The sequence below is a fragment of the Trichosurus vulpecula genome, chromosome 9 (assembly GCF_011100635.1).
Source record: "Trichosurus vulpecula isolate mTriVul1 chromosome 9, mTriVul1.pri, whole genome shotgun sequence".
Classification (NCBI taxonomy): Eukaryota; Metazoa; Chordata; class Mammalia; order Diprotodontia; family Phalangeridae; genus Trichosurus; species Trichosurus vulpecula.
Window position 1 is genome coordinate 150,456,207 of NC_050581.1, and position 121,896 is coordinate 150,578,102.

A 121,896-nucleotide genomic window follows, 5' to 3' on the forward strand; every position below is an offset into this window, starting at 1 on the left:
AGAGATCTGGCTGTTAAATATTTACCAGCACACCCTTGTCTCAAAACCTTAATTTCTCTCACCTGTAAATAGAACAGGTTGGAATAGATGATCCTAAAGTTCCCTTCCAGCCCTAAGCTGGAATCTCTTAAGGTCCCTTACAGCATTAAATCTTTGAAACTGTGAAATGGCTCATGCTTCATTCAAGCTTGCTTGGCAAGATGTTGTGAACGGAAGGGGGAAACATTAGCACCGGTTGGAGCTATGTCTGTGCCAGATGCCATTACTGCTCTTTCTGGCCTCCAAATCATTCCCCTAAAGTATTTCATTCCTCTGAAAGAGCTCTCAAATACTTCCAGCTCCCCTCCCCATCCTGGAACTGAAATGAGCCCTGGACTTGAAGTCAAAGGGCCTGAGTTCAAATGCTGACTCTGCCCCTTGCCACCTGTATAACCTCAGACAAATTTCTTCACCTCTTCTGTTCATAGCTGCCTCACCTGTGATATGACAGGGTTGGTCTGAATGGCCTGTCCAACTGTAAATCTTTTTTTAAATATTTCTCTCTTTTATTGATCTTTTTTAAAATAACATTTGTTTCTGATATATACCTCCTCACTCTTCTATCTAGTGAATCATCTCTTGTAACAACAAAGGTTTGAAAAGAAAGGGGGAAAAAAGCAGTTCAGAAATATTAACCAACACCATGACCGTATTCAACAAATTTATGCACTATTCTGCATCCATAGGTCCTCACCTGTGTATTTAAGAGAAAGAGGCCCAGCTCTAAGTCTAGAACCTTAAATTCTATTAGTATCCCCCATTTGACCAACCCCACCCACCCAACCCCAGCCCGCCCTAGAGATCTTCTCCTCCCTTTCCAATGATGGATGGTCTGGAAGAGTCTCTTCCCCCTTTCCCTAGGGAGCCACTCACCTCCCGTGGTGGCGAAGAACCCTTCCAGGTTGCAGCCAAGGGGTCCAAAGACAAAGTAGCCGTGCAGGGAGGTATAAAGGGTGGTGGTGAAACCACCAAACACCATGAAGAGATCAGCAACTGCCAAGTTCAGCAGGATGTAGTTCAAGGGCGTTCTCAGTTTCTTGTGCTGAATGGTTACATAGAGGGTGAGGAAGTTGATGGGGAAGCCCAGAACAATCAGCATGAACATATAAGCTGCCAAGCAGGAGAACTGCCATGGATCGGCCAGATAGTACTGAGGCTCCTCAAAGGGGCTCCGCACCACGCCAGTCTTATTGGAAAAGGGGACGTAAAAGTTGGGTCCCTCTGTGCCATTCATGGCTGCAGCTCTGCTCTCTCTGCCCTGGGCCTAAAGGGGATTGGCCGCTGACAAGGACCTTCCTCCTCTCCTTCCCAGACTGGGGCAAGAGGCTAGACCAGCCACATTAGAAGGAGCTGGGAGCTGTGGCTTGAGGTCCTTATAAAGTGACCCCCTCCGGGTAAGCCCTCCTTCCCTGGTGTCAGCACCCAGAAGATTCAGGGCATGATTAATCATAATAATCCCCCTAGGTTGGCAAGCACTAATTGGCTTCCCTGGAAGGCACCAAGGTGACTCTTGTCAACTAGGGAGAAGGGCCCTTTTGGAGTGGGAAAGTTTAGGCCTGAGACCCCCTAAGGAAGGGGTCCTGAGGGGTTGAGTGGGTCTCATTAACAAGAAATTCTGGGCCAAAAGTGTCGCATCCAGAAAGAAAACAGAATTAAGATTATGTAGTCCCTTGGCCAGGGAGCAGTCACTTGATGCCTGAAAGAAACCAGGCTCAACTAACAGAAAACAAAAAAATATGCCTCTCCCCTCGCCTCAGCAGTATGACTGACTCTTACTCCCCTCTTTATTTCACGGGTCCGAAGATTCTGTATTAATTTGCTCAACTGTTTGCTGAATGAAAGTAGCCTTTTAAACTGGACAGAAGGGAACAGCAGGCCAGAGGGACAGGGATGAGGTGAGGCCTGGGGGGATATGAGCAAACTCTCATTTTTGCGAAAGAAGAAGAAGGAGATTTTGTCAGCCCCTTCAGAGGACTGTTTGGGAGGAGTGACATCAATCGTTGCCATAGAGGGGAAAGAGCCCTGGATTAGAGAAGGTCCCAGGGCCTGGCTCTAAGAGAACACCTAGCAGTCATCGGGCCTGCCTAGGCCTCAATGTATTTATCTGTAAAATGTGGATCATAATTCCTGCCCTGACTGCCTCTCAGGCTTGAGGAGATGCTCCTCATTTGTGAAATGCACTTCCTCTATGGAAAATGCTTTGAAAAGTACAAACAACAACTAACTTGGAGAAACTTCTTTTGGGTCTGGGTCAGTTTGGAAATTTTCTACTTGTCTCACTACAATGTTAGAGAAACTAAGTGACTTACCCATCAAATGACCCAGACCCTACTCGAACCCAGACCTTCCTTCCTCCAATGTCAGCTTTCTATCCCTCCCACCATGCTGCCTGCCCCTCCAGAGAGAAGAGGCAGTATTCCCTGAGCAAGTAAATGCAGCTGTGTTTACTCCACCATCCTAGGCATGATAGGAGAGGCAGGATAGTGCCTTGGCCCGATTGCCGTGCTTTCACTCAGGAAGATGGAGGTTCAAATCCCGCCTCCGATGCTGACTACCTCTAGCTTCCATTTCCTCACCTATAAAACAGATACACCAATGCCTATAACACAGGAATCACCAAATGGGGTTTTTGTGACGTTTAAAGGAGATCAAGAAATGAAAGCACTTTGCAAACTTGGGAGCGCTGTATGTCAATTATTATCAATGCTTCTCACATATGTATCAGCTTTCTAGTACATTATAGTTATTCAGAGAGATGACAAATCTACTCCCTAGAATGTAGGCTTCATGACGGCAGCAGATTTTTAAGGCAGCCAATCAGTCAGGGGCTGTGCTGCCATAGGAGCACCCCTTCACTTTCCAGTTCTTTGCTACTGAAAACAGACCCACTATAAATATTTTCGTACATATAGATTCTTTCCCCCTTGTTTTGTTCTCTTTGGAGGTATTGACCTAGTAGTGGCATCAGTGGGTCAAAGGCAATGGTGTGCTAGTAAATGTTTAACAACCAGCTTTCAAGGTAGGGGGATATATGAACAACATACTTTTAAGCTTAACATGCATTATTAATATTTTCTCTATTACTTTCTTAAGTCTAGAAATTTAAAAACAACAAATAAAGCCTTGATTTGTGGCGTTTGCTGATTTCTAAGGCATAAGTGTTCACACTGAATATTTAACAATCAGCTCTTATGCTTTTGAAGCTGGTTCCAGCATAGCCAGGAAAGTTGATGCACAGTTTAATACTTTGGGGGGCATATTTCCAAATTGCTTTCCAGAATGGATAGACCAGTTCACAGCTCCACCAACAGTGAGTGAATGGACTTATTTTCCCACAGCCCCTCCAGTATTTCATACAAACTGACTCTAACTTACCTTTCCAGTTTTATTGCACATTTTCCCCCTCCAGCCCCCTATAGTTCCACCAAAAGGACCTTTTTGCTACTATACACTACATCCACTGTAGGACTTTGTGTTGGCACTCTCCCATGCCTAGAATGCACTCACTTCACCTGCATCTTAGAGCTCCTGCTTTCCTACAAGACTCTTCTCTAGTCTCCCCAGCTGCTAGTGCTTTCCTCCCCCACCTTCAGGTTACCTTTTGCTCGCTTTGTTTATGTGAGACATACATACACATCTACACACACAAACATACATGTTATCTGTGTGTATACATGGAACTGTGTACATACACGCATGCCTGTACATGCCTGCATATATATACATATATGTGCGAGTGCATATGTGCATTGTGTGTATGTATGTTATCTCCCCTGTTAAAATGTAAACTTCTCAAGGGTAAAGATTTTCATTTTTGCCTTTATAACTCCAGCATTGAGCACAGCTCTTGGCATGTAATAGATACTTTTAAAAGTCTTGTTGGTTGATTGATTAAATAAACGTTTGCTGCATGAATGAATATAGGATGTTATTAATTCATCTAAGAAATACTGATTACCTAATATATTTAAGGCACTGTGCCAGGTGTGGAGGGGAAGAAGATGAAAGAAGAATGTGGGGAGGGAGAATATACATGTACATACATATACATATATATTCATATACATATATAACATATAGCAAAACCTCCGTCCTCCAAGAGCTTACAGTCTAGAATGAGGAGACAAGGCAAGTGTACATGAAAATGAAAACACCAATAGAAGAAATATCACAAGGAAAATTCTAGACCCAAGTTCCAATCAAGGTACATGTGGCCTGGGGTTTTTAGGAAAGGTTTTGCGGAGGATATAAGATTTAGGTTGAGCTTTAAATATCGGGCAGGATTTGGAGAAGGGGAAAAGAGTTTGGCGAATGATTTGGCAGGAGAGAAGTAGAACAGGACATCGTGCGCAAAGGTCAAAAGTGATGCTCATGCATGGTTAGGGAGCAATGAATTGTCCAGTCAGGTCAATAGGGTCTTGTTGAGGAGTGTTCGAGGAAAATTGAAAACACTAAGCCAGAGAGAGTGTAGAGGACCTTGAATGTCCCCCTGAGGAGGTTGGGCATTATTTTGTAAGCAGTGGGGAGCCACACAAATTCAAAGCATTCTTATCTTCATTATTTTTACATCTTTGCCATTGGTTTTCCTCAACCTGGCTTAGCTCATCTGCCAGGATGGTTTGTGTGGCTGCTGTGGCTGCTACAGCTTCTAGGAGCCACAGGTGAGAGTTGGGTGACAGGTGGGCACCAAAGTAAGCGATCCTGAAAAGGGTTTGGCAAGCCCTCACATCAGAGGTGGTGGTCTGCTTCAGACTCATCAGTGAGTTGGGCAGGGCGGGGGGTCTACCCTAAGCATACGAAGACCTCCCCATGCAGAATGCGCGATGAGAACAATTTGTTCCAAGGGCCATGAAGAAGGCTGAAGTAGGCTCTGTGGAGAGCTTAGAGTTTGGTCAGACATTGAAGATGCCAAGGTCATCCGCTGCATCCCAGTTCCTATTGGCATCTTGACAACTTGTCTTGCTGCTGGACTTCACTAACTCTGGAAGAGTGAGGCTAATGACTTTGCACAACTGCCTCCCTTTAATCCGATTCATGCTCAAGTCAATACATCACCCATGATGTCACTGGTCTTTTCCCAAAATGAAGGACGAACAACAACAACCCTTTTACATCTTTATAGAACTGCTCTTGGAGAAGCTTGTGAGACCTAACAAATTCCATCTTAAAGGAGGGGCTCGCAGGAGGGAAAGGAATCATGGTACAGTGGAATAAGACCTGAACTAAGAGTCTGGAAACCTGAGCTCTGGCCTTGGCTCTGTTACTGACTTTGAGTAAGTCATATCACTACTTGTTTGGCTTCAGTTGTCCCATCTGTCAAATGTGGGAGAAGCATAGTGTGATTCTTAAGGACACTTTCAGGTCCGACATTCTATGAGCCTATGAACTACCACCATCCATCCGCATACTTATGGTCTCTGCTTCCTCCCTTGGCTTCCAAGCCATGGCGCTGTCCTGGATCTCCTTCCTTTTGGGCCTCCCTTTCTCTCTTCCTGCTGCTTCCATGACTCCCTTCTCCCAATATGGGCATTTTGTCAGCCCTCAGATCTCTTAACAGTTTGTTTGTTCAGCACTCCCATGTCTCTGTCCATCTGTCTATGCAAATGATTCACAAAACTACATTTCTAGCCCCCTCCTAATGGTCACTGCCCCTTGGAAAGCTCAACCTGGAGAATATGTACTGGTATCTCAGACTCAAACTTGTTTCTAAAAAGACACACACACACACACACACACGCACACACCAATAACTCCCCAATGTCATTAATGGTACCTTCGTTCTCCTGGTGGTCCAGGTTAGAGTCATAGATGGTTCCTCCCTTTCCTTTGCTCTTCCCACCCAGCCACTAAGTCCTGTTGATTCCTCTTAAAGTGTCTTTCCTTTACATTACCGTTTCTACCATCCTGGCTCAGACTCTCATCTTTTGCCTAGGTCATTGTAACAGACTCCTAATGAGACTCTCAAGCCCTCGTACATTCTGTGAACCTTGTCAAATAAATCTTCCTAAAACGCTGCTGGATGCAGTCACCCTGTTTCTCATAAACCTTTAATGGCTCCCAGTTGACTCCAGGAAAGAATGCCAACACCCTAAGATGGCACTTAAGGCCCTCTATAATTTCATAAGCATGCCACCTTTGTCTTCATTCAAATTATTGAGAAGTGTGTTGAACAGGACAGGGTTCCAGGTTGAAATCCATACATTAATCACTAGTCCTTGAGTCAGTTTGTTCAACCAATTATGAGTCCATTTATTTGCATTATCACCATGCCCACACTTCTCAATAGGAGGCAGAGGGTTGACACTGGCAACAGGAAGACCTAGGTTCAAGTCTTGCTTCTGATACCTACCGGCTTTGGGATCATTTACAAACTGGTTAACCTCTCAGTTTCCCCAGGCAACTCTCTAAGACTGTAAGTTATGGGCAAGTTGCCCTCCATATTGGTGGAAGGAGTTTCCCCACTGGGTGGTCTACAGATCAATTAAATTATGGGTCCAGCCCCATATAATTAACATCTGATCCTCACTTCTCATCTTGTTCTGAAGACTGTGAGGAGACTTTTAGCAGTTTCTAATTAGGGGATATTGCCTGGGGCGAAATTATTTGATGAAAGGGGGCAGAGAGGAAGGCACAGAAGAGGATCATGGGGGAGGGGTGGGGTACAGCAGTGCAGGGGACAGTCCCAGTGCCTTCTGGGAGGAGGCAGACTTCCCCCAGACAATCTAAGTGAACTGTTGTATTCCATCCCTAAGGTCTTCTGGAGGAGAAATGAGGGGAGATCACCCTCCTCTAGATAAAGTGCACCATCCCCACCTTGAGTCAATGCCGAGGGGCAAAGCCTTGTTAGCCTTCTGCTGGTCATGCCAGTTCTGAGTGGCAGTCTTAAGCTTTACTGAAATCCAGTGATCCTAGGTTTTTCCCACTGCCCTCATCAATCATTCTAGTGACTTCCCCAGAGCCTTATTTATTTGCTGACTGGCTGACTCCCCTTTTATCCATACATATTTATATGTTTATGGGACAGACTCTAGTTTTTTTGTCCAGCAACATTTTATTTTATATTTTAAACCTCGTTGACTTTTCCCCAGTTGGTTCTATCTGTCTGTTTGGTGCCTTTATCCTTCATTACGTGCATTCCAAAGATGTCTTTTCTTTTAAAAAAAAAGTGTTTTATCTCGCAATGGAAATAAAGATGAGATGGCTCATTCAGAAGCTGTTAAGGATGCTGGGATGAGGCTAGCTAGTGATAAGTAATGGAAAGCCTTATGGTATTGTGAAATGATAGGGTGGTGCCCTTCTTGCCTTTAGTAGGTTTTCCCTAGAATTTCCATTTGGGGGAAGGGCCTAGCCCAGCCTCATCCTCATTCTCTGGATTTAGCCACCATGCCCCCATACTTCCTTCTCCTACCCTCCTTTACAGCTGTCTTTTATACATTCTCATTCCCTATTAGAATGTAAGCTCGAGAGCAGGGAGTGGCCTCTCTCTTATCATTCTGTCATTTCAGTCCTGTCCAATTCTCTGTGACCCCATTTTGGGGTTCTCTTGGCCAAGATACTGGCATGCTTTGCCATTTCCTTCTCCAGCTCATTTGACAGATGAGGAAACTGAGGCAAACAGGGTGAAGTGACTTGCCCAGGTTCACACAGCTAGTAAGTGTCTGAAGCCAGATTTGAACTCTCCAAGATGAGTCTTTCTAGTTCCAAACCCAGTGCTCTATCCACTGAGCCACCTAGCTGCCCTATTGGCCTCTTTGCTTGGGTTAGTTTCCCCAGCACTTAGCACATGTAAGTGCTTAATAAATATTTGTTGACTGAGTGATTAAAAAGAGTGCTAGATTTTGGATTGTAAGTTCTGGGTTCAAATTACTCAACAAGCACTTGTTAAGCACCTACTATTTGCCTGGTACTGTGCTAGGGATACAAAGATGAAAATATAAGTTCCTATCTTCAAGGGGTTTAAATCCTGTGAGGGAGACAACATGCTCCGATGCATAAATGCAAGATGATGAGAGGGAAGGACGCTTACAGCTGGGGGGGCCAGGTGGGATCAAGAAAACAACCAAGCTTTGAGTCAGGAAGACCCAAGGTAGAATCCTTCCTCAAACACTTACTGGCTGCGTGACCCTGGCCAAGTCACTTGACCTCTCTCTGCCTCAGTTTTCTCACCTGTAAAATGAAGGGGCTGGATTCGATGACCTCTAAGGTCCCTTCCATCTCTAAATCTATGATCCTATGAGAGGCTTCAAGGTTCAGATTCTGGCTCTGACACATAGTAGGTATGCTTAGGTAAGTCACTACCCCTTTCTAGGCCTCAGTTTTGTCATCTTGAAAATGGAGGGGGACATAGAATTAGGTGATCTCTAAGAGCTCTTACACTTCAAAATCCTATGAACCAATTCAGCCCCCACCTATGTTTCCGATATCTCCACTGTACCTCTAAAAATACCCTCTGCTTCAACCATGATGGCCTACTCATGTTCCCCTAAAATATGTCATAGATATTCTTTCATGCACTTTTGAATGCCCTGTCCTTGTCTCTCTATTTGTCTGATTCATTCCCCCAAAGCTAGCTAAAGCCCTAACTCCTCCACAAATTCAATTAATTCAATAAGCATTTATTAAGCACCTAATCTGTTCCATGTACTATCCTAGGTGATGGAGAGATATAGGCCAAAAAAAAAAAAGAAAGGACTTGCCTTTCTTTCCCCACCCAAACCCATAGTGACTGATGTCTCCCTTCTCCAGCATTTACTAACTCTTAGTACCAGACAGTCTCTTTTCTTTTCATGTCTGAGTCCTGCTGCCCAAATAAACTTCAGCCCCTTGAGGGCGGGTGAAAGATCTTATTTGTGTCTCCACCATACAGGCAGTATCTTGAACATTGGCTGAATTCACTAATTTGTGTCTTAACGAAATAAGGAAAAGAAAAGCACAAAGACAAGGGATGATCAGTCTGACAAGCTACGCTATGGTGCAAGTTTGGAGCTGCAGCATGGGATGTTGGCATGAGGCAATCCAAGGTGCTATGGCCTGCAATGTTAGAGTGCAAGGTCAACATGGGCTGTATCGGCATCTGATGACCCTCTGCTCTGGGCCCTGCCCCTGACCTCCTCTGGATTTACAAACTCTGCCCTGTCTACTGCTGCCTCATTCTAGAGCCTCCCACAGAGCCTGGAGCCTCCTCCCCTTAGAATAGCTCACCACCATTCATCATAGAGTGGGCCTCCACAAAGTCCCTTCTCCCATTGGTGAGTGCCTTCTGGAGCCTCCATCTTCTGGATGGTCTGAGGGTAGCTAGCCTTCATTCCCCTCTGGTTCTGCTTCTGATTTTCTGGACTTCAAAACCAGGTCAGCTACCTTCATTAATCCCCTCAACTGTTTTTTGGCCCCCTTTTGTATGTTGTCCTTCCCCTTTAGAATATAAGCTCCTTCTGGGCCAGGACTATCTTTCTTCTTGCTTGTATTTGAATCCCCAGAGCTTAGTACAATGCCTGGCACATAGTATGTGCTTCATAAATGCTTGTTTCCTTCCTTCCTTCCTCCTTTCCTCCCCTATTTCCTTTCTTCCTTCCTCCTTTCCTCCCCTCCTTCCTTCCTTCCCTATTTCCTTCCTTCGCTCTTTCCTTCCTTTCTTCTTTCCTTCTAGCTTTCCCTCTTTCTTTCTTCCTTCCTTCCCTCTTTCCTTCCTTCCAGTCGCTCTTCCTTTTTCCCTTTTTAAAATTTTTTGTGAAATGTATTTATTTAGTTTTAGTTTTCAATATTCACTTCCATAAGATTCTGAGTTCCAAACTTTCTCCCTATCTCTCCTCTTTCCCCACCCCAAGACAGCATGTAATTTGATATAGGCTCTACATGTATGTTCATATTAAACCTATTTTCACATTAGTCATGTTGTTAGAAAGAATTAGTACCAATGGGAGAAACCACAAGAAAGAAGAAGCCAAAAAAGAGAGAGAGAGCAAATAATATTCTTCGATTTGCATTCAGACTCCATAGTTCTTTTTCGGGATGTGGATAGCATTTTCCATCATGAGTCTTTTGGAGTTGTCTTAGATCCTTGCATTGCTAAGACGTAAGTCTATCAAAGTTTGTCATGGCACAATGTGGTTATTACTGTATACAGTGTTCTTCTGGTTCTGCTCACTTCACTCAGCATCAGTTCACATAAGTCTTTCCAGATTTTTCTGAAGTCTGTCAGCTCATCATTTCTTGTAGCACAATAGTACTCCATTACATTCATATACCACAACTTGTTCAGTAATTCCCTAACTGATGGGCATCTCCTCGGTTTCCAATTCTTTGTCACCACAAAAAGAGCTGCTATAAATTTTTTTGTACATGTGCCACCCACCCTTCTTTCTTTCCTTCCTTTCCTCTTTCCTTCCAGTCTTCCCTCTTTCCATTCTTCCTTCCCTCTTTCCTTCCTTCCATCCTTCCCTCTTTCCTTCTTTTTCCTTCCATCCTTCCTTCTTTCCTTTCTCCCTTCCTTCCTTCCCTCTTTACTTTCTACCTTCTTTCCCTCTTTCCCTTGCTTCTTCCTTCTTTTCTTCCTTCCTTCCTTATATCCTTCTTTTCTCTGCACTCTAAACAAGCCCTGCCCTTTCCCACCACCACACCTGTGCCTATACCTAAAAGATGCTCCCTTCTTTTTACCTATTGAATTCAGACCCATCCCTTAAAACTAAATGCCACTTCTTTTATGAAGTCTTCCCTTATCTCTCGAGCTAGAGAACAGTCTCCCCTGAGATTTCATATAATCTTTTTGTCTTATATCTCTTTAATGTAATTACCACAGTACACATAAAAACATCCAAGAGGGGTAATTCTGTCAGTGTTGGATTTCTTCCATTAACACAAATCCTGTATGTAACATAGTAGGTGGTTTTTGAGAGTTCCTGTGGCCAAAAAATTCCCCCAATGCAGCTAAACAGGTGATGAGACACTCTGAACTAGTTGGTCTCATCCATGACCATCATGCATGTAGCCAATCATTGGGCTCGAACTTGAATCTTTTCCACTTGTTGGGGAGGGGATGCTGTTAGAGTTTGTGATCCACTGGCCGATGTCACCCCCTTACCACTGTGACGTATCAGAGGATACAGATATCATCTAACACTGTGTATCATGGTTATCTCCATGAGTCTCATATTATCCTGCCAGACTATAAGTTCCATGAGTACAGGAACATTGTCTTATCTCAACTTCATGGCTCCCTCAACGCCTAGAATGGTGTTATTCACACAGTAGACACTAAATAAGCTTTTCTTGAACAAATGCATGAGTATGGTATTGGCATGTAACAGAAGCATGTTACATTAATGCTTAAGGTTATTATGTGATGGTCATGTGATACTTTAGCCTTATACTAACATGTAATGTTAACTGTTGCCCTAGATATATATGCTAGATTTCATATTATTGTAGGTATGTATGAATTATAATAATAATATTATGTGTAGATATGTATGCTAGATTTCATATTATTGTAGTCCTAAAGGACTGGAAGGGAATTTAGAGGCTGTGTCTAATGTCCTCATTTTTCAGATGAAGAAACTGAGGCATAGAAAGATTAAATGACTTCTTGAGGGTCATACAGCTAATAAGTATAGGAAGTAGGATTTGAACTCAGGTGTCCTGGCTCCTACACCAGAGTTCTGCCTCACTATACCACTTCAGTGAAGAGATAAGATTTCAAAGAATTCAAAGTGAAGACAAGTAGCATACTATAGCTCAAGATTCTACAAGGGAAAATGACTCAGAAGGCATGGGAGGCTCTCAAGAACAAAATTCCATTGACTGTATATAACATATATTATATATTGTGTGTATGTATACATATATATGTACACATTTAGATCTATCTATATGTTGTTGAGTTGTTTTCAGAAACTGGAGAATGGGAGGTAGAACAGGTCTGGAAACAGACAAACATCCTGATTTCCAAGGTATCTGCTTTAAACTGTAGGCTAGTGGACTTGACTTGATTCCTAAAAACATTCCAAAATAAATTTTGAAAGGGATAATTTGTGAGCCCTTGGAGCAGCAGTGACCGCTATGTCTTAAGATGAGTTTATAGCCCCCAGGATCTCCCCTCACACATTCCCTTTCATAAAACTACCTCAAGTTCAAAACCGTCTGCAGATCAGCAGCTACTGACGTGATCATTTTTACTGATCCAACCAGAAAGGTTGTATAATTTCAAAGCAGAAGTCATCTACTCAAGCAACACAGCACATTCATTGGCAAGACGAGATTCCATCCCCTAAGCTCATAGGAATACACTTCTCTCATGGGTTACTATGCCCACAATATAGGAGTGAACATGTGTACATAATACATGAGGCAGGGACTATGTCAAGGGACACATATGTGGGTAGCATGCATGGCCCAAACACACACATGGAGGGGTACACATCGAGAGAGACATGTGACCAAGGGACAGAGCACTAAGCCTCGAGTCAGGAAGACTCTTCATGAGTTCAAATCTGACCTCAGACACTTACTAGCTTTGTGACCCTGGGTAAGTCACTTAACCTTCTTTGCCTCAGTTTCTCACCTATCAAACGAGCTGGAGAAGGAAATGGCAAATCACTCCAGTATCTTTGCCAAGAAAGCTCCAAATAGGGTCATGAAGACTCAGACACGACTGAGAAACAACTGAAGAATAACAAACTACCATAAGGTGGTCTTCAACTCCTTTGGACTATCTCCTGGCATCTGCTGTCATCCTATGGGATTCAGCAACTCTGCCTTACTTGGGAGAAGTAAGTGTCTTTTAGTCCAAATAGCTTAAGGCCATATCAACTATCAACAAAAACCAGAAGAAAACCCCCCTCTCCCCATCAGCAATGAGTCTGTTCTTTTGTCAAGACCATACCTATGTTGCCCATTTATGCTCATGACCCCTATCCCTAGCTGATTTGGGGCAGAAAACTCCTTTTAACTTCTGTCAAATATCTGATTGCCAGTCTCTATTCCGCCCCCCCTCAAAAAAAAACAATTTAGGAACACTATTTTTTTAAAAATGATATGCAAATAAATGTAAGTTCAAGAACAAAAGGGCTAAGTGAAATATATCCCTCTATTTGGGGGAAATCCTAAATCATCTCTGGTTGCCGTGGTGTGGGTTTAACAGTTTGAAGAGTTTGGGAAATGGTATGGAGGACAGGTTTCCCCAAAACTGAGCCCAGTCTTGACCATGGCCATGCCTGGGTCCAGAGTAGAGGGAGAGGGAAGGGGCAAACTGCCTGGGCTCCTGCGGGGCCAGCAGCAGCTTCTTAATATTAGCTTTCTAAGCATGGATGTTGATTTCTCTGTTAGAATATAAGCTTCACTAGTGTAGGGACTGTTTTACTTTTGTCTTTGAATTCCTAGTGCCTAGCACATAGTAGGTACCTAACAAACACTTTTTGATTGTTTGATTGAGATTCAGTGAATTCCCTCTTGGGCCAAGGTTTTGGGACCCTTTAGAAGCCGGAGGTTAGAGGTCATATTGATGCTTAAAAGTCTACAGTGAATATCCAGTGAGGGCACCTCTAGCTGTCAATTAATTGCTACTTGCAGCCTTGATAAGTGATCTATCTATAGGTGTTGAGGCAGGCCTGGGTCAAGTAGATACAGGCCTTTTAGAGGCAGGAGGCCAACAGTCCAGGGAGGGGCTGGCCCAAGTATTATGACAACCTCTCATTGTGTAAGTGGATTAGCTCAGGAGTTAGAGTGGACGTTAATGAGGTCAAGGTTGTGGGTTTGATCTGCAGACCATGGGATGCCCATGGGATGCTCAGGGAATATTCTGTCTCCCAGTTTCTGGCTGACCCTCTAACTATGGCCCCAGAGTGTGCCCCTCACCTTGGCCCCAAGCCGCCCCCTCCACTCTGCTCACTTCCTTGATTCAACAGGCACTGTGTCAGAACCAATAACACAAAGACAAAAATGAAACAATTCCTAAAGAAGGGATTCTTAACCTAGAATCCATGAACTTGTTCTTAAATTTTTAATAACTATTTCAATATAATTAGTGTCCTTTGTCATCCTATGTATTTTGTTGAATACATTAAAAACATAATACCAAGCAGGGAGTCCGTAAGCTTCAGCAGTCTGCTGAAGGAGTCCAGGACACACACACTCTCTGCCCTAGAGAACCTGGGACTGAAGATGCTGACATTATCTCATTTGACCTTCAAGATCTCTGTGGAGTTGGAGATGCCTATGGTGAGGTATTTCACAGGTAGAAAATCACAGAATTCAGGGTTCTATGGGCCCTCACAGCTCTTCCAGGCCAACTTGTCCCCGAGCACCAATCCCTTCTACATCATACCTGATGAGTGGTCGTTACCTGAAGATTCCTAGTGAAAGACACCCCTTCACATGCCAAGGTGGCCCGTCCTATCCCTGGAGCACTTTAATTGTAAGGAAGTTTGTCCTTAGACCAAGCCTAACTCTCCCATTGACTCTAGTTTGGCCATCTGGGGCCACGTAGACCAAATCTAATCCATCTTCTGCTTGACACCCCTTCAAATACTCATTGACTCATGTCCTAGAGAAGTCTTTTCTTCTCAGCATCTGAACCCCATATCATACAATCTTGCCTTCCACTACTCTGATTACCTTTCTCTATAGTATTTACTCTCCTGCCCTTCCTTCAATGCCCTTCTTATAGTGCTGTGCCCAGAACCGAATGCGGCATTCTAGATGTGATCTGACCAGGACAGGGTTTGATGGGATTATAGCCTCCCTAGGTCAGTCAGTCAGTCAGTCAGTCAGTCAGTCAGTCAGTGAACTTAATTCCCTTCTTAATGCAGCCTCAGATCTAATTAGCTCTCTCAGCTGTTCCACATCACTGATTCATTTTGAGCTCCTGCACTTTCTTATTGCTTCCAGGATCAAATAAAAATGTTTCCACTTGGCATTTAAAGCCCTTCACAATCTGGATTCATCCTCTTTCTAGACTTAAGTCACAACACTTCCTCTCAAGCAGCCTTCTACCCTATTTGCTATGGCTCGGGTGTGATATTCCATCTCCTGCCTACGTGACTTTGCACAGGTGTTCTCTGTTCACCTCCACTGCTAGGAATCACTAGCTTCTTTTAAGGTTCCACACAAATGCCACCTCCTATAAAGACCTCTGCTGATCTCCCCAGCAGTCAGTACTACAGGCCACCAATTGCTTTTTATTTACCCTGTGTGTGTGAATTTACTAATTTATCCATATAAACTCAATTTAAAGAAAGCTTGGCAAGATACCCAACTAAACAGTTATCCAAAGGGCTTTCATGGATGAAAATGGAAAGAGACCTAGAAACAGAAAAAAAATTTAAAAGATTTGCCAAATTCATTTCAACCAGTTGTATCTTCCATCAAGGATAGTGGGACCATCATACTTGTGAGACTAACATCACAGTCCCAAAGGTGCTCATGCAGAGGAAAGAAATGGTACTAAAGAGAACAAAGACAAGAAAAGGAGCTGGAATGAGCCAACAGTAAGTAGAAGAGATCCATGCTGAAGGTGATACAATTGTCAGGTCACTGAGGAACTGATGATATAAGGTATCTGAAGGAGCCGAAGATACCAAAGGCATGAAAAAATTTTGAATCTTGTTAATATTCCAAGAAAGTGACTGTTAGATCATTAACAACTATCAGCTTTATGCTTACTCTTCCACCTTTATGCTGGTCACCTATATGTGAACAGGGCAGCTAGGTAGTGCAGCAGACAGATTACTGGGCTTGGAATCAGGAAGACTCATCTTCATGAGTTCAAATCTGGCCTCACTTACTAGCTGTGTGACCCTGGGCAAGTCACTTAACCCTGTTTGCCTCAGTTTCCTCATCTGTAAAATGAGCTAGAGAAGGAAGCGGCAAACCACTCCAGTATCTTTGCCAAGAAAACCCCAAATGGAGTCATGGAGAGTCAGACATGACAGAAACAATTCGACAACAATACATGAGTGGAGAGCATGACTGATGGGGTGATTAGTACAGATAATAAGCATGCAGAATTCAATCTTGTACTGCATCTTTATCATCTCACGATTGATTAAAAGATATAAACAATATAATATCTGATGGTGGGGGGAGAGGAAGGGAACTGGTATTTATTGAGCACCTACCATATGCTTAGCACTATGCAAAGAACTTCACATATGTTACCTCATTTGATCCGTTGAGCTTATTATTCATCAATCGGGGGAAAGCTTTCAACTTAGTAGAACAAAATTCACCTTACATCTAGGGAAAACAGTAGCTAGAGACCAGGACCTGGGAGTCAGGTAGACCTGAATTCAAATCTACCCATAAGTCACTAGCTGTATGACCCTGGGTAAGTCATTTAACCTCTGTCTGCCTCAGATTCCTTATCTGTAAAATAGAGGTAGGGTTGTTGTGAGGATAAAAGAAATATGCTAGCTATCATCATCATCATCATCATCATCATCATTATAGACTCATTTACAACAATGTATTTCCCATTCATATATCAATATTTCAAGATTTCTTGGAAGATGTCACTATACAAATTCTGTTTAATGACCCTCTGAAGAGGAACCTTAAGTGAGATATAACACAGAAATTTACCCAAGGTGTTCACCACTGTGATAGAGGAGATAGAACAGAGAGTCCAGGTCAAGAATGGGATTGGGAGGTCCTCTAGATGATCCTGTTCACAGATTACATTATGCTAATTGCATCAAAGCCTCAAGACAGCGTATAGACTCTTGGAAGAAATCTGTACAAATTCAGTGGAATTTGGTCTGTCCATCCATACATGAAAGACCAAGTGGATGAAGAATATTTATTATCTAGATTTCAATATGCATGTGAATGGATACTTTATAGAATTTGTCCAACTGTATGTATGTCTATGACCACCAATACAAATGAACAGTGGTCTGGATCCAATATAGACAAAAAGGATTATTTTTTTATATTGATCTTCCTCATTTCCGAAGTTCCTAACTCAAGACAACGGTTTTCTAAAATCCAGGTTACAAATATAAAAAAATGCTCTGCATATACAATAATTAATAATGGTTAATCTCCCCTTCCTCTTACTACCAGTAAGAACAGGGCTGTAACCTTCTACTCAATTTTGTAGTTTTAAAATGCTTTGATATCTGAAGTATTTTCTTAAGTATATTCTGTTTCTTATTAAATGGACTGAAAAAATTAAAAGACGAAATGACAAGTTACAGACGTTAGTTATGCAACTTCCAGACAGAAAAGCCCCTTAAAACTTTATGTAACTAAATAAATGATTCAACATATTATTAATGTCTCCCAGGAATTTCTAAGGAAAACCAAAGTGTAACTATTTATTTCTGATCTGTTCTAAAACTTTCCAAATGCAAAGAAAGGTATTGTCCTTTCTAGAAATGTGGCCCAAGATTAGAACTCTGGGATAGATAACAGGTTTAGAGAAACAGTAGTCTAGCAGTTTGTAATTCTTACTAATGATGGCTCCAGATGAGAAAGTGAGGCTGGTGACCTTGCACAGCCCTCCCTCACTTAAGTCCAATTCACTTGCGAGTCATGGCATCATCTTCCCGATGTCATGGTCTTCTTCCAGAACAAAGGACAAATGACAACAAGACAGAAAGGATGAGGGCGCCAGTTTGCTTTTGGGAAATCACAAATAACTTTTACTGCCTCCAAATTTCCCAGAACAACAAAGGCCTATTTTTCAATACAAACATTTTACCAATATTACTGTATATTAGAGGGACCTGGAGTCCCCCTTCCTCTGAAGAACTAAAGACAAACCTCACACAGAAGGTCATGGAAGGGCATGCGGTGGGTGTGAACAGGTTGCAGCATATAACTAACAAGGAACTCTAAAGAAAAAGAGTAAAGGATGTTGTCAAGGCTGGTCACGTGGAGAGAGGGAGGGATGACAGTCAAAGTTCTCCATTGGTACCCTCATGATGTCAATTAAAATGAGAAGGGCCCCCAGCACATTAAGTGGACTCTCTGTGGTGGACTTCCAAGAGGACATAGACAAGAATGGCACAGGACAGGTAGGCATGGATAGGTTGGAAGACTCCCAAATAAACAGATCCCTTTGAGTATCTGTATATATGTTGTTTCTACCCAATAGAATGTAAGTTCCTTGAGGGTAAGGGTGGAGGTCTGGTAACTATAGACTAATAATATTAATAACAATAATTGGCATTTATATAGCCCTTTACATACATCATCTCCTTTGAGCCTCACAACAGTCCAGCACAGAACCCTAGTGCGCTCCACTGTAACCTTCTTCTAAATGGACAAAGACTGCTCTTTGACTCTGATCATTCAATCGGTTCCAAATCTAGTTGAACCATCATATTGCATGCATCTTTTCCAAAAGAATAACTTGAGAGATTTTATCAAATGCTTTGCTTGAATCTAGGCTAACTATATCTATAGCACTCCCCTGACAACTCTAACAAAGAAGGAAATGGAAATAGTTTAGAACAAGCTGTTCTTGATGAAGTTATCTTGGGTCTTTGTGATCGCTGCTTCTTTTTCTCTATGTTCATGAAGCATCCCTCTAACAATACATTCTAGAATTTGCTAGGAATCAAAATCGAGCTCGTCAGCACATAATCCATAGCCATTCACTGTTGAAGGCACCAATGGTGTCTTCTAGACATTCTATACTACCCCTCCCCTTTATTTTTCCTCTAGGCTCTAGCTAAGGGGTTCCCATTTTTCTGGCTTGTCTATCCTCGAGTCCCAGGACAAGCTATTACCTTTCCCCTTTGGTCTCTGGAGAAGCGGCAGTGTAGTGTATGGGGGAAAGCTCTCATTTTGGACAGAGAGAAGGAAATGGAATTTCCAGGCTAGGAGGAGAGATGGAAGAATGAGGACTGGAAAGCATGAGAAAGGAACTGAGAGGGAGAGAACAGGGAATTCTGGGAAGGGAGAAAGTATAGAGCTGATCGAGGGGACTCAGGGGGAAAGAGACCCTCGCTTAGGAATGAGTGACACCAGATGGCCAGAAGTTCCCTCTAGCCCTGAGACTGAAATGATTTCAAACCCAGGCTTGGCTGGCTGCCTGTCAGTCACCTAACCTGGGAGGTCACTTCTCATTTCTGTCACTTCTCCATTTCCTCCCCTATTAAATAAAGGGGCTAGACCTGGTGATCTATAAGACCTGCTCAGGAAGAGAATCCAGCTTCAGACACTAACTGTGTGACCCTGGGCAAGTCAATTAACCTCTGTTTGCCTCCATTTCCCCATCTGTAAAATAATAGCACCCGGGGTTATTGGGAGGATCAAATGAAATAATATTTGTAAAGCACTTAGCACAGGGCCTGGCGCATAGTAGGTACCATGTAAATCTTAGCTATTATTATTATTGTTATTATTATTATTAATATTGTATTTCATGGTGTTTCTTTTGTTTTTGGAGGGGGGAGGGCAGGGCAATCAGGGTTAAGTGACTTGCCCAAGGTCACACAGCTAGTGTGTCAAGTGTCCAAGGTCGGATTTGAATTCAGGTCCTCCTGACTCCAGGGCCCGTGCTCTACTTGCTTCGCCGCCTAGCTGTCTCTCCATCGCGTTTCAGTGAGGACCTTTCCTTTCTAGGCCCCAGTTACACATCCCTTCCAGCTTCTGGGTGAAACCTTGCTGAGGTCATAGTAACCTCCTTCACAAACTCAGTTTATATTCAACTGATCCTTTCCCTAAGGAAACTGTTTTCTCTCTATTTCTTCTACCCACCTGTAACACCAGCTATCCCAAAGCTGTCCCTCCACCCCTCACCCCTGCAATTGGTCCTTTTTTCTTAAGTTTTTTTATTCTAGATTAAGTAACTGTCGACAAAAACAAACACTGAGAGATGAATGAGACGTGTTTGCATGTAAAATCATAAGCCTCGAGTTACTTCCAATTTATTTCGCAAAATGTGTGCCTAGATCCTGCCCTTGGGATCTGCCATCTTGAGTCCTCTGTCCCTTCTGATTCTAACCTTTAGCCACTTGTTTCTCTTGTGAGCTCTGTGCCCATTGCTACATCTTTCCTCAGCCCCGTTCTTCACTAGTGTGCCCCTTCAGGCTTCACCCACCCACCTACCCTGCCTGACCAAGGGTCTCCTCCTCCTCACAGCCTGGCCCATATGGCATAGCCTCTTTCTGGGTTTTACAATACCCATTTGTGCGTTAAAAGCAACACCCACTCATTGTCAGTGAATGCTTAAAAATACGTTAAGGCCCTGTATTTCCTCTCCAGACCAGTCACCACCACCCCTGAAGAGAACGTCCCATCTGCTCCCGCTTTGGGAAAGGGGTGTGTGTGTGTGTGTGTGTGTGTGTGTGTGTGTGTGTGTGTGTGTACAGCACACTCAAATCTAGGAATACTTTTATGGGGTGGAGGCAGGGTGAGAGGAACATTTGGGAGATAGTCTAATCAGGAAAGGGCAGTTTAGGGAAGGGGAGAAGATGGGCTGCCCCAGGAGAAGAGAACCATAGAGATGAGATCTTGGGGGTTTTATGGCACTCACTAGATCAAGTAATGCCAAGGGAGAGGACAAAAGGTAGCAGAGTAAAGGAGGAACCCCCACCCAGGAGAAAACACACTGAATCAGATCCTAGCATCATAGATGGAGGTCTAGAAGACATCTCCAAGGCCATCTAGTCCTACTCCCTCATTTGGAGAAACTGGGCATGGGAAGAAGTGATGTCCAAGGTCCCACAGGCAATAAGCCTCTGATGTGGTGTTTGAACTCTGATGCTCGGACTCCAGTCATTGTGCCCTTTCCACGGCTGGATTCTCAGCCCCAGGCTAGTTCCACTTAGGTGTGGAGGGTGGGTTGGCCATGTTCCACATAATGACCTTTCACTAAATAAGCAGATTATCCCTGTGCTTACAGCACAAAACTAATGAGGTCAAGGTTGAGGCGGGAGGGGGGAGTCTATGAAAGACATAGAGAAAAAACATCCGTTCCTCTGTTCTAAGCTGAGAAGTTTAAATGATCAAAGACTGAACCCTACTCCTGCCCACACACTGACTCCTAAACCTAGCCATAACCCAACAAGCATTTATTAAGCTCCTCCAATTGCCAGGCACTTTGGTAAACAGTAGAGACATAAAGAAAGGTAAAAGACAGTTGCTGTTCTCCAGGGGTTTGCTGTCTAACGAGGAGAGAACATGAAAAGAACTCTGTACAAACAAGCGACAGGATAAAATGAAAATAATCAACAAAGGAAAGGCATTCACGTTAAAGGGAATGGAAATAGGCTTCCTGTAGAAGATGGGACATTAGTTGAGACTTGAAGGAAGCCAGGAAAGCCAGGAGGCAGGGTCGAGGAGGGAGAGTATCCGAGGCAGGGAGGACAACCAGAGGAAGTGCCTGGAGTCCATCATGTATAAGGAACAACAGAACTGAAGAGTATGTGGGAGTGGGGGGAAGCAAGATGTAAGAAGACTGAAAAGGTAGGAAGGGCTTTGAATGCCAAACAGAGGACTTTCTGCTTGATCCTGGAGGTACTAGGGAGTTTATTGAATAGGGGAGAGGGTTAATCCAGGTAACAAACTGATCCCTAACACCAGCCACAAACTAAGTACTCACACTAATCTTGACACAAATGGGACTCTCACTCTGGTCATCTGGTCACTACCAGCCCATCCATCCAATAAGCATTTATTAAGCACCTACTCTATGTCAAATACTGTGAAATAGAGAAACAAAGACAAAAATCAAATAGACCCTACCCTCAAGGAACTTACACTCTTCTAGAGGGAATAACATATATAAGGATAAGTAAAAACAAAATATAAAGCCAAGTAAACACATTTCCAGTTTTGTGGTGGGAAAAGGAGATGGGAAAGCACCAATGGTTGAATGAAATCAAAGCCTCATGTAGAAGGAGGGACTTGATCTGAAGGAAGCTTTTGAAGGAAGGTACAGGTTCTGAGAAGCCACACTGAGGAGGGAATGCTTTCCAAGCTGGAGGGACAGCCCCAAAGGTGTGGAGGCTGGAGATTGAATGTCACGGAACAGCAACGGGCAGGAGTAGAAACATCAAGGAAACCACTTTGGTTGGAATATCGAGTGAGACAAGCCTGGAAAGGAAGGTCAGAGCCAGGCAGTGTGGTACAGTGGAAAGGACTCTGGTTCTGGGGGCAGGGGACCCAGGTTCAAATACTAGAGCTGACACTACTTGTGTAACCTCAGAAAGGGCACTCAACATCCTGGGCCTCCGTCTCCCCATCTGCAAAATGAAGGCCTCTAAAGGTCGCTTTCAGCTTTAGATCTAGAACTGTCTATTTCAGCTCTAATGACCCAAAAGTAGAACATAGTTTGGATCTCAGAAGCCAAAGGGAGCAACTGGGGTTTCTTGACCAGGAAGTGACATGGCTGGATTTGGTTTGTTAGGACATGACTTTGGCAGTTGTGTGGTAGATGATGGCAGAGGAGGAGATAGAGGAAACAGAGAGATCTATTAGGAGGCTAGAGGGTTTATTTGGGGTTTTTTCCAACTTCTAATATATTTTTATTGTGTTAAATATTTCCCAATTACATTTTAAAAATTTTTGAACATTCATTTTTTTTTAATTTTAAGCTCCAAATTCTCTCCCTCCCACCTGCATCTCCCCCACCCCTTGTGTCAAAATACATATGTAAAAGATATGCAAAACATATATACAAATATGCAAAATGTATTTCCATATTAGGCATGTTGCAAAAGAAAACACCCCCCCCCAAAAAAAAAAGAAGGAAAGAAAGTGCAAAAAGCATGCTTCGATCTGCAGGTAGAGTTCATCAGCTCTCTCTGGAGGTGGAGGAGCCTTTTTCATCATGGATCTTTTGGAATTGTCTTGGATCCTTGATTAGGAAGCTATTGTAATAATTCAAGTAGGAAGTGATGATGATAATAGCTCACACTGAGAGAGAAATTTAAGACTTGCAAAGCACTTTACAAATATGATCTCGTTTGATCCCCACAACAATTGGGGGGGGTGGTGCTTCTTCTAGACCCATTTTACAGATGAAGAAACTGAGGCAGACAGCAGTTAAGTGACTTGCCCAGGGTCACAGAGCTGGTAAGTATTTGAGGCTGGTTTTGAACTCAGATCTATCCTGATTCAGGATCCCAGTGCCCTGTCTACCGTACCACCGAGCTACCAGGTGATGAGGGCCTGAACTAGTGTTCATGCTATGTGAGTGGAGAGAAAGAGAAAGATTGGAGAAATATTGTGGAGATATTCTACCAATGCCTCACCTTACACACAGACTGAGCCCTAGGCCCCTAGCCACAGAATGAGGACTAGCTCTGCCCACAACTAGGTCAGCCTGAGATCAGACTGCCTCCTAACCTTAAGCCCCATCTCCATGGAACTTGAAATTCTTTAAATTTTTTTTAATTTTTAAAAATGGATGTTATGACTAATGTGAAAATATGTTTAATGTAAATGTGTATGTGGAACCTATATCAGATTGCATGCCATCTTGGGGAGGGGGAGAAAATTTGGAACTCAAAAGCTTGTGGGAGTGAATGCTGTAAACTAAAAATAAAGAAATAATTTTTTTAAAAAATGGATGATAAAAATTGTCTTTATATTTAACTGGGGAAAAAATCTACTATTATTTTTTAAAAGCCCCAGGTCTACCTCAGAGTGAGCCCCAACTCTCCCCAGAGACCCGAATCCCAGCTGCAGCCCAACTCCTAACCTCATTTACAAATTGATTCCTAACCATCCACCACAGCCTGAGTTCTAATCCTGACCACAGACTGAATTGAGCAGTGAATTGAGCAGAGGAATAGCATAATCATGTGTACTCCTGCTGTCACAGACAAAACTCCAGGCTCTTCTTCTCCAGAGGATGGGTCAGGCGTGAAGAACTCACATTAAGTTAACCCTTATCTATCCCATCTGAGGAGCTGGAAAGGATATTAGAAAGAAATCAGATAGCCCTGGGCTTCGAAGAGCTGATGGAGTCCTTAGAGGTTCCCACAGGGAAGCTGAAGCCAAAACAGGTCTAAGGTCAAAGTGGTCGAGTCCAGATTCTCACCCAAGTCTTTGACTCCAAATTCTTTTCACAACTTTATGAGGAGCTAGAAAGATAGTTACAGGCTGTAGTTACAGCCTGATCTGGCCCAGAAAAGATGAATGAAAGATGATTTTCCAAAGCAAAATGAGAGTTGAGTGTCTGAGACTCCTTCCTTAAGCCTTGCTTAGTTTAATGCTTCTTAGAAGGAAGGTGGGTGTCATGGAGGATCGGGACCCAGTGGGATGAAACATCCCTTCCTGTCCACACCACAGTGGTTATTTTCGAGGTTCCCACATCCTTCCTGTGTATCTGTCATGGTCTTCCCCTCCCTGACCCAGCATCCCCAGCCTGCCCCCCAGGATATGTTTCTGCCATGTGCTATCCCACTTCTTATCCTATATTCTATCACTTTAGGACCTGAAACTCTTGCCTTCCAAGTATCTAGAAAATTTAGTACCAAAATTTAGGCTGATGCATCCATCATCTGTATCCCTTTTCACAAACACATACATTCAGGGCCCTCTTTCTCTTTAGTAGCAGGTACTTTTCTGACGGGCTATCTCCAATCATCCTGATCCATATCTTGCCACTGGACACAGATGCCTCTGGAGGAGAAAGTGAGGCTGGTGACTTTGCCCTGCCTCACTTAAATCCAATTCACTTGCGAGTCATGGCATCATCTTCCTGATATCATGGTCCTCTTTGAGAATGAAGGAGAAACAACAGTAACGACTTTTCCACAATGACCTTCTGGAGATGGTGTCCTCACTCTATAATGGAGGGAATTTGAGGCCAGTTTAGTGGGGGGAGAATGTGGTCAGAGCAAATCTGTGAAAGAAATTGATTTAGAATGATTGATTTCTAGAGAGAGAAAGGAAAGAATCTTAGAGGTCATTTAGTTCAGTCCTCTATTCAAAGCAGGTAGTATGTCTACATGAAATTCCTATATTGGGCAATCAATTGATCAAAAAGCCTTTATTGTCCCTTGGAAATCTAGACAAATATAACAAAAGATAGTCAAGAGAGAAGTTAAGGACCTGAATAGAATTCTAGAAAAGTTAGATATGATGAGTCACTGGTGGTTACTGAATGGGAATTAAAAGTATACATATAGCTAAGGGGCATGTAGCACCTTTACAAAAATCAGCCATGCACTAAAGCAGACATTTCCAAATGTTCTTGATTCACAGCACCCTTAGTATCTCAGTAATTTTTTCATAGAGCCCCTAGGCCAAAGGAAATACCTTACAGTTCCATTTATTAATTATTTAAGTCCAAACGACTTAAACATTATGTCCTAACAACTTACTGGCCATTTGAAAAAATAATACACCTAAATTGAAAGAAAAATGATATTTTTATTTCATTCTGAAATAACCACAATTACTTACTAATGTAATATGTGGATCTGTTGGGCACTTACAACTTCTCAGACCTTGAAATCAAATTGGATACCACCATCCTTGTTTCCTGTTCCACACTGACTTTTGCACAGTACTTGCTTTTTATTCCAGCAACCACCAAAAAAACCAGCTTCACAAAGATATGGAATCACAAATGAGGAAGTTCAAGAAGTTAGTGATGTGGCAAAAAGTACAAGTTAACAAAAACATCTCTCAAACATCTGAGAAAGTCATTGAAAGGAGGGTGCGGGAGCTAATGTTGAAACTGTGACCTACCTCAAGCTAGTAGTTCCTATTCAGTAGTTCATGCGGTGTCTGACAGATGTCAAGTATCTCTGTGTTTCTCTTGAAAATTTAAAATAGCATGGTGCTCCTGTAAGTTCACTGTGGCACCGCAATATACAGTTTGGAAACCATGGTGCTATGGAATTAAAAATATCACAACCCAATGCAAAAAAAAAAGCAGGAATATCAAATACGTGCTTTACCAACTGCAGCACAATGAGATGCATCATCAGCAAAGGGCATTTGAAGAAAGGATTCAGACTTAGCCTAAGTGATTTAATTCTAAAGAGCATATGGATCAAAGAACAAAACATAGGAACAATGTAAAATTTCATCAAAGAACAAATAGACAATATGCTAAAACTTTTGGAACTTAGCCAAAGCAGTCCTTATGGAAAATTTTATATCTCTAAACATACTTTCATCAACAAAAGAGGGAAAGGAACAAATCAATGAATGAGGCACGCACCTAAAGAAAAAAAAAAAAAGAAGAGGCTAGAGACCTCTATTCTGTCTCTCTTGGAGCTACACAATGGCTCCCCCATGCTCCATGTGAGGAACAGCCCTTACGCCCCTCATCTAGCTGTTGTTATGATGATCGAGTGGGAGAACATGGGAAAATATTTCGAAAACTGCCTGACTAAACTGTTATTTCTGGAACACAGTAGGTGCTCAATAGATATTTGTTAAATAGATTCAGAAAGACTTGGATTCAAAACCTGCTTCCAACACTTACCTGGCTCTGTGGAAAGTCACTTAACCTCTCCAAACCTCAGTTTCCTTATCCATCAAATGGGGATAGATAGTAACCACACTGACCTCATAGGACTTTTGTGAAGAAACTTCAAAATGCAAATGATGATTCTGAAAAGATCTGACAACTGGAAGGAAGTTTAGGAAATATCTAGTTCAAGTCTGGTACCTGCATTACAAAGTTGCCGGGAATCTCAAATGAGACAATCTCTGTCAAACACCTTGCAAACATCAAAGTGGTATATAAATGCTGGATGTCATTGTTATCGGCTTGTTCTCATCTTACTTGACGAAGTTCAGGTAGAAGACCTAGCCTCCTACTGTTCTTTCATGTTCAACGTTCTATGGAGGTGTTGCTGTTGCTGACCCATTTCAATCATGTCCATGGGGTCACTTCATGACCCCATTTGGGGTTTTCTTGGCAAAGATACTGGAGTGTTCTGTCATTTCCTTCTCCAGCTCATTTTACAAGTGAGGAAACTGAGGCAAACAGGGTTAAGTGACTTGCCCAGGGTCACATTGCTAGTAAGTATCTGAGGCTAGATTTGAACTCAGGTCCTCCTGACTCCAGGGCGAGTACCCTATCCATTGCACTACCTTCTATGGATATTACACCGGTGGATAAAATGACTTTTTGAGATGGAATATAAGTTTTAGAAGTGAGATCCTCTTTGGTAGGTTCACTGAAAGCATCTGAAGCGCAATTCCAAGAGCTACAGAACCTTGGGGGATAGAACTTCCTCCTGCTCCCCGCAGTGTGATGCCTCCCACTAGTTCTCTATAACTGAAAGCTTTTCATTCCATGTAGTTTGGGGATTTTCGGTATCTGGCATGGCAACATCTATCGAAAACATTGTTCTTAAATCTTTATGCAGTGATGTCATGTCTGGACAGTTGTAGGCAACAGATTTGTCTGGGGTCATCTCTGGTTCCAGAGCAATTTATTTGTTGGATTCTCAAGAGAATTTGGGAGTTTGTAGTTATAAATTTGTATTATGGGGATTTGTCATCTATTAGTTTATGATAATGACATCATAATCATATTAATGTTATAGTAATATAATAATTATATTACATATTAATTATAAAATGTTAAGTATTAATATTATATTGATATAATAGGCTTATATTAATAGAATGTGATCATGGTAGTAGTGGTGGTGGTGGTGTTGGTAATATTGTAGTAGTAGTAGTAGAAAAATTAATAGTAGTGATAGGGATGATTCAGAGTTGAAAGACTCCAATAAAGGGGACTCTTTCCAGAAGGGCTTGAGCTGGACAAGGATCTCCAGTTTGCTTTCTTTTAGATCTGGCATCACGTACAGAGTGGCTGGGGAAGTGTCCCTGTGGCTGATATCTTGGAATCCTTTTTTTTCCTATCACTAACTCCAGCCTTCAAGGACCTGTTATAATGGACGGACTCATCCCGTCAGCCTCACAACTGGCCACAACACCATTCTTAGGGAAGAAGAGCTTCTAGCTTCATCTAACCTGGGCTCTATTTCCATTCTGGAGTTGCCCTCACTTCCTGGCCCCCTCTAGTGTCTCTAGAAGCTATAGTCCCCTCTTCTGACATTGCTGCTGGAAACTGCTCTGTGTTCCAAAGAGAACCATAACATATTAGAAGAAGAGTGGAACTTAGAGCAGAGAATGTCAGAACTGGTAGAGATCTTGAACACAGAATGTTGGAGAAGGAAGAGACCTTAGGATAGCGAATGTCAGAGGGCTGATAGAGATCTTAGAGCACAGAATATTGGAGAAGGAAGAGACCTTAGGACAGAGAATGTCAGAGCTGGTAGAGATCTCAGAACGCAATGTTGAAGAAGGAAGAAACCTTAAGACAGAGAATGACAGAGCTAGGAGGGGATATTAGAACAAGGGCTTCTAACTTAGAATCCATAAACTTTATCACTGGTGTTTTAAATAAACATTTTGATAATTGCATTTCGATTTAAGTAGTTTCCTTGTAAAACCAAGCAATTTATTGATTTGAAAACATTATTCTAAGAAGGGGTCCACAGGCTTCACCAGATGGCCAAAAAAAAAAAAGGTTAGGAATCCCTGTCTTAATAGGTCAGAGCTGGAAAGTACCTTAGGACACATAATCATAGAGTTGGAAGGAGCCCCAAAGATTACCTAAGCCCTTTATTTTACATATGACAAGGCTTGGGCCCAGAGAGAAGAGATATGTCTGAAGTCAGAATCCCTAGTTTAGTGGCCACACTGGGAAATAGGTCACTTTCTGACAAATTCATTTGTTTGGTTTCTCCTGAAAGCGAAGCTTTGAACTCATTGACCTGAGCAAGATGTAAGCAAACGCAAAAGTTTTGTGGGTGGGAGAAGATGGGGAGAAGGGGAGGGAGGAAGAGAAATACTCCAGGTGTTCTGCCATCTTCTAAAACAGATGTTGCTTCCTCCAAGATACAGAAGTGTTTGTTCAAACCTCTAGGCTCAGCTCGCCAGAGCTTTCAGCCCTGGGTCGGGTGGAGATTTAGGGGCTTAGCCCAGAGGTATACAAATAACTTCTCTTAAGCTCTAGGGTAGTAAGAGGCTGCTGATGTAGCAACTCCAGCCCTTTGGCTTAGCGCCTAAGATGCCTCATAAAATCTGAGAAGTTCGGAAAAGAAGAGAATGAGGGAAGAAAACAAGAAATGGGCCTCTACTGCCGCCACTTTCATCTATCTAGTTGGGAATTGTCTGGCATATAATAATGGCTATTTTAGGGGCTGTAGTCTCCCTCTTGGGTGCTGGGCTCGCAGCTCATGGCAAGTACAGTCAGCTGTGTTTATGAGTGATGTCAGGAAGAAAATACAAGCAATCTCTGAAAAGAAGTGAATAAACAAATGGGAAATCCAGCCATCATTTTTAGTGCTGATTCCCCAAGCAGGCCTGCCCTCTCGGACTCGGTGACCTACTTCTGTTTGCTTGCTGGGTTTGGAAGGGTCTTGTATGTCATGTCTATTAGATAGAAAAGATCCCTTTAAAAGGATCAACTAGTAGCAATCTTAAACGGGTCAGTGCCTGGAAATTTCTCAGGGTTTTGCCTGCAGCTGTGGACCAAAAAAGTTTTCAAATTCAAATACCACAAATACTAATTAATGCTTGGTTCTGATACTTACCAGATGCATGAACACTGCAAGTCACTGAACCTCAGTGTTCTCATCTGCAAAATGGAGATAATAAGGCTTGATCAAAGTTATTGCAAAAAAACCATTTTGTAAGTCTCTAAACCAAGGGTTTTTTACTTGGGCCTGTGAATTTGTTTATTTCTTAAAATGTATTTGATACCTCCCAGTGGTCAGATTGTTTAACATGACAGAAAAGGAAAATGACAACTGCTAGAGGGAATGTGGAAAAAAAATGAGACACTGATGCATTGTTGGTGGAGTTGTGAACTGGTCCAACCATTCTGGAAGACAATTTGGAACTAGGCCCAAAGGGCTATAAAACCATGCATACCCTTTGATCCAGCAATAGCACTACAAGGCCTCTATTATAACAGCTCTTTTCTGTGGTTGCAAAGAATTGGAAATTGAGGGGATGCCCATCTATTGGGGAGTGGCTAAACAAGTTGTGGCATGTGATTGTGATGGAATATTATTATGCCATAAGAAATGATGAGCAGGATGGTTTCAGAAAAACCTGAGAAGACATATATGAACTGTTGCAGAGTGAAGTAAGTTGAACCAGGAGAATATTATACAGGGTAACAATATTGTAACAATCACCAACTAAGAAAGACTTGGTTACTCTGATCAATACAATCATCCACGACAATTCTGAAGGACTCGCGATAAAAAATGCTATCCACCTACAGAGTGAAAACTGATGAACTCTGAGTGCAGATTGAAGCACAATTTTCCACTTTATTTTTCTCACTTTTTCTTGGCACCATGATTAATGTAGAAATATGTTTTGCATGATTCATATGTATAATTGATATCTTTTTGCTTGCCTTCTCAATGGGGAGAGGAGGGACTAGAAGGAGGAAGAGAATTTCAAACTAATTTTTAAAAAAATGCTAAAAATAAATTTTTAAAAGTTGTGTTTGATAACTGCATTTTAATATAATTGATATCTTTTCTAATCCTATTTTGTATTTTATGCATTTGAAAACACGATTCTGGCTTGCTTCGCCAGAGTGCCAAAGGAATTCAGGACACAAAAAAGGCTTAAGAGACCCTTCTCGAAGAACTACATACAGGTGAGTTATCTTTTTGAAAAGCCCTTCACTTAAGCCTGCTATCCCCTTAAGTTATTGCTCTTTCTCTTCCTATTCAGCCCCAAATTCCTAGAAAATCCTGATGCCACTGCTTCTTCCTCACTACTCTTCACTACTGCTCCTTCCCAAGTTGCCAGCATTCTAAATACAATGGCTTTTCCTGCTTCCCCTCCTCCTTTACTTCTCTAGATCCTGATACTATTGGCCAACCTTTCCTACTAGACATTCTTTACTCCCTTGGCTTCTGGGACACTGGTTTCTCCTGGTTCTCCTCCCACGAGTTTGAGCCCTCCTTTTCAGTCTCTTTTGATGAATCATCAAACCTCTCTTGCCTTCCTAGTATAGGTGCCCTCCAGGACTCTGCCTTCAGCTCGCTTCTCTTTTTACTCTCAACTTCCCTTCCTGACGTATTCTGTTCTCATGCATTCATTCACTCATCACCTCCATGCTGAAGACTCCCAATTCTATCTTCCCACCTTGAATCTCTCTCTTGAATTTAAGTCTCATGTTAATAACTGCCTGCTGAACATCTACATCTACAAACACATGGGTTACTAGAGGTAGAGAAGTGATGGGGTGGTGAATTGGAAGAGAGGAAACAACTCTTTCCTAGGCCTAGGAACTTATAAACAAAATAGAGGCCACCTTCTTGCCGTCCACCAAGGTTGCCCCTGCAATCTCAGAAGCGCTGGACCAAAATGCCCTGCTACTGAATCCTTCAAAACGGAGAGTTCAGGGCTTAAGCCTCTCCTCTCTGGAATTTCCCTTTATGTGTTGTCTCCCTCTATTAGAATGTGAATTCCCTGAGAGCAGAGAGTGTCTCATATATATACATATATATAATATGTATTATTATTATTTTAATGGTGACTTAGAGTTGAAGTAATGAAAACTCTTTCCAGAGATGCTTGACTGGGGCAAAGGTTTCTGATTTGCTTTCTTATTATTAAATGCTTCTTAAATGTATTTGTTCATTCACATACAACAATTACTTGAAAAACTGGAGGATTGATAATGATGATTTTAAAGATCATGGAAAATCTGGATATGTTTCTAGTCAGTAGGGAAACAGCCTGTAGGAAGGAAAAGGTTTGATATGGGAGATCCCCAGAACTGAAGAGACAGGATGACCTCGAGGCCACAGGCTGCCCTTGATAAAGAGAAGGACCACCTATTCCTCAGGGCCTGGAGCAAAGTGGAAAAGACAAGTGGAAATATAGAAAGATTTGGGACAGCTAGGTGGTATAATAGATAAAGCAACGGGCCTGGAGTCAGGAAGACCTGAATTCAAATCCAGCCTCAAACATTAACTAGTGGTGTGACCCTGGGCAAGTCACTTAACCCTGTATGCCTTGGTTTCCTCACCTGTAAAATGAGCTGGAGAAGGAAATAGCAAAACCACTCCAGTATCTTTGCCAAAAAAAAACCCCTAATGGGGTCATGAAGAATCTGACATGAAATGACTGAACAACAACAAAAAACTACCTCAGTCTTTCAAACATATCATGAAAATATCCCAGAAAAAAGCAGTAAGTCTCAAAAAAAAGAAGAGGGATTTGACACATGGAATAAATAAGATAAGAGAACTTATGGATAGCCTCCATCTTTTCAGTGAAGTGGCAAGTACTGTCCCCTGCTGAGGGAGTCTGGGTTGTGGGGGGTGGGAGTGGTTGGAGGAGAAGGATGGGAACAGTTGCTGCAGAAAGTATGACCATCAATCAGGGAACAATCCATGGATGGTTGTGCAGTCCGGAGGTCCTAATTAGAGTTACGTAATGTGAAATTGGAGCGTACCTAATCCATTCAACGGTTCAAGAAGGGGAGCAGACAAGGTGGACGGTGGGGATGACTCAGAGTTTATTATTAGCAGGGTACAAATGGTGGCTGTATAAGGGGCCTATTCAATTCAATCCAGTTCAAAAAACATTTCTTAAGTGGGGGATACAAGGGTAGAAGACAGAGTATACTTAAACTGGCCAAAAATTGGATTAAAAATTATGAAAAGAAGTGGAGACGGAACAGGAATGGGAGACAGGGAGAACAGAGATGGATGGATGGAGAGACTAGAGATAGTGGTCAGCAAGTCAACAAGCCCCTACAATGTAGTAGTCCCTAAAGGGCTGCACTTGAGGACCTAGAGGGCCACATGTGGCCTTGAGGCCATAGGTTCCCCACCCCTGTACTAGACACTGGGCTAAGCTGTCTCTGTCCTCAAGGGATTCACCATCTGTTTTATGTGGAATGAGAAAAAAAGGAAAGATGGAATGAAAGAAGGGAATTTTAAAGGCGAGGGAAGAGGTGCCGTTACTATGGTCATTGGTCTTCTTCACACTCTATATGTCTCGGATGTACATAGTCATTAGAATGGGAGCCCCTTGAAGGCAGACACTGGGTTTTTGTCTTTCTTTGTATCCCCAGGGTTTAGTACAGTGACTGGCACAAAGTAGGTGCTTAGTAAATGCTTCCTGTTGTTAATGATGATGGGGGTAAGATCTAAAGCATGACCAACCCTATGGGTGAGGTGGAAATGCAGTTGATGAAGCTAACAGAGTGAGAGGGGTATATGGAGGAAATCAACCTGTGTGCTGAAGTCCCCAAGTATGAAATCAATGGGTTGGGGTGAAGAGGAGGGGCTATGAGCTAGGTGTTGAGTGCTGACCTCCTTTAGAAAGGAGGGAGGGAGAGCTAGCCTAGACTGGATTATTCAGCCAGATGAAAGTAAAATTAAAGAAGAGATTGCAATCAATTAAGCAAAGAGGCATTAATTAAGTACCTACTATATGCTAGGCATTGTGCTAGGTGCTGTGGATACAATAATAAATTCAAAAGAGTCTCTCCCCCCTCAAGAAGCAGAGTGAGGACAGCAGAGGGAGGGTTTGGAAGCGCCAGAGGACCACTGCATTCTTGGGCAAGTTTGTCCAAGGTCATAATTGAAGAGAGAGTGGACGTGGAGGAGGTCACTTCTAGAGAGAGCCAGCAATATGGAAGTTAAGGGGAGGAAGAGGCTATTCAGGAAAGACAGATTCAATTCTAGACCTCATGAGTTGGAGGTGCAGGCAGGACATCTAGATGGAGAATTTCAGGAAGCATCTAGAAATGTACGATTGGAACTAAAAGGAGATGTTGGACTTAGGTATTCATATGGGACTCAACTGCACAAACATGAGAAGTGAAGCTGTGGGAGAGAAGGAAAGGATAGAGTCTTCCGGCAGGTGGGAGGAGGAAAGTGAACCAAGGACGAACTATCAGGCAGGTAGGAGAACAAAGCAAGAGAGAGAGGGAGAGCAGGAGAGAACAGAGGGAAAGAAGGAGGGAAGAGAGAAGGGAGGGAGAGGGAGAGACAGAGAGAGTCAGAGAGACAGAGAAAAAAGAGGGAGAGGCAGAGAGAACAAAGAGGAGAGAGACAGAGAGAGGAGAGACAGAGAAAAAAGGAAGAGAGGCAGAGAGAACAAAGAGGGAGAGAGACAGAGAGAAGAGAAGAGAAGAGAAGAGAAGAGAAGAGAAGAGAAGAGAAGAGAAGAGAAGAGAAGAGAAGAGAAGAGAAGAGAAGACAGAGAACAAAGAGGGAGAGAAACAGAGAGAGTAGAGAAGACAGAGAGAGACAGAGATACAGAGACAGACAGAGAGAGACAGAGACAGAGACAGGGAGCCTTTATTCTAAAAAGCTCAAGATTTTTATTGAGCTCTACTGTTCTTTACAGTCTCTCTCTGAGGAAGCAGATTGTCATATATCTCTGTTTCACAGGTAAAAGATGCCCAGAGAGATGAAATACATCTAGCTCAACAGTGGCAGATATATTAATAGAAACTCGGAGCCGGAAGAGATCATCTTGCAGTCATTTCCAAATCCCCACATACATAAATATATTTCATTTTTACAGAGCTGAGGCCTATAGGCAGGGAGTGACTCGCCCAAGGCTATTGAGTCAGCGGCAGCCCCTAGCAGAATGCCTGGCATGTTACAGGTGTTTAATAAATTCTCGCTGATGTACTGACTATCAGAGTCAGGTCTAAAACCCAAGTCTCCTGATGCCCAGTCCAATGGCCTTTCCATTGTGCTTACTAGGCTGACATCTTCTAATTCCCATGGTGCCCTCACTAAAGGAACTGCAGTAACGGTTTTGGAATCATTACCTGAGGTTGTAAACATCTCCATTCTCAGTCTAGTCTTCCCATCCCACTGCCTTCAACCACAGACCATCTGATCTGTCAGCATGATTGACATGTTGCTAGGTAGTGGTTTTCCCCCTATCTTTTCCCAGCCAGATGACTTCAGTTCAAGTAACACACTGATGAAAATCCTAACACATTCATAAATGTTTAGCTAGAAAGCATGCATGCATGATTTTAAGTAATTAGGTACTCTAATGGCAAGAACAGCACTCCTTATGCTTTTCCCTCATTTTTTCTCCATAGAATACACATTTCATAAATGTGGTTTTCATATTGGCCCTTGCAGGTAAAGAAGGAAGTGCTAACTGTGGATTGAAGTAACTGGCTATGATCAGCTTGGAGAACAGAAAGATTAATAGGGAATCAGGGAAGGGGGAGTGTCTAAGCATTTGAAAGATTGTCATGAGGATGCGAGATTAGACTTTTTCTGCATGGCCCCAAAGGGTGGAACTAGGACCAATGAGTGGGAGCTGCAGAGAGGCGGCTCGACTTGGGAAAAAACCTCCTAACAAGCACAGAATGATGCAGTGTTCTAAGTGTTTGTGGAATTGGCAAGACAGTTCTTCGAAGACCAGTGGAGGTCTTGATAACCACTTGTTAGGGAGTTTTTTAGAGATTCCTATTCAGGGGTAGGTTGACCTCTTCTAATTGTAAGATGGTAAGATTCTATCACAGCAGAACAAAGAGAACTCTTCTAACAAAGGCAGCCTGGTTTTAGAAAGAGCCTTGGAGTGGGAGTTGGGAGAATTAGAGTTTAGTCACAGTTCTGCTAACTGGTGACACGACCTTGAATCGCATCACTCTGAAGTTTTGCTTCTTCTTTTGTTTTGTTGTTCAGTCATTTCAGTCGTGTCTGACTCTTTGCGGCCCCATTTGGTGTTTTCTTGGCAATGATACTGGAGTGGCTTGCCATTTCCTTCTCCAGCTCATTTTACAAGTGAGGAAACTGAGGCAAACAGGGTTAAGTGACTTGCCCAGGGTCACACAGCCAGTACGTATCTGAGGCCAGATTTGAACTCGGGAAGATGAGTGTTCCTGACCCCAGGCCTAGCACTCTATAAACTATGCCACATACCTGCCCCTCTTCTGTTTTATGAGAATAACAATCCCAGCCTTCACCAAGGGGCTAAGAGAATCTAATATTTGTTGAGAAGGGGCTTCAAAAAGTATCAAGTGCTTTACAAATATAAAGAATGACACAACCATCACTGTTATTCATTGTTCCTATAACTCTCCTGCACCGAGGTGAAAGAGCTGCCCGGGAACAGAATGTTTTAAAGACAATTTGGGTAGAAACCAAGACTGCTCAGGAACCAGAAAGGTGAGATCAGAGACAGAGATGAACTCAGGCTTTGGCCAATTGGGTGGCTGGTTGTTCCAAAGTTGGGACAGTTTCCTAGCTTTGAATGTAATCATACTTTGGACCCGTAACATTTATTTTGACTCCAGTGGGCTGGAGCTTTGGGTCTTTTTTTCTGACAGCTTAGTTTTTCCCTGTTCTGTTCTTCCCTTATAATGTCCTCCTTGCAAAATTTTGAGGAGCTAAGAAAGATTAGAATCTAACTTCATATTCACTCTAGTGAAAGGCCAGGAAATTAAGGGTCTATAGTGGGGAGGCAGAGAACAAGATGAAAAGAGCCTGGAAAAAGAAAGCTCAGAATAGGACTTGGCAACCCACTCAAGATTCAGACTGGCTACCTTGGAGAATTCTGCACTGTATCTTTGGATTTTCCCCAGCTGTCACCCCCTCTGTGTTCCCTTATGGTTCCTAATACTACAAACTTTAAGAAAATTTGAAAAGTAGACTGTTTGGAAAAGGTCGAAGACATTAGAACTACGGCTTAGATCTACAGGTGAGCTAGAAGAAGGTTAATTCTTAGTGGGAAGTGCTCAGCTGTCAGAAAGTGAGGGGACCAAGATCAGGGTATCCCCAAAGCCCCAGGAGAGGCCGAAGAAATGATTGCCCATACAACGATTCCAAAGCGGCTGGCTAGCTGTTCCCTGCACACAACATTCTATCACCCCATTTTATGTCTTTGCAAAGGTGGTCCCCCATATCTGGAAGGTACTCCCTTGTACCTCTGTGCTCTAGAACCCTGAGCGTCTTTAAGAGTGCAGCTCAGGTACCACTTCCGAAGGAATGTATTTCCTAGCGCTCCCTTCTTTGAGAAACTACACTGCATATACTTGATCGTGTACTCCATTAGCATCATCTCTTCAAGGGCAGGACGGTCCTGCTTAGCTCTGTCTGGAGAGATGTTCCCTCTCCCTTTTCCCCATTTCCCCCCACTCTGCCCATTTTCTTATACAAGAATGGTTTTTTAAAACTGACTCAATCTAGAAAGACAAGTGATGACTTCTTTTTGATTTTCTTGTTATCTATGGCTGAGTCAGATATTTATTTCTTTGAGAATACTGCTCTTGGTAATATAAAAACAAAATTTTAACCCGCCCTATACTGTCACTTCAATTAGATTAAATTTTAAGAGCACACAAATGTAATGTTCCTCTCTGATTAAATTAGAAACAGGTGCACTTTTGCATAAGGAAATTAGGTTGCAGACAATATGAAGATTTGCTAAAATACAGACACTGATGAAAATAAGTAGCCCTTTTATTTGTAATTATTGAGGCAATCTGTTCGCAAAGTGTACATGCTAACGGTCTGACAGATCTGTGGACTCCAGCAGGCTGCTATGAACAACTCCAATCAACTTAAAGAGTAACAGATTTTTTTAATAGAAAATATATGTACATTCTCTTTTCCATCTCATGGTGCTATTTACAAAGCAGAAAATGCCATAAATAGAAATTCTGTAGTTACACTTTGCTCCCCATTCCCCCACCCCCAATATAAATTTCATCTGCATAGAAAACATTTTGATGGTTTTAACTGTTTCTTCTTTTTTATATAAATATCTTATAAATCTGAAGATATCTGGGCATACAAAGGTAGGCTTTGAGATAGCCAGGGTGTGGATGCACTGCTATTGCTTTCTGCTGCGGTCTCCCTCAGGGAGGTGCTATGCCCTGAAGGACGAAAGGCAGAGCGCGTCACGGGCCAGCTTCGTCGATGCGTCTCCGACAGTACGGACAGCAGTTGTGCTGCAGCACCAGAAGCTCATAATCTTCTGAGTGGAACATCTACCGAGAGGAGCAAACAGTCATTGAACAGGAAGACTCAGAGGTCCAAGGATGCACCACCGTCTTGGATTTGGGTTGCACTGACTTGGCCCAGGGTGGGCCTTCCCTTCCAGATATCAAATGTTTCAGTGCCTGGCAACCTCTGGAGCTCTCCAGTCCAACAGGCAGATAAAGCCATGGGCACAAAGGGGAGAAATTACCTCCAACCAACTGAAACTGGTCAACATTAGGGGTCTAGGCTGGAGTTTGATGTTAAGGGGATAAAATGTAGATCCCTGCCCAGAAGGGACTGGGGTGGGGGTGGGGGGGGCCTGGCTGCACGTCTCCCACCTGAAAGCATGAAGGGCACATAGTGATGGAGGCGTCAGGGAGGAGGGAGCGGAAGTACTGCCACTGCAGCGGCTTGGGCCAGCGCTTGATGAGGACATCCCGCCTGCTCATGGACCGAAGGACTGCCCGGTTCACCACCACGGGAACAAATTCAGAGCCCCCTTGCTACAAGAAGCAGATGGGAAAAGACGAGGCAGAGTGCCCAGGGCTTCACTTATACTAAGAAGAAGGGACAGTCACCCCTTTGGGGATATCTCAGGCCTGTCTCAGAGTTAACAAGGGTTTCAGAGGCCCTGGTCTAGCCTACCACTTCATCCCACAAAGGATTCTTTCTACAGCCAGGGATACATTTTCAGGACCAGGGAGCTCACTAGCTCGTAGGTTACTTTGGTCCATTACTGGACAATTCTTGGTTAGAAAGTGCTACCTTACTCTGAGATAAGCTATACCACCACACAACTCCCATCTCCTGGTTTCAGTCACATCTAGAGGGCTATCCCTTCTCCAGAGAACACCCTTCAAATATCAGCGATCATGTTCCTCATCTCCAGGATAAACGCTGACACCAGCCTGGTCACCCCTGGCTGCGCACGCTTCAGTAAAGTGTCCAGAACCAAACACGACACTCTAGATGGGGTCCTGGTCAGCTCTCAACAGACGTTAACTAAGGATTCCCAATGAGCTGGACTTGATGCTAATTCAACTTCAACTCTCCCATTCCTGTCTGTCCCAAGATGCTTAATCTGCTGCAGGAAGTCTCAGCAGAGGCACCGGCGCACATCCATGTGGTCTAATCTCCTCTGGGCCCTCACAGCTACAGGGGATTTTATTCTTCCCCAAGTACTGAAGTCAGAAAGCCAAGTGAGGGGCCTACACAAAAGCTCTCACCTCAAAGCTCAGTTTGGCAGTAAATGGGTCATCTTCCTCGATATGGTCCACAGTCTCATCAAGTCTCAAAGTCTGTGAATCTGGAGGGTTTTGTTAAAGCAAGCAGCCTGAGGAGGCCTCATTTAGCCACCTGCCCCCCTGTGTCTTGTTAGCTTCAAAATGATACACCCTTTCATGTCCAGAGTTTGTACTCAAGAAGTTCACAAGCTGTTACATGTACAACCTGTGCATCTCTGGGAAGAGAAGGAGAGGGAAGAGAAGGCCACGGAATTTTAAAAATCATCCTCTCAAATGGGGGGACATATTGAGATTGGCCTAAAACCACCAGTGAGTCACCAGCAGACAAGAACAGGACCGAGCAATATACCCATGGTGATGCTAATAACAAGCACCCCGCCTGACCTCACCGGCCGCCTCCCTAGGCCTCCTGTCATACCCTGCCCCACAAAGGATACTAGGGTTGGTTATTTCTTGCCACTTTCTTTCCTTTTTGGTTAGCCTCGGCGCCTCCAGATCAATGAGCGCCACGGCTTCTTCATCAGTGATTCCATCCTCCAGGTAAAATTCCACCAGGTGCAAAACCTCTGCAGAGTGGGAGTCATGGGTCAGGGATGAAGAGGACATCAATAGAGCTAGTTTCTCCTAACACTGGATCTCGGCCTAGATTTGGATCCCCAAAGGCTTTGCAGACTGTCAGCAGACTCGACTCCCTGGCTCCCCAGCCACCTCCAGGGAGTCACGAGCATGAAGCCTCCCCCACCAGCTCACCATCCACCCCAGGGAGTGAAGAAGAGAAGCGAGGCTCCCACGTGAGCACTCCCTCTGACTCACCGTAGGAAGAGGCCGAGAAGACAAAGGGCTGCCGGCAGTTGATGCACACATTCCCCAGATTGTTGAGCAGGGGGTTGTTGGTGGAGCACCTATAACACAAGGGCACTAGCTCCTGCAAAGACAGAACCACCCCAGACACCGCATGAAGCCAAGTGCACAGGCTGCCTTCCCCCGCGGGCAGGGGCACAGGTAGGGCCAGAGCGGGCCGTCCTCCTCCTCCACCACTGCTTCTTTGGCTGGGCACTGCACCAAAGGGACATCTGTGTGTCCCAAGGGAGCAAGCCATGTAGCCAGCAGCTCTGTGGGCAGGCCACCTGTGCAGGCGGGGAGAAGGGGCGCCTGGTACACCTGTAGGCAGAAGACAGGCTAGGCTAGCCCCTTTATTTCAGAGGAGGAGACTGGCCAAGAAGGGAAGTAACCAGTCTGTCACATCGAAATATGTTGGAAAGTCTGGATAGGAACCAGTTATTCCAGCTCAGCTAGGGAGACCGGGGGTAGTGAGAGAGGAGAGGAAGTCCTCAAAGACTTCCTTCTCTAGGCTCTGCCGCTGCTACCGCTCCTTTCCCACAGCACAGTGAATGGTTCAGGGCAATACTGTGAAGAAGGTTCTTGGGAGTCACTGATCAGAATGGAAGAGAGATGACCACTGTGTGAGAGGAGAGGAGGGGAGAGGAAAGCTCAAGCCAAAGGCAGCATGAGGGACAGCCTGGCCCGGACACAGGCCTCTGAGGGCCAGCACGGCTCGGCTTCAGCCCCAAGTCTGGCTCCAGACCTGGGAGGCTGGCAAAGTCCACGCTGCCATCTGAAGACTGCAGGCTATTCCTAGGAGACACCTAACCTCCAGGTACCAGGAAACCACCGAAACCGCCAGAATCCCTCAGGCCAGGCTCAAACCAAATTAAGGAAATGATGAGGGGAACTGGGAGCGAGGTCATGCTCAAGACTCCAAAATGTGAAAACTGCAGGGAAGGAGACGGCGGAGGGGGGACACGCCTGGAGGAGGGGGCCTGAGGTCAGAGAGGGAAGGGCAGAATGAATCCTTGGGGACCGTTTAGAAACCAGCACAGATCTCCAACTGAAGACGGGAAGCCATCGAGCAAGGGCTGGGCTGACTGGTATGGTCACCAGGCAGCCAGAGGGATGACAGGGGTGAGCCCACACCAACACTCACCTCACTATCGTGAAAGGGCTTCGAGCGGATTGTCAGGCTGCCCAGCTCAATGGATTTCTGGAACCTCGCGGGGATCTGCAGACCCTGCAATTTGTCGTAGGCATGACGAGCCAATTTATATGCACCCAGAGCTTTGCTCTGTTTGGCCAGGGTGAATAACGTATTTCTGTAATCAAGTTGAGGAAGGAGGAGGAGAAAGGCAGCGAGGTAACCAAGGGTTACTTTTGGAGCAAGCTGTGCATCAGAACTCAGTTCTTACCAGTGCCAGGAAGGTGTGGGTAGAAGCTTGAGAAGTGCGTTTGCACATTTGTAAGATGTAAATGTATTTCTTGGATGCAGAGCCATACGATTTTTTCCAGAGATAAAGACAGTGCAGTTTCCATTAATATTTTAACCACACGGGTTCTCTGGCCTCTCTTAAGGCTCATCTTGCTCCCTAAATTTGGGCCAGAACGTCTCTACTGCTCTCAGTAATGGCCCGTGAGCCAAACTTCTGGCAGACTGAGAGGCTGGCTCAAGGCTAGGACAAATGACGCTTCTCGCCCTTGCCTCAGTCTGATTCTAGGTCAGCCCTGGATAATTTGGCCTGGCCTAGAGCAGGCCTTAAAACATCTGGTTTGGATCAGGCCTTCTTCCTGTACCCCTCGGCCCCACTTTGAGTTATGGGCTCCCAGACTTGGCCTATGAGCTACATCTTTCTCACTCTGTTGTTTCCCATGTGGTGTCTCCATTCGGGTCCCTGTGATCTCTGCACCTGCCTTGGGAGACTCCATAATGGGGCCTCATGCTGCCCATCCCCCCTTATCATCCACAATCCTCCTCTTCTAGTCCAATGTTCTGTTCACCGTTCCCTGGGACCAATCATGTTCATTTCAGCCTTTTGTGTCTTTGCTGATGCTGCTTCCTCCACCAAAGCTTGAAGCGTGCTTTCCCTGCTCCTCTCCTCCTGTCCTTCAGGGCTCACACACCAACAGTGCCTCCTCCAGGAAGCCTTCCTGGTTCTCCTACTCTCACTGATGTCCCTCATCTCTGAACTCCTCTAGCATTCGGCAAATGTGTCTCACAACTTAAAACTTAATTAACACACACTTAGGCCATTTCTTAATTGTTTCATGTCCTATTAGTTCATAATATCCTCAAAGGCAAGAACTATCTTCTGCTGCGTCCTCCATAATACTAAATACAGTGCTGCGGAAATGTCTGTTACTCAGGAAATACTGGTTGACAAGGGTCAAAGAACCTGCAAAAATGAGACCCCTCCCATCACAGGACCCTCTCTCCTGTAAGTCCCCCAATGTTTTTTATCTGTTGTGCATAAGAGTACTGTGTTTAACAGGATGTCGCAGAAGAAGAAGGTTTGAATGAGATGGTAAAAGGGATATGATCCTGGAAATGAATCCATAGCTGGAAAAGAGATGATGAATGTGGTAAAGGGAAGGGATAACAGAGAGCTAACCTAAGGGATAAGCTAAAACTGAAGAAATATAAAAAAACCTAGAATAAGGCCTTTGGCGTAAGACAGAGGCCCTCTATGGAGAGCTGCACAGAACAAGAAAACCCAGCGAGGCCTCCATCAACGACTGAAGAACTGGTGCATTTAGACAGACAGACAGACAGATCACAGGTGTAGGGAGACAGACAGAGATGGGGACACATGATTTTAATGGTATCAGGAACCTCCCTCATTGATGCAAACTAGCAACTCATTCATAAGAGAGAGAGCTGCTTGAGGTAATGAGAGGTTCAGCTGGTGCTGGGGGCAGGGCTCAAAGCCAAGTGGCCTTATTACAGAGGAGGGCTGACATCTTAGCTTGAATCTAGAAGACCTCTGCTCCATGTGCTCCTCGTCCATGGGAAGTCTTTAACAAATGCTTGTGGAAGCATTGACCGAGAGAGACCAAACATTCCAGAAGCCTCAGGCACTCCCAGGGGCCAGGACCCAGAAGGTCCTTCATGCTAATTCCCCCTTTGGCAGAGACATCTTCCTTTCCCTGGCTCATTCTCTGTGATAAAACAGTACTAAGGATAGCTAGCTCACTCTTTTCAGAGGCTATTGGAAAGATAAATGGTTTTGTTTGCAAAGTGCTCTAAAAGAAAAAGCTATGGGCAATTAGGACCAGGGTGAGGCGGAGCTGTGCTCAAAACCATAGCAAGGATACACTTTAGAGATACCCAAGGGCGTCTCCTTAGACAGGCTGTGAAGCAGGAATCTGGAGATGTTGAAGAGAGTTTCAGGAAGATGAAAACTGAAGGGCTCCTCCTGCAGAAAGAAAAGGGGGGAAAAAAGGGAGTTAAATTCCTTAGTTTAATCCATGGCCTATCAGATCTAGAAATCATTTCACTGAATTCTGAGATAATTCAATAGAGGCTGTGGTGAATTCTCTCTTGGCCCTAGCTAGGAAAGGCCTTCCGAGGCAAATCTGTCCTATAAACAAGGTCTTAAGGAGAGGGTGGCCTAGGTGACGTGAAACAAACCATTCTGAAGGAATCTGGCATGTTGATTGTTGGTAAGCACATATATGCTTTTAATTATGCTTTAGATAGGATTGATGCAAGTAAGCCGGGCCAAGCCCCCTACTTGGCCACACTTGGCTAGCAGTTAGTTATAACTGTTGTGGGCCTTAGATAGTAATACAACTATATTCCTTTATAAAACATTCAATAATTCAGGCTTTTCACTAAGTTCCAAGGTCTTCTCCAAATCGATCTGAACTTTTAAAAGCTTACTACATTATATCATATCTTTCCAAGGTCTTAGTACTTTCCAGTTCATTCTCTACTTCCCATCAACAACTCTGCTTGGTTTGGAATCCCCAGAACATGATGTCCCCAGCCAGGTATCCCCTGGGGCCCCTTCCAGCTTCCTTTTGTGTCTTGGCTTTCCCCATTAGACAGTAAGCTCCTTGAGGGCACAGACTCTCTTTCCCAGGGCTTAGCATAGTATCTGGCACAGAGAAAGTATTTAATGAATATTTACTTAATTTCTAGCTACCTTACTTTTTCTACATACTCAGCTGGATGTAAGAAAGTGAAATGTTGCCTTAATTTTACCCTGGGGATTTTGCTGTAATTTTTCCTAGTGAGGGAAGCAGGAAAGAGAGAAAATAAATGCTTCTTAATTGAAAAAAAAAAAACTTAATTCCAAAAAAAAAGTTCTAATAAAAACCTCTATCCTGAGGTTGCTTTCTTTGCCAGGATAAAACTGGGCACAAAAACCAGGTTCTAACTTGGCAGCATTAAGTGTGACCTCTCTGATTAGCCCTGTCCTCTGGGTTCTTGAGGAAGGGGCTGGGCTGTCCATTTTCAGGCCTCAGGTTGCTCCCACATTATTCGAATAATAGTTTGGGAGAGAAGAGGATGCTCCTTACTAAACCCTATGGTTCCTGTAGAACAGCCCCTCCCCCAGCACAAGAGGAGCTCATCCTTGGGTCAGCACTTCAGGTACCCAGGACTCAAGTAGGTGGCACTCACTACACCTAAGTATGGCAGAACTGGCCAGACCAGAGGGAGACCAGTGCCTAGAACAAAGTAGATACGCAGTGTCTGTGTAGGTGATCATATTCCCAAGCACTTGGAACAGTTCCTGGCATATACTAAGCGCCTAATAAATGCTGGTTGTCGGACTTGATTCTGAAGAACAGTTACTGGGTATGTGATCAGGAAGTGACAAAATGACAAATCTTGTTTCTTTTTACCACTTAATGAAAAAATGCTACATCCCAGTGGTGAGATGAGCTCCTTAAGGGCATCTCTTTTAGCTTAATTAATGACTACTGAATCAAATGAGGACACCAGTCTCTGAGAATCTGAGTTCAGATGAACACCTGGTGATTCCCCTCCCCATCCCGCACCCCCAACACGGAGCCCTTGGGAGAGACTGAGAGACATATGGCAGTGGACAGGGGAAATGGGGAAGAAGGATCGGAACTCCTCAGGGTTCAGGGTCCTAATGGGGATTTTGAGGACTTCAGTGCTGTCAAGGCCTCAGGTCAATCCTTGGCCCACTTCCCTAGGACACAGTAACTACAAGAAAAGTAGTTGTCCAGTTTGGCTCTCCTCACTTTAATAAGAACATGAAAGAACTGAGGACGGTACAGATAGGAGGACCCAGAATGATCAGAGATGAAAAAAACATCATCTGAGGAAAAGATCCAAGAAGTTGAGGAGGAATTAGGGTAGTTACAAAAACGATGTTGAGGAAACGGGCTTAAAATGAGAAGATTCATAGAATGTTAGTCAGTTGGGACCTCTGATCGCCTGGTCTAACCATCTCATTTTACAGAGAAGAAAACTGAGGAAAAACAAGTCTATATGCTCATAAAGTAACTTGCCCAAAAAGGTCACAGTAAGTAAGTAGCACTTCTGGGCCTGTTAGACTTGAAGACTTATCTACTAGAATGGGAATTAAATAATGGAGGGGTTAATAGGGAATTTGCATCTCTAGGAACCTTTAAAAAAAACAAGAGACCAACGCTTCTAAGGATGATCCGAATTACTAGTGCGCACTTTCATTCTAGAATTCTAGCTACATACCAATTAAGAAATCTACTAGGAACAAAAAAACACAAGATTTTTAAAGAATACTTTAAAAAAAAGCAGTCGGGATTACTCAGCAATTCCTTGCGTCTAAATTGGTTTCTTATGTATCTCGAGGTCTGCTGCTCATTAAAAATGAAAGGAGCCCCCAGTTCAGGGAGCCCCACTCCCCAGCCCGTCGACAGCCTCACCGTGTAGCGCTGAATGGAGTGGTACACGTGGTAGAGCTCAGCCAAGTGCTGGAAGTGGTGAAACTTGACCAGCATCTCCTCCTTCTGGCCTTGGTCCGCTGCATGTATGGAGGCAAGAGGAAGAAGACCAATCAAACCAAATTCCCATCTGCCTCTAACTTGGTCAGAGCAGGGAAAAAAAGGACCAAAGAACAGACAAGAAGGACCGGTGCTAGAATTAGTTCTTTGAGGGCTGACCTGAGGCTAAAGAAGTGGCAGGAGAGAAACCTAATGTGTTTGATGGTTCAAGAACTGGGCAGCCTGATCTAGAGAAGGGGTCTCAGCCAGAATGATCATGGCGGACACCACCTGATCACCAGAGCACCCCTGGTCATGTCCATTCAGCACAGCGCCTGCTGTGGTGGGGACAGATCAAAGTCAGAAGCAGCAGAAGGATGAACCGTATCCAACATCGTCCATTGTCATATTGTCCCTCATCTCTCTGGGCCTCCCTCTTGAATGCAAAGGTAGCAGCAAGAGAGGGCATGAGCAAATCATTGGCTTTGTTCTGAGGCTAATGGAGAAGAATTCCTTCCCTGAACATCACCATTCATTCAGAGCCATCTTTCTTATGAGAAGCCTTCTAGAACAGTACCAGTGCTAGAAGGCAGCAATTTTTCTCTGTAGCCCATAAAAGCCAAATAAAAAATTCCGTGTGTTATGACATGTGATTCGCTTTTCTTTTTATTAAAAAAAAAAACAAAACAACAAAAAGCTGGTGCTCAGAGGGTTGCAGCTACAGGTCCCTGCTGGGGAAGGAAATGTTCTGAATTAGCATGCAGGGCAAGGACTCTTGGCTATAACCTCAGCAGGGCATTCAGGTATTTGTTAATGCTTAAGGGGAAACTGGAAAAAGATGACATGCCAGATTATGCTTCAACACAGGGTTCTAGATGGTACAGGCAATAAACAAGCCCTGGGTTTTAATTAAAATGTTACAGCTCATTAGATGTTGATCTCCATGCTGGAGTGGGGGTAGGTAAAACAGGCCTGCCCTCTCCTCTTTACTTACCTTGAGCTATATCGAGACACTGCATGGACAGCATCCAGTAATAATATGCTGCGTCATTAAATCTGCTCTCGACCACAGCATTGTGAGTGAGTTGTTCCAACACTCTGACTGCCTCGCCCTGACGGCCAGCTTTGTGGAATGCTGGGGGAAGAAAACATCGGGGCGGGTGATGCAATCAAGTCACTGAGACGGCATTTCACGGGGCTCAGAAAGAGGACTGGACAATGGGGAATCCCGGTTTGCGTGCTGTTCCAACTACATCTGCATCTATAAAAAGCCTCTGTAGTTACTGGGCCCCTGTCAGGTTGTCTCCAGGTCCTATGTCTATAAATACCAGTGGTGAGAGCCCCCCGCCCCCCAGTACAGCTAATGGAGCCTTTGCAGCAGGGAGAAACAGCACCTAGTTTTTATACAAGGCTGGCCAGAGAGCTCAGTGGTAAGGGACCTTTTAAACTACTAGTGCTCCAACCATTTCATGTCAGATTCCACACAGGGATTAAACCTGCATTGATCTCCAGGTCATCTGGTCTACCTAGTGGTGGAGCCAAACCTTGAAGGTCTGTGCCTTCGGACTTGACAGCTTATTTTCCCACCTCTCCTTATCTGAGGCATCGTTAGGATCCTGGTCTCTGGAAAGCTGGTTCAGTCAGTGCATCACAACCTCCGGATACCAAATGAGAACACTGTCTAAGCCAGGCTTTTCACCTGAGCACCACAGACAGAATGCCTCCATCTGGACAACTCCCACAGCCCTCTGAACTTACAACGTCCAAACTCATCTTAAGGAGAGGAAAGAGACTCTTGTCTTTGTTCCAATCCTGCCTCAAGTGTCTTGAACACCAAGTTACTATGGCGATGGATTCTTAGAAATGCAGAGACAGACAGATGGATAGGTTGATATGTTTTGCCCAAACATGCAGATACTTCAGCAACTGGGTGCTCTGGAAATGCTTACATCCCGAGAGAACACTCTGTCCTTCAGAATGCCTCAAAACCACTCAAGTCACTCCTTCCCACATCCTCACAAGCCCTCTGTGAAGTAAGGAGGCAGCCACTGCTCCTGAATGTATCTAAGTAGAGATGAGATGCTGTGGGATAGAATGTAAACCTATTTCCAAGAAAAAGCGGTGGTTATCGTTCTAGCTCTCTTCTGCCAGGATCTCCTGCCTCCCCAACGCTGTGGGATAAGCCCCCTTTAGCAGCTTCCGGGAGCAGAAAATTGCCCCACCTTAGCAAGTACTACTTGGAAGACACCCATTCTGTTGGAAAGGTGCTGAAATGATTCAAGGCAGAGCCAAGAAAGAACCCAAGAGGGAATTCAGGCTTTTGCCACTGAAAACATCTCTGGATGACGAAATACAAGATCCACAGCACTGGGAAGGTGGCATGAGGGCCGAGGCCAAGTCTGAAAGCTGGACTCTTGCTACTAACAAAAGCCTACCTTTCTGGGCTTCTTCAAAGCGATCGTTCTCTGCCAGCCACTGGGCATAGGGCACATAGACATGGTCCTTAAATTCAGGATGCTTCTCACCCAAAGCAAAGGCCTACGAGAAGGAGCAAATGTGTTCTTAATGAACCAGCTTACTTTGTCCTGTGAAAAACATTGTACTTGGCAGAATTAATTATGGAGCTGTCAGATTTCTCCAGCATGACAACCCGGCATGGGGAGGGGCTCTTTCCTCTCCTCCCTGCCTCCAGAAAGTCAAAAACAAAACAGGCTCTTTGAAAACAAAAGGCAATTAACAGCAATATGCAGAAGACTGGATTCAATAACAACACAGTCTGTTTCTGGACCATAGAAGCTGCACCAAATCGGAAACGTTTTATTTTGAGGGCTTGCGTAGGCTTGGGTGGTGCTGAAAACAGATTTCTTTTAATTAAATCTGACACCTAAGGAAATGTAATTGACATCATCATCATCGCTGCTTATTATCTGTTGAGTGATAACTGTGGCCTCAGTGCTGTATAGGCCGGATTAGCCATTTCTCCGGAGCCCCAGAATCAACCGTAAAGTTCTGCCCTCTGCCTCATTCTCTCTGCCTTTGAAATATCAGCTACTGAGGCATCCATTCCAGACACAGCACTCATTTTTAAAGAAAAGGAATCAGTCAAGCACAAAAAAGCTGTAGCAGAAAGCTGTACAAGGCAACCAAGAACTGCCTGATGCACAGTCTGGATGGATGTGGTCCAAGATGCTGTAATTTACGCTTCTTGAAAAATCACCTTACCAAGTGGACTCAATGAGCTCTTCTTCCCTGACTCTAGACCCCCTGATTCCACCAAATGGGGTCATGTGAACAGCCAATAAGAAATGCACAGAGCCAGAAAACGTCCACATTCAGCCACAGGCAGGAGCTCCCGAGACCAGTCAGAGCAGGATTCTGGAGTGTGCAAAGGAGTGGACCCAGCTGGCTTCAGGGCACCAGGAGCCCCTCCACCTGGCTCTGCTCATTCCTGCTCTGCCCCTCCCAAGCCAACAGAGCAGAGACTCCAGGGTCAGAAAGGGCCAGGAAGCCAGCCAGTGCCTAAGAACTCTGGGGGTGCTTCTGGCTCATGAATGACACAGGTGTAGCCCCCAGGCAGGGAAACATCTAAAGAGGCTGCTATGGAAACCAGGCAACCACAACCACTTAATTTTAAAAATTAAAGCTAGGAAGTGAAGCAGCTTGCACAGGGCTGCACAGTTAGAGGCAAAGCCCCACACCCTCAAACTGGACCACTGATGCACTCCCCTGCCCCACCTGGCAGAGCCCCATCAATCTCCTCCCCCTAGCAGCTTCTTGGGCTGAGGACAGCCGAGGCACCCCTCCGCGGCCTCCACCAACACCCTGGCCCCCAGAGCACAGCCATCCTCACCTCATCCCAACGCTGAGTTTCCACATGAAGCTGTACCAGGGACTTCAGGTCCCCTATCTTCAGGTAGGTCTCAGCTGCGTAGCCAGGATTGTCCAGTTTCTTGAAGTAGTGAGCACACAGTAGCAGGGGCTCCCGTTCGGCTTTATCCAGCTTCCGGGCAATATCGATTAACCTGGAGATGGGAAGAGAGAAGGCAGGCGTCAGTGGCCCAGCAGCAGGCAGAGGGCTTGGCCCAGGAGCTGCAGCCCTGGTTTTACCACTACTAGCTTCAGACCTGACTATGCGCCAGCAGCTCAGGACCCACTCTGTTTCTCTCCTCTCAGAGGAAGGAAAAAAAGCTACACCTACCTGGGTACTTACACTACCAACCCTCCAGGGCAGATGTAGCCATACAACAACCAGCCCTTAAAGACCTCACAGGCTCTTTACAAGTAACAGACTATGCCAAGGAGATACCATAGGGTCACAGACTCAGTGCTGGAAGGGACCTTAGAGGCCAGCTAGTCTAACAGTTTCATTTCACAGATGTGAAAACTGAGGCCCAAGGAGGTGAAAGGTCAGATAGGGAGTGGGTAATACAGGCAGGACTTGAGCACTGGCCCTCTGACCTCCAAGTCAGTAACCTTTCCACTGGACCCCACCACCTCTCCAAAGTTACCCCCTAGACAGTGTGGCTGCTTTGGTGTGTCTATGCAAAGATTCAACCCTCTCGTACCACTGCCACTCTGTAAAGATGAATTAATGATGGCATGGTTCACCATGAAATGATATCATCCTCTTTGGAAGAGTTAACATAACTCTAACTTCCAAGTGGGCAGCCTACTCATCTGACAGGAGCTAGTTCAATCCTCACTGGAAAAGGGGGAGGATGATGTGACCTCTCATTACCCCACTGGGGGTCACCATCAAAGAGAGATAAGTGGATTTTGGGTTGCACTTTGAGCTAGAGGAGAGAGGGAGGCCTTTACAAAACCTCCCCTCTTCTCCTGGTCAGACCCAACTGCCCACCGATGACAAGAGAGGGCCTGTATGCCATCTCATCCCTTCTCTCCCACAGGTGAGGAGAGCTGAGGCTGAAAAGGATGTGCTAACGCTCTCTGGTCAGGCCAGAGTTAAGAGTAAATGGACTCTTCTGGAGAAAACGGGCCACGCACAGAGATGATCACTGCTTCCACCCTGTAGCAGAAAGGAAGGAAGGGAGGCAGCTGTCTCTGGAGATGCCTCCTGTAAAAGAGTCATGTCTTAAGGTTATGTCAATCAGCACTTAGGAGAGTAATAACACCTAAAAAAAGCTCTTTCCAGTGGAGAGGACACATTAAGACAGAAATATGACAGAGGCAGCCCCTCCATCCAACAAAATATCCATAAAGTGGGGCTTTTTAAGACCCAAGCAAATACATATGTTCAAAGCCTCTGAGTTTAATGTTTTCAGAGATACTTGATAATGAAGCACCATAAGAGAGAGGGGACCCTAAATCCACATGGCTCTTAACAAAGCTTTAGAGCACTACCCTCCTGGTGAGAAAAATGGATTTTAACACATAAAACCTGTGTCTTAGCCTGTAGCTTTTCTGTTATAAACTTTGCTACAAGTCAGGAGAAAGGATGCAGAAGGTCAGGTGGCTGTTAAGGTGGCTGAAGGGGGTGGGGATCTGAGCACAACAGGAGACATATTCATTCTAGCTCTGCCTAACCACACTTGCCTAGCCTGGGCCGCTGGTAACCTTTAAATGCCAGCTTGGTGCTCAGGTCTTTGCCATCTCCCCATTCCTCCCACCCTGCCTTCAGCTGCCCTTCAGGGTAGCTGCTTCTTACACCTAAATTCACATATGTGCAGCTGTTTAGACTCCATAGCTCTGAGTCTTGGAATTCACTTTTCTAGGATGCATGAGGATGAAGGGGAGTTGATACTTTGTGAAAAAATACTCATTTTCCCCCCATTTGGTCAGAACCTAAGGAGTTGACATGAGATGGCAGATATTCCCAAAGTTTGAAATTGGAAACCTACATGTCTACCCAGCCATGATCGCCACTGATCTCTATGGCCTTGATGTGTTCTCCTGCCGACAGGTACATCTCCACTGCAGCTTTGGGTTCATTGATATTTCTGGCCCAGTCGGCCTGCTTGGTGATCAGCATCTTGGTTTCTTTGGGGTCTCCAGATCCAAGGAAATCCTGAGGAAGCAAAGCAAACACAATGACACTTTTGTGCTTCCTGCCACCAGCATTATGTCAGGCTGCTAAAGTCTGAAAGGGGAGGGAGGACTCAGTCAGACTAAGGCAGGCAGTAAAGACTGGAGTGCAAACACACGCCTCCCAAATGACCATGCCGCAGGGGCATGGGTTAAATAAGGAAGAAAGGGAAGATGGAGGGGGAACCCACACAAGGATTCTAATAACAAGCATTTACTCTGTTTTTAAGACACCTATAAAGCACTGCACCTAAATCTCATGAAATTAATGGTCAACAAGTCACTACATAATAATAGAACACAATCTACCTGGCAATACATATTACACATCCATTACCTCACTGGATCTTTACAACCAGACCATATGTATGTGAATATATATGTATCATTTCTCCAAAAAATAAAGTCAAAGCACACTGAAAAGCCACTTTAATTACTAACTTTTGTGTGGCTTCCAAGGAAAACTGTGTAGATAGTGAAGAAATAGGAGAGGTCTAGAGGTAGCAAGGAAAAGCTCTGTTACTCTCTGTTGCAATGACCTCTAGCAATCACTTAACCACTCCTGGCCTCAATTCCCTTATCAATAAAATGGGAATTATAATACTTGTGCTATATACCTCTAGGGGTGTTGTGAGGAAAGTATTTTAAAAACAGGAGTGGTTGTGGTTATTATTATTAATAATATAATAATGTAAAAAATAGTCACCGTTTACCTTGATCAGACTGCTGCCTGGAGCCCACAAGGAGCATTCTACCCTGGAAGATTTGCTGATTTTATAACTTCCAAAGTGGGAGGGGGGAGGGTCTTTCAGAGGGCTCCTGCTGTACCACCATTATCTGCTAATGACTGTCTGAGGATAACATAGACAGACTCAACTTCCATGTAAAATCTACATGCTCTACACAAAGCTGTAACAATTGAATATCTGGTCAATTAAATCGGACTAAAAGTATAACACAAGAAGCTACATTTCCTTCTGAGTTATCCTAGTGCCCACTCAGCGGACTCAGTCACCATAATGGGGGAAAGAGGTGGCCTAAATATGAGTCCTGAACTAGCCTGAGGGGCACTGTCTTGGTCCACGGTTCTGAGGAATACTCCTGCAGAAGAAACATGAAGTCTTCACAGTGGTGGCCAGGTACAATCCTACCCTCCAATCTGGGAAGATCTGACTTGTATTAATCAGAATCCTAAACTGTTTGCTCAAGGCTTAATATACTGAGTTTCCAAGGGACACTTGGTTCAACAGACCCAATTTATACTTTATCTAGGGATTACGGTGAAGACTTTATCTTACAGTAGACAGAAAGAGGCTGTGTTGAATGATGAATGAGACTAAACAGTGTTTTTCAATCTTAGTGATTTTGATAAGGACACACTACGCAAGACTTAAAAGCATTATTATCCTCTTTATCACCAAATAAACATGTCAGTTATCTAGAAAGCATACAATTAATTTGTATGGAGGAATGTAATTTTAAAATTCTGAAAAACAGATTTAATCTTGAGAAGCAAATTTGTGAATAAACAAAAATATGCCATGTTAATAAGCTATGTATTCCACATTCCCCCCCCAAAACATAATGTGTATGTACACATTTTCTCAAATGCAAACTGATACAGGAACAGAGCCGAATGAGAACCAATCCACTTTGAATCCTGATCCAAAATCTTAAAAAACAAAAAGGAGCTCCCAAGTATTCATATTTACAGGCAGGTGTCCCATATGGAATGTGAACACGCTTTATTTTCTAGGTGAAGTCTTATGGGTGGACTGGGGAAACAAAAATGAAAGATAGATGGATCTGATACAGCAGAAGAAGTTAAGCCATGGTTGGGAGAAAAAGGAGCCAGAATCTGAATGTGATGGTCAATGATAGTTTTCCAGCAGCTGACACAATAGACCTTCAGGCATGTTAAGAAGGCGTCTGATACATCCCCTAAAATATCTCTGCCACTTGTTCCCTGAAAACCCAAATTCTATCTATCATCAGGTTTCTGGCTCTGTCCCATGTAAAAAGTAATATGCAAATACCCTGGAGAAGAGTAACCTAGAATTTTCACTTTACATGGAGTAGGAGCTCTCCTACCATCTGGTCCAAATCCCTCACTTTGCTTTAATTGAGTTCACATAGCTAGTCAGGGACAGTGCCAGGACTAGAAACCAGGTTTTTCTCTGCTTTTCCAGAGCTCCCTGAACTCTGCTCTGATGCTCCCAGGTTTCCTGCTCACCAGTTTCATCTTAATTAAACTAGTTTTGGTCATTTACACCCTAATGTGAATTAGTTTTGTCAGCTCCTTCTGGATAACAGGCTTTGAGAGATAGACATGGCACTGAACACCTGAAGGAGATATTTTTCCAATACAAAAGAATCTACAGTGGGAGAGGAACCGTTGAGAGGCTTTGTTTTATGCTTTGTGAATATTCAGAAAGGAAAATATGATCAGGTCAAACAGCCAACTTAAGTTCATCAAGAACAAGTCCCGTCACCCAAGCTGATCAATGGTCAAAGGTTATGAACAGGCAGTTTTTGGGAGAAGAAATCAAGCTATCTACAGTCATATGAAAAATGTTCTGGATCACTACTGATTAGAGAAATGAAAACTAAAACAACTGTGAGGTCCTATCTCGCACTTATCAGAAATGACAAATGCTGGAGGAGATGAAGGAAAACAGGGACACTAATCACTGTTGGTGGAGTAGTGAGTGGTCCAACCATTCTGGAAACCAGTTTGGAACTAGGCCCAAAGGTCTATGAAACTGTGCATCCCCTTTGACCCAGCAATACCATTACTAGGTCTGTATCTCAAGGAGATCAAAGGAAAAGGAAAAGGTAGCTCTTCTGTGGGGGCAAAGAACTGGAAATTGAGGGTATTCTCATCAACTGGTGAACGGCTAAACAAGTTGTGGTACATGATTGTGATGGAATACTGCTGTGCTATGGGAAATGATGAGAGGGATGGTTTCAGAAAAACATGGTAAGACCTATATGAACTGATACAAAGCAAAGCAAAAAGGACCAAATCATTGGGCACAGTAACAGCAATGCTGTAATGATGATCAACTGTGAAAGACTGGCTACTCTGATCCAAGAGAATTCTCATGATGAAAATTATTCACATCCAGAAAAAGAACTCATCAACTCTGAATGCAAGCTGAAGTATAACTTTCTCTTTTGGGGCTTATTTTTTGCAACACGGACAATATGGAAATATGTTTTGTGTGCTTTCACATGTATAACTGATATCATATTACTTGCCTTCTCAGTGGGTAGGGAAGGGGGTGAAAAGGAGAGAGAATTTGGAACTCAAAATTTTAAAAAAAGAAATTATAAATTAATTAATTAATAATAAAGTTTTTTTCGAGTTTAAAAAAAGAAAGAAAACATGATGGGTACACTTTTGTAACTTCAAGTGTTATCTTTCCTCAATCTGTGGAATTTAAATGAATCAATATTGCTTGTTCTAGAATAGACAGATGGACATATTCATACCCATATTTAGATATACACATATTTATGCATAGTAATATTAATAAATAGGAAGTTTTACCCCCCTTCTGAGTATCTGTGTATTAGAAATTTATTTTCCCTTACTCTATTGAATTCATTTCAAATTCAAAATCCCAATTTTTTAATATCCTAAGTATTTTTATAAAGCCTTTGAATCCTCACTTGAGAAATAATTCAAAATTACTTTCTGGGAACTCACCAGATAATTGACATGCATACAAAAATGTTAACTTTCCTTTGCTTTCTACCAAGATCTATCCTTCTTTTTGGCTTAACTTCAAAGATAAGCTATCACAGAGCACGTAGCAGCAGAGATATGACTCTTCCATCTCATATTCCCTTGTTAACTAACCTTGACCAAATTGGCAAATACTCTAGACCTGAATTGTCATCACTTTCAGGCAATTTTTGTGCTAGAATATCCCAAATTATATAGTAGAAGTAACACTTTGATTCCCCCAGACACTGGCCTGGTACTCCTCCAAGAGGTGGAGCATCTCCGACACCCATCCGACATATAGGTCTTCTCCTATGTAAAAAATATAAATTTGAGAAGCCACCTTTGGAGCTGCCATACCACATAAATATGGGATACTATCTATCACCTCATCAACCTAATTTAGACACAGATTTGGAAACCTACAGCATCCCATTCATATCTCTTGTCAGCAAGAAATTCCATTAGTAAATCTCTTTTAGGCAAAAATAAACCCCAAAAAACAAGTAACATCAAACTCATCCTGTTTCCTTTTCTAAGGTTAGCAGATTCATAGGTGAGGAGTATGCCAGAAAATATAGTATTTCTGCATTTTAACAAAACATTTTTGACAGAGTCTCTCATGACATTTGGATGTTTAGATAGACTGGAGGATGGCTGTACCATGGGATTCTAAGACTGATGATTAATATCAACCTGAGAGAGATCTTTAGTGCAGTGTCCTAAGTCTCTGTCCCCATTTTATTTAATATTCTCATGAATGACTTGGAAGAAAGCACAGGTGGCCTGTTTATCACAAGTTTCAATTATAGAGAGCTAAGAGGAGGGGAATAGTTAAAATGTTGGAGGAAAGAAACAGGATCCCACAATTTCGCAATAAGCCAAAGAGTTTACTGACTTTACTAAGATGGAATTTAATAAGAATATGTGTAAAGCCCTGCCCTTGGATTAAAAAAGTCACCTACATAAGTACAAGGTTGGGTCAGTGTGGTTCAAAATACACTAAAAAAACTGTGCGCCAAACTAGTTTTCATGGGAGAACTTGAGCTGAAGAAAGAAAGGTGAAGAGGATTTGGAAGACTTTGAAATTGTGAAGAACAGAAATTGAACACAGGGAGGGGAACTCTGAGAGAATTTGAGAAGTTGCGGGAGAAGCAAGGAGGCCTCCAGCTGAGGGAGAAGGACTTGAGGAGGACTTAAGGAGAACAGAAGCGCCAAAAAGGATGTGGTGGAGGTACGTTAATCAGATTGAGGAGGAGAGGAGGAGAAAACTGGAGGAGGAGAGGAAGGCGGCTGGCAAGACAAAAAAACAACACAGACATATTGTTAAGACAAAGTAAGAGAAGCAAAAGGAACCTGGGTATGGTTGCAATTTCATGTACGATCCTCTATGTTCTATGAAGTAAGTGGAAATGCTCAATTTATTTGGTATTTTGTTTAGAATTAAAACAGAGAAGGGGGGCACAGATACAGAGGAGGAGAGAGAAGAGAGAGACAGAGATAGAAAGAAAGAGACATAGAGACAGACAGAGAGCACTGAGGGGTGAGTAACTTGCTCAGGAGCCAATATGTGTGAAAAGCAGGCCTGCAGCTCAAGGCTTCCCGGCTCCAAAGCCAGTTCCCTCTCCACTGCACCACGCTGTGGCTTTCTTCTTCCCCTACGTTTGCCCGAAACAGTGGGGTGAGAGAAATACACAAATCTGGAGTGAGAAGCTGAGGAAGCCTGAATCTCACGAACCTCCTTTGTATCTGACCCAGACACAGAAAGAGTCTGATGTAGAAAAACATTAAGCCAACAGAGAAACAGGTGAGGACAGGGAGAAAGGAAAGTGGGGTTGAAGAATGACGGGAGAGTCAGGGAACCTTGGCAAATTTAAAAACAGAAAAGTGAAGAAGGATGTTGATTATCCAAGCATTTGCTGAGGCTCACTCTCTGCCAAAGCAGAGCAGCTAATATTTTCCTGACTTCTTAATGGTAATATCGGCCCTCTCACAGAAGGAGGACCAGTTGGGAGACATTCAATAACGAACCTGATTCTTACCAATTTGGTTTCTGGGGAAGAAATGATGCGAACTTGGAGGAGAAGCGATCAGTGCATCTTAGAATTCAATAATAGGAGGAAGACTAGGTCTGACATGTGCCCTCAATCTGGGAAGTGCCGATTTCAACTAGTTCAGAAGAAAGATAACTAAGAGCCTATGGCCTGAAATTCTATAGAAGGAAGTCAGCCCAGGAGGGACAGGAAACTCGCAAGGAGGAAATTCTGAAAATGCAAAACAAACAAAAACCCTACCAATTCTGATTAGGAGGAATCAATCAAACAATAAATCAACGAGCCTTCATTAAGCACTACAATGTGCCAAGCACCGGACTATGAACTGAGGGTATAAAGACAGGAGGGAAGTTATCCAAAGAAAGTGAGGAGGAAGCATAGGGTCTTAGCAGCCACCTTCCTCTTCTCCAGAAGATGTCGGCCAGCTTTGATTTTTAAAAGAAGTACCAAAGATGGAAGCATGACCTGGCTTTGGAGGATGAAAACAACAGTGCCACCCTCTATCAATACCTTCTTTGCACCAGCCTCTGCGCCAGAAGCTGGAGATATGAAAACAAGAATAAAAATCGTCCTGCCCTAAAGGAGTTTACATTCTTTTGGGGGAGATAACGTGAGAGACTGAATAAGCGTGTACAAAGTACATGCATGTTAAATGGGCACTAGCAGCTGAGGGGATCGGGACAGCTTCACACTAAAGGTGGGGCCTGAGCAGTTTTGAAAGAAACCGGGGAGGCCACAAGGCGGATGTGAGGAGGGGGTGCACTTAAGCAGAGGCAGCTCAATGGCTGAGAGAATTATTAGGGAGAGCAAGTCCCTGTTCAGCTGGACTGAGAGGCAGTGCGAAGACCCAGAGGTGGGAAATGTCAAGTGGGAACAGCAGCAGAGTGTGAGAAGGAAGGGGGGGGCGGGGCATGTCGTGAGGAGCTTTAAAAGCCAAACAAAGGAGCTGACATTGGACCCCAGAGGCAGGAAGGAGCCACTGGGGTTTATTGTCTAGGGAGAGTGAGTTGGTCAGAGATGCGCTTGAGGAAAATCACTTTGGCAAGTGTGTGTCAAGTTGGAGAGGGGAGGGGCAAGGCAGGGAAACCGAGGCAAAGAAAGAAAGTGGAGGACAACATACGATGCCCTTTAAAATGCCCTCTATTGGGGAAAGGAGGAGTAGCAAAGAAAGGACGGACCAACACTCAGGGATGATGGGATGATGACAACAGTCATCAGAGAACCAAGTGGAGCCGCTCGATGTTTATTTAGTTTCTGGGATGTTTGGCTACGGAGAATGGTTGGATAGTAATTTAACAATATGCCAGAATAAGATGTGGCTACTAGGAATTATTAACCACGCAGATAAGAGCGCACCAGGCTGCCGGTGATGAGTTCATTAGCAGGCCCATGTGAACCACATCATCAAGCTCTAAAAGAACTAGACGGTATGACAGCTGAGTCAATGTCAGGGAATGGAGAAAAGACTGCGGAGAAAAGGAAAAGAACTGTTGGATTGGAGGACAGCAAACATGGTCCTAATTTTCAAAAAGGGAAGAGAAGCTAGTCTACAAACTTTAAGTTAACGGGTTTGACTCAGATTCACATTAAGGGGATGAGTGATCACCAAGAGCCAATGTCATTTAATCCAAGACAGGTCACACCAGACCGACCTTATTTTTCTTTTGGACTGGGTTACTAGATGGAGAATTAAGGCAACAGCATGTAGTTTACCTAGAATTCAGCAAAGCATCTGACAAATTCTCTCACGTTATTCCTGTAGACAAGATGAAATGATATGGTGTGGATGAAGGTATAATTAAGGAGATTCAAAACCAGCTGAACTTAAGTGAACTAATTAAAGTTCAGTATCAACCTGAAAGGTCTCCAGTGCAACGCCCCAGGGACATGTGCCTGGCCATGTGCTGTTTAACATTTTAATCAATGACTTGGATAAAGGCATATCTAATTTTTCAGATGACTAGAAGCCAGAAGGTACAGCTAACACACTAAATAATAGAGCCAAGATTCAAGAAGATTATGATGGGCTACAACACTGGGTCAAACCTAGTAAGAAGAAATTTAATAAGACATAAATATAAAAACTTACACTTCAGTTTTTAAATTGTCCTCACAAATACAGTAGACATAACTAGGCAGCTGCTCATCTGAAAAAGATCTGAAGGTTTTAATGGACTGGAAGCTCAGTGTGAGCCAACAGTAGGAGATGGCAGACAAGAAAGCTAAGGCAATCCCAGGATGTACCCAGAAAGGCTTAATTTCCAGGGCTAAAGAAGCGACAGTCCCACTTTCTTTCGTTGCCACATCTGTAGTATTATATTTAATTCTGCATGCCACAACTTCAGAAGGTCATTGTTAAGCTAAAGGAGGGCAACAGGGAAGGTGGAGGCTGCCATGTTCAGCAATTCTGTATCTACAAGCTCAGGAGGAGTCAAAAATGTGACCCAGTGCTGGAACGGCTGATATAGCCTTAGAATTAGACAAAAGCATAGTATGCTGAACAAGGGAGGTGATCCCACTGGACTCTGCCTTGGTCTAAGGAATCTGTTCAATTCTGGACACCGCATTTAAGGAAAGACACTAACAATTTGGATCACACGCAGAGGAGGGTGAGGAGACTAAAGACCCCATGACAGGAGGATCGGTTGGGGATGTTTAGCCTGGAGAAGAGGAGGCTTAGGCGAGACATGATGGATGTCTGTAGTGGAAGCATGTGAAGGGCTGTCATGCACGAGAGGGATTCGACTTGTTTTATTTGGCCTGGGATGGTAGAATTAAGACCAAAGGGCGGAATTTGCAGAAAAGCAGATTTTTGGCCCAATACATGGAAAAAGATCTTAACAATTAGAGTTGTCTAAAAGTAGAACAGACTGCCTCAGGAGGTTGCAACTTTTCCATCACTAGTGGTCATCCCACAAAGGCTGGATGACCACCTGTTGGTGTTGGGTGGAGGGGAGTCTCCTGCTCAGGAATGGGTCAAACTTGAGGAAGGATTCTTAAGCTATTTCTAACTCTGACATTCTATGATCATAGCAAGGCATGAAAAGAACGTGACATTTCTGAAGCCTTAAGCAGGACACAGTAACAAGGTTGGGGGAAAGCGGAAGGGTCGGGGAGGAGGGGCCACAGGAACCAAAGGAAACTTCACCAATTTCACAAGTGTCTAGGATTAACCCTGATGATAACGAAAAATGACTATTAGACCCATTATCCATATTCAAGGTACAATAACAGAAACCCTAGAATCCCCAAATGCCAACAATATTCACCTTAGGAATATAACTGGTGTGATCTGAGGGATCTATGGAGTAACCAGGAAGAAAAGGAAAAAGTGGGGAGGGCTTCAAGAACAGAAAATCAAAGAGTGGGAAAAATTTCCATCTTAAATTTGTGAGCCAGATAATTACTATTAATAACAACTAATTGGTGGTCACATATGGTTCATTTAATAATCTTGGACGCCTCCTCTGACATCCTAGGTAAAGGTAGATTACACCTATTCACAGAGCAGTCAATGTTATTCATTGTGCTGAAAGGTAATTCTAGCCCTGGGTTACATGCTAAACTGCAATTTGCCATCCTTCTGAATGACTCTGTATTCCTTAATTGGATCCAATTTTCACTGAAGCCACTAGGAGCTGGCCTGAGTCAGATGTTAGCAAAGGGCCCTTTTGAATCCACACTGCTGGAGGATTAGATGGAGTCCCGTCTGCAAGCCCCTCCAAACACAAAAGCAAGTCTTGCCTGCACAGTCACCCCAGGACCATCGCCAGGAGTGAATAAGGAATGGCTGTAAAGTGAGGAGCCTCATTTCACCATGTGGCCTAAGGGATCTATTTCACCCATAATAACCCTTGGAACTGGGCAGATACCATTCTGCATTTTCAACATGGACCTCTACAACCCAACATAGAAAATGCCCTTCTGGATCGGACTCATGTTCTCCCCAATACTTGACTGCCAGGAGACACCCCAAATGACATCCTGTGGGGGGCTGGGGATAACAGTGGTTCTTCCTGACATCCTAACGGCTGGGCATGTGTCTTTTCATAGCATTCTCTGGGTCTGTCAATAAGAGTTTCTAGGATCTTTGGGAATCCGTTTGTACCGTCTGCCTCTAGCCCTCTTGGGCTACTGAGTTCTTATTGCCTGTTGCATCAGGCCTGGCCCTCGTGAGGATTACCTTTGCGTATTCAAACATGCGTAGGTCAGTGTACATATCCAAAGCCAGATTCTCATGTCCACTGCGTTTGTACAGTTTAGCAGCCTCATGGAACTTTCCTTGGTAGGCAAAAACATCTGCTAGAAACAGTTCATTGTTGGTCTCTCCACGCTTCTTCCTCTCCTGGAAAAATTAGCAGCACAGGAAATGGGCTCTGCAGCCCCAGGCAGGAAGCAGGTTTTACAAAGGTTAGACAGAGCTATTTCAAGGTACCCTCCCGGGTTTTCCCTCAGGAACCCAGAGGGGACAATGGTGCACTCATGTCTCTTTCCCAGGTTTCTGGTGGGAATGCCTGACAACAAAGGCAGGTCTTCTAGAAAAAGTTAACATCCAAAGAGGGCAATCAGATGATGGAGGTACAAATGTCTGCCATGTGCATAAATTCATTATGCTGGCTCTCCTGCATTTTCTTTCAAGGCAAGGCCTCCAAATGTGTAAAGGCTCTGTACAAGGACCTGACCAACTCCCACAAATAAAACATGGGTCTGGCTAACTCAGCAGAGGTGTGCAGGGGAGGGAGGGGCTTGGGGAGGAGTGAAGGGAGGTAAGTAAAGGAAGTAACCATAGAGGCAAAAAAACATCAGAAGATGAGGCCTCTGAAAGTCCTATGATTTTAGGGCCTGAAGGGAACTGAGAGACTGCCTTATGTAATCCCTTCATTTGGCAGAGAAGGAAGTGACCAGCCCAAGGTGATATAGGTAAGAAGTAGAGGAGACAGGATTTAAAGTGGGCTCCTCCCACTATAGCCCAGGCTCAGAATGAGCTCCTCCCGAAGCTGAGGTTCTGTGGTAATCAGACTCTCTAGAGTCAGGGTGGGGAACCTTCGGCCACATGTGGCCTTCTAGATCCTCAGGTGTGGCCTTTGGACTGAGTCCAAGTTTTACAGAACAAATCCTTTTATGAAGGGGATTTGTTCTGTTAAGTTTGGGTTCAAAGGGCCACACTTGAGGATCTAGAGGGCCATGGTGGCCTTGAGGCTGCAGGTTCCCCATCCTGATTCTAGATTCAGCAACTAGACAGCAGGTTAGCTGTTTCAAATAAGTGACCCGGGAAAAGAATGAGATTAGAAAATCTATGACATTCACATTCGATAAATCTCCAACAACACACACAAAAAGAAACAGGTAAAATTTTTAACGATGAAAAAACAAAGCATATTTTCTTTTAAAAACTTCTTTGCCTGTGATGCTTTTGTTGTCAAGTATTCCCACCAGAAACCAGGAAGGATATATATCACACATTTTCTCCTCCTGTGTTAGAGAGTATTCGCTGCTATGCAGCCAAAGTATTTATAACACTGGGTATTCCAATAGTTTCTTTTGCATGTTTTCTCTGAACTGTATTACAGCCTTTCACTTTGCGTGATGAGGAGCTCACTACTTCATAAGCCAGTCCATTCCACATTTGGATGGCTCTCATTGCTGAGAAGATTCTTCCACTAAATTGAAATCTGCCTCTGTGTAACTTCTATCTGAGGAACTTCATCTTATCCCCCGATAACACAGTGAGCCTAATCAATCCTTCTTCTACATAACAGCTCACATACTTTGAGGACAAGGATCGTGTCCCATCCCCCCAGTTATCTTCTCCAAGGTAAACATCCTCCGCTCCTTAAACTGTTCTCCACAGGATTTCTCCTCCCCTCGTCTTAGGACACATTCCATTTCATTAATGTCACTTGTAAAGTGTGGCACCCCGAGACGAACAGTCCTGCAGATGTGGACTGAACAGTACAGAGTTCAGTGGGACTTTTTTGGGACACTCCTATTAATGCAGTCTAAGACAGCTTTAGCATTTTTGGCAGCCAGACCACACTGCTGATCACACTGACTTGGCACTCAACTCAAACTCGACCTCTTTCCCATGACCTGCAGTTAATCCAGGTCTTCCACATCCTACATTTGTGCAGGCTTTTTTCCCCTTAAGGGTAGGATTCTACATTCATCTCTATTCAAAGTCATCTTGTTAGCTTTAGTCAATTGTCTTGGTCTCATCAAGATCTTTGCATATTCCAATTCTGTCACCCAACACATTCACTATCTCTCCCAGCTCTGTTCTAAGCCATTGATCAAAATGTGAAATAGGACAGGGCTGAGGGAGGACACTAACGGACATCGATCCATTAATCAATGTTCTTTGCCTAAGAGTATTATTCAGTGCCTACGTCAGTGAGCTGGGTTAGGTAGAGCATGGTGTTAATGAGGCCAAGGTTATAGGCTCAATCTTTACATGGGCCAGTTATTTTTGCACAGAGGAAAAACTCTATTCCACACCCACAGACTACAACCTCGAATCCTAAAAGTCATCTGGTATAATGAATGTCACCCACCAGTGGGAAGAGACTGAGCACACCGTATGGATGGACAAATGCAAATCTGTCATTACTCCTAGAGAAACAATTCTACATGCACATTCTCCTGATGGGTGGGCAGGAAGTCGCATTTTTTACGGATGGGCCCAGTGTACATTGCTTTTGTTTTTCTACAGCTTGTCACCATTTAGAAATTCAAATGTGTTTTACACTTACATAGACTTACAGAAAATTTTTTTCCGAATAGAATATACATTTGTGGCTCATCCGTTCAACAAATGTTAAGTGCTTAAAGTGTGCAACACATTGGCTTGCACTGGGAGAGATATTAAGACAAATAAGGAACGCTCCCTAAGCTCCAGGGGTCCCTTCTTACATACTGCTGACCCCATGGCACATCACTTTAAATGCTTTGTCCAGAGAATTGGCAGCGTGGGAGGGGAAGCAGGCTGGGGATGGAACTTAGGTTTGGGGATTCCTGGAGTCATCCACTCATGAGACCACTTGATTATTTTACCACACTGGGTTCTGATGACACACAGATGCATAAAGTAGAAATGGGAGCCAAGCCATGGTGCTCGGAATTCTCCTGTCTGCTCAGAGAGTTGCCTCCACATAACTCACTGAAAACCAGAAGGGTCTTTCCTGAGAAGAAGGGGTACTTCAGCTAGTCTTTTACCTCAATGCTGTTAATCAGTTCTAAATACCGGAGATCTTGTACTCTGGTAAATGCCTAAAGGAAGGGAGGAAAAAAAAAAAACAAAATCAATTGCTTCTGCATTCCAAGTGTCTGTAACTGGCTTATGACAGAAAGTCAGGTTTTAGAAAGGCAACAATGAAGAAAGAGCAGGTAATGATTAATCACTGAGTTTTCATGTAAGCTATACCTCCTGGAGAGAGAAGCCTTTATCCCTGGGATTATCCTATAAAAGAAACAGAGAAAGAGATCTAGATAGATCAGTCCCTTTGGGATTAGATGAAACAAAATTATGATCCTGCATTCTGTGATTCTATTGACTAGGGAGTATCCCTTTCCAAAGGGGGGAAAAATGTACTGCCTTGTTGAGGTTTGTAAAGAGAGGTGGTTTGCATCAGAGTGGAGGTGAGCAAAATATAACTGAGTGATAAAAGATAGCAAGTACATCTTGGAGACTCAGTGGAAAACCAGGAGACAGATGTCTTTACCTGACAGCTCAGCAAACACTGTGCAATGGGGGCAAACACATTATTGAGCACAAAAGGAAAGAGGAAGAAAGTCAGAAAAGATAAAGATGGTTTCTAGCAAATGGGGGAAAATGCTGTCATTCAAACTCCCCAAGAGACAGAGCCCTGCACAAATCATAGTGGCTCTGAGACCTGTAATAAGGCACGTAACTTTAACCCACGAACCTCTGAAGGTACTTCTCAGGCTGCAAATGTTTCACAGACCATCTACTGGCCGAAACATCGAGAACCTCCCATTTCAATCTTTCTAAATTTGTTTCTCTAAAATCTCTCGTTTGGATTTTGAAGGCACAGACTAAGGACAATAAAAGCCCCTAGGATTTAAAATGGTTTGCATGGACACTGACAATTTGTGGCTTCTATTCGTCTGCACAAGGCTGCTGGTTTGTGCAGTGAACAGAGCTTGGGATCTACAAGACCTGAGTCTGAGTCTCGCTTCACACTTTCACTACCTTTGTAACCCTGGACCTAAATTCTGTCAGCCTCAGTTTGTGTCAAATGAAGATGACCACATCTATCTCAGAAGGCTGTTAACAGGATCAAGGGATAACCTGTATAAAGTGATTTGCAAACCTTCAAGCACTCTGTAAATGCCACCATCATCACTGTTATCGACATTACCATTATAATGTCTTCCACTCCAAAATGCCTGAAGAAGAGATCCCTAGAGCTGCCAAGGGAGGCTCCCCTCTGTGTTCCACCTTAGGTACCTGGCCTGGGCCTCAGCAGATGAGCAGCTGGGGCTGGCTCTACCACTGACCCATGGGACATCCAGATGGACATCCCACCTGTTAGCACTCAGTAACATTCTGCCCACACCCACTGCCTCTGGCCTCAGTTTCCTAAGCTGCAAACTGAGAGGGACTGCCTGGATCCCAGGGTTTCAAGTGGGAAGACGTCTGCTACAATTCTGTGGTAGCATTCACCATCCCAGGTACAGAGGCAGGGGCATGGAGACCCTGAACAACATGAGGAGGCAGGACCGGAAAGCGGCTCTTCTCTGACATCTAGTGGACAAGCACAGCCATCACTGGAGGGCTCCTGCCTCCCATTTCTTAGGTTCAACAATTGAAGCCCATAAACACTTATCCAGTACCTACCATGTGTAAGGTATTTTAATAAGCTTATGCCAAGCCCTAATTTCAGCATCTTCACTCTGTGAGGCTGAACAAGGAAGATCTGCACGGATTTGAGACAAAGTGTTCAAGTTTGACAATCTACAGACAAGTTACTGGCTTTGTAAAAACCACTCTAAATCCAGGGCTTATGAGGCAGTGATAGAAGGGGAACTATGTTCCTGGTCTTTGAGGAAGGCCTTACACTCACTCTACCACTGCTGAACTGGGAGAAAGTATCATGAGAACTCTTTACTTGGGTATTTACCCTTCCATCACAGACTGTACTGAAGGGCAAATGTGCCCAGGAAGGGGATGGTTTATAGAATTCGGTAATTTGTGAATCTTCACACGAGTCCCCATTTGGCTGGATTTTAGTCTGCAAAGGAGAGAAATGTATATCAATATGGAAAGGTAAGCTGAAGTCTGATGGTGAAAAGCTCTGAATGCTAGGAAGACAAAGTTGTACCTGGCCTTAGAGGCAAGAAGGAGTCATGGGAGCTTCCTGAGCAGGAAGCTGAACAAAGTTTTAGGAACATTATTTGGTCCTTGTGTAGAAGATGATCAGAGAGGGGAGGCCAATGAGAAGGTTATTAAAAGAATTCACGTGAGGGAGGCGCTGAGGGCCTGAACAAGGGCAGGGGCTCTGTGAATGGAGAGAAAAGGATGGAGGCCAGAGACACTGTGGAGGCAGACATGATAAGACCTGTCAACTGATCAGATAAGGAGGGAGTGAGAGAGAGGGAAGAGTGAGGATGACTCCAAGGTTCCAAACCTGAGTGACCAGAAGGATTCTGGCACCCTCAAGAGAAACAGGGAAATCACAAGAGGCAGGTTTGGGGGCAAAGATGGGTACTGAGTTGGAGATGCCTACAGGACACCCAGTGTGAACGTGATATAGGACTAGTGCTTAGCAGAGAGACCAGGGCTAGACAGAAAGATTGGGAATCATCTGCAGGGAGATATTTTAACTCCTGGGAGCTAATGAGGTAATCAAGTGAAAGAGAAGGCAAAGAGAAGAGGGCAGAGGATAGAGCCTTGGAATACACACATAGTTATAGGAGGGGACTTTACCTTCTTCGCTGTTTCAAATTCCAACCCTTCTAAAGCCTCCATGGCTAGTTCTCTCCAATCTGCATCTGTCACACCTAAACAAGCGATCTGATAGGCTTCTTTGTACATTTTCCTGTCCAGGTACTGGTACATCGGGGCAGACTGCAGGTTTTCATTGAAAGGCCATCGTCAAAAGGGAAAGAAAAAGGCTATTTTCAGAATTAAAGCAAGAATAAAACTTACAAGACTGTCTTTCTTCACAGGAGTTCAAGCATTCAATCACAAATAATGACCCTAACAGAAGTAATGCATGTGTTTACATTTTGCCTTCTCAAGAATTCAAAGCATTTTTATATGTATGTTTAATTTTTCTAAGCTCTTTGAGGGCAGGGACTGTCTTTTTCTTATCTGTATCCCCAGAGCTAACACAGTGCCTGGCACACAGCAGGCACTTAGTAAATGCTTACTGAAATATTGATTACCATCCTAGTGAAGGAGGGCAGCTGGTGTGAGCCTCATTTTGTAGAAAAGGAAAACAGGCCCCCAAATGTTAAATGACTTAGCAAAGGTCACACAGACAACAGCACGGGCAGGATACAAATACAAATATCCAGACTCCCAACCTAGTCGTCCTAGGCAACGCCATCCTCTGCATCTCTGATGCTTTAATAATGACTTTAGGAGGCAAGAGGCAAACCAAAGGAAATGCATCTGTCTTTTGCAGGGAGAGCAGAAAGCACAGTCAAGCTGAGTGCCTTAGCTCAGGTCACGGAGGCAAGTCAGAAATGAATGTGGGGATCCAAACTCAGCAGGGATGTGACGGATCTCCATGCCTCTGCCATGTTGGCTGGCCCGTGCTTGACATGGGAAGTGGAAATCCGTTGGCCTTGTCTCAGTCCATGCTCCCTGTGCTTCTGGGAGTACCTGGCATTGCTGGTCAGGCCTCCCTTCCTGACAGTCTCACCTCACAGAATCAAAGACTCTCAAGAGCTGACTCGGATCCACTTATGACATTCAGCAAGCAGTCATGCCAGACTCCCACGGTGCTCTACTCTCCAAGCTCTCTGACCACTATGTTTTCTTTTGCTGTCCCTTGTTCTTTCTCCTGCTTCCTAAAACTAGTAACCTCTTAAGGTTTAATCTTCAGCCTTGGGGAAAACTCACAGCTCTTGCCTCTTCATAGACAACTCCAAAGTTTCTGTCTGCAGCCCTGATATCTACCCCAAGAGCTCCACATCTCCAAATGTCTTCCTGAACATTTCCACCTGTAAGTCCTGCCATCGAGTCAAATTAAATCATCTAAAGCTGAGCTGCCCATTTTGTCTCCAGGCCCTCATTCCCTCCTGATGGCCTCATTTCTGTCATTGAAGCCAACCTTATTTCTAGGCATCTAAGCTCAAAACTGCAGCTATTTTTGATCCCTAGTCTCTTTCACTTACCCATTTAATTCATAAAAGCCCTAGTGATTCTTCCACCCTAATGGTAATTGAATGACCGACTGACCACATCTTCTGCATCATTCCCTTCTCCAATCTTACTCTCACCCCTCCACATTCCTTCACACCTGTATTCCTTCAATCACTTAGTGACCACCTCCCTGCCTCCAGTTCTCTTGCTCTAAATCCATCCTGTTATACACCACTGGGTTAGTCTTGGAGAGCCATGCTGGCCAGGCCAGTCTCCTGCTCAAAGCTTCTGAGACCTCACAGAGGGGTGGGAGTGCAAGGACCCTTCCTGCCCAAGCCACACCTAAAGGAGTCTCCCTGAAAGCCTCCTTGACAAATGCTCCGGCCCCTACTATGAGGAGCCCCCTGCTCCCCTGGAGAGAGCTGCCGTGGGGAGGTATGGGAAGGAAGCTTCTCCTCGCATCAGGCCCCAACTTGTCCCTCTGCCAGCCACGTCTGCTTCTCATTCTGCCCTCAGGGGCCAAAGAGCACAAGCAGAATGGCTCTTTCACAAGACAACCCTTCAAATACTAGAAGACAATTAACCAGACTCCAGAGGTTTTCCTTGCTTCTCCCAGCTCCTTTAACCCTCTCTCCTACACCACGAGCCCAAGCCTGTCACAAGACACAGTCAGCAGTACTGGATGTGGAGGCAGGGAGATCAGACACTTCCTCGGCAATTCTGTAACTTCTGCTTGCCTCAGTTTCCTCATCTATGAAATGGGAATAATAAAGGCGCTTATTTTGCAGGGTTGTTGTGAGGATCAAACTAACTTAAAAAGATCTTTGCAAACCTTAAAGCACCATACAAATGTTATTTCTTATCTGTTATTATTTGTAGCTGTCTCCCCATCTTCCTGCCTACAAAAATTAGGCCAAATCCCTCAGCCCCTCCCTATCAAGGCTTGTTTCTCATTACTCTCTGATTTGAGTCAGTCCCATATCTCACCACGACTGCAATGACAGTGATGACTGTGCTCATCCAGGCTCCATGCTTTTGACTGTGCCATCCCCTCCACCTGAAATGCCCCCCACTCCATCTTATTCTCATCCCTCATGAGGTCCTCACAGATCTCACTTGTGAGCTCCTGGAGTACTTGTGTCTGATACTTCCCAACTGTTTCTCGTGCCTAGGTCTTGACACTCCAATTAGTCCCTGAGTGTCTTAAGCCGTATCTCCGACTTCTTGTGTGTCTCCTGCCCCCAGCAAAGGGCCGGGCACTGAAAACGTGCACTCCATACCAACAATAAACAGGCCGGCTTGTCTGGGGGTCCAGGTACGAGGATTTTAAAAATAAAATAAATATCCCCTGAACTACACGACCAACTCTCTGATTCACCAGCCTGAAGTTCCTCCTCCTCCATCGAACGCTCTCAGGGTCTGCCAATCCACTTGGCTGCCCTAACAAACTATTGCACAAGAGGATGCACATTTCGAGAGGAAACCAGAAACCACCCGAGCGAGCCTGAGGCTTTCACCCTCCTCTCCCGGCCACCCCACAGGCTGGCTGCAGGCGAGGCAGTGGATAAAGGGCCTTTGTCTTGGGCTTCTCTCCCCAGGCCCCAGCGGTTGTGCTGCGTCAGCCAAGCTGGCTGTGGCGCCTGGGACAGGGACCCTGCGGAGGGCTTCAGCACTGAGAGAAAACGACCCTCCACTCAGCTCTTTCCTGCAGGCCAAAAGGAGGGAGCAAGAGAGTCTTCTTTTTGGAACTGTGCGCTTTTTTCCCTTCTCATCCCCTCCCTGCCCCCGGGCCACACACTGGAACCTCCAGTAACAGAGTTCAACAGGATTAGATTTGAAACTTCTATTTTCCATTGGAAGTTGTCTTCCACCCCAACCTCTTCCCTATGACTCCAACTTCTCCTCTCACTTCTCCCCATCTCTGCAAGCGGCGAGTGAGTGGTGCAGCGGACAAAGCGTGGGCCTGGAGATAAAATCCTGGCTTGAACAGGGACTAGCTGGGCAAGTCACTTCACCCGTTTTCCTCAGTTTCCTCAGCTGTAAGATGGAGATGATATAACAGCATCTACCTCTCAGGGCTGTTAAGGTCAAATGACGTAATATCTGTAAAGCGCTTAGCACAGCGCCTGGCACACAGTAGGGCTATATAAACGCTTGTGCCCTTATTTTCCTACTCATCATCCCCACCTCCAAAAAAATGCCCAGTTGTAGCGTCTGTGTTATTGGGTTTACAATTGACGGTGACCATCCCCCCTCCCACAACCCTAAAATCACCCTGCAATTATTCTACGCACACCCTCCAACAGAAGGTCAGCTCTTTCAGGGGCAGGACCAGCAGGGTCCGGCGCATGGCGCTGACTGACGTATTACCTGGGGCACTTCCACCGCTGACATGGAGAACACATGGAGACAGAAGATCTTGGAGCCGTTGTAGCCCACGACGAAGCCTTGGAGCTTCTGCTGGTGCACGGGGAAGTTGCTGGCTTTGATGTTGAGATAGCCGCCTCCGGAGAAGCAGAGCATGTCCTCACACTGAGTGTTCCAGGCCACGCTGTTAGCATTTGGTTCCTAAAAGGGAGAGGGCCGTGACCATTAAATCACACCCACGCTAAGCGCTTTTCCCGGAAGAGAACGTGGCCTTCCCATTTCTCAAATGTATAAGGAACTGAGTCAAATTTGTAAAAACAAGAGCCATTCCCCAATTATCAATGGTCAAGTGATAAGAGCAGGCAATTTTCAGAAGAAGTAACCAAAGCTATCTATAGTCATATGAAAAAATGCTCTAAATCACTATTGATTAGAGAAAAACACATTAAAACAACTCTGAGGTACTATCTCACACCTATCAGAAATGACAAACGCTGGGGGAATGAAGAAAACAGGGCCACTAATGCATGGTTGTGGAGTTGTGAACTAGTCCAACCATTCTGGAAAACAATAGGAAACACCCAAAGGACTATAAAACTGCACATACCCTTTGACCCAGCATTATCTCTACTATATGTATAAAATATTGGTATAAATGTACAAAATATTTACAGCAGCTCTTTTTTGTGGTAGCAAAGAACTGGAAATTGAGGAGATATCCATCAACTGGGAAATGGCTGAACAAGTTACGGCATGATTGTGGAGTAGTATGGAGTGCGTTGAGAAATGATGAAGGGGGTGGTTCAGAAAAATATGGCAAGACTTCCATGAACTGATGTGCAGTGAAGTGAGCAGAACCCGGAGAACACTGCACACAGCAACAGCAATACTGTATGATGATCAACTGTGAAGGCTTAGCTACTCTGATCAAGACAATGACCAAAGACAATCCCAAAAGACCCACGATGAAAAATTCTATCCACTTCTAGAGAGAGAACTAATGAACTCTGAGGACAAAATGAATTATAATTTTCTCCCTTTCTTTATTTTTCCTGCTTTTCTGCTACATGGCTAATATGGAAATATGTTTTGCATGATTCACATGTATATTGATATCCTATTGCTTGCCTTCTCAACGGGTGAGGGAGGGTCTGGAGGGAGAGAGAGAATATGGAACTCAAAAAATTTTTTTCCTTAACAGTATTGTTTTCAAATTACATGTAAAGATAGTTTTCAACATTCATTTTTGTTAAATTTTGAGTTCCAAATTTTTCTCCTTCCTTTCCTTCCTTCCCTTCCCTCCCCCAGACAGCAAGTAATTTATATAGGTAATACATGTACAATCATATTAAACATAATTCCACATTATTCATGTTATGAAAGAAAAATCAGAACAAAAGGGAAAAACTAAGAGAAAGAAAAAAAGCAAAAATAATATGCTTTGATCTGCATTTCACTGACATGGTTTTTTCACCAGATGTGGACAGCATTTTCCATTATGAGTCTTTTAGAACTGTTTTGGATCATTGGATTGCTGAGAAGAGCTAAGTCTATCATAGTTAATCATCATACAATGTTGCTGTTGCTGTGTAGAATGTTCTCTTAGTTCTGCTCACTTCACTCAACATCAGTTCATGTAAGTCTTTCCAGGTTTTTCTGAAATCTGCCTGCTCATCATTTCTTACAGCACAATAGTATTCCATTACATTCATATACCACAACTTGTTCAGCCATTCCCCAATTAATAGGCATCCCCTCAATTTCCAATTCTTTGCCACCACAAAAAGAGCTGCTATAAACATTTTTGAACATATGGGTCCTTTTCCCTTTTTTATGATCTCTTTGGGGTAAGGACCTAGTAGGGGTATTGCTGGATCAAAGAGTATGCACAGTTTTATGGCCCTTTGGGCATAGTTCCAAATTGCTCTCCAGAATGGTTGGATCAGTAAAACTCAAAAAAAATTTTAAAAGAATGTTAAAAATAAATTTTTTAAAAAGAAAAAAGTTTGATAAAAAAAAAGAGCATATGGCCTTTGCCAATGTTTCAACATTGCATCATGTTTCATTTCCAAATGGATATATAATTTTTTATAAAATTTGTCCTCCATATACAGTTTATACACCATAAAAATAGAATCATCAAGGGATTTTTTTTCACAATTTCCTGCTTGGCTCTTGAGCCTCATGGAGACCACAAAAAGAAATCAAAGCTAGCAGTCAGAGGATCTTTTAGACACAAGGGCAAGTTCTGAGAATTCTACTTGCTCTTTCTCCCAGTCCCCCGCCCCCTGACCTAGTGGATCCCTACCACACAGACAATCTTCCAAGCTGCCTGTACCCCCCAGGTTAAGGACTAGGGGCAGGAGTGAGACTGAGGAAAGTAGACTGAGTCTGGGGAGTAAAGATGGGAGTCCGGAGCGGGGAGGACTTTGGAATGCAGGCCTCCTCCTAGCTTAGAAGAAGGTCAGTGGGAGGAAAGACTTATAGCAACAGGAAGCACCTTCCAGATTAGGAGGTATGTTACCTGTCTCTGCCCCCCTTAGTGCCTCTACTTAGATTACTATCAGCAGAATTCTGGAACATGCCAGAAGCAATCCCCAACCTTCCTCTGCTATTTGGAAACAGGAGGCACAGTCAAGTGGGAATGATCCCAGCTCCCCACAGCCCCTGCTTCATTCAAAACAGCCCTCGCTCGCTGCAGAGTGAGAACAGCTGGGCAGCAATGTTCCTGGGGGAGGAGAGGGCAGCTGGTGGATACCTGGCCAGCCTGTCCCTCACCTCCCCGGGCACACTAACCTGCCTCCATAACAGAATCATGCTACTAGTCCAATGACTATCCCTGACGGGTTCAATCTTTTGACTGGGACTATCTTGTAGACCCTCCCAACCTCCCTGTGAAACAAAGAGCAGGAGATTGAAAGGCCTTTAGTCCCCATTTGGCCATCTCCTGTGCTAGGGCTGGCCCAGTGGCTTGTTCCAGTTTCCTACCTGAAAAAGCAGTTCTTTGGTGTGAATATCATACACGAGGCAGGTGTCGTTCTCATCCACCACGGCCAGCTTGTTTCGGGATGCACTCATGTCCAGGCACCGCACAGCTGTGGCCTGCTTGAGCAGGACAATGGCAAACAGATTGTCCACAAAAATCTTTAGGATCTGGAAAGGTTTGGATAACAAGTGTTGGTCACTGCCTTCGATGAAGCCTTAAACACAGGTAACATCTGATAAGCTCGTCAGCACAGAGAAAATGGCTCCTGTTCATTTCACAAGGAGCTCGAGGCACAAGGTCACTTTTACCAAAGGCAGGGGAGATACCATCTGCTAATAGAATAAAATTGGGGTTCACTGCAAAATGGCCTCTCTGATGCCTCACAATAAATGTTTTCTGTCCTGGCTGGCTGAATGCTCCATCCCACAGGGATTCTAGACAGAAACTAACATGGGACGATGTGCATCCACTTCTCCAGCCAAAAGTGATCCTTCCCTCCTCAGAGGAAGGCCCCCCTTTTTAGTAGGTACCCGATAAATATTAGGGAACTGAATGGAATTGATCCCTTTTCATGCAGAAAATCATGGCAAATGAGCTCTCCTTCCCTTCTGATACGGCATGGCTCAAATCCCCACTGATTTCATACATGGGTTTTGGTAACTACTCCATGATAAGGTTAATGTTTCTAACATCAGAACAGATTTGGGCAGCCTCATCTATAAGACCATCTGCTTGTCTGTAATGCACACAAGCTACTCCGCCAGGGAGGCCACAACTGGGCTTTCAAGTTCTCATATACCCAACTCAGAACTTCCACATTTTGAGCAAATTTGTGCAAACCTCTCACAACACCAAGAGATTCAGCATGGAGAATACAAAGACAAGATTCAAACGGTAACTGCCTTCAGAGAACTTAGATTCCCAAAAAGGAGACAGAGTTTTTGCACATATATGAACATGTATACATGTATTATTCAAGGTCATTTGGGAGGGAGGGTGCTAGGAGAGAGAGAGATCAGCACATGTAGAAAGCAGCACAGGACTTGAATCTTGAAGAAAAGGAGAGATTACAAGAAGCAGAGACGAGGAGAGAGTGCAGTCCATGTCTCAGGAACACCCGGTGCAAAGGCGACAATGTTAGTGTGAGGAACAGCAAGAAGGCCGATCTGGCTGCACCATCAAGGGTGGGAATGGGAAGGATGGGTAAGGGCAGGAAGGGAGATTAGGGCCAGGGCTTTAAAAGACAAACAGAGGTGTTCATATTTGATCCTGGAGGCACCAGGGAGCAACTGGCATTTACTGAGGAGGGAAGTAATATGCTCAAAACTGCACTTTAGGAAAACCACTTCAGCAGCTCCGGTGAGGATGGGCTGGAGTGGGGACAGACGTGAGGCAGAGACTGAGTAGAGGGTTATTCCAACAGTCCAGGTGACAGGCAACAAGGGTCCAAACCAGGGGGGCAGCTACATGAGGGGAGAGGAGGGGACTGATTCGAGAGAATTTGGAAGTAGAAATTACAAGGTACAGCAACTGATTAGATATGCATGCGGAGAGGAGCCTACAATGACCCCAGGGCTGTGAACATGAGTGACTAGGAGGAGCGGAGGGGCATTTATACAGTGTCCACTATGTGCCAGGCATCACGCTAAGTGCTTTTTACAAATATCTCATTCAATCCTCACACAACAATCCTAGGAGATAGGTGCTGTTATCATCTCCTTCTGACAGTTGAGGAAACTGAGGCAAACAAGTGACTTACCCAGGATCACAGAAATAATAAGTATCTGAGGCTGGATGTGAACTCTGGTCTTCCTGACTCCAAGCCCACAGTTCTATCCATTGAACCACCAACTGCTGTCAGGCTGGTGGTACCCTTGGCAGAATCAGGGAAGATTGGAAGAGGAGTGGATTTGGGGGGTCAGGGAAAAGAATGAGTTCTGTTTTATACGTTATAAGTTTGAGATGCCTCTAGGACATCCAGTTAAAATGTGCAACCGTAACTTAGAAAGTATTATATATATATATATATATATATATATATATATATATATATATATATATATGTGTGTGTGTGTGTGTGTGTGTGTGTGTGTGTGTGTGTGTGTACACATACACACACACACATAGAGCTTTGGAAGTCATCTACATAGAGATGATAATTAAATTTTGGGAGTCAATGAGATCATCAAGTGAGAGAATGGTGATGACGATGATGATGAGGATGATGATTGTGATCATGATGATACTAACAGCTTACATATCTATAACACTATGTGCCAGGGATTGTACTCAGCACTTTACAATTATTATCTCATTTGGGCCTCATGAGGTAGATGCTGTTTACAGAACAGGAAACTGAAGCAAAAGGGGTTAGGTGACTTGCCCAGGGTCATGCAGCTATAAGGGTCTGAGGGCAGATTTGACCCTGGGCCCAGAATGCTATCCACTGCACCCCCTAATTGTCATGTAAAGAGAGAAGAAGGTCCAGGACAGAGCCTTGGGTACAGCCACATCTGGAGAAGCAATCTGGAGGCTGAAGTAGCTTGTCTGAAAACACTGTTTTTAGAAAAAAGAGAAACTTATATTGGCTAATTCCCAAATTCTAATGACTATATTCCAGGCCTGAGTCATACTTAGTTCCTCATCTGATCATAGCTTCTCCTTTTTCTGTTTTTTGAGGGGGGAAGGCAGGGCAATTGGGATTAAGTGCCCAAGACAGCTAGCACATGTGTAAAGTGTCTGAGGCCGAATTTGAACTCAGGTCCTCCTGACTCCAGGGCCAGTGCTCTACTCACTGCACCACCTAGCTGCCCCTGATCATAGCTTCTCAATGAAGTAATTCTGAATTAGAAAATCCAATCACCTGGGCCATATTTTTTTAAGAGAGTTTATAATCATTTTATTGGTTCATCCCATTGACAGATAACAAAGCTGGGAGGGACAGCTAATACATTGGACAAAAGTCAGGATCTGAAAAGATCCTGACAGACTAGAGCATTGGGCTGAATCTAGTAAGACAAATTCAATACAGGGAAATGCGAAGCCTCCCTATTCCCAGGTACAGGGCACAGCACAGTCAGACAACAATTGTTCTGAAAGATCTGGAGGCCCTTGTTCAGGTCTGGGCATCACAATTCAAGGATGCTGGTAAGCCAGTGAGTCTCAGAAAAGGGCAACCAGGAGGGCAGAGGCTCCTTAGTCTACATCATGTGAACACCAGCTGAAGGTTTTTTAGCCTAAAGAAGACTCAAGGGAGATAGAAAAGCTGTGTTCCAGTATTTCTGAAGGGTTGTCAAGTGGAAAAGGGAGGAGACTAATTCTGTTTGGCCCCAAAGGCAGGACCAGAAACAATGTCAAAGAAGCCAATTCAGACCTTGTGAGGGAGGGAGCTTTCCCTCTCCACATAGTTATGGTGAAGATTCCTTTCAGCTTCAGCTTGGACTAGATGGGCACTGAAGGGCATCTAAGTCCTGTGACTGACATGGATTCCTAAAGGTATAACTAGGTCATCATGCCCCAAAAACATCAAAAACTCCATTTCTGGTTTGGTTTTTGCGCCTGGAGGAAGGATGAAGGCTCAGCTCTAGGTATATGGAGGAGCAGAGACCACAAAGCCAGCATTCTGCTGTCAGACAACATCGATCATTAAGGCCAAGTAGCTGTGTGGAGAACCATGTCAATCATTTTTCAAGCATAGGAGCCCTGCTACAAGTCTTTTGTTGCAAGTTATGAGTATGATCTAAGACTCTAACTAAGATCCATTCATTTCACTCCTATGAATGTGACCTAAGTCACAGTTTCTCTCTCTCTCTCCCCCTGTCTCCCTACCCCCTGCAAGGCATTAATAAAGTTCCCATTTCTGGGTGACCTTAAGTAACTTAATCCATTTTTTACTACCCCAGCTCAGTGGTTGCAATGACAATTCCCCTTGTGTATGAACACGCCAAGAATTCGAGGCATGCTCTTCCACTGGGCTGATGACTAGGAAACACTGTCCCTCAGGCTCCTTAGTGCATGAAGCCACACTCTGGGTTCCCTTCCGCCATGCCCTTCGAAAAGATGGAAGCTTTTAACACTCACTGAAAGCTGCATTGGTGTCAAGGCCATTCTGGGCCATGTAAATCAGCATACAGATTGCCAGGCACATGGATGCCCTCACCACACAACCTCAAGCGGCAAACATTCACCTGACCGTTCTTCAGGCCAACTAGAAGGCCTTCTCTTCCAGGCGGGCCTCCAATCACCTTGATGTAACGAATAAGGGATTCCATCTGCCACTCCCTCTCTTTTACACCTCCAAAAGACAAGCACTGCAGCCTTTTCTCCTAGAAACCAAACATCATTCACAGGGACATTTAACAAAGCAGACACTGCTGCTCCTACCCTAGGAAGTCCTCCAATGACCAGAGGCATCCCTAAGTCTCCCACAAAGTTCTGGATTTTAAAGAAACATTGAAACAGAAATATTTCATTCTGCCATAACAATTTCTGACTTATGCAAGACTTCCTCCATTTCATTCCAAGTGATCCCAAACCCAGCTCTACTGTTAGGAATCTAGGCGTTCCTCCTTCCAAAGCATTCCCAAATGTCACTTAATATTGGTCAATGGCTGTGAGCTACGACCATTCCCTAGGAAGCAAGAATGCTTTCTTTTGGTTGAGAATTCTTTCCTTGAAAACCTAGTGGGCACTAATTTAAGATTTAATTATCATTTTTAGGCTGTATACACACATATACACACACATAAAATCCATGTAGAAATACAAATTACCTTTAATTTCCTGTGTTACTAATTCATATTCTGACAGTTATAGGTCAAATCCCATTAAAACAAAATTTTCTGCATTACAAAAAAAACTTCCAGGTCCCACCCATCGTCTTGCTTATTTTAAGTAGTATCTGATGTGACAAAAATCCAATAAAATGAAAAGCATCCAAAGATTCTCTGGGAATTGAAAAGTTTTAAGCAATAGTACCCATTTAAAAACCCTGAGCTGACAACCAGACCCTTGGGAAAAACCTAGAAAAGACACACGGATCAAAAATATATTATTCACTGTGTACGCGCACGCACACGCGCGCACACACACACACACACACACACACACACACACACACCCTGCTCCAGACCTGGCAGAGGATGATGTGATCTGAGCACACCACCAGTAGGTTACACTCAAATTTCTTGACAATCTTTTCCTTGACTCGATAATGCATATCTGAGGAGTCATCTGAGTACAGCTCATAGATGAGGATCCTTTCTGGCAGCTGGATAGCCAGCCGGTTTTTGTAGATGGCAATTTTCTTCACAAGCTCTTTGCACTTGATCCGAACTGCCAAGGAAGGAAAAAGGAGTCTGATGTCAGGCTTCTGTCTCTGAGGCTGGAGGTAAAGTAGAAGGCAGGGAAATCTCTCTGCCTTCATGCCACAGGCCATGACAATGGGGCCTTCCAGGCTAGTTAGCTATGGTAAGTCATCAGTGGCACAGACAGTAAAAGATTGACTGCTGTATGCTGGGCAGTCAAGTCCTGTGGTTCTGTAGCTCCAAACAGCTGTTTCTAGGTGTGACTAACTGTAACCCACAGAGAGACCCAGAATTCTTGCACTGGAGAGTACATCATCGTGCACAAAGAGTTTGGCTCTCTTTGGATCCTCAGCACCTCATAATAAGGTCAGCAGCCCAGTCATGGCTGTCTCCATTGGGCAGGTGAAGAGACTGGAGTTCACAGGTGGGGAATGGCTTGCCCTGAGTCACAAGACCAGAAAGTAGCAAAACTGGATCTCAAACTCTGACCTACCAGGTGACCTCTCCACTGGGTAGGTATGGACTATGCATGCTGGTCTACACTAGCCAAAACATCCATTTACTCAAAACACCTCGACACTCTGGGATCAATTTTAGACCCCTTGTGTCCAGACCCACAACAGGCCCCAGAGACAACTACTTCTGGGCAGCCCCTAACAAAGCCACCATCTCCTCGAGTATGGAAATACACTTGAAATTCTGAGAGAGAGTGACCTCTAGTGGAAAAGGCTCAGGACCACAGGCAGCCCATTCTGACGGCTACACCAGTCAATGGGCTGTCAACACCATTTCCTCCAGCTCTTTCCAAGCGAAAAGTACAGGCAATGAATGTCCTGTCTCCTGACCTGACTCCAGTTTTCTCCAGCAAACTTCCCTTCTCAGGGTGTGTCAATCCACATGTGTTTTATCCACATGGTTTCTCCTACCTTTCTGCTCTGTGATCAGGTGCTGGACAATCACATCAGTCATGCTGTCTCTGTAGGCATAACGATCCTTATAGAGACCATGAACTGTGCTAAAAATAAGCTGATAGAAGGAAATTGTTCCATCCTGGCAGCCAATCACCTAGAAAGAAAGATGAGAATCCTAAGATCCCAGTAACTCAAGGGTCTGGCCTACTACGCTCTACAGAGAGGCTTCAAGTATTATCTATTATAATCGCTTGATTGCATTAATATAGATGGAAGCAAATATATACATACTTGCTCTCTCTGTTCAACATCTACTTGAGGGCAGAGTCCTATAGATTAAATTTCCCTTCTTACCACATAATTGGAATCTGGTTTAACTTTACATGTCCACACCCAGGAATTCTGATCCCCTATGGTCCCAAGACGCACTCCATCTTTGGTGAAGAGGGAGACTTGTTTGTCTGAACCTCCAAGCAAAATATATTCTCCTTTGGTAAAATAGCTAATGCAGCAAGGGTCAAAGTTCAGCGACCTATCCTTCCCAACCTAGAGGAAGAAAAAACAGGCAAAAAAAGACCATTTCTTAATTCACAATCTCAACATGATACGGCAACAAAAGGAAGAACAAATTTATGTAGTAATTAAAGGTTTATAAAGCACTTCTGTTAAAAAGGTATGTAGTAGCACAAGCACTGTTGTTTTCACTTCACAAATAAGGAAACTGAGGTAAAGTGATATGACCCCATCACACAGAGAGTGAAGATCAAAGTCAGGACTTTGGGGTTTAAGTCCTTCTACTGATTCCAAGTCTAGCCCACTTTCCAGTGCATCATTCCCAGGCACTTTAAGTATTTGTTGAAGGTCCCCTTCCTTAAAGCACTCATTTCTCCCTTCCATGTATCCAAATTTTAACTTCCTTCAAGGCCCAGCCTAAATCCTTCTCATTCATGAGGTTTCCCTAATCCATTCAATAAAAATGAGCTCCCAGGAGTGCAGGTCTGACTCCCCCCACCCCCAGCAGCCAGTCAGTAGATTCCCATGGCTCCCTAGTATCTCCAAGATCAAACATAAAGCTTTCAGAGCCTTTCTCAGCTTGGCCCCCTCCAACCTCTCCATCTTTACTCTCCAGCACAACCCTACAATCCAGGCTCATTGGCATCCTTGCCATTCCTTGGGCCCAGCACTCCATGGAGGCGCTCAACTCCATGCCTACACACTGGCTGTTCCTCACCTCTGCCTCTTGGCTTCCCTGCCCTCCTTGAAAACTCAATCCAAATCCCACCTTCTGCAGAAGGTTTAACTCAGTCCCCTCAGTCACTAATGTCTTTGCTTGGAGAGTACCCTCCATTTATTTGTATATATCTTGTACATAAAATTTTTTGCATGTTGTCTCCCCACCCCATTGGAACATGAGGTCCTTGATGGTATTTTTGCCTTTCTTCGTATTCCAATGCTTAGGCTGGTGCCTGCTCCACAGTAAATGCTTAATAAATGCTCATTGACTGACTGACCTCCCCCTTCTTCTGAATATCTGTAGTACTTACAATTCATAACACTTTTGGAGCAATCACAGGCTCCTCACATTATGACTTAAATGTGTCATATGTGTACGCCTTCTCTCTCCAACCATATTGTCAACTCCTCACGGAGAGGGGTTGTTTCTTCCTTTCTCTGTGTCTAGCACATTGCCTTGCTAGTAAAAGGCACGCAAAAAATGCCTTTGGTGGAGCCAGGAAAACCTAGCACTTGTGGAGATGAGACCAAAGACTCAAGGGAGGGCATGGCGTGGATAGGAGACTGGCTCCTGACCACACGCATCTGCTTTGTTCTCTCAGTCAGACATAAGAAATGAGAACTCAAGGATCAAGAAGAGACAAGAAAACAACCACAAATGATGAGGACTTGGAGAAGGAAGGCTTCCAGCAGTCCATGTGGCAAAGAAAGGAAAGGTGCCCACTCATACTCCACAAAGGAGCTGGCCTGATTTGTCACATTTGCTCTGAACTCACTAGGCACCACACCAGTGTCTGATGAATGAAGAACCACATGGGCAAATATTCAGCCAGAGTTAGAACTCCAGAAGCAAACATCTCAGAGGGAAAAGAACAGCTATATTTCCAATAGATCTGATACCAACCTGTTTGCCACTCAGTTGGTAGAAGGAGAGTTTCTGCCCCCAGTCAGCCACAGCCAGGATGTCATTATGTTCATCTCTAATCAACAAAAGACAAGACAGTCATGCAGGGCAATGGCCTACTGATGTACTTATTCCTATGGGATTCAGAAACACCAGGAAGAAGATATAGTTCCTGGGTGGAAGGGACAAACAGTGCACCAAAGGCTGCTGCTATTTAGCACAATACATCAATCAATGTGGTAAAGATGAGGCAAGGTTGGCGCTCCCCCTGGGAACCATCGTTTAATTCAATATTCTTTACCCTGGGCTCCCTTTGTTGGGTCCTACCACAGTCAGAGCCAGTGAAGCCCAGGGTTAAAAGCATATAACTAAGGATTTTCTTGGGGAACATAGTTTATGAATTTCAAAGCACTACAGATCTAGTATCTTTATTTTCAAAAGACCTAGGACCTTTATTTTTCTCCTAAAATTCAGTAACCTTTTGGAGAAGGTGGTAAAACAAGGAGCTAGGAAGTAGGTCTTCTGCAAACAAGAAGGGTAGAAAAATCTAGTCCATCTATTTTTATCAGAAGTTTTCCCAATCCTTCCTCTCCTTCATAACAGAGAGGAAGGATTAAAATCTGAAACGTAGATGATTCTCTCACTGCATTTTAATCAAAGATAAAATGATCGCTAGCTAGAGCTAATAGACGAGTAATTAGGCCCTTTGAAGATGTAATATTATTTCAGAAATTGAACCCCATCAGGGACAAATTAATAAAAGTCATTTTATACTTTCAAGAAAAAAACATTTGCAGTAAGTAGGCCCAACCATAAGGATCCCCTTAAGAATGCCCAGAGTAACCCTGGAGAGCTAGGACCACCTCTGGATGGGGAAGAGAAAGCACTGGCCTACAAGACTAGAGGCCCACGAGTACAATAGACTACGAAAGTACTACTGCATCAGTCGAAAGTACAACAACTACAGCAGTCCTGGGAAAGCCAGAGGGCTTCGGTAACACGGGCTGGGCTGGGGGCTACTCCAGCTTTTCTCAGCTCTCACCACCGGGACAGCACCTTTCCACTGGGACTGTCAATAATCCCAAAGGCACCGCAACTGGCCAGGCATGGTGCTGAGAAGGAAATAATCAACCCATTTTACAGGGCTGGGTGTGCATTTCTATGCCTATTAGGTGATGGCAAATACCACACAGAGGAAAGGGAATGTTATCTTTGGATTCTGCAGAGTAATATTCCCTGATTTGTTTGCGGTCTACATGGGCAAAAGCCGGAATAGGAGGCAAGTACCCCAACACCCCACAGACCATCTTGGGAGAGCCTGGTACATCAGCAGTCCACTCCTCACTAAATCAGTGTTTCCCAATAAATGCAATGACGTAACCAAGCATGCTTGGTTCTCATGATTATCCTAAATTATTCTTCTTTGCCTATTCTTGTGAGAGATGGTAAGATGGTGAAGTCTATGAATGAAAGGATTTTCTGGGGGTACGTGGTTCATGGAATGCAGAATTTCAAAAAATTACAGAGCTAGTACTGCTATTTTTAAAAGACCTTGGACCTTTATTTTTCACAAAGATGGTGAGAGATGGCAGGATGGTTGTGAGAGGGGCATGTGTGTGTGTGTGATTTGTGCCACATGGCACCTCCCAGAAACACAGGTGCTTCCCTCCCCACTAATACTTTGGCCCCCTCCTAGTAAAGAGACTTGAAGACAGTTTTGTCTGCATCAGGGGGTTCTCCCACTGAGGCCTGCAATCTCATCGTGGAAGGGTTAACTCGAGCTCTCCTCAGAACACACTCACGAGTTGTCGTCCCTGGGACTGTCCTCTTCTTCCTCAGGCTCCTCCTCCTCTGCCTCACTACCCTGACTACTGTACACGGCTGACTTCAAAGCAGAAGGGATTTCCTGAAAATATCTGTTGACAATGACCTCCTCGGCTTCCTCATTTTCTCTGTTCATCCAGAAACTCTCCCATCGGCTGTAGACAGTAATTGTTCATTCACAATCACATTAGCTAGAACTACACTAAAGATATAAATTCAAAGTGTGCAATGGGGACAAAGAGCTACACCCAAGAAGACTGTGGGCATCAGGTACACTGAGTATCCTGTTTTTCATGAATAAAAAATGATACAGTGAAGCCACAGAGTCATCTGTGGCCACAAAATCAAACAGCAGGATCTCTGAGATGGGCACCAGAGCCAGAGGGGGAAACACAGGTCATACCAAATGGCTCAGGAGGCCACAGGAAGCTCTGGGCACACCAGGCAATGGACTCATACCAGCACCCATTTCAAAAAACCACCGAGCTGAAAAATAGCAAAGCAAGGAACTGAGAAAAGCTGGGTGTCTTTCAGTTAACCTTCAAGGGGCCCTGTGGGGTTTGGGACTGACACGGTAATGCTATTTGCAAAAATCTATATAAAAAGAAACATAAAGAGGCCCCATCATATTAACCATCTTCAAAAGTGCCCTGGGTGTAAGGAAAGCACCTGCTGGGGATTTAGGTGCTCAATGCCCCAAATCAGGAAGAACTAATAAAAATTCCATGTACCTAGAGATCTTCTAGGAAACCACTTGCTAAGATTTCATTGCTTTGAGAACTTCTACTACTCAAAGAGTGGAGGCTAAAGAGCTGGATGAAGACAGTGCCTCTCCTTGTATCCCCAATACTTAGCACAATGCCCAGCACATAGTAGGGGTTTAACATGCTTATTCATTGATTGATTTGATCGTGGGTGGCCAAGAGTTTATTTCTTTATTACTACATGGGTACGTGCCACATGGGGAAAGACACCGGTGGTTTGCCTAGGCCTGGAGATGGGTGCTAACCTGAGGGGGAAGGAAAAAAGCCCAAAACATACCAGCCTTATTAAACCAGTCCCCAGGGGACACCTCAGGATACAATGGAATGAGCTAAAGAAAAGTGAAAAGGTAGGGGAATAACTCAATGACAATGGGAAAGGATTCACATGATCTGGATTATTTAGATTAAAAAAAATCTATTTCAGGCTAGCCTGGAAAAACAGCTTACCCTCTAGTCTCTAGATCCCCCAAAAAGAGAGTTAAAGCTCTATTTCGACCCAGCTTACTTCCAAATTAAACCAACTGGTGAGCCTCATGAGGGCTCTGTGAGAAGGGCCAAGGTCCCCAGAAGGCACTAACCCTTCTAAGAAATCTTCTCATAAAAGTCACTATGTTCCTGAAAAAAAACCAAAAAGACAGCCAGATACTAGTACCTGGAAGGGTTCCAGCAGATGGACCAGATTGGAGACAGAGCTCCTCCCGGCCGCTCAATCTTCACCTTCTCCTCCCCGTTTTTATTCCGGATGCTGATGATGCCATTGAACATCCCCAGAGCAATGTACTGGCCATCATTTGTCCAGCTGCTCACAGACCCACCAGAGAACGACCGACCGAGGACACAAACAGAAGACAACACGGGCTGAGTAGTGACACCCTGACACGACTCTCATGAAGCATCAGATTGGATTATAAAGAAAAATAACCTTGAAGGACTCAAGGACTCTCACTGCTCTGAAAGCCAACTCTGATTCTTCAGGCCCGTGAATGAGCCTGCTGCGCACCTTGGCAGAGGGCTGTGATGCAGGTGAAGAGGAACATTTTTGGATGCAGCCAATGGGAAATGTTTTGTTTGATTATCCATTTTTGTTAGGAGGATTTTTTTTTCTTTTTTCTTCCAATAGGGTGGTAATTACCAGAAGGTGAGGGAGAACAGGGATGGAATAGCAGGGTTAAAAGACAGAAAAGAGAAAAAGGGGTCACTGAGGAAACCTCTTAAAAACACAGAACAGAAAAGAGAAGAACGGCCAGAAAGAACAAACAAGGAAAGTATGGAGAGGTTGAACTTACTATGTATTTTGCCAGAAAAGCCAGCTGTGCCTAATGGAAACCTGCAGTTTCATGTACAACTCTCTCTTTCTGTTCTACCATGTATATGGAATTGCCCATTTTATTTGATGTTTATCAAGTTCAGAACAAAAATAAAAATAAAAAATAAATTTAAGGAAAAAAATTCTAAAGGAATACTATTGTGCTATAAGAAATGATGAACAGGCAGACTTCAGAAAAACCTGGGAAGACTTATATCAACCGATGCTGAGTGAAATGAGCAGAACCAGAAGAACACTGTACACTGTAACAGCAACACTGTGCAATGACTAACTTTCATAGGCTTGGCTCTTAGCAATGCAAAGATCTAGGAGAATTCCAAAAGACTCATGATGGAAAATGCTGTCCACATCCAGAGAAAGAACTACAGAGTCTGACTGCAGATGGAAGCAGACTATTTGGTCTTCTTGTTGTTGTTTTGTTTTATTTCTTCTTCCTCGTGGTTCCTCCCACTGGTTCTAATTCTTCTTTGCAATGTGACTCATGTGAAAATATGTTTAATGTGAATGTATAATGTAGAGCCTATATCAGATTGCATGCATCTTGGAGAAGGGGGTGGGGAAGGAGGAAGGGGGAGAAAATTAAAGACTCAAAAGCTCATGGAAATGAATGTTTAAAACTAAAAATAAATAAATAAATTTTAAAAAAGAAAAAATTCTAGTTGGGTTTCAAAGCTGATCTATTCCGAGTTCCAGGGTGCAAAGAGATAGAACCACATTTGATGTCCTTTTTGACTTCTCAAGTTAACAGTGAGACATGGAAAAGATGCCTAGGTGATCAATGCTGCACTGAGAGGTTGAGAAGGGACCTTGGGGCCCTCAGCTCTGACACCTTCTCACAAGTCAGGGAGACTTTGTGATGCTGACAGCTCTAGCCACCCAACACTCAATAAGGCTTCTCTCTGGATCATAATTATTACCCAAAGGAAGCCTGAGGCTCTTACTCGGTCTTTCTCTGTTTCTGTCTGTCTCTCTTTCCCTCCCTCCCTCTCCCTTCCCCCCCCCACCCTCTCTTTCTGTCTCTGTCTCTAACTCTGTCTCTCCCCTCCCCTTGAACCTTGGCAATGGAGGAACAAACCTCTCTACTATGCATCTTTCCATGAAGATGACAGAGACAGCTCAGGGATGCCTGAGGTGGAACCTCCCTGGACTCCTACCTCACCACCACCCCCTTCCCCACCTCCACTCTCCTTCCTGGACACTCACCTGCAGCAGGTAATTCTACTGCTTGATTTATGTTTAGAGACAGACTTCTGCTCAGGAGACCACAAGCCTTAGGAGGAGGATGGGAGAAGGGGGGGACAAAAATAAAAAATAAAGCTCAGCTGAATTAAAAACAATGACTACAGGAAAACATGACATGAATTGGAGCCACAAAATTAATTGGCTGTTGGTGCTCAACAGATTTAAAGACCCATCAAATGGTAAACTCTTGGCTGGAGGGGGGGCCCTTACAAGATGGCGGTCCCATCCTCTCTTTTTCAGAGGAGAAAATGAAGACCCAGAGAAGAGGCATGACTGGGCCCATCCAGGGTCACTCCTGCTCCCAGCTCTGAGGTTCTCTCAGTCCCATTATGCTCAAACACCATCAGGGAGCTCTAGCAAGAGGAGACACATTGTGTTTTCAAAGTAATCAAACCCATTTTGTGAAACCTCAGGTTTCTATGTGGTTCCTCTATGTAACAAAGACCAACTTTAATGTTCCAAAATAAATAATTTCTTGATTTCTCACTCTGTACACAATCCAGGGCAAAATAGCTTTCTCCTGCTCCTAAGTCTGCTTCTGTCGGCTGACTTATGTTCAGGAAATAAATAAATTCTACCACTAGCCTGAGCCAAACAAAATCAGGAAGATAAATCTGGCGCAAAAACACATTTCTATGCTGCAATCCCAAGTCTTTAAAAAACTGCTTCTGCATTGTCTACTGTCTTAGATTATCTATGCCGCAGCTCCCCGGTCCTTAGCCTTTCTAATACCACCTCGACTTATAAAGTGACTTACAGCTCTTAAGTGACTTTAGCTAGGGTCTCTCATTTGGTTCCAACTACAACCCCACAGGGTCAGCCAGGTAGGTGCAACCCTATGTTCCAGAGAAGGAAAACAGCAGCTTAGCATGATTAAATGGTTTGCCCAAGATTGCTCTGAGACCCCGGTCTCTGCCTTCCTCCTGGTCCAGTGAAGGCCACATTGCCCAAACTCAAAATCTACCACAGATACCTTACTTTGACCCTGGGCAAGTCACTTAACTCTTCTTGCTATAAAACTACGACAATGACAGCACCGACCTCCCAGGGCTGTGGTGAGGCTCAGATGAGGTAATAAATGTCACGTGCTTTGCAAACCTTAAAGAGCTATGTAAATTATTATCACTGTTACTATACACTGACTTCAGGGGAGAGAACTCATTAGCTGACTGCACTAAAAAGCAGGTGCTTCCTATGACTGAGATACAACAAATGATCTGTGCCTGGCGCCATACCTCTCCCTTCCCGTGGCCTCCAGTCTTCCTATAAGAGCCACCCTCTCCCAAGAATCCTTCCTACTGGAGGGGGAAAAGGAAGAAAGAAAGAGAATTTGGAACTCAAACTTTTAAAAAATGAATGTTCAAAATTGTTTTTATCTGTAATTAGGAAAAAATAAAATATTACTAAAGTTTTAAAAAAAAGGAATCCTTCCTATTCTCAACCCACTTTTAAAAGATCCTTTTTTTCCACAATGTTTGGCTATCTCAAAAATGACATCATAGTGGAGAAGTAGCATCCAAACCACCACACCATTCTTGGATTTGGCAGTTTTAAGCCCACTCCTGATTCACAGTGATACAGTCATTCAAGAACAGAACTTTGGGAAACCAAACCTACCAAAGTCACTGGAGGAACAAGATGCCAGTTGGTGGGTAACGGGGTTGTAGGAGACGCATTGTATGGAATCGTTGTGTCTGGAAGAAAACACACACACACACATACACACCATATTTCAATGGTTCCAGCTGAAGAGTCTTCAAAGCAAGAATATCATCCTAGATCATACCCACAAGTTCTCCTAAACCTGACCAACACAAAAACAGCCTCAAAGTCAGCTTCCCCATGAGATTCTCTGGGGTTTGAACAGCGTTTGCTGCCTGTGGTGGATGTGGGAATAGGATGGTTATGTAGAAAGAGAGACAGCCTATCAAAGCCCAATTACAAGATAAGCACATGAATGACTCTGAAAACTAAGGATGTATAAGAGAGAGGCCATGCTGGGCGTGCACGGCATCTCAGCTTGCTTTGGACATTTCATCTCTCAGAGAAGAAGAATGTAGTCCCACCCCCTAAACACACACGCACTTAGAAATTCATTTCACAGATCCAGACTTTACAGTAAAAGAGTTCTGAATGATTTTTTTGCTACAACCATTCAAAAAAGAAGTCAGATTAATGAAGAAAAGATCACATACGTGTACTTCAGAATGCCTTCCAGTTTGGCCGTCCAGATGATAACACTTTTGTCAGCTGATCCAGAAGCAAAACGCTTGCCTAAAATTTTTTCAAAAAGAAAACTTTCCATGTTAATTCACATTTGTCTTAAACAACCCATCTCAAAGCATTAAAATAAATTTAAAATCTGGGCTCCTGAGCAAAAGTGTCAGGAAAGGTCTCTTTCCTCTACCTGCCAAATACAGAGAACATTAGAAAATTGTCTCCCCTTTGGGCAGGGACTGTGTAGGCAGCATTGACTGTCATACTGCATCATCAGCCATGACAACCAACACTGACCAAGGGACAAGCACTCTGAGAAGACCCCAAGTAAGGTCACACACTCCAAGTAGAACCACAGTGCAGCCAGGCTGGTCACCTCACCCTCCCCTACCTGTGTCAGACTGAACTCTCCCCCCAAACTTTTCTTTGGACTATCCCCAGTATGTGGAATGCTCTCAGCCTCTCTCCTCCTTTGCACAGACTCCCTGTCCTACAGGTACCAATGAGGCCCACCTCCTCCAATAAAGTCTTCCTCGATCACTTCCAGCTTACCCTGGTCTCACCTTCTGCCTGACTCTTAAGACATTTATTGTCTCTACTCCTTAATTCAAGAGCAAATCTTTACTAAGCAGCTACCATGTGCCACACACAGGCCAGAGAAGTGAAAAAGTCACAATCCCCACCCACGAGGGGCTTAGACTCTCCTAGGGAGGACATGAGAAGTGCAAATTAGCAGAAGGCAGAACACGATAGAGAGAACAAGAACTCTGAACAAAGGAATGGGGAAAGTGTGGGGAAGGAGAGGATGCTTCCAGCTGGGAGGTAGAAAGGCAAGGTCTGGGAACAGCTGCTACCTTAATCTACCTAGAACAGAGCAGGTGTCAAGGTGATGATTGCTACTGGAAGAAATGAACCAGCTCAATATCGACATTCTCAACACAAGACAAAAGGGAGCTCACAGGTGCTCCTGAGAGAGGCAGGTGAATAAAGGACCTGGCAGTCCGTTTCTTTAGGCAGGCAAAGCTGTCTTGGTCCAGAAGAATGTGTCCAGCTTGTTGCAGGCAGGATCTGTTTAATTCTGTCTCTGGGGGCCCTGGCACCTGGGAGGTGCTTAATAAGCAGTTGTTGAATTTTGGTGAAAGGCCACAAGAAACACCATTTAATGGAATACTTCATACTCTGCAGTATTCAAGACCCCAATGAAGACAACTGAAATCTATGTACACAAAGGATAAAGAGAGAGGTCATCTACAGAGTGGACAGACCGCCAGACTTGGAGTCAGGAAGACAAGCATTTAAATCCTCTCTCTGCCACTTACTTGATGTGTTCCTCTGGGCAGCTCAGGGAAGCTCTCCTGTGCCTCAGCTTCCCCATCTGTAAAATTAGCCCTTCCCACAGGGCTCTGGCCCTAGGACCCCTCTTCAGCCATCAAGCTGTGTGAGGATGACTGAGGGCAGGGGGTTGTTGGGGCAGGTACTGAGACTCTTCAAGAATCACTCTGTGCCTCCCTGCCTCAAAAACAGACAAGGGCTGGGTATGTCCCAAAGGGGATTCTCATTTGGCACAGCCTGGACTGGCCAGCCTCTCAGGTCCTTTAAAACTCAGACATTCTATGATTAGTGTCTCCCTCGCCATATTTTTCAATACAATACAGAAGCTTAGGCTAACACGTTTAAGAGAGGGACAGACACTTGCAGATCATTTTGTCCAACCCCTTTGTTTTTACAAATGGAGAAACAGAGGCCCAGGGAGGTTAACAGATTTTCTAAGGTCCCATGAGCAGTATTAAAAGGAAGTCCAGGATTTACCCCTGGTCTTGCCTCCAGATCCAGCTCTCCTTCCACTTCAAAGCCAAGACAAATTACCTCACTTCAGTTATTTATGCCTCCAGAGAAGATGTGCTCCTTAGTGAGGAAGGGCTAATGTTTATTTATGGAGCGCCTACTGTGTGCCTGGCACAGGGCTTTATAATTATCATTTCAATGGATCCTCACAACAACCCTGGGAGGTAAGTGCTGTTATTAATCCCCATTTTACAGATAATAACACTAATAGGTGCTGTTAGGATCCCCATTTCGAAGGTGCTAACACTGAGGCAGACAGAGGTCAAATGACTTCCCCAGGGTCACACTGCTAGTGAGTGTCTAAGGCCGCATTTGAACTCAAGTTTTCCTGACTCCAAGCCCAGCGCTCTGTGTACCATGGCGCCCCCTAGTAGCCTCAAAACAGGAATCGGTTTTCACTTCTGTCTGCATCCCCCGAAACAAGTGTGTGGTTCTTTGAGCAACATCTCAGTACTTTGCCCACAGTAGGCTCTTAATAAACACCTGCTGAATTGGATTGAACTGCACATCTGTGGCAGAGGATACTGAGGGAGCAAAGATCTTTATGATTTTATAAACCAAGTCAAGAGATGTGCTGACATGCAGCAACTTTGGTGTGACGGTGGACCTAGGAAAACAGAGTGGAGTTAGACTTTGGAAGGAACTTCTTCTAGGAGAGAGTTGGGAAAGAGCCCTTAAGATCACAAAAATGGACATGACTAACACTGAAAAGCCAGGAAAGGACTGGTTTGCCACTTGGGAGTCGGTTCTGAATCAGCTGTGTTTGTGAAGTTAGAGCAAACCTCAAGTCCAACATCAAACTAGGAGAAGTAAAACAGAGATGAAGAGATCTCCTGGGTAATGCCAACAGCCCCAATCTGACCTAAAAATCCATTTCCCATTTTTTTTACTAAGAATGCCAATTAGCACCACTTCAAGAGTCGCTACAATAGAAAAGCAAAGGGTGCCCAGGGGTTGTCTCTGCCGGCCAAAACTAGGTCTCCTTATTCTTGGACAGATGGAATAACTTAGGGAAACAGTCATTTAGAACACAGACTCATTTTCAGAACACTGCAGAGGAAGACCGAGAAGGATGGTAAGTGGTAAAGGAAGTCTGGATGGGGCCTATAAAGGAGCAGGATTCTTGGTAACTCACTTCTGGGTGGGCTCCAGAAGGAAGCAGAAAAGGCACTCTTAAAATGAAGTCAAGAAGAGGACCAGGCTGGGCCAAGCACACAGAGGAGATCCACTAGAGACAACATGATGTTGAGGGCACTGAGGAATCAATTTTAAAACTCTCTGAAAGGGGGAACAATACTGAATGCTTGGAGAAAAGTAACAGAATTATTATCCAAAAAAGATGTTTTCACAGATCCAATAGAGTATAATAAACAGACTACTTTACAGAGCATGATATGACAAAGATCGTTTTTCCCTAAACGCGGGGGGCACCCAGGAGTATCTCAGACGGGATGGGAACAGAAGCCTGAGGTCCCAGGGAGCTGGCAGGAGGCTGGAGAACCACAGGGGCCCCTTACCATCCTTGGCATAGGCCACACAGTACACGGTGTCTTTGTGCCCTTTCAGTGGCTGAATTAAGGTCCCATCCGAAGTGTCATAAACCTAGAGGAGAAGACGACAAGTCAGCGGCTTGTGAGCAACAGCAGCAAACATTTCTTATGGCCCTATTAGGTGGCAGGTGCTGTGCCAAGGGCAGGAGACAAAGACAAAAATAAAAACACTCTCTGCCCTTGAGGGGCGCGCAGTTTATCAGAGAATTCTCGTAGCTGTGCCAGAAGTCTTGAAACTCCACAGGGGCCAGAGAACACCCCAAACACTCAGGCCTTCTGAAACAACACTCAATGCTCTGGCACTGGTAGTCAACATGGAATGAGCAGACAGGAGCCGATGAAGGTCACCTAGCAGACGGTGGTGGTTTGGGCTCTCCAGACTCTGCTCACCTGAGCAGCAGTGCTAGCAAAAGAAAGCCGGGAGTCTTATGACAACTCTGTGACACAGGACCTGGAGGGCCCCTCCTCCTCAAGACACCAAGGTGGAGAAAGCCTCAGTGATGCATCCTAGGCCAGACCTCTGCCCAATGCACCATGAGGCCTCATCTCTAAACCTGGGCTAGTCATTAAGAAAAACTCCACTTGTCCCCTCAGATGGAAGATGAGAAGTTACACTGCAGGACTCACAACCTAAGACGGGATGATGATGATTTGTAAATCTCACTTCACAGAGATTCTCTCATAAACACCCTGGATAAGCAGTCAGGTATCTTCTACCCTCTTTACAATTGAGGCACCAAGGCTCAAGAGATGAAGTGATTTCACCAAGTGCACACAGCCAGCAGTCCGGGGGTAAGACTCAAAGACTGCACTGATGATGCCCAGTCTTGTCCTCTTTTCAAACCAGCTACCTCCCATTAACGTGCTGGTTTACATATGCCATGAGTAGCAGAGAGCATCTATAAAATGGGACAGGGCAGGAGGAGAGAAGGAGGGGAGGGGAGACATTTGTGGGGGAATCACTTGTCAAGGCTCAGGGTGATCCTAAACTGTTCCTGTTTCTAAAGATCCATATAAACAATTTCATTTTACTTTGATACTGCAGGCATCTCTGATTTCATGATGATCCCAATCACAGCTTCCTGAGGACAGCCCCCACCCCACCCCATCTAGCACAGAGGGGGAAGCTTAATTTATGTTTGTTGAAATGAACCAACTAACTACAGAGAGGTCAGGTTTGGAGGGATCCCTACTACCCCAGGAAAAAAAAAGTGTGAGAGAACTCCAGAGGACCCATGAGTTAACATCAAACGATAAAGTTAGATGTTGTCAAAGTGTCATTTGGTTTCCCGGGATCTTTTTTCTCTTCCTCTCTATTCTTTGTGTAAGAAGTGGTTCTCTGGGAGGCAGAGAGGGCAGAGATACAAGATAGGTAGACGATATAAAAGAAATCAATGAAAATCCACTTTTTAAAAATGAAACATTAAAGGAGCTTGGATTGTTTAGCCTGGGGAAGGAAATAAAGGGAGGAATTAATTTAACCATAGTTTCTAATGGTATATAATTATTAAACAGAACTTAATTACACCATTTCCAGGGAAAGCTGAACAAGAGGAAATAGATGAACTTTTTTTTAAAGGCGGGGGAACCTGGGGTGAAGTATCATATAGAAGTTTTAGGCTAAACATAAAGGAGGAATTAGGTTCAACATAAAGAACCCTTTTACTCCAGAAGAAGTAGATGAGCTTCGAAATTCCCTGAACACCTGGCGACGTTCTGATCCTCCTAGAACAGGTAGACGCAATCGTGGCTGAGAGGGGTCGCATGGCCAGCACCCACTCTCAAAGCCCCTTCCGGCCCTGCTTCTTTAATTCCTCCCAGAGAAAAGAAAACATCAGCTGCTGCCAACTCCGGCTCATGCAGTCTTGATTAGCTGTTTTCTATTTATGCCTGGTTATCTCAGAGCATAAAGAGAAAGATTAATGAGTGACATGAAAATATTATTTCACAGGATCCTATTTGATTCTCCACCTACCTGTTTTAAATAATCCATTTCCATCCCCATTAAAAAGTAATGATTGATTTTTCCACCCTATCCTTTTTATCTCAAAAAAGGTCACATTATAGAAGCACTTAGGAGAAGGAAAGAAAAAGCACTTTATAAAAGGAAATGCCAAATAAATCTTACCAGTAATCTGTTTCCTGCAGCCAAAATCAGCTGAGTTCCGTCGGGCTTAAATGCAAGGTCATATATACTAAACAGGAGACAAGACAAAAGGAAGATTAGGAACCCAAATGATGAGGTCTGCCAATGGTCAGGAAATAGATTTCAATTCCATTATCAAATGCTGCCTACACCTCAAGGAAAAAACTACAGTAAGAACTATATTTGGCTTCAAATTCCAGTCAAGCACTAGCCCTTTCCAGCACATTTCAGCATTACCCATTCATTCTGCAGTATGCTGAGTGTCCATAGTTCCACTCGCTCATGGACAGTTTATGGAAGCCAAAGACACTGGATATTTGTTTCAGTTACTTATGTAATATGGTTTGGAAAGAATGAAAGAATTAGCTGTTGAAGATCTGTGTGGATTGGTAAAAGTGCACTTTTCTGCAGAGTTGGCTGTCATTATTATTATTATTGTTTTCATAGTTTAGGTGAATATAGTAATAACCCGTAGCAATACTGGTACCATTAGCTAAAGAGGTAATAGTTTATGATAGAAATCTTGTAACATGTCAAATATGTAGAAAGACATGATATGCCACCATTATGATTATTACTATTTTTAATGCATGCTCCAAGTGACAAAAAGCTCAACTTTCCTTTGTCTGCACATTTTATCAGTAGCATCGACAACAAACATTTTTGAGAACTCATTAGAAAGAAAGCACTGGAATATAATATTATTTGAAATACGGCCCTTGAGCAACTTCCTTTAGCTATATAAAAATATATTCTCTCTACATAGCTTTTTACAATGTTTTTACTAAATGAATAAGTGGCCCTATTTTATTAGTTTTTATCAAATAGTAAAAGTGCTGGTCTGTTGATATCTCTCTTCTCTCATGTTATGCTAACCACTTTTTTAATTGATAAATTTTTAGACATAATGCAAAACTCCAACATATCCACAACTCAGTCCTCTACAATATATAATCCACAAATACAAATAAGTAAAACTGCATAAAAGAATGACTGACAATTGTACAAGCACCCCAATACTTGAAGTATTTCTCCTGTCTCCTAAGAGGATGTATGTATGTATGTTTAATATCAATTCTGTCCAATTTTTCAACTTTCATTTTCAATTAGTGAGCCTTTTTATTAATCTTAGTACTGATGCAATCCTATCTGGCTTCTCCATCAAGCAAATTTTAAAACAAATAAATCAAAGCCTAAGTACTTAGCTGTATTGTTTCTTTTTTCTGCATTTTCGCTTCACTACCTCCCTCTCTCTCTCTCTCTCTCTCTCTCTCTCTCTCTCTCTCTACCAGGAGGTAAAGGACACGTTTCATCTTCATTCTCCCGGCCTCCTGATTTATTACTTTGTTGATCAGAGTTCCAAAGTCCCTCAAAGTCGTTTCTCAATGTTATCACGGTATAAATTGTTCTAGTTCTGCTCACTCTGCATCAGTTCGTGTAGGTTTTTCCAGTTTTTTCTGAAACTGTCCACTTCCTCATTCCTTATGGCACAGTAATATTCCATTACAGTCATATGCAACAATTGGTTTAGCCATGGCCCAATAGGAGAATACCCTCTGATTTTGCAACCTTTGGCTACCACAAAAGGGCTGTTAGCAGTACTTTTGTATACACAGATCCTTCTCTTTCTTTAATTTCTTTGGGGTGTAAGCCTAGCAGTGCCATAAGTGGGTCAAAGGGTATATATGCACAGTTTAGTGTATTTGGGGTATCCTTCGTTACTGTTTTCCAAAACGGCTGGACCAATTCACAGCTCCACCAGCAATGCACTAGTGCCCCCCCCAACATTTTTGTTAGTCTCATCTTTGCCAGTTTGACAGGTATGTGATAAAACTCCAAAGTTGCTTTGCTTTGCACTTCTCTAATTATTAATGATTTGGAACATTTTTTCATACGGTGATTGACAGTTTTGATTTCTTCATTTGCAAACCACCTGTTCACATTCTTTGATCATTTATCTATCGGGTGTCCGCTGTTTTTGCTGAGTTTCACTGACAGTTATAGCTGTCTTCACTTAGACAGGTGTAGTAATTGTGTTTTTCTTTGGGTTCTACTTTGTTCACTCTATATCGCTTCATGGACGTCTCCCCCATTTCCATAAATTCTTCTCCTTCATCAATCCTCGCCATGCGTTACTATGTTGTTATACAAATATATGACAATATCTTCAGCCCTTCCCCAATCACTGAGCATACAATTTGTTTCCAATTTTTCTTTTTAACTTTTTGCTATCAGAAATAGTGCTAGTGTGAGCACTTCTGACTGTCAGTTACCTCCTTGGAGTATAAATCCAATACGGAGGATGGTGGAATCAAAGCATATAAACAATTCTGTAACTTTTCTTGCATAAAAATTCCAGATCGTTTTGCAAAACAGACCAGTTCATAAGTCCAGTAGCAGTAAACGGATGTGCCTGCTTTCTCGTGCCCCCACCAGCATTGAATTCTTCCCTATTTTACCACCTTTGCTAATTAATAAGAGTGAAGCTACCTTGGACATGATCAATAGCACCTGGAAGTCACCTAACTTTCCTGAGCCTCAGCTGCATGAGATGAGATGGCTCCCGACGTCCTTCCAGCTCTACAGCTATGATCCGAGGATAACTCAGATTTGGTTTAATTTGTTTTTCTCCAACAGTGAGCAATTTGAGCATATTTTAGATGATTGCTTATAACCTGCATGTCTTCTGAAAACTACTTTTTATATCCCTTAACCTTTTATTGTATTCTTACTCTTACAGATTTATGTCAAATTTCTATAGATTTTGGATATTCGAGTGATTTTTCTTAAGTATTCTTGACTTTAATCTTTTAGTACTATGTTAATTCATTTAACAACCAGTATTTGAGAACCAATATTGTATAATCAACCAATCAACAAGCACTGATATTAAGTACCTACTATGTGACTGCATCTAAGGGAGACTGCCCTCTACACACACATGTCCACAGAGAAGTAAATATATCAAAGAAATACAGGGGAAGAGCACTAACAACTGGAGAAAGGCATCGTGCAAGAAGAGGCACTTTAGCTAAACAGGCATTTAAAGATGCAGGTGGGAAGGGAAAGCGAGGTAGACAACGTAGCCTATGTAACGGCACAGAGAACATGGGGTACAAAGAAGAGCAGTGGACCCATTTGGTTGGAATGGAGGACAGGTGAGGGGGAAATAACCTATAATCAGACTGGAAAGATTAGCGGGAGCCCCGCTGTGACGGGCTTAATGCCAAGAAGAGAAGTTTGCATTTGATCCTATGGGCAATGGGGAACAGTTAAGCTTCTTTACTCAGAAGGATTATATAGTCAGACCTGAGCTTTCAGAATGTCAGCTTAGCAACATCTAGAGGACAGGCTGAGAAAGGGAGAAGCCGAATGCTGGGAGATCATTTAGAGGCCACTGCCATCATACAGTCCAGAGGTGATAAGGGTCTGGATGAGGACAGTTATGGTGTGAACAGAGAGAAGCAGACAGATATGAGAGACGTTGAGGATGTGGAACCAACAAGATTTAGCAGCTGACTGGCTATGGAGGGTAAAATGAGAGTGAAAAGTCAAGAATATCTCCTACAGTTGCAAACTTTTGTGACTAGAAGAATAATGGTGCCCTGGACTGAAAAAGAGAAAAAAGGATGAGGAATAGGAGTAGCGGGAAAAGATAATAAATGCTGATTTAGAAATAATGAAGTACAGATGCTTATTGGGCAGCAGGTGTCCAGCAGGCATTCAGATGAGCAGAACAGGGAAGAATACGTAGACCTGGGAGTCATCTGCACAGAGGACACAACTGAACCAATGAGAACTGATGAGCTCGCCAGAAGTGAGCACAGAAAGAGATGAGAGAGCTCAGGGGAGGATCCTGGAGTACACTCACACAGAGATGATGATACTGCAAAGGGAATTAAGAAGGATCAGTTAGGTAGAATTTTATGGAAATCCAATACATTACATTATATAGTGTCTTTCTTCTTCCAAGGAACACAAAGTACTGGGTACTTATGCTTAAGTAGTATCAATTTGCCATCATCTAAAACAAGAGTTCTTAACTTAGTATGGTCAGTGAACTTTTAAAAAAATATTTTGATAACTATAATTTAATATAATTGACACTATTTTATATATTAAAAACATGATTCTGAGAAGGGGTCCGCAGGCTTCTCCAGCCCCTGTTCTAAAACCACCGACCTCTCTGCTGGATCCATCAGACTGAAAAGAGCCCTCTCTAAAACCATAAGCCAATGGGACAGAATCTACAGATAAGAATACAGTTATAGGACTTAAAATTGGAAGGGACCTAGTTCAACCCCTCATTTTACATGGGGGAAATGTCTATTAAGATGAAGTGGCTTTCCCAAGGCTGTTCAGGTGTGAAGAAGCACAGCTAGGGAGCAAGCCCAGATCCCCTGCCTCCAGGGGACTTCGCAGTGCTCAAGAGGCTCTCCTGGGCACAGCACACAATGGAAGGGCCACAGATGATGTCAAGGAAGAAGACAGATGCTAGATAGATGGGGGGGAGGCCATAGATATATATCTGATAGATGAAGATAAAGATAGATACATAGATGACAGATGATAGAGGGACTTGAAGACAGGCACACCAATTCACTATTGGTGGAGCTGTAAATTGTTGCAATCGACTTGGGAAAACAATTTGAAATTATACTTTAAAAAGCCACTAAACACTTAGCTCTTCTCAGAAATGCAAGTATCTAAGACAACTAGAAAAGACTCACGATGGAAAATGCTATCTACATCCAGACAAAGAATCACGGAGTCTGAATGCAGATCGATATTCTCTTTTTTGTTTTGTTTTGTTTTGTTTCTTCTTTCTCACGGTTCCTCCCATTAGTTCTAAATCTTCTTTATAGCGTGACTAACGTGGAAACATGTTTAATATGAATGCATAAGTAGAGCTACATCAGATTGCACGCTGTCTGGGGAGGGGGAGAAAATTTAAAACTCAAAATCTTCTGGAAGTGAATATTGAAAACTAAAAATAAATTAATTACTTTATTTTTAAAAAAAATCACCAAACTACTATCCCTCTGACCCAGTCAAACAATACGACATTTAGGCATATACCTATCCCTAAGGAGGACAAATAAGGAAAGATTTCATATATCCAACAATACATATAGCAGCAAAGAACCACAAGAAAGATAGGTAGTCATCAATTAGAAAATGGCTAAACTGTGGAATATGAATACAATGGAATATTAATGCACCATAAGAAACGCCAAATATGAAGAATTTAGAGAAATTCGGGAAGCCTGGTATGAACTAATAAAAGAACAAAGTAAACAGAACCAAGAGAATCATTTACACAGTGATCATCACAATAACGTAAAGGAAAACGAGACAGATTCTTTAGAACTCTGCTCAATGTGAGGACCAACAGTGACTTCAGAGGACTAAATGAAGCATGCCTCCCACCTCCTGGCAGACAGGTGGAATACTGGAGATGCTGAATGAGGCTTTCAGCTTCAAACAGGGCCAATACTGTGCTGATTTGTTCTGCTTGATGACACTGATACTGTGCAAGGAAAGTTTCTATTTGAGGAGGGCATAGGAGCAGAGTCAGAGCATCAATAAAAGGGGAGGGAGAAATGCAATGTCACTTGCAGTGAACAGCTTAGAAGACCAATTTGCCTGGAAAGGGGAGTAGGTAAAGGGCAATAACATGAAGTAGGACTAGAAACGTAGGTGAGAAACAGGCTGTCTGTAGCACATACCAGAAGTAATCGAGAGCTACTGAGGATTTTAAAGTAAGGCAGTAACATGGTCAGATCTATGTTTCAGGAACGTCGGTTTGCTAGTGAGGTAGATGACAGATTAGAGACAGGACAGCTGTGAGACAGAGGCAGGATCAACAAGACACATCTGCTGATTGGATGTGGGAGGTGAGAAAGAAGGAAGAGTCAAAGGTGACTGGAAGGATAATGGTAGCCTTCAATAAGCCAATCAATAAGCATTAGGTGACTACTATTGTACGTCAGATATCGCGCTGAACACTGAGGATAATGCAATATTAAACAATCCCTACTGGAGTTTGAAGGAAGGGCGCCCTTGGCCTGAAAATATGGGCTCCATTCTGGACATGTTGGGAACTGAGATGCATATGGAACACGTAACTATAATGCTTATACTTGATGCAGAGGTGTTTGGGTTAGTAGAGTGAAAGAGAGTGTGGGAGTTACATGCTATTAAAAATGAAAAACCTGGTTCTTACTGATCCTCATGGGCACCGACTAACAACCTTTTCTTATGGAACCTAAAAGAGACACCAGTGAAGCTCCGTGATCAACAAGGCCTAACAGGGAATAAAAATAAGCAATGCCTATTTTTTAAATTGATGGATTTGCTATATCATGATTAATATAAGAAACTTCCTTTACATTCAGGCCACGTCAGCTCATTGCTCCCGCTTTCCCTCCCCAGGAGGCCAGACCATCAATGCAGATGACAGTAATGTCCACCTGTGCCCGGCTGGTGAGTCCTAACGCATACAGAATATATGGTCCTTAAGGGCTAGCACTATTTCATATTTGTTTTTGTCTCGCTATCCCTAGCCCCTACCACAATACCTTACACAGAACAGACACTTGGCTTAATAGATATTTGCTGAATTTGGTAGCTACTGGAGCTTGTTCTAGAGTTAGCCTCTTTTGACACTGACATCTCCTCCCTACCAAAGAGCTTGTTCTCAGCTGTTCCATGCTAGGCCAGAATCGGGGGAGAAGCTCTTTTTCTGAGCGTCCCCCACCATCCTTCAGGAGACCCTCTGTCGTCCTAATGAGGTCCCACTACGATGGCCATAAGGTGGGTCTCTGAAACCACAGGCGAGCTCTGTGACTACTCGACTAACTCAACACCTCTAAACCTCAGTTTTCTGAGAGGTAAAATGCGGATAATAATAATACTTACCAATCTCAAAGAGTTAAGGTAAAACACCATGTCATGAGGGCTTTTAAAAATAACTGCAACCAGAGCATGCTGAACTATTGCTATTATCATATCAATATATCCACATTTAGATATGGTCACAATCTCTAGAAGAATCATCTCCTTCTACAGACAATGCTAACCTCTATTCTGTATAGATGAAGAAAATGAGGTCTTGATAGTTAGTCTTGTAAAAAACTCACAAAAACCAAGAATTTAGTAGCCATCAAAACAGGCACACAGTCATAGATGAAATCAATCTTATTTTTAATGTCTGGGTCTATCTTGCTCTGGGTAGAACTTCACGAGCTATGGGCAGGACCCAATCCCCCTACTCATTGGTCCAGGAACGTTGACCTGCTGTTTCTAACCTGGGCCAGTTCACAGCTCCTCGGCCACACGTTCCCCACCCTTGTGACCTAGGAGCTCACCATTGTGATACTGACTTAGTGCTGATACCTATTTGGAATAGCCACTACAGATCAGAACTCCCGAGCTCAAGAGATCCACCAGGCTCTGCCTCCCTGGAAGCTAGGATGACAGGCATGCATCACCACACCAGGCAAAATCAACATTCCTTCCACTAACCCTGCAAAGCTCAATGTTACTGAGGTAATTTCTCAACTTTTTTGACTACATCATCCTATCATTTGAAGGATTTGAACTGTCCCCTTCTCCTTTTCCTAAAAGTCATATGTGTGTGTGTGTGTGTATATATGTGTGTATATATATATATATGTATATATATACACATATATTATATATATACACACATATATGTACATATTGGTTTTCATTAAGAAATAATTGTCACTTTGGTTTTTTCTTTTTAGTTTCTTTTTAGAGGGTTAGGAAGGCAGCTTGACACTTGGTTCTGCCTGTCTCATCCAGGCTGGAAAGGCTGCAGCTGCTATTCCTAGGCCTGATCCCTTGCTCCATTTCTAACCTAGACTGCTTCTCCCTTCCTTAAACAGCCATGGAGTCCCCCCACCCCCGCTCCCAGAGGCTCACCATATTGGTGTGAGTCTTAGAGCAAATACTGTATTGGCTTCAGCCCTACTGCAATTCAGAACTGCTGAACTGAAGAAATCTGCCTAACTCAACATCATCAGTAGCAGAGACTTCTAGAGCACCCCACCACACCCAGCTTATTTTGCCAAACTCTTTGGAATAACTGAAAGACATTCTGAACTGCTGTAGCATCAAGAAGAAATGCCAGCTTCTTGATTTAGGCTCCTTCAGCTAGTAATTACTAATAATAGCTAATAAATGACACTTCTCCCAAAAGATCAGGGGCAGCTTGTGAGGCCAGGGTAGAAAAACAACTTAAAACTCTTACATATAGTTTTCAGCCTCTGCTATGTAATAACAAATAGTCAACCCTGATTCTCAACTCAGTAAATATTTGTTAAGGACCTACTAAGTGCAACATTATGCTGGCTACTGGGGGTACAAAGATAATAAATAAGGAAGACCCTGCTTATGGTCCACTAGCAGAGAAATGACATACATATATTTAATACAAGGGACAGTGTGATGGGGCAAAATAAGGATCCAGGTAAAATGATGGGGAAGATTTGAGGTGGGATAAAGTACTTTCATCTCAGAGAATCAGGGAAAACTTCATGGAAGAAATAGCTCCTGAGCTAAGACTTAAGGATTTTAATAGGTGGAAATGAAGAAGTACATTCACATGCAAAAGCAGACAGAATACAAGAGCTGACAAGCCCCTGAGTAATCCAATTTGGCTTGAATATAGAGATCATGAAAGAAACTAACATTATTTTGGCAGCTGGGTAAGGGAAGGATGGGAGAAGGAAGAGCCTGGAGGCAGGGAAGTCAGGGGGAGGTTCTTATAATAGCCATGGTGACGAAAGCAATGCAAGTAAAGAAGACTGAAGGAAACACCAGAAACGTGGAGCTGGAATCAAGGAGACTGAGGAACTGAGAGATGTGGGAACTCAAAGGAGAAGAAAGAAAATAGATGAGTCAGAGGTTTCAAATCTGAGATCCTCCAGAGTAAAATCAACATATTAACTCTCCTCAGCAAGAACTTTGTGGTGAATTTCCTGTTACCACTACTAAGAAAACCTTCCTTAGTCACTATTCCTTTTGTGGCCAGGATATGGCCTTAGAACTGTTCTTTTTTGCCTGGAAAGACCGTGAATCCTGCTGCACACCCACTAGGATATAAGCTTCACAGGGGTCCCCTGAGAAACTGAAGAAAAGTCATCCTTAAAAACATCTGCCTATTTTTTGCACAGAAAGGTATTTGCTATATTTCTAAGTGAATATTGGTCTAGTTACTTGTGTGGGAGGACTGCATTTGGAGTCAGAAGACATGGGTTCAAGTCTAGGCTCTGCTACTAATTATGGGACCACTGGACCTCTATGAACCTCAGTTTCCACATCAGTAACAGGGTAATAGTCCTGCACAGTCTACTTCCTGAAGCTGCTGTGCACAAACATAACCAGTCAAGAGTTGCTACATACACATTAGGAAGTGTTCTCAACTCTCAGATCTTCCACCTGGTTTTTGAATCCTACCATAATGTGGTCCTGTTGAACCTGACCTATGGAGCTGCAGTTCCCGTGATTCCCTAACAAAAGCCCTCCAGTGGATTTAACCCCAACTCCCCACTTTTACCTGAGCGCACATTACACCAACTGTTGCTTCCGTGACTTTGTGCCTTCACTCATCCTATTCCTTCAATCTGAAATGGCCCTAGCTCTGGGAAGAAGCGCAGGATCTACTGGGATCCCTGCCACGTGGGCCGGGCTAATTCCCCATCCCCGACTCCTGTCCCAAACAAGAAGAAGGGAAGCTTTCCCTGAGACTGGACTGGTCTGAGGGATAAGGGATTGAGCTGTCAATGGCTTCCCTGCCACAATAACAGGCTGAGCTTTTTTTCCCCTAAAAGTCAGAGAAGCTGTCCCCAAGAAATGACTGATTCAGGCTCAAGACATTAATAACTTCCAGGTTGTTATTGTTTAGTTGTTTCAGTCATGTCTGACTCTTCATGAGCCCATTTGGGGTTTTCCTGGCAAAGATAGTGATTTGCTATTTCTTTCTACAACTCATATTACAGATGAGGAAACTGAGGCAAAGAGGGTTAAGTGATTGCCCAGAGTCATACATCTAGTATCTGAGGCAGGATTTGAATTCGGGTCCTCCTGACTCCAGGGCCAGCGGGACACTGGGCCACCTAGCTTCCCTGGCTTCCTGGTAGTCTAGTATATAACAAGGTCACCCCATAGTCAGTGTCCCTCAAACTTGCTAGCTATCCTACAGCCTGTCAAGTCACCATACTCATCTGTCTCTCTCCTCTGATAATGCCGTCACCCTGGTTCTGGCTCTCATCTCCTCACACCTAGACTACTGACTTAGCCTACTGGTTGGTCTGCCTGCTGGGAGTCTCTCCCCACACCAGTCTGTCCTCCACTCAGCTGTCATGCTGATCTTCCGAAAGTATTGACCACGTTGCCCGCCTCCCCCATTCAATAAAATGCAGCGGCTCCCTGTCTCTCAAAGGATTGAAAACCTTCAGTTTAGCACTCAAAGCCCTTCTTAACCTGCCCCCACTTTTCTAGTCTTCTTACACCTCACACCATACCTTCACAGGATCTCCAACCCAGTGACATTGGCTTCCTTGTTATTCCTCAAACACTCCATCTGTCAACTCCAGGCATTTCCCCTGGTTGTCCCCATGCCTGGAATGCTCTCCCTCCTAACATCGGCCTCTAGATCTTCCCTTCTACAGGAAGCCTTTTGAGATCCCCCCAAATTCTACTTCCTCCACCTACTGATTACCTCCAATTTATCTTGCATAATAGCTTGTTCAGACATAGTTGTTGGCATGCTGTCTCTCCATCAGACCGTGAGCTCCTCAAAAGCAGGGACTGTCTCTTACCTTTCTACCTCCAATGCTTAGTAGATTGCCTAGAATACAGTAGGTGCTTAAGGTTTATTAAGTGACTGACTCAATAGTGCTGTCCAGAAGCATTTCTATGTGAAGGCTGGAGGGACTGAACCCACCTAATTAGTGCTTATCTTTGCTGAGTAGCCTTTCTATGCTATGGGTAAGATAATCTCCTTTTGTTAATAGCTAGAAGGTCTATGAGCCTCATGCACTTCCAGTCAGGAATTCTAGATAGGCCTGAGTCAGGCCTGTGAATTACAGGGAGCTCAGTATTATACAGAACCATTTACTTCATAGTTGAACAGTTTTCACATGTCTAAAAGCACATGGATTGTTTCAGATGAATCCATTTCAGTTTCAAATTAATGCATTTTTCCATCCAACTCCCTTAGAGGGAAATTGACTCTCTCCCAATCCTAGACTCATAAATAATACTGTCAAACACAGCCCCTAGTAGCTTCTTCAACACCCCCTCCCAACCTGACATAGCCTGGCCAAGCTGCATCCAGCATGTGTACATCACAAAAAAGAGCCACAGAACGTTAGCGATGAAAAAGGCCAAGAAATCATCTAGTCCAACTTCATTCTGAAGGGATAAACTGAGGCCCAGAACAGCAAGATGACTTGCTTAAGATCAGAAAGTAAGTTGGGATGTTCTCAATTTTTCAATTAAAAAAACAACTATATGATTTGTCTAGAATAGGTCTGTTCACAGAAATAGATGTGATGGAAGAGCTTCCTTCAATGAAAGGACAGCTGCTCTTTGAAGCATTTAGAATTCAATTGAGAAGGCAAGACGTACACATGATTCCAAATCTAAAAGAAATACTTAAAAAATTACAGCTACACACAATTTCCAGCAGTTGCAAGGGCGATAGGAATTTCAGCAGTGTTTTTAAGGAAGAAAAAATATCATTTAGAGAGAAAGTAGAAGTGTATTTTAGATAAAAGAAATGGCACATACTAAGGGAATCGTTAGGGAGCAGACTTTTTAGCTAAACTAAAGGGCAGGGCAGGTGGGGGGGGGGGAAGTGGGGGATGTGTGAAGAATTCCAAGGTCCCAATGCCTTAGGTCTGAGAGACAAGTGGGAGCTGCTGTAGTTCCAGAGATGATCAATATGCATCAGAGTACATCCAACTCCAGAATCACTTCGTGCTTACTCTGGATATATTTAGTACATACTTTATATTCACTCATCTGTATAAAAGCTATACCCCCAGGAGAAAGTGAAATCCTTGAAGGCAGATAAAAAATTTGTTATCTTTGTATCCCCAGCACCTTGCTCAAATTAGGTGCCTAAATAAATGCTCATCACATTGAATAGACTTGAATTAAAGCAATGTCTAAGGGGAAACTAGTCTGTTATAGAGGAAAGAATACAAGACTTGGGATCGAAAGCCCTGGGTTTGAATCACAACCATTATTTACTCCTTGTATGATCACAGACAAGTCATTTAACCTCTCTGAGCCTGTTTCCCCATTTGTAAAATGAGAGTTAAAAGAAATACCTCTATGGTCCCTTATGGCTCTAATCCTATGAGTCTATGATTTGGTTGTTACTCCCTGTGTAACTAAGAACAAAGAAGCTACTTCACCTCTGTGAGTGACTGTTACTGCTGCTGTAACATGGGGATAATATTTGTTTTCATCAAAGAATCAACTAGGGTGGATCTTGACTCTCTGTAACTTATTAATAAATAAGACTTAGAAATGCCTGAAGGTCAGAAAGGTGAAGAAACATGCCCAGAGTCACTCAGCCAGTTAAGCCAACTCTTGCACTGTAGCCACCATGCTGTGAAGGCTGCCTACGTTAAGAATCAAATAAGATAATAGATACAATTGTGCTTTGTTACAATGTAGTATGAGTGAATATCCACAAGATCCACCCACGGTACCACACATGGGACACTTTTTATTACTACTCTTTATTAATATTTCTACTGCCAGAAAATTTTACTATCCATATACAAAGCAATGGGGGTGGGGGAGTAGCAACCAACTACTGGGGGACTCAGGAAAGGCCTCTGGTAGTAGGGATACGGTGCCTGAGGGGAGCCTTGAAGGAACCAAGGAGTTCCAGAGGAGAAGGCAAGAAGGAAGAACATTCCCGGCATGAGGAAAAGTCCCTGCAAAGACCCAGGGATGGGAAGTGCAATGTCCTGTACTGGGAATACGAATCGAGGGAAAATATTCCTTAAGCACCATCGTCCGTGGCTCTAGGGAAGACACAAAGCACTACATACGCATTATTTCATCAGCCCCATTTTACAGACGAGGAAACTGAGGTTAAGTGACTCGCCCTCGGTCACCGAACAGGATTCAAATCCAGACCCTTCCTAACTCCAAGCCCAGGGCTCTTTTCACTGACCGATCCTGGTGGCCACAGCCCTCTGCCCCAACGGCCTCACATTCTACTGGAGGAATGGGCAGATGCACAGGTGAGTGTAATATAAGGTAGGGACGGAAAGGGGGGAAGGGGTTCCCAGGAGGAGAGACGAGGCTGAGCCTGGCTGCGAGGAGGCTGAAAGTCTCCTGGGGTTACCTGGTCCAACGCCCTTATTTTACAAATGGAGAGACTGAGGCCCAGGGAGGGGAGGAGGGTAGAGCCGGGGAACCCTCGGCTCTGCCCCTCCCCCGCTCCTCCCTTCCCCCCTCCCCCTGAGCATCCCGGACCCGGAATCCTTGGCAACCAAGGTGTCTCCCCTCAACCACCTCCGGCTCCCACCCTCCCTCTGGGCCTCCAGTCGGCTCACCACTGCTCCGCTTTATCTCTCCAGGTCAGGACGGCCCTCATGGCCGCTCCCCTCGGACCCCGGGCCGGGCCCTGGGTCTCTCAGACCCTCCCAAACCGCAGGCGCCCGTCGGGAAGCCACTTTAGCTACCTGGGCTACCCCGGGCAACGCACATGCGCCGGGAGGTCCACGGGCTACCTATGGCAACGCACATGCGCTATGTGTGCCGCAGGCTACCCAGGACTGCGCCGAAGTTCCGAGTGCGCCTGCGGGGATAAGGGCTCGCTGAAGTGCGCATGTGTGTGGAGCTCTCTGAGGGAGAGTGGAGAAAATGAGAGGAGGAATGTAACAGCAGTCGGGCGAAGATGGTTGACAAAGAAACTCCTTCTGAAATACATCCATCCATCCATACTTATACACGCGCAAAGACACAGACACACGCACGTACACACATGCAGAGCGTTCCCTACGTAATGAACTGCGTATAAGGGAGTTGTGATCGTCAAGATAAAATTGCGCGTGTGCAGGCGCTTGAGGCTACCTGCACTTGCGCAATGAAGGAATAATTGGCGGGAGATGGGGGAGGGGAGCCGGGGGCCACGAATCATGTGACCTGCAAGGCAGTTTAAGATGGCGCCGCCCAGGAGCCCCAGGAGGAGAGTGATAATGAGCTAACAGACTCCTACACCTCGAATCTGGGGTTCTCAGCTGGAGGCGAAGGTGCATCTACCCCGTCCCTCCCCCTCCGCCCTAGCGGCCCGGCCTCAGTTTCCGCTTGACGCTCTTCACTCGACCCGGCTTAGTGCTTCCTCTTTTTGCCCCCTTTCTACCCCGCTTCCTCCCTTCTCTGTCTCGCGGCCCAGCCAGGGTGACGGACGACTCCCCAAGGCTCGCTGGGTCGCTTCCCTCTGAGCTTGGACTGAGAGCCCTGCCGCCCCTTCCGTGGAGTCCGGCCACCTTCGTACTTGTCCAGGTGTCCAGGCCTCAGGGGCTGCAGAGAAAGGAGGAGCTGGTACGGTACCTGCCCCTTAACCAGCGTCCCCTGGGCTGGACAAGGCGTTCGAGTCTGAAACCAGGAAAGGACAAGAGTTATTAGGAGAGGGGAGCTCCTGGCACGGGAATTATTAGGTAATTAGGAGATGGGCCTGGATTAGGAGAGAAGCCCTGCTACCTGGGCTGGGGACCACTTAATAGAGCCTTTGACTGTTAGAATTGCAAGAGAATCTGAGCTCATGTAAGTCTAACGAAGCTGTAGCCAATGGTATTTGTAATTATGTGGGCATTGTCATAGAATTATGAGCTAAACTGTGCTATAGGAGTCAAAAAGATGGGGAAAGAAGGGAGGCTATTAGGAAGGTGCCACAGATGGTTTCAGCTGGATCCAGCTTTGTCTTAGATTCATTTAATTTAATTAGGTATATTTAAATTCATCCCACCTTTTCAGATGAAATAGTGGAGAGAAGTGAGACCCAAGGTCCCAAAGCTGGGACTTCAGTCTAGGTCTTCTGACTTAATCCAGTACTGTTTTTTCACTGTAACAACCTGAGCCCGTTTCATTTTCAGTTTTTTGTTATGCCCAGAGCACTCTCGCATTCCAGCATCCAAGAATGGCTTCATGAAGTAATCTTTTAAGAGGTAGACAGATATGAGGGAAGCATCACTATGTTACATGTCTTGCTTATTAATCTGCAACTGAACTGAAGTCTTGTCCAGCTTAGGGAAGGTACATGATTCCATGCTTAGCTGAAAAGATTTCTGATAAAATTGGTTTAAAAAGCAAGTGTAAAACCTTGGCATTTCTTAAAATCAGCCAAAGCTTGGCATAGTGGGAAGAGCACTGGAGAACTGTTCCGCCTTGGCTCTGCCCATCACTAGCTGTGCAGCCTTAAGCAAGCCATTTTACATCAGAGTCTTCCCAGACCAATGAGAAAAAGGGGCATCTCCAAGCTGCCTTCCATCTCTAATACTTTGTGATTCTCTTATTTAATCACTGTCAGGCATTCCTAAACTTGTATTAAATTTAATCAAATTTTTATGTCTTTTGATTAACAAAGCAAGACAAAAGATCCAGACAAATACTTTGATTCTTCATAATTGTATTTGTAGTGCCTGTTACTTAGATTGGAGATCTGAAGCTGCTAGAGTAGTTTGCCATTTCCTTCTCCAGCTCATTTTACAGATGAGGAAACTGAAGCAAACAGGTTTGAGTGACTTGCCCAGGCCCACAGAGCTAGTAAGTCTCCGAAGCCAGATTTGAACTCGTGAAGATGAGTTTTCCAACACAGACAAGTTCTTAACTCGAGTCTTTCATTTTATCCAAGTAGCCATTGGTTCTTGCTTTTCTCCAAATAGCCACTGATTCGAGTTTCCATTTGAACGAGCAAGCCCAATAATTTGTCATTTCTCTTTCAGTGAGGAAATTGAAATCCCAGGAGTTGAAAAAAAAATGGGAGATGATGAGAAACAGTTAGTGATGGAGAGAAGAGAAGAAATAAGCACTCAGCACGATGGTGGCACTGTCATGGAGCATGCCAAGTCTGTTCCTTGTGGATGGGAAAGGATTGTGAAGCAAAGATTATCTGGAAAAACGGCTGGAAAATATGATGTTTATTTTATCAGGTAAATAAAGTAGATAAGATGTCTCGTAAATCATTCATTCAGCAAACATTTATTTAAAACCAAGTATGTGATATGCCCAGCTAGGTTATTAATACAAAAATAGGAATTTTGTGATCTAATGATATGCCTTTTTCCTTCTTTCTTTTTTTTTTTTTTTGCCTTTATAAGGAAAAGATTAGCTCTACATTATTGTAGTATAAAATAGTTGAGATCTTTGAAGTCACCTAGGGCAGCTCAGTGGCACAGTGGGATAGAGTGTTTGGAGTCTGGAAAACCTTAGTTCAAATCCTACACTTACATACTTACCAGCTGTGTGACCCTAGGCAAGTCACTTAACCTCTGTCTGCCTCAGTTTCTTTAACTGTAAAATGGGGATGATAATAACACCCTACCTCTCAGGGTTGTTGAGGATCAAATGAGACGCTATTTATAAAATGCTTAGTGCACAGTGCCTGGCACACAGTAGGTGCTACATATAAATGCTTATTCCCTCCCCCACCCCCATCTTGAATGGAAATACTCCAAAATCAGAGTTCCTTCATTTTCAACAGTAAAAGTTAAATGCCTTTTACAGGTCTTGGAATGGAAATTCTTGATTAGCTAACTCCAATTCAATTCATTTCTCTTTTTAAGTTGTTTATAATCATCAGTGAATCAGGTACCTTTATTTCCTTTTCTAGCCCTGAAGGAGTGAAGTTCAGATCCAAAAGTTTACTTGCATGTTACCTTCACAAAAGTGGAGAGACTTCTCTTAAGCCAGAAGATTTTGACTTCCGGGCCCCTCCCAAGAGTAACCCTCCATCAGGACCCTCACATCCCAGTGTGGAGACTCTGGCAGCACAGTTCCAGGGGGAGCCAAGCCGCCGAAGCCCAAAGCAGAAGCTTAGGACACCTCGCAGGAAAGAGAAAGTTACGCTTCATCCCCCATGTGGGGTTTCACAGGTGCAGGACCAGAATAGTGAACTGTCTTGCTTCACTTTCCACCAGAGGCTCCAAAAGGGTGCTGATGTCATTGGTTCTCAGAACCTGAAAAAGCCCACAGGAAAGGCAGCCACTACAAAAGGGAGTCACGTTAAGGAAGCTAAGAAAGGGGGTAGGAAAGGTCCTTCTGGTTGCATTCAAAAACGAAAAAGAGCAGCATCTGGTGAAGAAGCTGTTTCCAGTACACACAGTGATCACCTTGAGAGACCCCTGTGCTGTTCTGATGACGGAATGAGTGAGGAGCATATAAAGGTGACAGATGAAGAAAGGGAACTGATAAATAAAGTATTTACTTCAGGCTCACATTCCCAAATGCATACAGCACAAGGAGCTTCTTGTACAGAAAATACATTATGTGCCAATGAAGTTTCAGAATATAAAGGAAAGAGTGGGCGTACTTCTGTAAGATCTGAAAAGACCTTTATAGAAACTGGGGAAGAGAAGGAGCATTTGCAAGCTGACATTTTAAAATGTAACTCAGAAATAGACAGTGGCAGCTCCCAGGATGAAAAAGATTTGACTTTTGTGACAACATTTCAAGGTATATTCGTGTTTTCAAGAACTGCTGAGGTTTCCTTAGGGGAGTTGTTAAGGTTTACCATTACAGAATTTTGTACCCCGTGCCTTGACATTGATTGGAACTTGAGAATCTAGAGAAAACTCAAAAACATTTTGTACCGTACCCAATGAGTAGATCACTATTTTGCAGATTTTTGCCTTACTTTTTCCAAATATAGTTTGAAATATTTACACATTATAACTGACTATGACAGGATTTTCATTTTGACAATCCAGGAAAGAAAACCACAATCTTAGACAAATGTTGCCCATTGTATTCATATTAAGATAAGTTGCCACTTTTATCTTTCCCCGGAGGATCTCTAAGCGGGTAAGCCCTGCCATCTCCCCCACCCCAGTGGCTCCTGGGGATTCCCAAGCAGGCTGTGCTTCATTCTCTGAGAGTTACAAGTACCAACAGGGAGTGGAATGTGGCTGCCAACTCTCCCTCCTCTCCATCTTCCACATTATTAGCCAACCCCCTGGGCTAGGATTCGGGGTTTTGGTGCCTCATTTTGTTCTATGTGAACAACTGAGTAGTAGTAATCAGTTTTCTTCTCGATGTATATTGTGTTGTATCTGCAGATTGTTTCTATATTATAGATTATGCAGAATTCTTTTCTTTAACCTTCTAATATGATTACTCTGAAGTGTTCCTTTAAATAATTCATGACTGTCATCATGTGGGCCATCTCTAATTTGCAGCCTAATTTTAATATGGAGACCAGAGCTTAAGAGTGGTTTTACTATTATGATGCCTCAGTGGAGAAGAGATTCCACGTATCATCCCTTCTTTTAAGCAGCTCTGTAGTAGTTTATTCATTAGGACATGAGTGAATAAAACCTCTTTGCCCACTATGGGCCTCCTCCCATTGTGGTGTGTGGAGGTGACCCAGGTTCTCCCCAGCTGTGCCAGTGGGCAGGCCTCACCAAGCTGAATCACATGGCTGGGATCTTGCAGAGTGGATCCTTCTTCAGATCCAGGATGGACTGGATGGCCTTCTCCAGCTCTGAGATTCTGAGACTAGAACTAGAACACATTACCCATGCTCTGCAAGCAGCAGTGTTACCATTACGAGCTAAACCTCAGAAGACAGGACTTGACTGTCAGTTCTTACTCATATTAAGTAGAGATTTAGGGAAATGTTTTATAGACGCTTCTCTGGAGAACTTTAATAACACCATAAAAGTTACCAGTTACCTTCCAGGACAGGAGGCCTGTCCAAGTGTTCTTGACCGCTGAATTGCTCCCTTGGGGTCATTGCCTTCAGCACTGAGACCTTTCAGGAAGACAAAGGTTGCTTAGTCGCCATAGCTATGCAGGCTCCTGTGTGTGTGTGGTATTTAAGTTATAGCCCCTTAGGTCATAAAGCTTTGGGCAACTGACCTCACCTTTTTATTGTTTCTGCTCCTATAGTATTTACTTTAATTATGAACTTTCTAAATAATACTAAAAGCTGGTATTTATATAGCACTTTGCAATAATTTTACAAACGTTATCTCATTTGACCCTGATGACAACCCTAGTGGTAGGCAGTGTTCTTATTGTCCCAATTTAATAGTTGGGGAAACTGCAGCAGATGGAAGGTAAGTAACTTGCCCAAGGACACATAACTAATAAGTGTCTGAAGTGGGATTTGAACTCAGGTCTTCCTGACTCCAGCTCCCCAACTCCATCCATTGCTAATTCTCTTTCCAGAAAATACCATCCAACGAACACAAGTGGAAAAAAGGAAAACCAGCCAGTATTTCTCCAACAAAAACAACAAAGAAGGTATGGAAATATAGCAGTTGGATTCTAAAGCCACTTTGAGGATCTAACGTTGACATGATGTATTTGTTCAGTCCTTAGCCCACCACGACGGAAACTGTTTAAAAAGTGGACTCCACCTCGGTCCCCTTTTAATCTTGTCCAAGAAACACTCTTTCATGACCCGTGGAAGCTCCTCATCGCTACCATATTTCTCAATAGGACTAAAGGTAAGTGAGACTGTGTTTGGTAGCTCTGTTTTAGTAGAAGCAAAGACCTGGTTTCAGTTGTGGGTGAGAATGCCTTCTTCCTTTTTCACCAAGACACCTTCCTGCTTCTAGAAAAAACCTACTAGGTTTTAGTCATCAGTGGAGCTGTAATTGTCTAACATCATTCATTCAAACTATTTCATCGTGTTTTTCTTGGAAACCAATAATTGTCAGCTTGTGTCCTCAAGTTCTGTTGCTTGTTGCTTTGCTATGTGCTATAGCGGCTCTTCAAGTGTCACCTTTTCTAAAACTTTTTTTCTCGTTTGTTCTTCCATCTTTCACTTTTTTTTCCTCTCAGAGCTGTTGTACTTAGAAAAGCTTCAGTGAGACTATGATCTTTCCTATATAGTCACTTCTTACGTTCTTCCTCTTGAATTCCATGGACAATCTTATTTCCAGTCATCTGACCTGCCACTGCACCCTGAAGACCCCTGGGTTTTCCTGTCCCACCCTACATGTGTTATCTCCCCAGCTTTTAGAATCCAAGTCTCTGAAAGAGCAGGGACTGCCTTAGCTTTTTTTCACTTTGTATCTACAGTGCTTGGTGATGAAAAGAGAAAAGGTTAGTAAGACTCACACCTCGAAACCTCCCCATCTCTGCAAAGAAGCCCAGGACATCCTTTCTCCACTCTGTCCTTTGGGAACAAGCTTAGTCATTACGGTTTCACTGATTATTTATTTTGCTCTTCATTCATTCCATGTCCATAGTTGTAGGCATTGCGTATATTGTTTTCCTGGTTCTGCCTACTTTGCATCCGTTGATACTTCTTCCCATGCTTCTTGACAGTCATCAGATTTGTGGTTTTTTACAGGTCAGTAATATTCCACTACATCCAGGTACTACACTTGTGGAGCCATTCCCCAGTCAGTGGGCATTGGCTTTATTTTCAGTTCTTCAGTACTACAACAAGTATTGCTATGAATATCTTAGTATCTGTGAGGCCTTTCTTTTTATCATTGGCCTCCTTGGGGTAATGGCTGCCCAATGTAACCACTCTGGACTGCGGACCTCATGGTGTGTCCATTAGCCAGAGGTGTAGTGATGTCAGTCTTGTCCTGGTCTGCTAGAGTTTTATCATTTTCTTTTATTTCTTTCTTCAGACTTTATATTAATTTTCCTTTAAGGTTTTTCTTTTAAAGATTTCTGTCCTTTTCCCTCTTTTTTTGTTTTTATTTTCAGCTGTATTTGTTGCATTTGTTATTCTTTCTGTGACCAAGGGAACTGGCCTTAGTTATGGTCACTCACTGCGATAGGCCTGCCAGAAGTCCCCCATCTCCGTTGTGCATATTCCTTTCCAGAAGTTCCTTCATATCATTTAGCATTTCTGCTTTGTTTTGTTTTGTTGGGGGGAAGGGCGTTAGCTGTGATTTTATCATTTTGTTACTTGGATGGGGAAAGTATAATTAATATGTTTCCTTTAACAACTAATATCACGTAAAGCCCCTAACTAATCAGTTTTATATGTTTCAGGCTATTAGCCAACAGGTATTGGTTTTCTAGCACCAGTAGTTGCTGGTTTCAGGAATGACTGGTAGAGGCAACCTCACCTGTCCTGCCCTAGCAGAGAGGGCTGATTTGGGCCAGATTGCCCAATTTCTCTGGGTATTATCAGTAAAATCCTGCCCAGGAACATAAAGGTTCAACCTCAGAAAATCTTTTTTCCAACCAAAAGTAAATCTGCTTTGAGCTTCACAGTCTCTGAATGAGAGATAAACAAATAGAAAAGTCGAGTGAGCCGGAAGCCCACCTTCGTGAGTGACTGTGCTCACCAGCTGCTGTCTTTGTCCAGGCAAGATGGCAATACCTGTGCTCTGGGAATTTCTGGAGAGGTACCCTTCTGCCGAGGTGACGAGAACTGCAGACTGGAGGGACGTGTCAGAACTCCTCAAGCCTCTCGGCCTCTACGATCTTAGAGCCAAAACAATTATCAAATTCTCAGGTATTTTCCTTTACAGGTGAACATGAAAATATCAAACCTTCCAAGACAGCCAAGACAAAATGCTAGCATCCTGTTAGGCCTAGATAACTTATACCTGTCTCCTGTTGTACTAGCCAGGCACAGACACAGTGTTTTAAAACCATCCCACCTCTCCTGAGCCTCAGTTTACCACTAGGTCCAACAACAGATCGTACTTCATACGCGCCCATCACTTTGATAGGTTGTTGTGGAGAATGCAGAGCAGTGTCAGAGGCAAGTTCCTGCCCTCCAGGTGTCTAAAGTCTAATTGAAGATCAAAAGCAGTATTGTTGTTCGCTCATGTCCATGTCCTACACTTCATGACTCCGTTTGGGGTTTTCTTGGCAAGAACCCTGGAGTGGTTTGCCATTTCCTTCTCCAGCTCATTTTACAGATGAGGAAGCTGAGGCAGAGTTAAGTGACTTGGCTCAGGGTCACACAGCTACTAAGTGTCTGACGCTGAATTTGAACTCAGGTCTTCCTGACTTCAGACCTGGTGCTCTATCCACTGCACCACCTAGCTGCCCATCAACAGTGTAGATGCACAAAAAATACCAAATGGGCACCCTAGAAAATAAATGTCAGTCATTCAGAGAAGGGCCGAGTACAGTGGTCTCTTCTCTCCTTAGATTTCACTGCCTTAACAGGAGGTGACTCAGTGTGTGGTGAGTGAATGAATGAATGGGTGTCAGATCACGTGCTAAGTGCTCAGGTTGACAAGGAAGATTTCCAGGCCTTCTGCCTTCTCTTCCTCTCCTTCAATCCCCTTTTCTTGGGGCTTGTTAAACCTGCTTATCTCTTGAGTCTTTCCTCTAGATGAATATCTGACCAAGCAGTGGAAGTACCCAATCGAACTGCATGGGATCGGAAAATACGGCAATGACTCCTACAGGATTTTTTGTGTCAACGAATGGAAGCAGGTGAGGAACCTCCCGCACTCAGGAACCTAACGAAGCAATGGCCCTTGTATCCAGGGAAGGAACAGCGCTTGTTTGAGCCAGACAGCCTGGTCACGGCAGTACTGGGGGATTCAGTTGGGAGAAGGGTTCTCTCTCCCTCCACGAGCGGCATCCGAGGAGAGCTGCCTCTGCTCTCTTTGGCCGCTTCCAGCCCTGTCTGTGTCACAGCCCTTCATGGCCCAATCTTAGAAGGCACCCTAGGCCGGGCGGTCCAGTCTGCCTGATCGAATCTCACTTCCCATAGCTGGGCAGGAAGTGGGAAGAGCCCAGGGCTCTGAATGCAGAGGCCTGGGCTTTCATCCCAGCTCTGCTGCTTTCTAGCTGTGTGGCCTTAAGTGGGTCATTTTCCTTCTCCCTGCCTCTCTTCATCTGTAATACAGGCATATAATCATCCTCCTGATGGGTGACCTCGGCTCAAGGGTCATTTTGAGGAAAGTGCTTTGTGAACTCTCAGGTGCTGGCCATTGTAAACCGTGAGCCAGCCTGGTGATAGCAGCCCTCACAAGATTAACCTTCTCTCCTCTGACACCCCCAGCATTGGCAGGCAGGGGACTCTCCCCTCACAAGGGGATGGAACAACAGAATCTATCCAGTTCCTCTTCCACACAACAGCCCTTTGATTATTTAAGGGGTATTATGGTCCCTTGCCTAAATTGCTTTGTGTCCAGGTAAAATCTCCCCAGGTCCCTGTAGTTCCTCCTATAAGATGGTTCCAAGTCCCTTCACTCTCCTGGTCACCCTCCCCAGAACACTCTCTGATTTGTCAACATTGCTCATGTGATAGAGCACAACACTCCGGATGTGGTAGGTCTAACCATCATGGAGCACAGTAGGGCTCTTGCACCATGGATTTCAGTCAGCGCTGCTTCGGGTGGCATCCGTTTCTCATGCTGTTGATTGATATTGACAGTTCAGTCAGTGAAATCCCTCAGGCTTGTCCTGTGAGCCACCAGCATACCTCCAACATCCTCTACTTGACTTTTTCTAAAATGGAGAAGTCCCTGAGCGCAAAATTGGCCTTTCAGTCCTATTATAAGGAATATCCCCAAGTCTTAGTGCCATTTTAAGCTTTAGTAGATTGTCCAATTTGGGCTTCTCTCTCTAGCCTTGGGGATCCCTTTGGATCTTGATTCTGTCATTTAGTGTCTAAGTTTTACCTCCCAGGTAGGTGTCACTCATAAATTTAATTAGCACATTCTGGCTTTATCCATCATTGTTGAAAAGAACCCTGACAGAACCCTGTGGGACACGCTAGAATTCTCCCTCTGGATGGAGAGGATTCCTTCAGTTTGGTTGATTGTACAGCTATGAATCCATCTAAATGGCCTATGAGCCAGCTCACACCCTCCCTTTTTGTCCACAAAATATTGTGAGATCTTCATAAATGGCTTCTTTGTGCACCTTCCTCACCCCGAGACCCTCCTGCTTCCCCCTCCCCCAGGAGGAGCTTGGTGTTCATCCTCATTTTGCAGATGAAGAATCTGAGGCCCAGGAGGATGAAGTGACTTGCCTTCAGTCACGTAGGTAGTAGCGGCAGAGGCAGGCTTCAAACCCAGGTTCCCTGACTCCCATCCGGTGTTGTTTTCACTCTCCTGCATTGCTTGTTTAGAGTTATTATCCCCATTGAATGAGTTTCCAACGTCAGACTAAAAGTGGACCATGGCCGTGACACTGATGACCAATTCGAAAGATTCTGCTTCCCACTGGGGCTTTAAGAATTTGTTCAATAGAAATGAATAGCTTCGATTTGTTTCTGCCTGGCTTATCTCTTTTCTTCTCATTTATTTTCTTCCAGGTCCATCCTGAAGACCATAAGTTAAATAAATATCATGACTGGCTCTGGGAAAATCATGAAAAACTAAGTCTTAGTTGAAAAGACTTAAAGTTTTAAACTGGATTTCTGACTTTATCAGGACTCCTCTTTAGGAGCGTGCAGTCCTCACAACCCCCACTCACACTCTCTGCCTATACGGATTGAAATCATAGCAAACATGGTTGAGAACAAGTTATACAAATTTTATTAAATGATAGCTGTGCTCCCCACTGCATTTGTAACCGAATGTGCCCAAAAAATGCTTTGATACTTTTTTAAATAAATCGTGACCAAATTTCACTTGTTTGTATAGGGTTTTTTCCTTGAAACATTCAGTGCCCAGACTGATTTTGCCCAGGAAGCAAGTTGCATAAGATCAAGACCTGGAAAGGGACCCCAAAATTCATATTCCTCCTGGTCGTGTGATTTCAGAGCCAAAAGCTTCCTCCCACACCCCTGTGTTTAAAACAAAGAAACTTTCTGCACAAGCTCACTGAAACCAGAATTCAAGTGGTAAAGCTTTGATTCCTGTTGCAATTCAAATGCCCTGGGAATAGGGAACAGCATATGTGTATCAGTCTTTTATATGTATGTGTGAGTGTGTGTGTGTGTATACATATGTGTATATGTATTCCTACATGTCCTCACATTAGCTCACCCCAATAGTCACTCAGACTTGGGCTTTAATTCTGTAAGAACCTGGAGATCTGACACTGGAAAACACTTAGATGATCACACCTTCCCCCTCCACCAGTTGTAGCCAAGTGCTGATGAAGAGGTCCCACACCAATGGTGCCAAGCTAAAATAGAAAAAGGGCCATCAATCCATTTGTAGGATCCTCAGGCTGCATATTGACTTAGTTTTAAAATGTAATGTTACCTGTTTTATTGTATTTCTATTTTGTTAAATTTTCGGGCAGCATGCATGTCCTAGAGGATTCTTACTATGTGTGCTACCAATGTGAATCAGCTTTTAGATCTTCTCCCAAGAATAGGTTCTGAGAGGGGGAAAAGGAGGACAACGAGTGGGACTAGGGGACAGCACTGGCCCCCCAAAATAAACCTCATCTTTCCAGTATTTCACAATTACCCTCCACAGATACTGGTCAGGGGCACTGTACATACTTAGTCTAGGCCCTGGACCTCTTGTATTATTACAAGACAGGTCCCTGTCCTAGAGACACTCAGGTCCTCACATAAAGTTGTCTCTAACAATCCTGGTGTGACATAAAACAGAATAGGTCACTGCCTTCTAAAAAAGCTGCTTCAATGTCAAAGCTAATTTTCTTACCTAATTTTTACAAGATTACCAGGAGAGGGAGATAGGGGTAGGTTCATTGAAGCTTTTTTTTTTTTCATTTTAATTTACCAAACAGAATCATGTAAGTAGGACAGGTTTGAGAGTGTTACATGTGAGGGGAAGCTAGATGATGCAATAGATAGAGCACTGTTGAGTCAGTGGAGTCAGGAGGACCTGAGTTCAAATGTGACCTCAAACTCTTGACACTAGCTATGTGACTTGGCAAGTCACTTAACCCCAATTGCCTCACAAAAACCTCAAAAAAGTTACATATTAAGTTTACTACATGCTTAAAAGGAAAAGCAAGCTGTATAAAATTAGGG

The 121,896-nt window shown here is 43.9% G+C and overlaps 3 protein-coding genes across 6 annotated transcripts in view; 1 reads left to right on the forward strand and 2 right to left on the reverse strand.

The window, feature by feature from the left end:
• RHO (rhodopsin) overlaps positions 1–1,273 on the reverse strand; it is a 6,180-nt gene extending 4,907 nt beyond the window's left edge. Inside the window, exon 1 of the mRNA XM_036739107.1 lies at positions 913–1,273. Within this exon, the coding sequence (XP_036595002.1) occupies positions 913–1,273 (361 nt within the window). The remainder of the gene's footprint in view (positions 1–912) is intronic.
• A 36,169-nt stretch (positions 1,274–37,442) lies between these two features.
• On the reverse strand, positions 37,443–109,546 carry IFT122 (intraflagellar transport 122). Of its 3 annotated transcripts, XM_036738079.1 has the most exons (30): positions 109,388–109,514; positions 95,757–95,823; positions 93,596–93,680; positions 90,212–90,290; positions 89,634–89,710; positions 87,978–88,044; positions 86,100–86,246; positions 84,662–84,838; positions 82,860–82,935; positions 81,077–81,268; positions 80,738–80,876; positions 79,637–79,839; positions 78,693–78,830; positions 74,508–74,672; positions 71,523–71,720; positions 67,767–67,907; positions 65,033–65,086; positions 62,004–62,165; positions 51,853–52,019; positions 49,845–50,016; positions 48,430–48,532; positions 46,989–47,129; positions 45,938–46,035; positions 43,370–43,470; positions 41,211–41,376; positions 40,040–40,151; positions 39,664–39,792; positions 39,209–39,288; positions 38,321–38,485; positions 37,443–37,990 (listed from the first exon to the last, which is right to left on the reverse strand). In XM_036738079.1, the coding sequence occupies exons 1-30, from the start codon at positions 109,426–109,428 to the stop codon at positions 37,901–37,903; spliced, it is 3,732 nt and encodes a 1,243-aa protein (XP_036593974.1). In that variant the 5' UTR covers positions 109,429–109,514; the 3' UTR covers positions 37,443–37,900. The 3 variants fall into 3 exon arrangements, with proteins under 3 accessions (XP_036593974.1, XP_036593972.1, XP_036593973.1); XM_036738077.1 differs by lacking the exon at positions 84,662–84,838 and having other exon boundaries at positions 109,388–109,546; XM_036738078.1 differs by lacking the exons at positions 84,662–84,838; positions 87,978–88,044; positions 89,634–89,710; ... (1 more) ...; positions 95,757–95,823; positions 109,388–109,514 and having other exon boundaries at positions 93,596–93,618.
• A 430-nt stretch (positions 109,547–109,976) lies between these two features.
• Positions 109,977–120,573, forward strand: MBD4 (methyl-CpG binding domain 4, DNA glycosylase). 2 transcript variants are annotated; one of them, XM_036738082.1, is made up of 8 exons: positions 109,977–110,086; positions 111,779–111,985; positions 112,666–113,507; positions 115,224–115,298; positions 115,370–115,504; positions 117,334–117,483; positions 118,318–118,421; positions 120,256–120,573. In XM_036738082.1, exons 2-8 carry the CDS (start codon positions 111,813–111,815, stop codon positions 120,331–120,333), a joined length of 1,557 nt encoding a protein of 518 aa, XP_036593977.1. In that variant the 5' UTR covers positions 109,977–110,086; positions 111,779–111,812; the 3' UTR covers positions 120,334–120,573. The 2 variants fall into 2 exon arrangements, with proteins under 2 accessions (XP_036593977.1, XP_036593975.1); XM_036738080.1 differs by having other exon boundaries at positions 109,992–110,494.
• Positions 120,574–121,896: the final 1,323 nt, after the last annotated feature.

What these genes read in the sequence shown, in the direction of transcription:
- MBD4 (XM_036738082.1), top strand. Translation starts at nt 111,813, where the DNA reads ATGGGAGATGATGAGAAACAGTTAGTGATGGAGAGAAGAGAAGAAATA. An exon ending in CAACAAAAACAACAAAGAAG is followed by an intron (nt 115,299 to 115,369) that starts GTATGGAAATAT and finishes GTATTTGTTCAG; the next exon opens with TCCTTAGCCCACCACGACGG. An exon ending in ATTTCTCAATAGGACTAAAG is followed by an intron (nt 115,505 to 117,333) that starts GTAAGTGAGACT and finishes GTCTTTGTCCAG; the next exon opens with GCAAGATGGCAATACCTGTG.
- IFT122 (XM_036738079.1), bottom strand. Translation starts at nt 109,428, where the DNA reads ATGAGGGCCGTCCTGACCTGGAGAGATAAAGCGGAGCAGTG. An exon ending in AACTGATTAACAGCATTGAG is followed by an intron (nt 62,166 to 65,032) that starts GTAAAAGACTAG and finishes TAATTTTTCCAG; the next exon opens with GAGAGGAAGAAGCGTGGAGA. An exon ending in CCCTTGGGTATCTCTAAAGT is followed by an intron (nt 41,377 to 43,369) that starts GTATCCTTGCTA and finishes ACTTGATTACAG; the next exon opens with AAATACGTTATTCACCCTGG.